The 144,179-nt window shown below is 42.7% G+C and overlaps 1 protein-coding gene and 2 pseudogenes across 1 annotated transcript; 1 reads left to right on the top strand and 2 right to left on the bottom strand.

Annotated features, from left to right (window-relative positions):
• Nucleotides 1-7,384: 7,384 nt before the first annotated feature.
• On the bottom strand, nucleotides 7,385-16,351 carry LOC129024109 (eukaryotic peptide chain release factor subunit 1-like; annotated as a pseudogene).
• Nucleotides 16,352-29,593: 13,242 nt separating this feature from the next.
• LOC129024304 (homeobox protein NANOG-like) lies at nucleotides 29,594-30,511 on the top strand (annotated as a pseudogene).
• Nucleotides 30,512-63,754: 33,243 nt separating this feature from the next.
• On the bottom strand, nucleotides 63,755-140,278 carry MSN (moesin). The gene is made up of 13 exons (XM_054471248.2): nucleotides 140,000-140,278; nucleotides 91,089-91,172; nucleotides 80,169-80,264; nucleotides 78,366-78,640; nucleotides 76,886-76,969; nucleotides 76,092-76,238; nucleotides 74,801-74,897; nucleotides 70,267-70,430; nucleotides 68,761-68,891; nucleotides 68,350-68,510; nucleotides 67,072-67,164; nucleotides 66,495-66,719; nucleotides 63,755-65,958 (listed from the first exon to the last, which is right to left on the bottom strand). The coding sequence occupies exons 1-13, from the start codon at nucleotides 140,009-140,011 to the stop codon at nucleotides 65,794-65,796; spliced, it is 1,734 nt and encodes a 577-aa protein (XP_054327223.1). The 5' UTR covers nucleotides 140,012-140,278; the 3' UTR covers nucleotides 63,755-65,793.
• Between the last annotated feature and the right edge of the window lie 3,901 nt (nucleotides 140,279-144,179).

Here is a 144,179-nt window from a genome sequence, read left to right as displayed (position 1 = left end):
GCATTTTGTTCTAATTCCTAATCGTTTCCACCCAATTCTCACCTACTTTCATAGGTAATCATTCTCATTAATTTCTGGTTTATCCTTACTGTGTTTCATTTTGCACGAATGAACAGATGTATGTATATTTTCTTTTTTCTTTATTTTTTTGCATTATATTTTCCTGTTCAAATCCAGTGCCGCTAACTACCAATGTAGCAAGTATAACAATTCATATACATATATATATAATACTTTAAGTTCTAGGGTATAGGCGCACAACGTGCAGGTTTGTTACATATGTATACATGAGCCATCTTGGTGTGCTGCACCCATTAACTCGTCATTTACATTAGGTATATCTCCTAATGCTATCCCTCCCCACTCCCCCCAACTCACAACAGACCCCAGTGTATGATGTTCCCCTTCCTGTGTCCAAGCGTTCTCATTGTTCAATTCCCACCTATGAGTGAGAACATGTGGTGTTTGGTTTTTTGTCCTTGTGACAGTTTGCTGAGAATGATGGTTTCCAGCTTCATCCATGTCCCTACAAAGGACATGAACTCATCATTTTTTATGGCTGCATAGTATTCCATGGTGTATATGTGCCACATTTTCTTTTTTTTTGCATTTTTTTATTATACTTTAAGTTTTAGGGTACATGTGCACAACGTGCAGGTTAGTTACATATGTATACATGTGCCATGTTGGTGTGCTGCACCCATTAACTCATCATTTAACATTAGGTATATCTCCTAATGCTATCCCTCCCCACTCCCCCCCACCCCACAACAGGCCCCAGTGTGTGATGTTCCCCTTCCTGTGTCCATGTGTTCTCATTGTTCAATTCTCACCAATGAGTGAGAACATGCAGTGTTTGTTTTTTTGTCCTTGTGATAGTTTGCTGAGAATGATGGTTTCCAGTTTCATCCAGTCCCTACAAAAGAGATGAACTCATCATTTTTTATAGCTGTGTAGTATTCCATGCTGTATATGTGCCACATTTACTTAATCCAGTCTATCATTGTTGGACATTTGGGTTGGTTCCGAGTCTTTGCTATTGTGAATAGTGCCTCAATAAACATCCGTGTGCATGTGTCTTTATAGCAGCATGATTTATAATCCTTTGGGTATATACCCAGTAATGGGATGGCTGGGTCAAATGGTATTTCTAGTTCTAGATCCCTGAGGAATTGCCACTGTCTTCCACAATGGTTGAACTAGTTTACAGTCCCACCAACAGTGTAAAAGTGTTCCTATTTCTCCACATCCTCTCCAGCACCTGTTGTTTCCTGACTTTTTAATGATCACCATTCTAACTGGTGTGAGATGGCATCTCATTGTGGTTTTGATTTGCATTTCTCTGATGGCCAGTGATGATGAGCATTTTTTCATGTGCCTTTTGGCTGCATAAATGTCTTCTTTTAAAAAGTGTCTGTTCATATCCTTTGTCCACTTTTTGTTGGGGTTGTTTGTTTTTTTCTTGTAAATTTGTTTGAGTTCTTTGAAGATTCTGGATTAGCCCTTTGTCAGATGAGTAGATTGCAAAAATTTTCTGCCATTCTGTAGGTTGCCTGTTCACTCTGATGGTAGTTTCTTTTACTGTGCAGAAGCTCTTTAGTTTAATTAGATCCCATTTGTCAATTTTGGCTTTTGTTGCCATTGCTTTTGGTGTTTCAGACATGAAGTCCTTGCCCATGCCTATGTCCTGAATGGTATTGCCTAGGTTTTCTTCTAGGGTTTTTATGGTTTTAGGTCTAAAATTCTTTAATCCATCTTGAATTAATTTTTGTATAAGGTGTAAAGAAGCGATCCAGTTTCAGCTTTCTACATATGGCTAGCCAGTTTTCCCAGCACCATCCGTTAAATAGGGAATCCTTTCCCCATTGCTTGCTTTTGTCAGGTTTGTCAGAGATCAGATAGTTGTTGATGTGTCATATTATTTCTGAGGGTTCTGTTCTGTTCCATTGGTCTGTATCTCTGTTTTGATACCAGTACCATGCTGTTTTGGTTACTGTAGCCTTGTAGTTAGTTTGAAGTCAGGTAGTGTGATGCCTCCAGCTTTGTTCTTTTGGCTTAGGATTGACTTGGCAATGTGGGCTCTTTTTTGGTTCCATATGAACTTTAAAGTAGTTTTTTCCAATTCTGTGAAGAAAATCATTGGTAGCTTGATGGGGATGGCATTGAATCTATAAATTACCTCAGGCAGTATGGCCTTTTTCACTATAATAATTCTTCCTACCCAAGAGCATGGAATGTTCTTCCATTTGTTTGTATCCTCTTTTATTTCCTTGAGCAGTGGTTTGTAGTTCTCCTTGAAGAGGTCCTTCACATCCCTTGTAAGTTGGATTCCTAGGTATTTTATTGTCTTTGAAGCAATTGTGAATAAGAGTTCACTATGATTTGGCTCTCTGTTTGTCTGTTATTGGTGTATAAGAATGCTTGTGATTTTTGTACATTGATTTTGTATCCTGAGACTTTGCTGAAGTTGCCTATCAGCTTAAGGAGATTTTGGGCTGAGACGATGGGGTTTTCTAAATATACAATCATGTCATCTGCAAACAGGGACAATTTGACTTCCTCTTTTCCTAATTGAATACCCTTTATTTCTTTCTCCTGCCTGATTGCCCTGGCCAGAACATCCAACACGGTGTTGAATAGGAGTGGTGAGAGAGGGCATCCCTGTCTTGTGCCAGTTTTCAAAGAGGATGCTTCCAGTTTTTGCCCATTCAGTATGATATTGGCTGTAGGTTTGTTATAAATAGTTCTTATTATTTTGAGATACGTCCCATCAATACCTAATTTATTGAGAGTTTTTAGCATGAAGGGTTGTTGAATTTTGTCAAAGGCCTTTTCTGCATCTATTGAGATGATCATTTGGTTTTTGTCTTTGGTTCTGTTTATATGCTGGATTACATTTATTGATTTGCATATGTTGAACTAGCCTTGCATCCCAGGGATGAAGCCCACTTTATCATGGTGGATAAGCTTTTTGATGTGCTGCTGGATTCAGTTTGCCAGTATTTTACTGAGGATTTTTGCATCTATGTTCATCAGGGATATTGGTCTAAAATTCTCTTTTTTTGCTGTGTCTCTGCCTGGCTTTGGTATCAGGATGATGCTGGCCTCATGAAATGAGTTAGGGAGGATTCCCTTTTTCTATTGATTGGAATAGTTTCAGAAGGAATGGTACCAGCTCCTGCTTGTACCTCTGGTAGAATTCGGCTGTGAATCCATCTCGTCCTTGACTTTTTTTGGTTGGTAAGCTGTTAATTGTTGCCTCAATTTCAGAGCCTGTTATTGGTCTATTCAGAGATTCAACTTCTTCCTGGTTTAGTCTTGGGAGGATGTAAGTGCCCAGGAATTTATTCATTTCTTCTAGATTTTCTAGTTTGTTTGCGTAGAGGTGTTTAAAGTATTCTTTGATGGTAGTTCGTATTTCTGTGGGATCGATGGTGATCTCCCCTTTATCTTTTTTTATTGCATCTATTTGATTCTTCTCTCTTTTCTTCTTTATTAGTCTTGTTAGCCATCTATCAATTTTGTTGATCTTTTCGAAAAACCAGCTCCTGGATTCATTGATTTTTTGAAGGGTTTTTTGTGTCTCTATCTCCTTCAGTTCTGCTCTGATCTTAGTTATTTCTTGCCTTCTGCTAGCTTTTGAATGTGTTTGCTCTTGCTTCTCTAGTTCTTTCAATTGTGATGTTAGGGCGTCAATTTTAGATCTTTCCTGCTTTCTCTTGTGGGCATTTAGTGCTATAAATTTCCCTCTACACACTGCTTTGAATGTGTCCCAGAGATTCTGGTATGTAGTGTCCTTGTTCTCATTGGTTTCAAAGAACATCTTTATTTCTGCCTTCATTTCGTTATGTAGCCAGTAGTCATTCAGTAGCAGGTTGTTCAGTTTCCATGTAGTTGAGCGGTTTTGAGTGAGTTTTTTAATCCTGAGTTCTAGTTTGATTGCACTGTGGTCTGAGGACAGTTTGTTATAATTTCTATTCTTTTACATTTGCTGAGGAGTGCTTTACTTCCAACTAAGGGGTCAATTTTGGAATAAGTGCCATGTGGTGCTGAGAAGGATAGATATTCTGTTGATTTGGGGTGAAGAGTTCTGTAGATGTCTATTAGGTCTGCTTGGTGCAGAGCTGAGTTCAACTCCTGTTTTTTTTTTCTTAAATATAAAGTAGCATACCATAGGTTTTTTGCAATTTGATTTTTTAATTAACAATATATTCTAGAATTACTCCATAAAAGATCATCCAGATACTCCTCATTCTTTTTATTTTACAAATGTATAATTCTCCATTTTGTGGATGTACTGTAGTTTACTCAACCATTCTTCTATGTATCAGCACTTAGGCTGATTGTAATATTTTCAATTGCAAACAAAGCTAAGATAACTAACATTATGTATGCATATATATTGCTGGAGGTGTATGCCTAGTAAAGGGTTTCTGGATCAAAAGGCAATGGAAATCCCTGCCAGGATCATATTGTTGTGACTGAGAGAAGAGTTGATCTTCTATAACTCTCCTGGAAAAAGCAGGCAGTGCTTCAATTTTCCCACCAGGGTAGAGTCAGTGGGGTCCAACAACCAGCTGAGACTTCAACCCTACCCAGCAGCAAAGAGACATAGGAGGTGAGGTGGTTCAAGGCATAGAGGCTAGTTATCACTACAGTTAACCTTCTCAACCCCAAGTCATTAAGGCCTAATGGAGAGCTGACTGTCCACCTGAATCCAACAACATGTGACTGAAAAAAGCAGTAAGAATTGGTGCTAGTCAGCAATCTACTATCACCAAATGCCTAGTTTCACTGGGACCTAGTGAAGAGCTAAACCTATACAACCACCCAACAGCAAAAAGGCTAAACAAGGCAGTGTGAAGCAGGGATACTGACAATTCTTCTTCTTTCCTGTTATGAACTGAATGTTTGCGTCCTCCCCCACCATTCATATGTTGATGTGTAATCTCTAATCTGATGATATTTGGAGGTGGCACCTTTGGGAAGTAATTAGGTCATGAGAGTGGAGCCCACACAAGTGAGATTATTAGTGTTCTTATAAAAGGCCAGAGAACTAGATCACTCTTTTTCCACCATTTGATGAGACAAGTAGAAGTCAACTGTCTACAACTTGGAAAAGGGATCTCACCAGAACCCGACCATGCTGATACCCTATTCTCAGACTCCCAGCCTCCAGAACTGTGAGAAATAAGCATTTTTAATTCTTAAATATGGTTTAATACTCTTTTCCATTTCTGTACATCACAATACCAAGATTTCGCTGCTTAGGATCTCTCTGCAAAAGCTATAGAGAATGCAAAGGCTACAATTTTCACCGCCTCTTATGTGTTTGTATGTGTAAGTGTAATACATGTCAGTATATATTGATATACACATCAATATATCATGCAATATATATCACCAAAGAGAACAAACTGATTAAAGAAATACAAAAATTTGGCATCTTTTCCAAACTTAAATAGTAAAAATTAAAACTGCAAAAGGAGTTGCATACCCTAAATGTATCATGTGAAACAACAAACATATTCAAAAATGTAAATTTACATACAATTTCTCTGGTCTTGTCATATCACATCAATCCCATTTACAATGGCAAAACCCTAAGATACTGCTGTGAAGAGAGCATTTTTACTCATTCTTGGGTGTTCTGCAAACAAATAGCAGAGCCTAAAGCAAAGAAAAAAAAAAAAAGCCTGTTCCAATGAAGTCTCCCATGTTGGTGAACACCAAAGAGTCAACTCCTCTCACTGGGGGTTGAGACATCAGGTTAACAGACAGTCATTTGGACCTGAGAGTACAGTGTGAGAACCAGAAGCTTTACATTTAAGACATACTCCCTTCATTTAAGTGAAATAGGATTATTGGAAAGATAGGCAGGTCTGTAACCTGGGAACAAGATGTTGGTTCAGATCAATAAAGCTACGGGTGACTGAGTCAAGTCAGTAAAGAACAGCAGTCAGGCACTAAAGTGTTAAAACTACCCAATTTGAAAACCAAATGCACCCCACTATCCTAGTCAGTGTGGAAGTGATATCAATTGACTTTGGTCCTTCAAAGTCCATTCGTTATACTTTTTTCCATTGCTACCACTGGACACATACTATACACTTTGTTCACTGTCACCACATCAAGCATGACATGCATGCCAGCTGGGTTCAAGTCTGACTTATAGCCCAGATGTGAAGCATAAGCTTCTAGATTTCAGGCCAACTTTTGAATCCAACATAATCTTAAGTCCATGGTGCCAGAAGCTGTGTCCCATCCCTTCCCACCTGCCCCTAATTGCTCACGTGAGAGGTGATTGTAAGTCTCACATTTGAAACAGATGTCCTAACCCCACCAGGAGGTCACGAGTTTGTAATTACATGCAGTTATACATGTCTGTCATTCCTGAAAAACCTTGCCGTTCATTTTAATAAATCAAAACATTCACATAATCTCATGCCATCCAACACAAGGAAAACACACCCACCTTCTTTTAAACAAGAATTGGCCCAAGCAAAATAAAATCATCTTTAAATTTCTTCACTTCCACTTAGATTGCATGTTTTATTTCTCCCAATCCCGGCAATAGACAGAAGCCCCATCATATCCATCCCAAACTGATTTCTAGTAGGCTAGCTAAGTTTATAAGGACCCTTGTCAAAACAATTGATTCAAAGGGCTCCCAAATGCCAGGCACAAATGTATCTGCCAAACAAATGGAAACAAACAGTGCACTGGCCCAAATGCTTCAGGAGTCAGTTTGATTTTGCAATGCAATTTACATCCTTGAAACTTCCAGTCTGGTGGGGGAGTGGGTAGCGTGAGGGAGTGAAGTTGAAATTGCCTCCTAGTAGCTCACCCTTTCAACATTAAACAGAGACCAAGAGAGAAATGGTTCCAACATTTCTCCACATATAGTTCTTCTTATGTAGTCTAAGCTGAGAATGCCATGTAAATGGGTCACTGCAAAATGCAATAATTTAATTTTTCTCCAATCAAAATAAGAAACAAACCAGTCTGATCTCACTTCTATTAACTTTTGAAAGTTTACAACAATTAAAGTATTTTTGATTCTATGTATGAAGGTTAAAAAAACTTTTTTTTTTCATAAAATACAAGGGCAACCAATTTCACCATCGAGTAAAAGTAAAAACTGGGATTCCTTTTTACATTACTCCAAAGTCACATTTAGGAACTTAATTGTAGGCTGCTGTGCTGACATCATGACAAACCAAAGTGTAGGACTGGGTCTGGTTTTGTTTCAGTTTTCTTTTCAATATCCAATGCTCATGGATTAAATTCTGGAAATGTTCCAATTGTGAGGCAGGGATCTGTTTGGATTCCACCATGGGTATGCTTCAACATCCATGTTGGAGGGTGAGGCACATTTTGCTGACTACCTACTAGTCACCAAGGTAAAAAAATTAATCGTCTCCTGGTATTCTATTCCCTGGAAATCTACTCGGTACCACAAGATACTTCCACTTCTACCAAATCCTTTTACAAACTGAAACATTTCTTGTGATTTATCTGTGATAATTTCCAACATAGCTCCAAATTTTTTATAGTTGTTAGCAAACCATTCCAACAGGAGTATGCTCTCAATAAGCTCATGTTCCCATCCAGTCTCTTTGTCTATGAAATGAGATGTATCCTCTTCTGTTCTTTTTTTTTTTTTTTTTTTTGAGACGGAGTCTCGTTCTTTCGTCCAGGCTGGAGTGCAGTGGTGCGATCTTTGCTCACTGCAAGCTCCGCCTCCCGGGTTCATGCCGTTCTCCTGCCTCAGCCTCCTGAGTAGCTGGGACTACAGGCGCGTGCCACCACGCCCGGCTAATTTTTTGTATTTTTTAGTAGAGACGGGGTTTCACCATGTTAGCCAAGATGGTCTCGATCTCCTGACCTCGTGATCCACCTGCCTCGGCCTCCCAAAGAGCTGGGATTACAGGCGTGAGCCACTGCGCCCAGCCGATGTATCCTTTTCTTGCTCTGGAGTTAGATAGAGAATTTTCTCCTCTTCTGTGCCTTGTCAATGAAGAACATATGTCATTATATCCAGATTTTCATAGACTACTAGACTCTACAGCTCCCATTTCCAAAGCCTTTAGCGAATCTTCAACACCAAAACAGTACTTGCCCATGTCCTGGCTGACTTCATCAAACTATCGTCCTATTAATTTCTTCTCTTGAATGAATTTCACATTGGAGAGGACTTCAGTAGATAACTCAATAGGTTGGTTGAATCCATTTTCACCACCATAGGATATACAAACTAACTTTAAAACTTTTTATTGCAACCTTTGATCAAATATATCAAATTGACTTAGTTCAAAGTCAGCAGATCCAGCTAAAACTAGACCAGCCACATTTACTTTGTCTCCAGAAATAAACAGCTACACAGCAGTCTCTGCTACTTGCCAAACGTAGTTGTATCGCTTTTCCATTCTTAAAGAGGCAAAACACAGGGAAGACTGACCTCCTCTACCGTGTTTCTTTGGGAGATCCACAATGAATTTGTGCAGGACTTGTGTTTCCTTGGAGTATGCCAAAAACTGCACCACTACCATCTATTACAATGAAGCCAAATTTGCTATCATCTGAAAGTAGTGCTATAAGAACCTCTGTATGGAATTTGTTGTCACACAAATACAGTGAAGTATTAATTGGTTTGAAAGGTTCAAAGTCAATGTTCACTTTCTTTTCCTTTCCTTCTTCTGTTACAGTTGTTCCACAGCAAACAACCAGACTATTTGAAGGTACTTTGTTATAAAGTTTGAGCCTTTGTTGTACAGATGTAATGGCTCCCAAGACTGAAAGACAGTTTACTCATGACTTAATGTTAGATGCAGTTCCAAACTCATCTGCTAACATTTTTGCCACTCAGAGCATTTGTTTCTTTAAACCACGCAGTGTATAGTACTTTGTTATAGCAGCCTAAACTAAGACAACTCCCCCACCATTCCCCATTGTCAGCAGGGTCCAACTAGAAGCTGAGCTTCCATTTTTACCATGCGGCAACAAAACGGTATGATTCAGTGCTCCACTTCCATACTCCCTGGTGTCAGTGAGGCCAACAGGAAGCTGAACATATCCAGCCCTTGTGCTACTTCAACATAGAGACTATGTGCTTAAAAATAATGTTAAGTGTAATTAAGCATCTCACAATATAATTTCCAGAATGTTTGGGATACAATAAAATATCACTCATCATACCAACAACCAGGAAAACTACAATTTGAATAATAAAAGACAATCAAGAGATGCCAACACTGAGTTGATAGAGATGTTAGAATTGCCTGACAAGGATTTTAAGGTATCCGTCACACAATTGCTTTAACAAGGACTTACAAATTTCCTTGAAATAGATGAAAAAATAGAAAATGTCAGAAAAGAAATTCAGGTTATATTTTAAAATAATAAATGGAAATTATAGAACATAAAAATGCAATAAGCAAAATTTTTTTTAAATTACTTGATGGGCTTAATAGTAGAGTAGAGATGACAGAGGATAGAATCAGTAAATTTGAAGGCAGATAAATAGAATTTATTCAGTCTTAACAACAGGAGTAAGTAGAATTTTTTTTTATAGAAGAGGACCTAAGGGACTTGTGAGACTATACATAAAAAAAAAATCTAACATTCTTATTACCAGAGTTCCAGAAGTAAAGGAGAAACAGAGTATGGCTAAAAGAATATTCAAAAAAATACAGGCTGAAAACTTCCCAAATTTGGTGAAACACATAAACCCACAGATTCAAGAAGTTCAGTGAATTGCAAACAGGATAGATCCAAAGAAACACATGTCAAGACACATGATATCTAGCTTCTGAAAACTAAATATAAAGAAAACATCTTGAAAGCAGCCAGGGACAAACAACACTTTTCCTGTAAGATGATATGAATTCAAATGAAAATGTATTTCTCATCTAAAACCATAAAGGCCAGAAATAAGTAATAACGTATTTTAAGTACTGAAAGAAAGGACTTGTCAAACACAAATTGTATATCCAGCAAAAATATCTGTCAGGAATGAAGGGTAAATCAAGATATTCTCAGATGAAGAAAAATAAAAAGAATTTGTTGCTAGCAAATCTATCCTTAAAAAATAGCTAAAGGGATTTCTCTAAACTTTCTTAGAAAGGAAATTATAACAGAAGAAGACTTGGAATTTCAGAAAGGAAGAACATAGGAATACAAAAAAGAGGTGTAATAGCAAGAGATAATCCTACTTCTCCTGAGTTTTTAAATCTTATCTGAAGATTGAAGCAAAAATTATAACACTATGTGATAATGGTGCTCAATGCATGGACAGTAAGTATTTAAGACAATTATATCTTATTTGAATGCACAGGATAAAATGACTTAAGTGAAAGCAAGGTTTCTATATTTAATATGAAGCATTAAAAATTTGATACCAGTACACAGTGAGATGTTAGTATACATATGGTAATCTCTAAAGCAATTACAAAGAAAACTATGCAAAGTGGTATACTCAAAAACAGTATATGGTGTGAGTTGGTTGCAGATAATATTTTAAAGAGAAAGAAAAAAGGTATAAATAAATCAAGATGTAATCCAAACTTTTTTACTTAACCAACAAGATGTTAAAAATTAAAAGGCAAATAAAAGAATTGAGAAATAAAGAAAACTAGCAGAGCACACATAATAAGGTGGCAGAAATAAGCATTAACATATTAATAATTACCTTATGTATAAATCATCTAAATACACCAATTAAAAGAGAGAGATTTGGGGGAGGGAATTATGTTTAAAACTGTGGTTTACAAGAAATTCACCTTAAATACAAAGGCATAGGTATGCCAAAAATTAGGGAAAAATGCATATTATGTAAACATTAATATCAGATAAAATAGACTTCAAAGCGAAGCATTGAAGGAGGGCCTCAACACAGTGTCCATATTCAAAGACTGGGAGAGTATTTTGGGGGGGTGGGTTTCAGGCATTTAAGAAAATGCTTTCAAAATATGAGTGTCCACTAAGCTAACTGAATGCAGACTTCAGTAGCCACACGTAAAGAATACAGGCTTTATAAAAAATGGTTTACAAAAGTCACTAAAAAGTAACAACAAGCAGCAAAACAAATTTAGGGGAGCAGGGATACTCTGACACCAAGTGCTGCCACATCATAATATACAAAATGTTCAGATTTCAACAATAAATTATAAGACATTCAAAGGCACACTCAGTAAAAAAAAAAAAAAAAAAAGAAGAAGAAGAAATTAATAGAAAACATTTCCTGAGAAAGGCTAAGCATTAGACAAAGACTTTAAACCTAATATCTTTGGCCAGGCACAGTGGCTCACGCCTGTAATCCCAGCACTTTGGGAGGCCGAGGCAGGCGGATCATGAGGTCAGGAGATTGAGACCACCCTGGCTAACCCAGTGAAACCCCATCTCTACTAAAAATACAAAAAATTAGCTGGGTGTAGTGGCACTCACCTGTAATCCCAGCTACTCGTGAGGCTGAGGCAGGAGAATTGCTTGAACCCAGGAGGCGGAGGTTGGTTACAGTGAGCCAAGATCGTGCCACTGCACTCCAGCCTGGGCGACAGTGAGACTCCATCTCAAAAAAAAAAAAAAAAATCTACTATCTTTAATCATGGACAAAAAAAATGAAAGGAAACCAGGAGAACAAAGTCTCAACAAATAAAGAATATCAATCAAAAGAAGTTATTTCTTAAAAAGAAACAAACACAAAATCTGGAGATCAAAAGTAAAATAACAGAAATAAAGACTTCACTAGAGGAGCTCAATGGTAGATTAGGGCTGGCATAAGAAATAATCAGTAAAGTTGAAGATAAGTCAAGTAAGAGTGTGCAGTAAGAGGAACAGAAATACAAAGAAAAAATAAAAATAGGCCAGGCGCGGTGGCTCACTCCTGTAATCCCAACACTTTGGAAGGCAGAGGCCAGCGGATCATGAGGTCAGGAGATTGAGACCATCCTGGCTAACGTGGTGAAACCCCGTCTCTACTAAAAACACAAAAAAATTAGTCAGGCGTGGTGGTGGACGCCTGTAGTCCCAGCTACTCAGGAGGCCGAGGCAGGAGAATGGCGTGAACCCGGGAGGCAGAGCTTGCAGTGAGCCAAGATCATGCCACAGAACTCCAGCCTGGGCAACAGAGTGAGACTCCGTCTCAAAAATAAAATAAAATAAAATAAAATTAAATTAAATTAAATTTAAATTTAAATTTAAATAAATAGAGCCTTAGAGACCTGAGGGAAACCATTAGGCATACCAACATTTGAATAATGAAACCTCCAGAAGGGAACATAAAATAAATGGGCGAAAGAATGTTTAAAGTAATAATGTCCAAAAGTTTCTTGAATAATCATGAAAGATAGGAATCCCCACATCCAAGAAGCATAATTTACTCCAAGCAGGAAAAGCTAAAACATATCCACGCTGAGAAAAATTATGATCGAAGTGTAAAAAGCCAAAGACAAAGAGAGAATCTTGAAAGCAGCAAGAGAAAAGTGACTTTCCACAAATGAACAAGGTATCTTCAATGAGAAACAAATCAATTTCTCTTCAGAAACCATGGACTTCAGAAGATGGGCATAATATATTTAAAGTGCCAAAGGAAAAAAAAACTATGAACCAATAATTCTACATTCAGCAAAACTTTTGTCCTTCAAAAATAAAGGCAAAATTAAGACATTCCCAAGGAACAAAAAACTGAGGGAATTTGTCACTAACAGACCTACCCTAAAAGAAATTATAAGGGAATTGTTCAACCTGAAATGAAAGAACACTAGACAGTAGCCCAAAATCATACAAACAAATAAAGAACAATGGTAAAGGTAGCTGCATTGATAAACATAAAATTCCCTGTTACTGCATTTTTGGGGTTTTTTGTTTCTTTGTTTTTTGTTTTTGTGTTGTTGTTGTTGTTATTTGTTTGTTTTTTGAGACAGGGTCTTACTTTATTGCCCAGGCTGGTCAACAAAGATGTTAATTGTAAGATGTTAACTGTAATCTCCAGTGTAAGAAAAAAATTTAAAAGCCATACTGAAAAAAAGATAAGTAAATTCATATAGCACATTTTGGGTGGGGTGGATGATGAGAAATTACTTAATGGGTACAACGTACATTATTTGGTCAATGGTTACCCTAAAAGCCCTGACTTCACCACTACACAGGCTATGCATGTAACAAAATTACACTTGCATCCCATAAATTTATACAAATTTTAAAATTAAAAACAAAGCATAATAATCAAAAATAAATATATATTTATATTTTTTCTTATATTACCAAGTAATTCATATTCATGCTACAAATATTAGAAAATACACACCAAAAATATGTATATATATAGAAAAGATTCTACAATTTTCTTCACTCAGATCTACTGGTTCCAGGGAGTCTCCCAATGTTTGTCCAAAGAGAATGCACATGATTTGTTTTGGGGCAAGATGGGACTACCCTATCCTCTATCTAGAGATTCCCTCTCTCTACAAGGTGGCTGGAACAGAGCAGTGCTCAGCAAATAACCATGTTTAACATGAGTGATGATAAGTAAACTCAAGAATGCTCTTCTGATGCAAGGATGAACCTGCCTGTCTAAGCACAAGCCCATCGCTGAGTGTTTGGGTTTCTTGCACTTGCAAAAAATGCTAGAATGACGCCCCCCAACATTTGTGGTTTCTTAGGCTACTTTCTTGGGACAAGTCTGAGTCTATCTCAGTTGACAGGATGCCCGCTGCCCCCTGTCTTTTCTAAGTCTTTGCTTAAATATCTTCCCTGACAATGCCCAGCCAGTCCTCTTTCCTCAGCATTGTCCACAACGTGACTCTGCAGTCACTGCTGCATGGGGCCTGTTCTCTCAGGTAGGATGCCGAAGGGAAGGCACCTGTTTCTGGACAGGAGCCAGAAGCTCCTGAGCCCAGGAGCATTCCTAGAAAGGAGGTTTCAAGCCACACCAGCCCACAGTCAGACTGAAGTCATTTGAAGACTAGGAAACTAGAAGGTTTTCCTCTTAAAATAATACAGAATACACATCCACTATAAAAAATTCAGACTATACAGAAAAGTGTGAAGAAGTGAAGACCACCCCCACCCTGCCTCCCTGACAGTCAGGCTGTGCTGTCTGTGCATTTGACAGGCTTTGTTCCCAACATTCACTTTATTGCAAAAATGGGTTTATCATAAATTCTATTTTATAAACTACTTCTCTCAGTTAAGTGAGAATTCCTCTGTCAACAGGGTTGGTGCTCTCTTACCAGGCAGCCAAGCCAGCCACTGCTGTCCCTTCTTATTTCTCAAGTGCCTTGGAGGGCGTCCACGCTGTGTCTGTGGACACCACCAAGTCTGTTCTTGTGGGGTAGGGGCCCAGGACCCTAGGACTGAATGGAGGAAACACAGACTCGGATTCCTTTTGGCCACCTTCTCATGGGGCAGCCTTCCTGGACACTGCTGGGGTTCTGAACCCTGAGCACGTGGATGTGCCATAGGAGGTCAGGACCATAGAGGGCCCATGACACAGGGACATCAGCAGGGGGTCCGGGCACACATCCTGGAGCCAGGAGGTCCTGAGGTACCTAGCGCCACCCCACCCCCAGGCAATCTGTGAAGGCTTAGGGTACTGGGCCCCACCCTGAGAGCTGAGAGTTGTCCTGCCCAGGCCCCCCTGCAGGATATGGGCCAGCAAGTCCCACACACCACTGGGGGACACCTGTGTAGAGAACTGGGGCAGGGAGAGCCCCAGCCGGGCCTCAGGGGGCTGGGAACGCACTGCCCCCTAACTTTCCATATCCTGAAATCAAGGGCTGACCAGTCAGTGACTTGCACTCCAACAACCAAACTGCAAATCCCAGTGGCTTCTAACAGCAAACGTCAATCCGTTTTGCTTTTGAGTCAGCTGAGAGGCTTCACCACCGGGCCAGCTCCACGATTCCTCGGTGCAGGAAGACCCTCGGCTCTGATGTCACCAAAGTGAGATCGTGAGAGACCTGGGCTCAGAGCTGGCAGGAGCAAGGCCTAGCCGAAGGGAGTGGGTACAACAAGTGAGAAAGCAATTGGAGCGGGGGTGCTCACAAGTGCCAACTTCACCCTTGGTGATTGAGAAGGGGTTGAGGGGCAGACCCCAAGGCGGGGAGAGCCCGGAGGCAGCCTCGGCTCCAGACTCCACAGGCCTGAGAGCTCCTGGGCCCCACCAGGGCCGCAGCAGAAACTCAGGCTGAAGCAAATGACAGCGCTTTGTGGCAGAACCCAGCACAGCAGGCCGTCCCCTCCCAGGCGCCTTACTCATGGTTAATAACGCATACAGTGATACAGATTCCTGCATCCAACACGGCCAGGAAGCCATACATCAGTCTAGGAGTGGGGTGCGTCTGCACCTGTTTAGTGACAGAATCAAGGACTTGGCAGGCCCCAAGTTTCCTGCAAGTGTAGCCTCCACAAACCCACCACGTTGGCCATCTTCACTCTGCATGGGAGTTTGGAGGCCCCGAGCTTGGGGCACACAGCTTGCCATCCTGAGGGGAGAGAGGGCAGTTCTCCCAGAGTCGGCCCAGCCCTGAGAAACAGGAGAAGTTCAGCCCCTGGAGGCGCAGGGGAAGGAGTTCATAGAGCACTTGATTGGTTCTCACAAACAGCGTTCTTCACTCATCCCCCAATAAGGCAAAAAGACCAGATAGGAGGGTGCCCACCAGGCTCAGGCCACGGTCTTCAAGATGCCGGCCATCGGCCGGGCGCGGTGGCTCAGGCCTGTAATTCCAGCACTTTGGGAGGCCAAGGCGGGCGGATCACGAGGTCAGGAGATCGAGACCATCCTGGCTAACATGGTGAAACCCTGTCTCTACTAAAAATACAAAAAATTAGCCGGGCGTGGTGGTGGGCGCCTGTAGTCCCAGCTACTCAGGAGGCTGAGGCAGGAGAATGGCATGAACCCGGGAGGCGGAGCTTGCAGTGAGCCGAGTTCGCGCCACTGCGCTCCAGCCTGGGTGACAGAGCAAGACTCCGTCTCAAAAAAAAAAAAAAAAAAAAAAGATGCCAGCCATTTTCTTGGCATCTGCGCCTACATGTGTGTCCCACATCACCTTCCTGCTGCACCTAGTGGGCCAGTTGCTGCCTTATAGCCAGCAGGGGGATAGCTCTGTTGGCCTGGAGCTCCTGAAACCTGGTCCTTTCTCTGGGCTGCACCCATCTGACTGAGCTCCGTTGACCTGGACTTGCTGCTCACCCTGCCATGAACCTGGTGCTAGGTGCTGGCCTCCAGCCTCAGCAGCTCCGCCAGAGTGTGCCTCAGTGGGTGCAGGTTCCTTACCACCACAGTGGCCCTCTGCCTGTGCTCTTTGCACTTCTGCTCAGCGAAATATTGGCTTCGATTTTCTGCAGCCATCATTGGCTCCTCAGCCTCAGTTTCTCATTCTTGAGCAAAATAGCCGTGGCATCTGCATCTCTCCTGATGGAAGTAATGCTCTTCGTGTCCAGATCCAGCTCCCCCTCACTTTCCCCATTTTCCCATGCGGAGACCTTCAGTTGGCTCCAGCTTCCAGTGCACATGTGGAAGAGCCTTCTTCCAAATATGTATGTAATATATATGTAATTACATATATATTATGTCATATGTAATACAATATATTATATTTATAGGAAGTAATGGAGGAAATGAAGAGCAAAAAAGATTAATACATATAGAAAATAAATAGCGAAATAACAGAACTACACCCTTTCTTACCAATAATTGCTTTCTATGTAAATGGATTTAATTCTCAAATCAAAAAGCAGATATGGCAGAGGGAGGGTTTTTTTTTAAGGTTCTATCTATATGTTCACTTTAGATCAAAAAGTTTTCTAAAAGATATATTCATAGTTATTAAAGGCCCTATTCCCACTACAAATTTTGAAGTACTCCTAATCCCATAACTTGCCTGTTTTAGCTATGGTAATGGGTGGAAAGAGTAATTCACCAGTTTTAAAGATCAGACTCTGTATCAAAAGCACCTTTGCCCTTAGGAAGAGTGAGTATCAGACTCATCCTGGAGTATATTGGAGTCATCTTATCTATTACTCCAAACCTCTCTTTTTATTTCTGAGCCTTGCTTGGACCTTGGCATTCCATTTGAATTCCTTCTGACTGGAACATTTGTGTTGTATCTGTAACACTGGCACTGAAATAAAGACCACATGGTTAAAGAAATCTTCCCTATATTATACTTTATGGTGTTGGAGTGAAGCCTTGTAGCTTCCTTGCCCCCATGTCAGAGGAAGTCTTACGGACACCATAGGGTAGGAATAGCCTTTCCTGAGTCTGAGAAATTGGTCTCTTTTAAGACAAATCTCAGAAATATCCACATCGAAGACTTGAGCTTTTTAAACTAGTGAGAGTGCCAAGTGCTTTTTAGAAAGGACCCATGTGTTATTAAACTTTGAAATTGAGTTGCTGGAATGAAGTAGATGTGACTCTCTCTGTGGTACATGACGAATGTACTATGTACGTTCAAGTATTCAGGCACCATGTCTTACATACTGAAGAAGAAAGAAAAAGTGAGGCCCACCTTGCTCTTATAACATTTGCAATTGTTACTGTATTGAATACAGTATAATGACTACTTTGGCTTCAATCTTAAACCTGGAAACAAATATCCTTTTTTCCCCTCCATTTCACCAAGCCTTTACTTAAAATCTTCAGTGTCTTATCAAATATAGCTCTGTATCAGATGCTAGACTATTCCTAACATTTGACAAACTGGAGTTTAACTAAAGGCTCCACAGGGGAAAGTTTCTGGTCTTATTAGTATGTATGAGCAAGATCTGCTAAAACTTACTCTGCTGGGTAAATGGTTGACTGAGTCAATCACAGGATATTATCTCCTCCATAGTTTTCAGTAATGTAAGTGTGGACTAGTGCATATTTCAGACAACTGCTCTGCCTGTGCAATGAAAAATAGCCTTTAAGGGTTTCTTTGCAGACTGATTTCACTGGATGGATACTTAATGCTGTGAAACATGATAGGATTAACATAATGTTGGTGGATTTCTTGAATAGAATTTGTCTTAACATTCTTCTTCGTTAGATAAAATAAAGCCTGTTTGTATAGAGGCTTTATTTTTCTCTCCTATATTTGTAGCTAACCAGCTCAGGTTTTTTATTTTAATTTGAACTGGGTTGAATCTCTGAAGAAATCTGTTCAAGACCATGCTATAAGACAGTGTCAGCTAATGGAGCTGGAAAGGGTCTACTCTACTGACAGCATTTCCTTGGATGACCATAGTTTTGAAGTAGAGTTTATGATTATCCAAAGCTTTGTCTAGGAGTAAAATATTATGGCCTTAACACAAAGGTGCTGCATAGCATATGAATTGATTTCGGAAATTGAACACAAGCACCATACTGAAGGACTAGCAGCCAAATAACTGCCTAGGATACTGATGGTTGTGAAGACTAATTCAAATGATTGGATCTTTGAAAGCTTCAGCGTACCATAGTTTTTAGGATCAGAATTAGTTTTCCTCTCACTTGGCCTTGCAGCTAAAAGGAGAAATGTTTCAATTTATGTGAATACTTGCACATTTTAATAATTCATTTCCCGAGTATAACCACTCAAAGGGGAGCAAATTTGGATGGATTTACAACTTCAGAGGCATTATGAGGAAAGAGCAATTTCCAAGGCTGTTTTGATAACCCTGGGGTGATAAGCAGTGATCTCTCACACGCTTACTTCAATAATTCCACATGCACTTGTACCTCATTATTTCCCTCCTCACGAGTCAATTTTATTCTAGTCTCTGCCCCATCCCAGGGAATCCTAAAGGAGAATTAATTCATCTAAGTAATCTCAAAAAACTGTAGGAAGGGTGCTCTCCCCTAGAAGCTTCACCCACAGTGCTTTGATGTTGTTACCTTGAGGTGCTTTGGACAGTCACGGAATTTTTAGGCTGTGTATAGTGATCATCTGTTAATTTTAAGGCCTTTCTCATTTAAAGAAACATTCCTCAGTGTAACATTTGGGAAGAGATTCTTTCCTCTTGCTAGTTTAAAGGTGTGATTTACACCTCTTGTTTATTGCATTTATATATGAAAATAGACTTTTAAAACTATCCAACACTAATGGTCGATATAACATGAGTTCCATTTTTTTATGTCCTTCTAGAAGAGATTGGAAGTTAGGAAGTACTGCTTTTGAGGTTCAACTTCATTATCTTCTGCATTGAAAAATATTTGGGCCATGAGAACTAGCGGAAATGAGTTTGAATGTGTATTTTTTTTCTAGTGAATGTATTTTAACCACAGCGTTCTAAACTGAGAAATCTAGACAGGAAAAAGTGGGTGTTCACAAACTTTGTGGTTGGGGGAGTGATTTTACACGTCTGTATATTCATGACTTTGGGAGTGGAGAGGATCATTGAAGAGAGAATTGCACAGAAAGTCCTGAAGTTGAAAACACTTTTGACCAGCTTTGGCTCAGGAGAGTGGGGCTGCTTGTAGAACTGGAAGTGAATAACTTTTTCAAGCAATATGAGTGAGTGGGTCCCATCGACAGGGTTCCAGGACCTGGAACATTTTTAACAGAAGGAATTGGTGAAGCAGCTTACACAGTTGCTTTACAAACTTCCAAGGGGCTGATTCTGGCTTCGAGATGGAGCATTGGAGCTGGTTTTGTTTTGTTTTCCTCAAAGAACCTGTGGTTGTGCTTTGTGTGTTTTGTTTTTGTTTTATATTTGGGGGTCCCAAGGGAAAGAGCTTCTGAACTCTTTCCTTTATGAACTCCCACTGTGTTCCTGTAAAGTTCCTTTTCTTTCACAGTGTTGTAAGTTACATTTTCATTATGTCTCATCACATCTTCTTTACTGTAAAAATATTAAAAACCTGTTTCCAAGTGAGACAGCTAATGAAGCTCTAATTATTACAGACATATTTTTGAGATGTAAAAAAAATTTTAATTAAATGATAAGTCTTAGAGGTCAGTGAGGAATAAAATGGATGTAAAATGGGATGCATTAGAATTCTGCTGTGTGTATTGTCTTCTGGTTGAAATAAATTATGAATGGTGACTAATAATAAAAAGTCAATACTCAAAAATAATTCAAAAAAACTCACTTTAGATCAAAATTTACAAATAAATTGAAAGTAAAATAATACCAAAAGATATTCCATGCAAATAGCAAACCAAAAAAAGAAGAGCTAAGGTGGCTGTATTAATATCAGACAAAATAGACTTAAAGACAGAAATTGTGACAAGAGACAAAGGACATTATATATTGATAAAAAGGTTAATCTATCAAGAAATTAGAAAAAGTATAAACATATATGCACCTAATAAGGAGCCCCAAACCTACGAAGAAAAACTGACAGAATTAAAGGGAAAAAGTAGACAGTTCTAAAATAATATTTGGAGATTTTAATATCCCACTTTCATTAATGGATATAATAACTAGACAGAAGAAAAATAAAGGGCTTAAGCCACACTAAAGCAACCAGACCTAATATCTATGGAACACTACACCCAGCAACAGCAGGACACCATTGTTTTGCTTATTCTATTATTCCGTTTTTCTCAGATGCACATTAAACCTTCTCTAAAATATACCATATGTTGGCCACAAAAAAATAAAAGCATATATATTCTCTGACAACAATGTAATGAAACTAAAACTCAATAATAAAAGGGAAACTGGAAACCCGACAAACATAGAAATATTAAACAACATTAAACAAAGAAGAAATTAAAAGTAAAATTAGAAAATACTTTGAGTCAAATGAAAAAGAAAACACAACACATCAAAACTCATGAGAAGGCTCAGAGGTAAATTTATAGCTGTAAGTGACTATATTAAAAAAGAAGAAAGAAATCCAAAATCAATAACCTATCTTTGCACAATAAGAACAAGGAAAAAAAGTAAAATAAAACCAAAGATAGGAGAAGGAAGGAAATCATAAAAATTAGGAGATAACATATAACAAAAAGGTGAGTAGAAAAGCAATAAAGGGAATCAACACAACCAATAATTATCTGAAAATATCAACAAAATGTACAAAGTTTTAGCTTCACTAAGAAAAAAAGGCTCAAATTACTAAAATCAGAAATTAAAGTGAGAACATTACTATAGATTTTACAGAAATAAAAAGATCAATGAGATAATACTTACGAACAACTATATACACAAATAAATAGATAGCCTAAATGAAATGTATAAATTCCTGGAAACATATAAGCTACCAAAACTGATTGAAGAGGAAACAGAAAACCTGAATGAATCTATAGCAAGGGAACAGATTGAGTCAGCAACCAAAACCCTTCCAACAAAGAAAATTCTAGGACCAGATGGCTTCACTGTTGAATCCAACCAAACATTTAAAGAATTCACAACAATCCTTCTCAAACCCTTCTAAACATAAAAGAGGAGGGAATACTTTCTAAAGTATTTCTTGTGGCTAGCATTCCCTGATACCAAAACCAAAGACTCTACAAGGAAGAAAACTATAGCAAAATGAATCCAACAGCATATTAAGATTATATATAATGACCAAATGTAATTTATTCTAGGAATGCAAGTATGATTTAGGAAAAGCAACCAGTGAAATATCAAACATTAATAAAATAAAAAAAAAACTAAAGGATCACCTCAATTGATGCAGAAGAAACACTTTCTAAGATTGAACACCACTTCCTTAAAAATTCAACAAACTAGAAATATAAGGAAACTTCCTCAACATGAAAAAGGACACTTACGAAAAACCCACAACTAACATTTTATTATTATTATTATTATTATTATTATTATTATTATACCTTAAGTTCTAGGGTATGTGTGTACAATGTGCATGTCTGTTACATAGGTATACATGTGCCATGTTGGTTTGCTGCACCCATCAACTCGTCAGTTACATTAGGTATTTCTCCTAATGCTATCCCTCCCCCAGCCCCCCACATCCTGACAGGCCCCAGTGTGTGATGTTCCCCGCCCTGTGTCCAAGTGTTCTCATTGTTCAATTCCCACCTATGAGTGAGAACATGCGGTGTTTGGTTTTCTGTCCTTGTGATAGTTTACTGACAATGATGGTTTCCAGCTGCATCCATGTCCCTGCAAAGGACATGAACTCATCATTTTTATGGCTGCATAGTATTCCATGGTGTATATGTGCCACATTTTCTTAATCCAGTCTATCATTGATGGAATTTGGATTGGTTCCAAGTCTTTGCTATTGTGAATAGTGCTGCAATAAACATACGTGTGCATGTTTCTTTATAGTAGCATGATTTATAATCCTTTGGGTATATACCCAGTAATGGGATTGCTGGGTCAAATGGTATTTCTAGTTCTAGATCCTTGAGGAACGGCCACACTGTCTTCCACAATGGTTGAACTAATTTACACTCCCACCAACAGTGTAAAAGCATTCCTATTTCTCCACATCCTCTCCAGCATCTGTTTTTTCCTGACTTTTTAATGATCGCCATTCTGACTAGTGTGAGATGGTGTCCCGTTGTGGTTTTGATTTGCATTTCTCTGATGACCAATGATGATGAGCATTTTTTCATGTGCCTGTTGGCTGTGTAAATGTCTTATTTGAGAAGTGTTTGTTCATATCCTTTGCCCACTTTTTGATGGGGTTGTTTTTTTTTCTTGCAAATTTGTTTAAGTTTTTGTAGATTCTGGATATTAGCCCTTTGTCAGATGGGTAGATTGTAAAAATTTTCTCCCATTCTGTAGATTGCCTGTTCACTCTGATAGTAGTTTCTTTTGCCATGCAGAAGCTCTTTAGTTTAATTAGATTCCATTTGTCTATTTTGGCTTTTGTTGCCATTGCTTTTTGTGTTTTAGTCATGAAGTCTTGCCCATGCCTATATCCTGAATGGAATTGCCTAGGTTTTCTTCTAGGGCTTTTATGGTTTTAGGTCTAACATTTAAGTCTTCAATCCATCTTGAATTAATTTTTGTATAAGGTGTAAGGAAAGGATCCAGTTTCAGCTTTCTACATATGGCTAGCCAGTTTTCCCAGCACCATTTATTAAATAAGGAATCCTTTCCCCTTTTCTTGTTTCTTGTTTTTGTCAGGTTTATCAAATATCAGATGTTTGTAGATGTGTGGTGTTATTTCTGAGGCCTCTGTTCTGTTCCATTGGTCTATATATCTGTTTTGGTACCAGTACCTTGCTGTTTTGGTTACTGTAGACTTGTAATATACTTTGAAGTCAGGTAGCATGATGGCTCCAGCTTTGTTCTTTTTGCTTAGGATTGTCTTGGAAATGCAGGCTCTTTTTTGGTTCCATATGAGCTTTAGGTTTTTCCAATTCTGTGAAGAAAGTCATTGGTAGCTTGATGGGGATGGCATTGAATCTATAAATTACCTTGGGCAGTATGGCCATTTTCACAATATTGATTCTTCCTGTCCATGAGCATGGAATGTTCTTCTGTTTGTTTTTGTCCTCTTTTAATTCATTGAGCAGTGGTTTGTAGTTCTCCTTGAAGAGGTCCTTCACTTCCCTTGTAAGTTAGGTTCCTAGGTATTTTATTCTCTTTCTAGCAATTGTGAATGGGAGTTCACTCACGATTTGGCTCTCTGTTTGTCTGTTATTGGTGTATAAGAATGCTTGTGATTTTTGCACATTGATTTTGAATCCTGAGACTTTGCTGAAGTTGCTTATCAGCTTAAGGAGATTTTGGGCTGAGACGATGGGGTTTTCTAAATATACAATCATGTCATCTGCAAACAGGGGCAATTTGACTTCCTCATTTCCTAATTGAATACTCTTTATTTCTTTCTCTTGCCTGATTGCCCTGGCCAGAACTTCCAACACTATGTTGAATTGGAGTGGTGAGAGAGGGCATCTGTGTCTTGTGCTGGTTTTCAAAGGGAGTGCTTCCAGTTTTTACCCATTCAGTATGATATTGGTTGTTGGTTTGTCATAAATAGCTCTTATTATTTTGAGATACATTCCATCAATACCTAGTTTACTGAGAGTTTTTAGCATGAAGGGCTCTTGAATTTTGTTGATGGTCTTTTCTGCATCTACTGAGATATTCATGTGGTTTTTGTCGTTGGTTCTGTTTATGTGTTGTATTACATTTTTTGATTTGTATATGTTGAACCAGCCTTGCACCCCAGGGATGAAGCCGACTTGATCATGGTGGATAAGCTTTTGATGTGCTGCTGGATTCAATTTGCCAGTATTTTATTGAGGATTTTTGCATAAATGTTCATCAGGGATATTGGTCTAAAATTCTTTTTTTTTTTGTTGTGCCTCTGCCTGGCTTTGGTATCAGGATGATGCTGGCCTCATAAAATGAGTTAGGGAGGATTCTCTCTTTTTCTATTGATTGGAATAGTTTCAGAAGGAATGGTACCAGCTCCCCTTTGTACTTCTGGTAGAATTCGGCTGTGAATCCATCTCATCCTTGACTTTTTTTGGTTGGTAAGCTATTAATTACTGCCTCAATTTCAGAACCTGTTATTGGTCTATTCAGAGATTCAACTTCTTCCTGGTTTAGTCTTGAGAGGGTGTAAGTGCCCAGGAATTTATTCATTTCTTCTAGATTTTCTAGTTTATTTGCATAGAGGTGTTTATAGTATTCTCTGATGGTAGTTTGTATTTCTGTGGGATCGGTGGTGCTATCCCTTTATCATTTTTTATTGCATCTATTTGATTCTTCTCTCCTTTCTTTTTTATTAGTCTTGCTGGCAGTCTATCAATTTTGTTGATCTTTTCAAGAAACAAGCTCCTGGATTCATTGATTTTTTTTGAAGGGTTTTTTGTGTTTATATCTCCTTCAGTTCTGCTCTGATCTTAGTTGTTTCTTGCCTTCTGCTAGCTTTCAAATTTGTTTGCTCTTGCTTCTCTAGTTCTTTCAATTGTGATGTTAGGGTGTCAATTTTAGATATTTCCTGCTTTCTCTTGTGGGCATTTAGTGCTATAAATTTCCCTCTACACACTGCTTTAAATATGTCCCAGATATTCTGGTACGTGCCCACAACTAACATTATACACAATGATGAAAACCGAAAACTTTCCCCCCCTAAAATCAGAAAAAAAGACAAAAATGCTCCCTTTCCCAACTTCCATCAAACATTGTATGTGAAGATTTAGCCTGGGCAATTAGGCAAGGAAAAGAAATAAAATACATCAAAATTGGAAAGGAAGACATAAAACTATGTCTGTTTGCAGATAAAATGATCTTACATATACAAAATCATTTAACCTCCACAAACTTCCTGATTTAATGAATTCAGCCATGTCTCAGGATACACAATCAATACACAAAAATCAGTTGTATATGTATAAACAAGCAATTAACAATCTGATAAAGAAATTAAGAAAACAATTTCATTTACAATAGAATCAAAAAGAATAAAATACTTAGGAACAAATTTAACCAAGACAATGCAAGATATATACATTGAAAAACTATAAAACATTGCTGAAAATATTATAGATCTAAATAAATGAGAAGACATCTTGTGTTCATGGATTGGAAAACTTCATATTGCTAAGATGCCAATACTACACAAAGTGACCTAGGAATTCAATGCAATCTCAATCACATTTTCAAAGGCACTTGTTGCGGAAATGAAAAAGCTGATTCTAAAATTCAGGTAGAATTGCAAGAGACCCTGTGTAGCCAAAACAATTTAGAGAAAGAAAAACAAAATTAGAAGACTCACGCTTCCCTATTTCAAAACTTACTACAGAGCCACAATAATTAAAATATTGTCAAACCAGCATAAGGATGGACATATAGATTAATGGGATAGAATAGAGATTCCAGAAATAAATACTTACGTATGTGGTCCATTGATTTTTTATTTTTATTTATTTATTTATTTTTGAGACAGAGTCTTGCCCTGTCACCCAGGCTGAAGTATACTGACCTGATCTCAGCTCAGTGCAACTTCCGCCTCCCAGATTCAAGCTATTCTCCTGTCTCAGCCTCCAGAGCAGCTGAGATTACAGGCACCTGCCACCACACCCAGCCAATTTTTGTATTTTTAGTAGAGATGGGGTTTCACCATGTTGGTCAGACTGGTCTTGAACTCCTGACCTCAGGTGATGCACCTGCCTTGGCCTCCCAAAGTGCTGGTATTACAGGCATGAGCCACTGCTTCCAGCTGGTCCACTGATTTTTAACAAGGATGTCAAAATCCTTCAATATGGAAAAAATATTCAACAAAGAATGCTAGAAAAACTGAATGTCTACATGCAAAAAAAGTGGACATTCTACCTCACACCATATACAAAAATTAACTCAAAATGAAAGACCTAAGTATAAGAGGGAAAAGTATAAAACTCTTAGAAAAAATATGTAGTGAGTCTTCAAGACCTTGGATTTGGCAATGAAGTCTTAGATATGCACCAAATACACAAGAAACAAAAAAATAGATAAATTAGACAGTGTTAAAATTAAAAATTTTTGTGCATCAAAGGTCACTACAAATGAAGTAAAAACACCATCCACAGAATGGGAGAAAATACCTGCAAATCACATGCCTGACAAGGTTCTAGTACCCAGAACTGTTACAACTCAACAACCAAGTGACATTTGACCAAATTAAAACATAAAAAGGATTAGAATAGACATTTTTCCAAAGAAGAAGACATGCAAATGATCAGCCAGCATATGAAAATATTTTCAACATCATTAGCTATTGGGGAAATACAAATCAAAATGACAGCAGGAGACCACTTTATACCCACTATGGTGGCTATAATTTCTTTAAAATAGAAAAAATCAAGTGTTAGGAATGATATGGAAAGATTGCAGCCCTTATACTTTTGTGTTGGGAAATTCTACTTTTAAGTATATATCCAAGAAACAAGTATTCAAACAGAAACATGTGCATGATGGCCATGGCACTATATACAATAGCCAAAAAGCGGAAAGAATCCAAATGTCAACTGAGGAATGGATGAACAAAATGCAGTATATCCATACAGTGGAATATTACTCGGTCTTAAAAAGAATGAAGCACAGGCGCGGTGGCTCATGCCTGTAATCACAGCACTTTGGGAGGCTGAGGTGGGCGGATCATGACGTCAGGAGATCGAGACCACTCTGGCTAACATGGTGAAACCCCGTCTCTACTAAAAATACAAAAAATTAGCTGGTTGTGGTGGCATGCGCCTGTAGTCCCAGGTACTCAGGAGGCTGAGGCAGGAGAATCGCTTGAACCTGGGAGGCAGAGGTTGCAGTGAGCAGAGATGGTGCCACTGCACTCCTGCCTGGGCGACAGAGCAAGACTCCTTCTCAGGAAAAAAAAAAAAAAGAAGGAAGCATGAATACATGCTACAATATGAATGAACTTAAAAAACATTATGTTAAGTGAATGCAGCCAGATGCAAAAGGTCACTAATGTATGATTTCATTGATGTGAAATATCCAGCATAGGTAAATGTAGAGAAACAGAAAGCAGATTAGTGGTTGCTCAGGGCTGGGGGTAAAGGGCAGTGGGCAGTGGCTACTTAATGGTTATGTCATTTACTTTTGTAAGTATAAAAATGTTTGGGAACTAGACAGAAGTTATGGCTATACAACATGTTCAATATACTAACTGTCACTAAAATGTACACTTTAAGATGGTTAATTTTATATTACCTGAATTTTACCTCAATTAGAAAATACATAGAGCTTAATGAAAACAAAATAGAATATATTAAAATATGTGGGATGAATTAAAATAGTGCCGACAGGAAAAACTACATCATTAAATGTTAATTTAAAAAGGTCTTCTCTTTTTTAAAATGTCTACTGCAAAAATAAAAACTAGTAAAAGAAGAGCAAAGTAAGCCCAAGGTGAACAGAAGGAAGTAATTGGTAAAGACTTTTTTTTTGAGACGGAGTCTTGCTCTGTCACCCAGACTGGAATGCACTGGTACGATCTTGGCTCACTGCCTCCCAGTTCAAGAAATTCTCCTGCCTCAGCCTCCTGAGTAGCTGGGATTATAGACATATGCCACCATGCCTGGCTAATTTTTGTATTTTTAGTAGACACTGGGTTTCACCATGTTGGTCAGGCTGGTCTCGAACTCCTGAACTCGTGATCCACTCGCCTCGGCCTCCCAAAGTGCTGGGATTGCAGGCATGAGCCACCTTGCCCAGCCCAAACACCTTTTTAATTAATGAAATTTAATATTTAAAAAAAAAAAACAGCTGGGCACAGTAGCACATGACTATAATCCCAGCACTTCATTAGGCTAAGATGGGCAGATCACTTTAGCCAGAAGAGTTTGAGACCAGCCTAGACAACATGACAAAAACCTGTCTCTACAAAAAATATAAAAATTAGCCTGGCATGGTGATGTGTGCCTGTAGTTCCAGTTACCTGGGAGGCTGAGGATCACTTGAGCCCAGGAGGTCGAGGCTGCAATGAACCATGACAACACACCTGCACTGCAGCCTAGGCAACAGAGTGAGGTCTTGAAAAAAAAAAAAAAGAAAAGAAAAGAAAAAGAAAAATTAATGAAACAAAGAGCTGATTCTCTAGGAGAAAAAAAATGACAAAATTGATAAACCTCTAGCAAAACTGACAAAGATTAAGACAGAGACAATATATCCAAATATTAGGAATAAAGTAGAGAGTATCTCTATAGAACCTGCAACTATTAAAAAGATAATAAGGAATACTATTTTAAAAGTTACACTGAAAAATTTGACAAGCAAAAGGACCAATTTCTTAAAAACCTCAAACTTCCAAAATTCAATAAAGATGAAATGTGCAATCTGGATGTTTCTATAATTATTAAAAAAATTGAAATATTAATTTAAAAGCTCCTGAATGAAAAATCTATAGGATCAGATGGTTTCACTACAGAATTCTTACAAACATTTAAAGTAGAATTAACACTGATTTTACACAAACTCTTTCAGAAAATAGAAAACACTACTCAATTCATCTTATAAAGCTAGTATTACTTTAAAACCAAAATCAGTCAAAGACAGTGCAAACCAAGAAAAGTATAGACCAGCATCTTGTAAACTTAGATGTGGAGATCTTCATTTGAATTTAAGTAAATCTAATCCAACAGTCTATGTCATAGTTCATTCAGGCTGCTATAACAAAGTACTATAAACTAGGTAGTTTATAAATAATACAAATTTATTTTTCATAGCTCTAGACACTGGGAAGTCCAACATCAAGTCACCAGCAGATTCATTGTCTAGTGATGGCCTATTTTCTGACTGAAAGATGGCACATGATTGAAGAAGATAGCTAGCTCCCTGGGGTCTTTTATGAGGGCACTATTCCCAATAATGAGAATTTTGCCTTCATGATCTAATCACCTTCCAAAATTCCCCACCTCTTAATGGCCTCAACTTAGTGACTAGATTTCAACATATGAATGTTGGAGGGACACAAACATTCAGACAATAGCAGTCTATGAAAAAGAATAATACAACATAAAAGCATAAGAGTTAGTCTATGTCTGCAGCATTCTTTCAATATTTAAAAAGCAGTTTTGCTGGACTGAGCTGGTTGCCTCCTGCTATTGTGGAGGTGACTCACTTCATCCCAACTTCTTGATACTTTTGCTTCTGGAGGTCATATTTCTCTAAGATCTTCCAGAAAAAAAGTCTTAAAGCCACCTTAGCCTTTTTTCCGGTCCAGCTCTTAAATTTTTTCCTCCTCTTCCCCAATAATAACATGTGTGTGGATCCAGCTTGTCCACAAAGCCTGCCTCGCTCTGAAGCATCTGACTGTAAAGAATTTTCACCTACACCTGTAATTTGTGGGCCTGAAGAAAACTATCCATCCTTGCAAATGCCTTTTGCTGAGATGCCTCACACAGAGACTGTCTCTCCTCTTCCTTCCTCCACGGATCTGCTTATTCAGGACAGCCGTGATTCTTCCACCAGTCCCAAAAGCAAGCAACCCACTTCTGCAGAGAAGAGTGCCACAAAAAAGGAAAACAAGGTCCCAGTCAAGAAACAGAAGACCAGAACTCCAGAACTGTGTTCTCTTCCAACCAGCTGTGTGTACTCAATGATAGACTGCAGAGACAGAAATACTTCAGCCTCCAGCAGATGCAAGAACTTTCCAACATCCTGAACCTCAGCTACAAAGGTGAAGACCTGGTTCCAGAACCAGAGGATGAAATCTAGGAGGTGGCAGAAAAACAACTGGCCAAAGAATAGCAATGATGTGACTCGGAAGGCCTCAGCACCTACCTACCCCAGCCTCTACTCTTCCTACCACCAGGGATGCCTGGTGAACATGACTGGAAACCTTCCAATGTGGAGCAACCAAACCTAGAGCAATTCAACCTGGAGCAACCACACCCAGAACATCCAGTCCTGGAGCAACCACTCCTGGAACACTCAGACCTGGTGCACCCAGTCCTGGAACAATCAGGCCTGAAACAGTTCCTTCTACAACTGTGGAGAGGAATCTCTGCAGTCCTGCATTCAGTTCCAGCCAAATTCTCCTGACTTGGAGGTTGCCTTGGAAACTGCTGGGGAAAGCCATAATGTAGTACAGCAGACCAGTAGGTATTTTAGTACTCCACAAGCCATAGATTTATTCCTAAATTACTCCACAAACATGCAACCTTAAGATGTGTGAAGATGGGTGAAGTTGCTATTACTCAATTTCAGTCTGGGCACTGGCTGAATCCTTCCTCTCCCCTCCCCTCCCTCATAGGATTTTTGTTGTTTGGAAACCATGTGTTCTGGTTTCCATTATGGCTATCCAGTCAATTTGATGGAGGGTAGGGTATGCTTGGAGCCTACTCAGAGAGGTTTCTTCCTTTTTTCCTATTAGATCTTCCCGGAGAAAAGACATTTTAATAACCCTGGCTGCTAAGGACAACATGATAGAAGTTGTCTCTGGCTATAGATAAGTAGATCTAATACTAGTTTGGATATCTTTAGGATTTAGAATCTAACCTCAAGAATAAGAAACAAAAGTACAAATTGGTGTGATGAAGGTATATTCCTATTGTTTGGGATTGGGCTTTACTTATTTAAAAAAAAAAAAAAAAACTCTGTTGAGGCCAGGTGCGGTGGCTCATGCCTGTAATCCCAGCACTTTGGGAGGCCAAGTCAGGCAGATCACCTCAGGTTAGGAGTGCAATACCAGTCTCGCCAACATGATGAAACCCCATCTCTACTAAAATACAAAAATTAGCCTGGCGTGGTCTCAGGCGCCTGTAATCCCAGCTACTCGGGAGGCTGAGGCAGGAGAATCACTTGACCCCAGGAGGTGGAGGTCGCAGTGAGCCGAGATAGAGCCACAGCAATCCAGTCTGGGTGACAGAGCCAGACTCCGCCTCAAAAAAATAAATAAATAAAATGAAATAAAATAAAATAAAAACTCTATGGAGGTGCAGGGTGAAGGATTCAGGTGAAGAGTGAAGGGTTAAGCTGTAACATACTTCATTGATTTCCTCAGCCCTTTATGGCTCTGTTTTACTATACCCCCTATTTTGTTGGTTACGCTAATATTTGTGGAAAGAGGTCTTGCATTTGCTGCGTTATAATGACATCAGTACTACTTTGGCTGGTTTAAGTACAAATGAATAAAACAACCATTTTTCCTTTAAAAATATTTAAAAAGCAACACATGTAATATCAATGGGCTAAAGAAGAAAAATTGTATGATCATATTAATTGATAGAGAAATAACATTAAACAAAACTCAATAACCACTAATAATAAAAACTCTCTGAAAACTAGGAATACAGGGAAATCTGATACAGAGCATCTACATTATACGTACAGTTGACATGATATTTAATAATTAAAGACTGAATACTTTCCCATGAAATTGGGAACAAATCAAGAATGTTCACTCCCTGTTATCCCAGCACTTTGGGAGGCTGAGGCAGGCAGAGCACAAGGTCAGGAGTTCGAGACCAGCCTGACCAATATGGTGAAACCCCGTCTCTACTAAAAATACAAAAATTACCCAGGGGTGGTGGTGGGTGCCTGTAGTCTCAGCTACTCGGGAGGCTAAGGCAGGAGAATCCTTGAACCTGGGAGGCAGAGGTTGCAGTGAGCTGAGATCGCACCACTGCACCCCAGCCTGGGCAACAGAGAGAGACTCTGTCTCAAAAAAAAAACAATATATATATATATATTATATATTGTATATATAATATAATAAATATATATACAAATATAATAAATATATACATATAAAATAAAAAAGAATGCTTACTCTTATCACTCTTTTTGTTGTTTTTGAGACAGAGTCTTACTTTGTCACTCAGGCTGGAGTGCAGTGGTATGATCTCAGCTCCCTGCAACCTCCATTTCCCAGGTTCAAGCGATTCTCCTGCCTCAGCCTCCTGAGTAGCTAGGATTACAGGCACATACCACCACACCCAGCCAGTTTTTGTATTTTTAGTAGAGACGAGGTTTCACCATGTTGGCCAGGATGGTCTCGATCTCCTGACCTCGTGATCTGCCTGCCTTGGCCTCCCAAAGTGCTGGGATTACAGGCATCAGCCACCACACCTGGCCCTTATCACTCTTATTTCTAGCCATCACAATAAGGCAAAAGAGGAAACAAAGAAAACAGATTGTGAAGGAAGAAGTAAAACTGTCCCTATTTACATGTGAAATGATGATCTACGTAGGAAATATCAAGAGATATACAAAAAACGTATTAGAACTAATATGGAAACTCATCAAGGTCACAGGACCCAACATCAACACATAAAAATCATTCGCATTTTTATATAGTAATAATGACCATGTGGAAATCAAAATTTAAAACACAATATAATGTGCAATCACTCAAAGAAAATATTTAGTTATACATGCAAGAAAACATGTATAGTTCTGTAGGCTAAAAATTACCAATGCTAATGAAAGAAAACGATGAAGACCTGAATAAATAGAAAGGCATTTGTATTAGTCCATTATCGCATTGCTATAAAGAACTACCTGAGATTGGATAATTTATTTTAAAAAAGAGCTTTAATTGGCTCATGGTTCCACAGGCTGTACAGGAAGCATGGCTGAGGAGGCCTCAGGAAACTGACAATCATGGCTAAATGTGAAGAGGAAGGAGGCACAACTTACAAGGCCAGGGCAGGATGAAGAAAGGGTGAATGGGGAGGTGCTACACACTTTTAAACAACTAGATCTTGTGAAAACTCGCTCACTATCACAAGAACAGCAAGGGGGAAGTTTGCCCCCATGATCCAATCACCCCCTACCAGGCCCCTTCTCTAACATTAGGGATTATATTTGACATGAGATTTGGGTGGGGATATAAATCCAAACCATATCATTCTGCTCCTGGCCCCTCTCAAATCTCATGTACTTCTCACATTGTAAAATACAATAATCCCTTCTCAACAGTCTCCCAAGTCTTAACTCATTTCAAGATTAACTCAAAAGTCCATAGTGCAAAGTCTCATTTGAGACAAGGCAAATCCCTTTCACCTATGTGAAAGCCTGTAAAATCAAAAACAAGTTAGTTATTTCCAAGATACGATCAGGTACAGGCATTGGGTAAATACAATTATTCCAAAAGGGAGAAATCAGGCAAAACAAAGAGACTACAGGCCCCATGCAAGTCCATAACCCAGCAGGGCAGTCATTAAATCTTAAAACTCCAAAATAACCTCTTTTGACTCCATGTCTTAAATCCAGGCCACACTGATGCAAGGGGTGGGTTCCCAAGGCCCAGAGCACCTGTTCCCCTGTGGCTCGGCAGGGTACAGCTCCCTCAGCTGCTTTCATGGACTGGCATTGAGTGCCTGCAGCTTTTCAAAGTGCATAGTGCAAGCTGTCAGTGGATCTACCATTCTGGGGTCTAGAGGATGATGGCTGTCTTCTCACAGCTCCACTAGGCAGTGCCCCAGTGGAGACTCTGTGTGGAGGATCCACCCCACATTTCCCCTCCTCTCTGCCCTAGTAGAGGTTCTCCATGAGGTCTCTGCTCCTGCAGCAGACTTCCGAATGGACATCCAGGTGTTTCCATACATCCTCCAAAATCTAGATGGAGGCTCACAAGCCTCAACTAGTGCCCTGTGTGCACCTGCAGGCCTAACACCATGTTGAAGCTGTCAAGACTTACAGCTTGCACTCTGTGGAGCAGTGGCCTGAGACATGTCTGGGGCCCCTTTTAGCCACAACTGGAGTTGGAGTGACTAAGATGCAGGGAGCAGTGTCCCAAGGCTGAGCAGGGCAGCGGGCTCTGGGCCTGGCCATGAAACTATTCTTCCCTTCTAGGCCAGGCCTGTGATGGGAGGGGCTGCCACAATTGTCTCTGAAATGCCTTCAAGGCATTTTCCCCATTGTTTTGGCTATTAACATTCAGCTCCTCTTCATTTATGCAAATTTCTGCAGCTGGCTTGAATTCCTCCCAAGGAAATCAAAATTTTTTTCTACCACATGGTCAGGCTGCAAATTTTCTAAACTTTTATGTTCTGCTTCCCTTTCAAATATAAGTTCCAGTTTCAGATCATTTCTTTGCCCATGCATATGACCATATGGTGTTAGAAGCAGTCTGGCTACATCTTGAACATTTTGCTGCTTAGAAATTTCTTCCATCAGATACCCTAAATCATCACTCTCAAGTTCAAAGTTCCACAGATCCCTAGAGCAGGGGCACAATGTTTCCAGTCTCTTTGCTAAAGCATAGCAAAAATGACCTTTTCTCTAGTCCCCAGTAAGTTCCTCATCTCCATCTGAAACCTCCTGAGCCTGGACTTCATTGTCCATATCACTATCAGTATTTTGGTCACAACCATTCAACAAGTCTCTAGGAAGTTCCAAACTTTCCCTCACTTGCTGTCTTCTATTGAGATCTCCAAACTGTTCCAACCTCTGCCCATTGCCCAGTTCTAAAGTTGCTTACAGATTTTCAGGTATCTTTATAGCAATGCCCCACTCCTAGGTACCAATTTTCTGTATTAGTCCATTCTCTCATTGTTATAAAGAAATACCTGAGACTGGGTAATTTGCAAAGAAAGGAAGTGTAATTGGCTCATGGTTCTTCAGGCTGTACAGGAAGCATGGCTGGGGAGGCCTCAGGAAATTTACAATGATGGTGGAAGGCAAATAAAAAGGAAGCATGTTTTACATGGCCAGAGCAGGAGGAAAAGAGGGTGAAGTGGGAGATGTTACATACTTTTAAACAACCAGATCTCATGAGAACTCACTCACTATCATGAGAAAAGCAAGGGAGAAATCCACTTCTATGATCCAATCACCTCTCACCAGGCCCCTCCTCGAACACTGGGGATTACAATTCAACATGAGATTTGGGCGGGGACACAAATCCAAACCATATCAGCATTCTATGTCCATGGATTGGAAGACTAAATATTCTTAAGATGGCAATACTATTCAAATTGAGCTAGAAATTCAACACAATTCCTAACAGAACCCCAGCTAAGTTATTTGTAGAAATTGACAAGCTGATCCTAAAATTTATATGTAAATTCAAAGAGATCAAAATAGTCAAAACAATTTTTAAAAAGAAGAGCAATAATGGAATACTAGCACTCCTCAATGTCAAATTTTACTACACAGCTACTGCAATCAGTGCAGTGTGCTACCTGCATAAGGACGGACATATAAAATTTTTAGTTCTGAAATAAACCTTCATATTTACAGTCAATGATTTTCAACAAAAATGCCAAGACAGTTCAATGCGGAAAAAATAATCTTTAAAAAACAGTACTAGGATAATTGGATAAACACACATAAAAAATAAAGTTGAACCCCCTACTTCACACCATATATAACAATTAACTCAAAATTGGTCAAAGACCTAAATGTAAGAGCTGAAACTATAACACTCTTAGAATAAAATATTAGGAGTAAATCTTTGTAACCTTCTATGAAGCAATGATTTCTTAGATATGACACTATAGGTAAAAGAACAAAAGAAAAAATAGGCAAACTGGACATCATCAAAGTTAAAACCTTTGTGCTTCAAACGATGCTATCAAGAAAGTAGAAAGGCAACCCATAGAATGGAAAAATACATTTGTAAAACATACATCTAATAAAGGACTTAAATCTAAAATATATAAAGAAAATTTTAACATCAACAATAAAAAACAACATAATTAGGTAAAGGATCTATATAGACATTTCTCCAAAGAAGATATTTAAATGGCCAATAAACATATGAAAAGTTTCCCAACATTATTTTTTATTAGGGTATTATAAATTAAAACCACAGTGAGATACCACTTTACATCCACTAGAATAGTATCTTAGTCAATTTTGTGTTACTATAAAAGAATACCTGAGACTGGGTAATTTACAAAGAAAAGAGATTTATTTTGCTCACAGTTCTACAGGCTGAGAAGTTCAAGGGCACAGCCCTGGCTTCTTATGAGGGTTTTTTGCTGCATCACAACATGGCAAAGAGGGTCAAAGGGGAAGCAGGCACCTGTGAAGACAGGAAAATCCGAGGGACATCCTGGCTTTATAACAATCTACTCTCACAGTAACTAATCCATTCCTACAAGAACTAATCCAATCTTGTGAGAGTGAGAACTCACTGCTACGAGAATGTCACCAAGCCATCCATGAGGAATCAGTTTCAATTACCCAAATACCACTCACCAGGCCCCACCTCCCAACATCACTACACTGGGAATCAAATTTCAGCATGAGCTTTACTGGGGACAAACAAACCATAGCAGATGGGTAAAATTTTAAAATGACAAAAATAAATGTTAGCAAGAAAGTATACAATAGGAATGGAAAGAAAGTATATACAATAAGTCACATTCAGGATAAGGTCATCTGAAAAACATGTCCTTTGACTAATTCCACTGCATTCTTCAAATCTGTCAAAAGACTGATTTGATTTTAATGAAACATTTACTGGGCCCCTGTTATTTGCAAAGTCCCACCATAGACACCATGGAGGATAAGAAAAAATCTAGTTTCTATTTTCGAGGCAGAAGCAGTTGCAAAAGCTAAAATTAAACTCAAATTAAGGAAGAAATCATATATATGCTCCCCCAAAAAAGAAAATATTCTGAATGCTTAAACTCATGCATCTGTGTGCATACACGTACACCATAAACAAAGTTGACAAATGGGATGGAGGGTATATTTAAATTATCTATAACAAAGGATATATTTCAAGAATTATATAAATAATTCTTTTAAATCATAAAAAATCAATTCCTCAATTTAAAAAATGGCAAGGGACATGGAAAGGCAATTCAAATGAGTACAAACACCAGTAATCAGTACACATGGGAGAAACTCATTTATATTTTAAAAAATTTTTTTAAATTTAAATATTTAACCTATTAATTCAGCACCTAATAACATAAAAGAAGATTGTTAGAATTAACCACATGGAAATATAAATTAAGACAACTTTTTGTTATATAAATTAATACAACAGTTTGGCCATACACATTAAAACTTGGTAGGTTGCAGGCAAGGTGGCCAAATAGGAACAGCTCCGGTCTGCAGCTCCCAGTGAGATCAATGCAGAAGGTGAATGACTTCTGCATTTCCAACTAAGGTACCCAGCTCCTCTCATAGAGAATGGTTAGACAGTGGGTGCAGCCCATGGAGGGTGAGCTGAAGCAGGGTGGGGCATCACCTCACCTGAGAAGCACAAGGGATCGGTGAACTCCCTCCCTAGACAAGGGAAGCCTTGAAAGACTGTAGCTTGAGGAATGGTGCACTCCAGCCCAGATACTACACTTTTCCCATGGTCATCGCAACCAGCAGACCAGGAGATTCCCTCTGGTGCCTACGCTACCAGGGCCCTGGTTTTCAAGTACAAAACTGCGTGGCCATTTGGGCAGACATCGAGCTAGCTGCAGGAGTTTTTTTTCATACCCCAGTGGTGTCTGGAATGCCAGTGAGACAGAACCATTCACTCCCCTGGAAAGGCGGCTGAGGCCAGGAAGCCAAGTGGTCTAGCTCAGCGGATCCTAACCCCATGGAGCCCAGCAAGCTAAGATCCATTGGCTTGAAATTCTTGCTGCTAGCACAGCAGTCTGAAGTCAACCTGGGAGGCTCAAGCTTGGTGAGGGGAGGGACATCTGCCATTACCGAGGCTTGTGTAGGTGGTTTTCCCCTCACAGTGTAAACAAAGCCACGGAGAAATTCCAACAGGGCACAGCCCTCCACAGCTCAGAAAACCCTCTGAAGCCAGACTGCCTCTCTAGATTCCTCTTCTCTGGGCAGGGCATCTCTGAAAAATAAGGCAGCAGCCCCAGTCAGGGGCTTATAGATAAAACTCCCAACTCCCTAGGACAGAGCATCTGGGGAAAGGGGCAGCTGTGGGCGCAGCTTCAGCAGACTCAAACACTTCTGCATGCCAGCACTGAAGAGAGCAGCGAATCTCCCAGCACAGTGCTCCAGCTCTGCTAAGGGACAGACTGGCTCCTCAAGTGGATCCCTGACCTCTGTGCCTCCTGACTGGGAGGGGTTGACAGACACCACACACAGGAGAGCTCTGGCTGGTATCTGGCAGGTGCCCCTCTGGGGCGAAGCTTCCAGAAGAAGGAACAGGCAGCAATCTTTGCTGTTCTGCAGCCTCCACTGGTGATACCCAGGCAAACAGGGTCTGGAGTGGACCTCCAGCAAACTCCAGCAGACCTGCAGCAGAGGGGCCTGACTATTAGAAGGAAAACTAACAAACAGAAAGGAATAGCATCAACATCAACAAAAAGGGCATCCACACAGAAACCCCATCCAAAAGTCACCAACATCAAAGACCAAAAGTAGATAAATCCACGAAGATGGGGAGAAACCCATGCAAAAAGGCTGAAAATTCCAAAAATGCCTTTTCTCCTCCAAAGGATCACAACTCCTTGCCAGCAAGGAAACAAAACTGGATGGAGAATGAGTTTGATGAATTGACAGAAGTAGGCCTCAGAAGGTGGGTAACAACCCACCCTCAGAAGGTGGGTAACAACCCACCCTCAGAAGGTGGGTAACAAACTCTTCAAAGCTAAAGGAGCATGGTCTAATCCAAAGCAAGGAAGCTAAGATCCTTGAAAAAAAGTTAGATGAATTGCTAACTAGAATAACCAATTTAAAGAACATAAATAACCAGATGGACCTGAAAAACACAGCACGAGAACTTTGTGAAGCATACACAAGTATCAATAGCCAAATCGATAAAGCAGAAAAAAAGATATCAGAGATTGAAATCAGCTTAATGAAATAAAGTGTGAAGACAAGATTAGAGGAAAAAAATGAAAAGGCATGAACAAAGCCTCCAAGAAATATGGGACTATGTGAAAAGACCAAACCTATGTTTGATGGGTGTACATGAAAATGATGGGGAGAATGGAAACAAGTTGGAAAACACTCTGCAGGATATTATCCAGAAGAACTTCCCCATGCTAGCAAGACAGGCCAACATTCAAATTCAGGAAATACAGAGAGCACCACAATGATATTCATCGAGAGGGCAACCCTAAGACACATAATCATCAGATTCACCAAGGTTGAAATAAAGGAAAAAATGTTAAGGGCAGCCAGAGAGAAAGTTTGGTTACCCACAAAGGGAAGTTCATCAGACTAACAGCAGATCTCTCTGGAAAAACCCTACGAGCCAGAAGAGAGTGGGGGTTAATATTCAACATTCTTAAAGAAAAGAATTTTCAACCCAGAATTTCATATCCAGCCAAACTAAGCTTCATAAGTGAAGGAGAAATAAAACCCTTTATAGACAAGCAAATGCTGAGAGATTTTGTTACCACCAGGCCTGCCTTACAAGAACTCCTGAAGGTAGCACTAAACATGGAAAGGAAAAACCAGTACCCGCCACCACAAAAACATACCAAATTGAAAAGACCATCGACACTATGAAGAAACTGCATCAACTAATGGCCAAAATAACCAGCTAGCATCATAATGACAGGATCAACTTCACACATAACAATATTAACCTTAAATGTAAACAGGCTAAACACCCCAATTAAAAGACACAGACTGGCAAATTGGATAAAGAGACGAGACCCATCAATGTCCTGTATTCAGGAGACTCATCTCACTTGCAAAGACACATATAGGCTCAAAATAAAGAGATGGAGGAATATTTCCAGAGCAAATGGAAAGCAAAAAATAGCAGGGGTTGCAATCCTAGTCTTTGATAAAACAGACTTGAAACCAACAAAGATCAAAAGAGACAAAGAAGGGCATTATATTATGGTAAAGGGATCAATGCAACAAGAAGAGCTAACTATCTTAAATATATATGCACCCAATACAGGAGCACACAGATTCATACAGCAAGTTCTTGGAGACCTACAAAGAGACTTAGACTCCCACATAATGATAGTGGGAAACTTTAACACACCACTGTCAATATTAGACAGATCAACGAGACAGAAAAATTAACAAGGATATCCAGGACTTGAACTCAGCTCTGGACCAAGCAGAACTAATACACATTTACAGAACTCTCCACCCCCCAATCAACAGAATATGCATCCTTCACAGCCCCACATTGCACTTATTCTAAAATTGACCACATAATTGGAAATAAAGCACACCTTAGCAAATGAAAAAAACGGAAATCATAACAGTATCTCAGATCACAGTGCAATCAAATTAGAACTCAGGATTAAGAAACTCACTCAAAACCACACAACTACATAGAAACTAAACAACCTGCCCCTGAATGACTACAGGGGAAGTAACAAAGTTAAGGCAGATATAAATAACTTCTTTGAAACACATGAGAACAAAGACACAATGTACCAGAATCTCTGGGACACAATTAAAGCAGTATTTAGAGGAAAATTTATAGCACTAAGTGCCCACAAGAGAAAGCAAGAAAGATCTCAAATTGACACCCTAACATCACAATTAAAAGAACTAGAGAAGCAAGAGCAAACAAATTCGAAAGCTAGCAGAAGGCAAGAAATAACTAAAATCAGAGCAGAACTGAAGAAGATAGAGATATGAAAAATGCTTCAAAAAAAATCAGTGAATCCAGGAGCTGGATTTTTGAAAAGATCAACAAAATAGACCACTAGCCAGAATAATAAAGAAGAAAAGAGAGAAGAATCAAATAGATGCAATAAAAAATGATAAAAGGAATATGACTATTGATCCCACAGAAATACAAACTACCATCAGAGAATACCATAAACACATCTACGCAAATGAACTAGAAAATCTACAAGAAATGGATAAATTCCTGGGCACATACACACTCCCAAAACTAAACTAGGAAGAAGTCGAATCTCTGACTAGACCAATAACACCTTCTGAAATTGAGGCAGTAATTAATAGCCTACCAACCAAAAAAAGTCCAGGACCAGACAGATTCACAGCCAAATTCTACCAGAGGTACAAATAGGAGCTGGTACCATTCCTTCTGAAACTATTCCAAACAATAGAAGAAGGACTGCTCCCTAACTTATTTTTTGAGGCCAGCATTATCCTGATACAAAAACCTGGCAGAGACACACACACAAAAAAAGAAAATTTCAGGCCAAGATCCCTGATGAATATCGATGCGAAAATCCTCAATAGAATACTGGAAAAGCAAATCCAGCAACATATTAAAAAGCTTATCCACCATGATCAAGTTGGCTTCATCCCTGGGATGCAAGGCTGGTTCAACATATGCAAATCAATAAATGTAGTCCATCACATAAACAAACCAATGACAAATTCCATATGATTATCTCAATAGATGCAGAAAAGGCTTTTGATAAAATTCAACACAGCTTCATGCTAAAAACTCTCAATGAACTAGCTATTGATGGAATGCATCTCAAAATAATAAGAGCTATTTCTGAAAAAACCCACAGCCAATATACTGAATGGGCAAAACAAAAGGCATTCCCTTTGAAAACCGGCACAAGATAAGGATGCCTTCTCTCACTGCTCCTATTCAAAATCGTATTGGAAATTCTGTCCAGGGCAATCAGGCAAGAAAAAGAAATAAAGCGTATTCAAATAGGAAGATAGGAAATCAAATTGTCTCTGTTTGCAGATGATAGGATTGTATTTTTAGAAAACCTTGTCATCTCAGCCCAAAAACTGCTTAAGCTGATAAGCAACTTCAGCAAAGTCTCAGGATAGAAAATCAATGTGCAAAAATCACAAGCATTCCTACACACTAATTATAGACAGAGAGCAAAATCATGAGTGAACTCCAATTCACAATTGCTGCAAAGAGAATAAAATACCTAGGAATCCAACTTACAAGGGATGTGAAGGACCTCTTCAAGGAGAACTACAAACCACTGCTCAAGGAAATAAGAGGGGACACAAACAGGTGGAAAGACATTCCAGGCTCATGAATAGGAAGAGTTGTGAAAATGGCCATACTGTCCAAAGTAATTTATAGATTCAATGCTGTCCCCATCAAGCCACCACTGACTTTCTTCACAGAATTAGAATTACTACTTTAAATTTCATATGGACCAAAAAAGTGCCCACATAGCCAAGACAATCCTAAGCAAAAAGAACAAAGCTGGAGGCACCATGCTACCTGACTTCAAACTATACTACAAGCCTACAGTAACCAAAACAGCATGGTACTAGGACAAATACAGATATATAGACCAATGAAACAGAACAGAGGCTTTAGAAATAATGCCACACATCTAAAACCATCTGATCTTTGACAAACCTGACAAAAACAAGCAATGGGAAAGGGAAAGGGTTCTCTATTTAATAAATGGTATTGGGAAAACTGGCTAGCCATATACAGAAAACTGAAACTGGACCCCTTCCTTACACCTTATATAAAAATTAATTCAAGATGGATTAAAGATGTAAAAATAAGACCTAAAACCATAAAAACCCCAGAAAAAAGCCTAGGCAATACCATTCAGAACATAGGAATGGGCAAAGACTTCATGACTAAAACACAAAAAGCAATGGCAACAAAAGCCAAAACTGACAAATGAGATCTAATTGAACTAAAGAGCTTCTGCACAGCAAAAAAAAAAAAAAACTACCATCAGAGTGAACTGGCAACCTACAGAATGGAAGAAAATTTTTGCAATCTATCCATGTGACAAAGGGCTAATATCCAGAATCTACGAAGAACTTAAATTTACAAGAAAAAATCATACAACCTCATCAAAAAGTGGGCAAAGGATACGAACAGACACTTCTCAAAAGAAGACATTTGTGCAGCCAAGAAAAATATGAAAAAAAGCTCATCATCACTGGTCATTAGTGAAATGCAAATCAAAACCACAATGAGATACCATCTCAAACCAGTTAGAATGGCAATTATTAAAAAGTCAGGAAACAACAGATGCTAGAGGGGATGTGGAGAAATAGGAATGCTTTTACACTGTTGGTGGGAGTGTAAATTATTTCAACCATTGTGGAAGACAGTGTGGTGATTCCTCAAAGATCTAGAACCAGAAATACCATTTGACCCAGCAATCCCATTACTGGACATATACCCAAAGGATTATAAATCATTCTGCTATAAAGACATATGCACGTGTATATTTATTGCAGCACTATTCACAATAGCAAAGACTTGGAACCAACCCAAATGCCCATCAATGACAGACTGGATAAAGAAAATGTGGCACATATACACTATGGAATACTATGCAGCCATAAAAAGGATGAGTTCGTGTCCTTTGCAGGGACATGGATGAAGCTGGAAACCATCATTCTCAGCAAACTAACACAGGAACAGAAAAGCAAACACCACATGTTCTCACTTATAAGTGGGAGTTGAACAATAAGAACACGTGGACACAGGGAAGGGAATATCACACACTGGGGCCTGTCAGGAGGTGGGGGGCTAGGGGAGGGATAGCACTAGAAGAAATACCTAATGTAGATGACAGGTTGATGGGTGCAGCAAACCACCATGGTAAGTGCATACCTATGTAACAAACCTGCACCTTCTGCACGTATATCTTAGAACTTAAAGTATAATTTAAAAAAAGTCCATAGTAGTCCCATTCTACCCAGAGAAATCATTTTTCCAGCCAATCTGCCTAACAAAAAGTAATAAAAGAAATGCACGAGCCCCAAATTCTCCAGCTTGTCGGTGGCTTGCTTCATAATAATAATGATAATTTTATTTAGTATGTATCTTCCTGCTCCTATGCTGTCAGATGTCCCTTCTCTTCTTTGGTGGCTCAGTGCCACTAAATACATTTTGAACACTTATTTGTTTAGACCTGCTGAGGAATCACATTTTGTTTTGTTGAGCAGATCTTTCCCTGTGCTGCTTTGCCTGAGTTGAGAGCCAGCCAACAAATTTGAAGCCCCCTCACCATCTGTTCCAATTTTTATATTTGCATTGTTGGGCATCAATGAAAAGGTGAAAGTGCCACTGTGCCCCCAGGGACAGGGTAACGTGGAATCACCTGGATGCTGCCTGATCTTATGCCAGACAACAGAAAGCACTTAGGCCATGTAGTTTTCACCCCAAATAAGAGCTTCAATTCAGAAGCATTGAACATGTTAAGGGTTCTAACACTGTCTGTAGATAATAAAGTAGTATTAGAGATTGTTGGGGGTGGGGACTGACTGGATAACTTTGGGGATTCTAGGCCTTTGGGTCTGTTTCATGTATGCCTGGTGTCAGCTTCTGCTACCTTTCTTTTTGAGTCACTGATGCCCATCCACCTTCCCAATCTGCTGTCTCACTCTTTCAAAATTATCCTAACCACTAAACCACCATGGACAATTCTTTTTTTAACAAAGCATGTTTTTTATTGTGGTAAATTATACACAGCATAAAATTTATCATTTTGAATGTACAATTCAGTGACATTAAGTGCATTCACAATGTTGTGTAATCATCACCACTCTATTTCCAGAACTTTTTCATGATCTCAAACAGAAATTCTAATCATTAAGCAATAACTCTCCATCCACATTCCCCATCCTCTGATAAAATTTTTTCTACTTTTTGTCTCTATTAATTAACCTATTCTAGATATTTCATATAAGAGGACTCATACAATATTTTCATTTGTGTCTTGCTTACTGTTTTTTAAGGCTCATCCATGTTATAGCATGTATCAGAACTTCATTCATTCTTAAGGTTGAATAATATTCCATTATATGTATGTACCACATTTTGTTTATCTATTCGATTGTTGATGGATTCATGGGTTGTTTTCACCTTTTAGTGATTGTGAGTAATGCTGCCATGAACATTGATGTACATGTCCCATTCTTGAACAAATCCCAACCTAGCTTTAAGGTAGGTCAGTGACCTCATACAGTAGGATTGTGACTTAGTTTAGACATGTTATTGGGGTGAGTTCTGAGCAACTTAAAAGCGTGTGAGTAACAACTACCTTCTCTCCTGCAGTCCATACTAACCTTCTGCCTCAGTATCGGTTAAAACTAAAATAATTACCATATAATTCAGAAATTCCACTCATAGAAATAGACCCAAAAAAATGAGTGTACAAGACCATTAAAATACCTGTATCCGAATATTCATAGTAGCTTTATCCATAATAGGCAAAAACTGGAGCCAGCCCAAACGTCCATCAAAAGGAGACTATTCCAGGTCACTGGAATACAACTTGGCATACTGTAACATGGATGAATCTCACAGACATTATGTTGAGGAAAAGAAGCCAAACACAAAAGAGGACATACTGTATATAAAGTTTATACAAAGTTTATATACAAACATACTATACATAAACTTTTTTTTTCTTTTTATTATTATTATTATTATTATTATTATACTTTAGGCTCTGTGGTACATGTGAGCAACGTGCAGGTAAGTTACATATGTATACATGTGCCATGCTGGTGCACTGCACCCACCAACTCGTCATCTAGCATTAGGTATATCTCCCAATGCTATCCCTCACCCCTCCCCCCAACCCACAACAGTCCCCGAAGTGTGATGTTCCCCTTCCTGTGTCCATGTATTCTCATTGTTCAATTCCCACTTATGAGTGAGAATATGCGGAAGCATTCCCTTTGAAAACTGGCACAAGACAGGGATGCCCTCTCTCACCACTTCTATTCAACATAGTGTTGGAAGTTCTGGCCAGGGCAATTAGGCAAGAGAAGGAAATCAAGGGTATTCAATTAGGAAAAGAGGAAGTCAAATTGTCCCTGTTTGCAGACGACATGATAGTATATCTAGAAAACCCCATTGTCTCAGCCCCAAATCTCCTTAAGCTGATAAGCAACTTCAGCAGTCTCAGGATACAAAATCAATGTACAAAAATCACAAGCATTCTTATACATCAATAACAGACAAACAGAGAGCCAAATCATGAGTGAACTCCCATTCACAATTGCTTCAAAGAGAATAAAATACCTAGGAATCCAACTTACAAGGGATGTGAAGGACCTCTTCAAGGAGAACTACAAACCACTGCTCAAGGAAATAAAAGAGGATACAAACAAATGGAAGAACATTCCATGCTCATGGGTAGGAAGAATCAATATCATGAAAATGGCCATCCTTCCCAAGGTAATTTACAGATTCAATGCCATCCCCATCAAGTTACCAATGACTTTCTTCACAGAATTGGAAAAAACTACTTTAAAGTTCATATGGAACCAAAAAAGAGCCCGCATCGCCAAGTCAATCCTAAGCCAAAAGAACAAAGCTGGAGGCATCACGCTACCTGACTTCAAACTATACTACAAGGCTACAGTAACCAAAACAGCATGGTACTGGTACCAAAACAGAGATATAGATCAATGGAACAGAACAGAGCCATCAGAAATAATGCCACATATCTACAACTATCTGATCTTTGACAAACCTGAGAAAAACAAGAAATGGGGAAAGGATTCCCTATTTAATAAATGGTGCTGGGAAAACTGGCTAGCCATATGTAGAAAGCTGAAACTGGATCCCTTCCTTACACCTTATACAAAAATCAATTCAAGATGGATTAAAGACTTAAATGTTAGACCTAAAACCATAAAAACCCTAGAAGAAAACCTAGGCATTACCATTCAGGACATAGGCATGGGCAAGGACTTCATGTCTAAAACACCAAAAGCAATGGCAACAAAAGCCAAAATTGACAAATGGGATCTAATTAAACTAAAGAGCTTCTGCACAGCAAAAGAAACTACCATCAGAGTGAACAGGCAACCTACAGAATGGGAGAAAATTTTCGCAACCTACTCATCTGACAAAGGGCTAATATCCAGAATCTACAATGAACTCCATCAAATTTACAAGAAAAAAACAAACAACCCCATCAAAAAGTGGGCGAAGGACATGAACAGACACTTCTCCAAAGAAGACATTTATGCAGCCAAAAAACACATGAAAAAATGCTCACCATCACTGGCCATCAGAGAAATGCAAATCAAAACCACAATGAGATACCATCTCACACCAGTTAGAATGGCAATCATTAAAAAGTCAGGAAACAACAGGTGCTGGAGAGGATGTGGAGAAATAGGAACACTTTTACACTGTTGGTGGGACTGTAAACTAGTTCAACCCTTGTGGAAGTCAGTGTGGCGATTCCTCAGGGATCTAGAGCTAGAAATTCCATTTGACCCAGCCATCCCATTACTGGGTATATACCCAAAGGACTATAAATCATGCTGCTATAAAGACACATGCACACGTATGTTTATTGCAGCATTATTCACAATAGCAAAGACTTGGAACCAACCCAAATGTCCAACAATGATAGACTGGATTAAGAAAATGTGGCACATATACACCATGGAATACTATGCAGCCATAAAAAATGATGAGTTCATGTCCTTTGTAGGGACATGGATGAAATTGGAAATCATCATTCTCAGTAAACTACCGCAAGAACAAAAAACCAAACATAAACTTTATATAACCTCTTTATAGTTTAACATATTGTATATAAACATTATATAAACTTAATATAAAGTTTATATACAAATTTACTGTATATAAACTTTTAAGTTTATATACAAACACTGTATATAAACTTTTAATATAAAGTTTATATACAAACTTACTGTATATAAACTTTATATAACCTTTATATGAAGTTCAAAAAAGGCAAAACAAATCTGTGATGACAGAGGTCATCAATCACTACCTCTTGGGGGAAGGCATTGATGGGAGAGTCATGGAGAAGTTCAGCAGTTTTTTACAAAACTAAACATATTCTTACCATATAATTCAGGAATCGTACTTCTTAGTATTTATCCAAATGAGTAAAAACTTATGTCCGTGCAAAAAAGGGTACGCAGATGTTTATAGCAGCTTTATTCATAACTGCCAAAACTTAGAAGCAACCAAGATATCCCTTCAATAGGTAAATGAATAAATAAACTGTAGTACAACCACATAATAGAGTATCATTCAGAGGCAAAATGAAATGAGCTATCAAGCAATGAAAAGACATGGAGGGACCTTAAATGCATATTACTAAGTGAAAGAAACCAACCAAAAATGGTCACGTACTATACAATTCCAACTGTATGATATTCTAGAAAAAACAAAACTACAGAAACAGTAAAAAGATCAGTGGGTGTCAGGGGTTAGGGAGAGGGAAGGATGAATAGGTGAAGTACAAATGATTTTAGGGCAGTGAAAATACTCTGTGTAATTCTATGATGGTGGATACATGTTATACATTTTTCAAAGCCCACAGAATGCACAACACCAAGAGTGAACCCTAATGTAAACTATGGACTTTTAGTGATAATGAGATGCCAAGGTAGTTTCATCAGTTGTAACAGATAAACCACTCTATTGTGAGATGTTGATAAAGTAGGAGGTTATGCATGTGTGGGGGCAAAGTATATAGAAACTCTATATTTTCACTCAATTTTGCTGTGAACATAAAATTGCTGTACAAATAAAGTACATTAAAAAATAATGTTCAAAGAACTAAAGGAAACCTTTCTTAAAGAAAAAAAGGAAGGAGTAAAAATGAAGGAGTAAGAACACCTATATATTCTATCCTCTATAAATGCAATAAGAAAACTGGTTTTAAAATTGTCAGAATCAACTCTTTTGGACATAGACATTAACTAAAGTCTTACAGCAGTCTGGGGACCATTCATTTTAAAAAAAAAAAAAAAATGGCTGAATCTTACTAGAACAGCAAGCCACAAGTCTTACAGCATTTTTATCTTTAGTGTTCCCACCTCCTCTTTCCCAGTTCCATGGTACTTTTGAAAACCAACAGCCCACTATCATGATGAAAATTAGCAATGTGGTAACAACTACACAGGGCAAAACAGGGTTGAGATGCTTCAAAGCCTCGTTCAGAGATAATTTGCTATTATATGACCTCTTTGGTTGTTCCTTTGAAGACCTGACTGAGTACAAAAAGACCTTTCCCGGGGGTTTATCAGAAACAGAGGCAACTGTTTTACCAGTACACTATCTGAGGTGTGGATAAGAGTTGGTGCAAACACTAAACTAACCAAAAAGTTTAAAAAAAAAAAAATGAAAAATGGGACACTCATAGGGGCTTTGATAATCTCCTACATATTCCTGGAAATGTAGAGGGCCATTCACATGTTTAGGGTTGTATCCATGGTCAGGGCTGAGCACATGCTCGTAAAAGACTTGAGAAGGCCCTAAGCTCTCACCTCCGGCTGTCATTAAGGTGCTGCACAAGCAGGAAGTAAAGGTTAAAATGAAGTTGTAAACTGCCTGGCTGAGGGTTGAAATCGTGTTTCAACATGTACACAGAGCCCTTCAGTGAAGACTGTTAGGCTTATTGGTTCTAGGCATTTCAGTTAATATTTGTCAAATTTTTAGCTGACCACTAAGATAAGAAAGCAGAGGCTTCAATGGCTACACATGCAAAAAAAAAAAAAAGACTTTGCAGAATTAGTAGTGAAAATTTATGAAATAAACAAATAGAGACAAGAACAAACCCCGGGGAGGAGGAATACCTCATTCCAGCGTACTATCTATCTATATGTTTATCTACATTTTAAAAGAAAAACAAAGAAATTAAAAGGATTAAAACCACACAAAATATGTTCTCTGAAAACAATGGAATAAAATTAGAAATCAATAAAAATCAAATTTTGAAAACGTATACAAATATGTGTTAGTTAAACAGTACATTCCTTAACAACAGGAGATCAAAGAAGAAATCACAAGAAAAATTAGAAAATAATTTGAGATGAGTGAAAACAAAAACCTAACTTGGAAAAATGTATGGGAAGCAGCTAAAGCACTGCTTAGAGGGAAGTTTATCGCTGTAAATGCCTATATTAAAAAGAAGAATGATCTTAAATTAATAACCTAGTGTTCCACCTTAAGAAACTAGAAAAAAAGAAAAATAAACACAAGGCAAGCAGAAAGAATGAAAGAGTAATTATTAAAGCAGAAATAAATTAAAAAGAGACTCAACGAACAATAAAGAAAATCAACAAAACCAAAGTTGGATCTTTGAAGAGATCAACAAAATTGACAAAGCTTTAGCTAACCTGACCAAGAATCAAAGGGAAAATTCAGATGACTAAAATCAGCACTGAAAGGGAATATGTTAATCTGAAGCTTACAGAAATAAAAAGGATTATAAGAGGATACAATGAAAATTTGTATGCCAACAAATTAGATAACCTAGATGAAGTGGACAAATTCCTAGAAAAATACATATTACTGAAAGTGACTCAAAAAGAAATAGAAATTTGAATAGACTTATAAGAAGTAAAGAGATTGGATTTGTCTTCAGAAAGCTGCTGACAAAGAAAAGCCCAGAACCAGAAGGTTTACTGGTGAATTGTACCAAACATTTAAACAATTGAAACCAATTGTTCACAAACCCTTCCAAAAAATTGAAGAAGATACGTTCTCCAACTCAAACAAATGGTAGTCTGACTTTTAGTTTTCTGAGGAATCTTCATACTGTTTTCCACAGTGGTTGTACTAGTTTACATTCCCACCAGCAGCGTAAAAGTAGTCCCTTCTCACATCCATGCCAACATCTATTATTTATTTAACTTTTAATTATGGCCATTCTTGCAGGAGTAGGATGGTATTGCATTGTGATTTTAATTTGCATTTCCCTGATAGTGATGTTGAACATTTTTTATATGTTTTTATATGTTTGTTGGCCATTTGTATATCTTCTTTTGAGAACTGTCTATTCATATCCTTCGCCCACTTTTTGATGGGATTATTTGTTTCTTTTTCGCTGATTTGTTTGAGTTCCTTGTAGATTGTGGATATTACTCCTTTGTCGGATGCATAGTTTGTGAAGATTTTCTCCTACTTGGTGGGTTGTGTGTATACTCTGCTGACTATTTCTTTTGCTGAGCAGAAGATTTTTAGTTTAATTAAATGCCATCAATTTATCTCTGTTTTTGTTGCATTTGCTTTTGGGTTCTTGGTCATGAAGCCTTTGCCTAAGTCAATGTCTAAAAGAGTTTTTCCGATGTTATCTTCTAGTATTTTGATGATTTCAAGTGTTAGATTTAAGTCTTTGATCCATCTTGAGTTTATTTTTGTATAAGGTAAAAGATGAGGATCCACTTTCATTCTTCTACCTATGGCTTGCCAATTATCCCAACACCATTTGTTGAATAGTGTGTCATTTCCCCACTTTATGTTTTTGTGTGCTTTGTCAAAGATCACTTGACTATAAGTATTTGGCTTTACTTCTGCGTTCTCTATTCTATTCCATTGGTCTATGTACCCATTTTTATACAAGTACCATGCTGTTTTGGTAACTATAGCCTTGTGATATAGTTTGAAATCAGGTAATGTTATGCCTCCAGATTTGTTCTTTTTGCTTAATCTTGATTTGTCTATGTGGGCTCTTTTTAAAATCCGTATGAATTTTAGGATTGTTTCTTGTAGTTCTGTGAAGAACGATGATGGTATTTTGTTGAGAATTGCATCGAATATATAGACTGCAGCTGGGCACAGTGGCTCATGCCTGTAATCCCAGAGGCCGAGACAGGCAGATGACTTGAGGTCAGAAGTTCGAAACCAGCCTGGCCAACATGACGAAACCTCGTCTCTGCTAAAAATACAAAAATTAGCCAGACATGGTGGCACACTCTTGTAATCCCAGCAACTCAGGAGGCTGAGGCAGGAGAATTGCTTGAACTCAAGAGGCAGACATTGCAGTGAGCCGAGATTGCGCCACTGCATTCCAGCTTCAGTGACAGAATGAGACTGCATCTCAAAAAAAAAAAAAAGAAAAGAAAAGAAAAGAAAGAAAAAGCATATGTAGGTTGCTTTTGGCAGTGACATACTTGTTGTACTTTCTAACTTGTCCTAGACATCCTCTTTTCTTAAGCAACCAGTTATTTTACTTTAGGACAAGAATTTCCCATACAAGATTCTTTGTAACATTTCTTACCATAAATACCTCTTCACCTTTATCATCTTTAAATTAGATGAGCTGCTTTTATTCTGTTAGGAAGTTATGGTTTGTATTACATGTTGTTGTGTGAGTCCTGAGAAGAGGGAGCAGATAAGGAGGTTATCTACATGATGTAGAAGTTATCCCCCATCAAGGGATTGCTCGGTTAGATTTCTTGTTTGTTTGAATAAGTGTGGGCTATATTTAAAACCCCTGAGGTAAGAATATTTAGGTTGAAGTTATTGGTTATAGATCTAGGTAGCTTTCCTGGGAGAAATAGGGCTATTAGAGGGAAAGAGGAATTTAGAGTTTGGGTAAATATAAAGCAGACACCCATCTTAGAAAGTATATTCTTGTCCCAAAGGGGGGTGGGGTATTTAGATATTACCAGAAACTCTTGGGAGAATGGTAATTTATCCTTTAAGTAGAATAAAGTGGTGTGAATTTTTCTACTGAAGGAATGGGTGCCACTTGGCCCCATTACCTGACAGGATTTGGAGGAGAGTTGCTTAGAGAAGATTACTAGAGAGTAGGCAGTTCTTGAACTTAAAAAAGAAATTTATTTTACTTGCCGCCTCCAGAGTTGGCCTTGGCTTTGTCTTGTTGATGATGACTCTGATTTGGAAGCCAGTCAGAGAAGAGAGTACATGCAACTCAAGGCCATTAAGGGTTGGGATTCTGTTCTGGGGAACATTTTGACCCTTAGGGCAGTTTCATTTTCAGTAGCCGAGCTTGTGGCAGAGGGGACAAGCCACGCAGGACTTTTTCACATTTATCCCATTAAGGCAGTTTGCGTTTCAGTGGCCTGGTCTTTTGCACGATGGCAGTTACCTGTAGGAGTGTCCTTAGGGCTACCTGGAGGGGGTTGGGGGCTTGTAAAACAGCCAACAGTTGAGACTGCCTAATGTTCCTGTGTTTTTCTTTTTTCTTAGCTTTGTTCTCCTTATTCTGCTCTCAGTTATAAAAGAATGAGGAGGCTAATTTGAGGATTTCCTGCATAGGGGCCATGCTGTATTACAAAGAAAATTAGACATTTCTTTTTGAGAGTCTGAGGGTTAAATTTATCTCAGTGTTTTAGGAAGCAACCCCGAGGTGAGTCTGAGGGAACAGATGAGATTTGTCCCATGATGGGACTGAAAATGACAAGCTGCTGGGGGGTAATGTCCACTGGGGTCGTGAACCGTACTTTGTCTCAGGGCATCCCGCTGAGGAAAAGGGTTCCACTCACGTCCACTGAGGGACTTCGAGATGCACTTTCCAAAGGGGCATCCTACCTATTGGAAGGATCTCCCAGCATTGTGGCTGATGGCCCTGGGGTTTTATGCTGGATGGCTAGTCCAGGTAGGAGGAATGAGGATGAAGGGAGAACACAGCCTGGAACTAGCCCAGGAGAAGGAATGGGAATGGGGAGATTCACCTGAGGCCGCTTGAGATCATCTGATTTGGCAACATCCAGAGCAGGTTTGGCTATCTTTACAGTAGAATTTAGAATGAGAAAGAGGGGGTCTGAGTTCCCCAAAACATGTGTAGGTTAGCTTTAGTCGAGCTTTAGCTGCCAATCGTGCTACATGTAGGGATTGGGGACTCTGGGGAGAGAGCTTTCCTCTCTTCCAAGCAAGGCAGACAAACCTGTTCACCCTCTGACCTTCAGGCTCCACCAGAGAGTGGCCCTGGCCAGTGACATCAATTGCCAGAAAGATACTGGAATTTTTTCACAGGAAGACTGGAAAGAAAAACAAAACTCTAAACTCCCACCCAATTGGGCAGTGGTCAGACGTGCTATCAGGACCTTCTGGTCTTCTGGGGAGTGGCCTCAGCTGGGATCATCAGTTGTCTCCAGGCTTCGACACTGTCCACCAAGAGGTTGGAGTTGGGGATGAGAAAAGGGAGAAACTAGGAGACATGTTCTTAAGCAGTTCCTAAGCACTCCCTGAGTAGTTCCCGAGCATTCTTCTAGCAGTCTCAGAGCACTCACTGATCAGTCCCACACACTCCCCATATGGGCCACCAAAATGTTGTGGGTGCAACTAGCTGGGGCTGATGTTGTGGGCAGTAAAGGAATTTACCAAGACAGTTAAGGAAAAATAATTTATTAGAGAAAGTACAAAGACATGTTGCAAGAAAGCAATGGGCAGCACAGCAGGGAAGAGGCTGCCTGCAAAGAAGCAGGGGATGGACAAAAGTTTTATAAGGTCGTGCTGGAGGAGGCTATGTGCAAGTGAATTTGTGCTGTATGCTAAGAATATGTTGGGGTAATTTTTAACTGCCAGGTCTTTCCTATCCAGGTGCCCAGGGGAAACACTATGCTGCTTTTAGCTGTCTTGCAACCCACATGCTTTCCGTTTCTGGTGTGGCAAGATACTGACTGTGGTTTTTCACACAAAGAGGTGAGCCCTGCAGACCGGGTTAGGTCCCTGTTCTGCCAGCCTGGCTCCTCCCTGGTTCCTGTTAACTTATTGATTTACTGGGGCCCCAAAGTTACCAGGGACTTGTGGTAAGGAGAGGAGGGTAGTAGAAAGTGACTGATAATGAATATGAAGTTTCTTTTAGGGATGATAAAAATGCCCTGAAATTAGATAGTGGTGGTATTTGTATAACTTTGTTTTTTTTCTGTTGTTGTTGTTGTTGTTGTTGTTGTTTGACATAGTTTTACTCTTGTCACCCAGGCTGGAGTGCAATGGTGCAATCTTGGCTCACTGCAACCACCGCCTCCCAGGTTCAAGCGATTCTCCTGTCTCAGTCTCCTGAGTAGCTGGGATTACAGGAACCTGCCACCACGCCCAGCTAATTTTTGTATTTTTAGTACAGATGAGGTTTCACCATGTTGGCCAGGCTGGTCTCGAACTCCTGACCTCAAGTGATCCACCCATCTCAGCCTCCCAAAGTGCTGGGATTACAGGTGTGAGCCACCAGGCCCAGCCTATAACTTTGTGAATAGACTAACATCCACTGAATTATACACTGAAAGTGTGGAATTTGTAATATGTGAATTTCATCTCAATATTAAAAAATTATAATTAAAAAAGAAAGTAAAAGATGCTATGAGATTTATCAAATAGAGAATATGAATATAGAGGTATAAATTATTTTTAAAAATAACCAAACAGAAATTCTAGGGTTAAGAAAAGTTCTTCATCCTGAAAGAAAGTGACTCTAGACAGCAATTCAAATCCACACATAGAAACAAAGAGCAGTAGTAAAGTTATTTATGGAATAAAAGACAGTGTAAATTCATATTTCTTCTCTGTTCTCCTTAACTGATTTAAAAGACAATTGTATAAAGCAATATGTATACTGTTGGGTCTATACCATATAGAAATGTAATATATTTAACAGTAATACCCCAAAGGAAGTAGATGAGAGCAAATTTATCTTAAACAAAGAAAATATAACAAAATCCATAAATGTATACTTGCTTTCCTCTTTTTCTCCATTTCTTTAATAGACTTGAAATTGTATAAAATAATAATTATAACAATACATTATTGCATTTGTGACTTATATAAATGTAATATATATATATATATATATATACACATAACAATAATAGCACAAAAGGGGGAGATAATAGAGCCATGTAAGTGTTTCTTTATCTCACCAGAATTAAGTTTGTATAAGTTGAAGGTGATTTTCACAAGTTAAGACGTATATGGTAAGCCCTAGAGCAACCACTAACAAAATAACTAAAAAAAAAAATAGCAGAAAACACTAAATAAAGTGTTACATTAGGAAATACTTACTGCAAAAGAAAGCAATAAAGAAGGAATAGAGGAACAAAACATGGGCCCCAAGATCAGAAGGAATAATTCAGAAGAAGAAATAATTCTGGATTTTCAAGTTTCAAGAGTGGATTTTAGCAAAGACCCTTTGGGCCCACACTGATTGCAAAAAAAACACACAGCTCAGCAAATCCCTAACAGACAGTACTTGGGCAGGGTTTTACTTTGCAAAGATACTGCATTTGCAAGGAGCAGTTTATGGAGCTATCTTTATTTTGGATATTTTTCCACAAGCCCATTTCTATTTGGGTGAGACTAAATTCTGCCACTGGTAATAAGACCCTTACCTTACCTTCTCAGAAATGTAGGCCACTGAACAGTTTTTCACTTATCCAGAAAAGTGGCAGCTGAACCACCCTGCTGCCAAGTTGTTCTATTTACATAGACCCAAAACTCACCAAAGATACCCCTAACCAGGATGAGGAAAAAAGTTGTACTGACAGAGAAAGACAAGACAAGGGGCTCAGGCTAAACTAGAAGTTTTCTTGGAAAGGTCAGTGGATATGTAAAAATAGTGGGTGGAATTGACACTTCCTAAACCCCTCTGACAAGATCCAAACCAAGGGCTGTGAGAAAAATTAAGTTATTCTGGGATTGGAAGACTTTCAGCCATGGGTGGGTGAACTGGTTGGGAGACAGAAAACAAGAGGTTAAAATAACAATGTATTTTGACAGCAAATTCTACCACAGGACAGGTCTGCAATTTCACATGGTTATAAATGATCTGAAGAGCCAGGTAATGCATTTAGTGAAATTGAGTTTCTAATTCATACAGCAAGTATTCACGTAGAACCTATGTACTAAGTTTGGTCTGGCAGTGGAAGATTTTGTGATGAAAAAGACATTGCACCTTTTTGGAGGGATTGTATAATCAGGTTGAGATGACATAATGTAGATTCACATGTGAAGAGAGCCACTCAGTGTCATTTCATTCATGAGCTGAAGCCAGGGGAGGAGCAGACAATATGGCACATTAGTGAGGAGGGGAGGATGGACAGGAGGTTTCCAAGGGAAAGCAAGACTGAAGCTGGTCCTAAAAGATTAGATGTTGGGACTTTGGGGACTCAGGGGGAAAGAATGGGAAGGGGGTGAGGGATAAAGGACCACAAATTGGATTCAGTATATACTGTGCTCGGGAGATGGGTACACCAAAATCTCACAAATCACCACTAAAGAACTTACTCATGTAACTAAACACCACCTGTTCCCCAAAAACCTATGGAAATAAGAAGTTAAAAACAATTACAAAATAAATTTTAAAAAAGGTTATATTTTGGAATTCAGAAAGAAAGAGGAAGATCATCCCAACTAGAGAAAGCAGCACATTCCTAGGGAGGAGCCATTAACTCATTCAACAAACATTGAGTACTTACTGTGTCCAGGTAAGTTGTTGGAGAATACAACTGTGAACAAAAAAAGTTCCTGCCTTTGTGAAGGTTATATTCTAGATGGACAGATGGGTAATAAACAATAAGAAATAGATAAATTAGATCATATCAGTTAGTGAGAAATGTTATGAAAAAATAAAACAGGATAATGAAATAGAGAATGAATTCAAATCATGGTTTGCCTTTTCATTAGCTGTGTAACTTTAGGAATGCTGTTTAACTTTTTTGTGTCTTAGTGTCCTTCCTCATCTATAATATGGTGCAGTAACAGTATTTATCTTGTAGGAGCATAGTAAGGGTGATTTAATTTATGCAAAAGGGCTTAGAACGGTATCTGGCACATTGTAAGCCATATAAGTTAGCTATTATAGGTGTGTATGTGAGTTGGGAAGTGGGGACTAATTCAGAAAGGGTGATAAAGGGGTACCTCTGTGAGCTGGGACCTGAATGATGAGGAGCCGGTCATGGGAAATTCTCTGGCAAGAACATTCCAGACAATGGGGCAGTTAAAGGCCTGATACTTGGATGAGCTTGGGATATTAATGGAAAAGAAATAAGGACAATGTGGCTGAAACACAGTAAGCCAGGGAAGGGTGCTAAGAGGTGAAATGAAAAAAGAGGTGAGCAAGGGCCAGATTACATAGAGCCTGGAAGGTAACAGTACAGATTTGAATTTTATTCTGAGTGTGATTAAAGAAAAAAACCTATGGGAGGTTTAAAGTAAGGGAGTGATGTAACCTAATTTACACTTGTAAAAGGTCTCTCTGGCTACTGTGTGAAGAGTGGACTGTAGGAGAGCAACAGTGGAGGCAGAGAGACCTGTTGGGAAGTCATTTCAATTGTCCTGACCAGAGGTAATAATGGCTCAGATTAGGTGATGAATTGGAGGAAGTACAAAGTAGTTGTGTTTGGAGTCATATTTGAAAGTAGACTGGATAGGCCGGGCTCAGTGGCTCACACCTGTAATCCCAGCACTTTGGGAGGACAAGGTGGGCGCATCACTTGATGTCAGGAGTTCAAAACCAGGCTAGTCAACATGGCGAAACCCTGTCTCTACTAAAAATACAAAAATTAGCCAGAAGTGATGGTGCGTGCCTGTAGTCCCAGCTACTTGGGAGGCTGAGGTGGAAGAATCGCTTGAGGACAGGAGGTGTAGGTTGCAGTGAGCCGAGATCATGCCACTGCACTCCAGCCTGGGCAACAGGGTGAGAGTCCATATGGAAAAAAAATAAAATAAAATAAAGAAAGAAAGTAGACTGGACAGGCCTTACTACCGATGGACTGGTTCTAGGAGTGAGAAAAGAGGAATGATGGTGCCTGATTTGGGGGCCTGAGCAACTGGGTAAATGGTGGTATCATTTACTGAGGTGAGGAAGACTGAGGGAGGAAAGGACTTGGGAAGAAAATCAAGAGTTCTGCTTTGACTAAGTAAACTTTAAGAATCGTATTAGATATGCAGGTAGAGGTTTCAAGAGGGCAGTTAGTTGTCCAAATTGAACTTGGAGAGAGTTAGGGACTAGAGAGATAAACATGGGAGTCATTAATACATAGGCCATAATTAGTCACTGAACTGGGTGAAATCACTTGTGCCTTGCAGAGAATGTGAGACCAACTCAGGTAGGAATGGAGAAGCTGAACAAAGAAAAGAAGAGTAGAAGTTGCTGACAAGTTACTGGCAGCAGAGGATAGAAAGTTGACTGGAGATCTAGTGAGGAGGCCACTCACTAGAGGCAACGGTCCCAGCAGCAGAAGAGAAGCAGATATGGCATTAAAAAGCTATTTGCAGAATGAAAGGCAGGAGATTGGGCACAGGGACCGCGCTAGGGAAAGAAAATTGTCAAGGAAAAATATCCAAGTTCTTATTCTGGAAAAAGGTGTGGATAGTGGCGCCACCAAGTGAGAGAGAGGCATAAGAAGATGAGCCAAGTGGAATAAGAATAAAAATAACATATTTGTTATTCTGAATTTGAAGCTCTAGGAAACATTTAAATCTTGCCTCTGTCACTCCAAGCTATGTGACTTTGGGCAAGTTACTTATCCTTTCTGTGCCTTAGTTTCCTTATCTGTAATAACTGCCCTTGTCTCAGAGATACTGTGAAGATATGTGGTAATACCTGTAAAGCACGCTGAACGGTAAGTATTTAATAAATGCTAATTACAATTATTATTACAATGGAACGTCATTATGAGAAAGTCTGGAATTTTGAGGGATGCCAGGTCTAGTATGCCTGGAATGCAAAGTGCTGTGGGGAGATAGATGATGACGGATAGTGGAAGATAAGACAAGTCAAATAGTGAAGAGCCACTAGGCTAAGGAATTTGGGCTTCTTCTTCAAAGAGGATCCAGAGTGAGGGTTGCCTTTTTTTTTTTTTTTTTTGAGACAGAGTCTTGCTCTGTCACTCACGCTGGAGTGCAGAGGAGCCATCTCCACTCACTGCAATCTTCACTTCCTGTGCTCAAGTGATTCTCGTGCCTCAGCCTTTCGAAGAGTAGCTGGGACTACAGGCATGTGCCACCACACCTTTTGCCATTACTTTTAATGGCAAAAACAGCAGTAACTTTTGCACCAACGTAATAGATTTTTATGGAGACTTCATTATGTAGTCATGGTTGATTAAACTATTGGCCATTGGCAATCAACTTGACCTTAAGCCCCTCTCCCCTCCCTGGAGGTTAGAGGAAAGTCCCAACCTTCTATTCATGCTTTGTCTTTCTGGTGATCAGTCCCACACTGAAGTTATTAGTCAATCATTAGCATACAAAAAGACAGCACTTTGGAGATCCCAAGGATTTTAGGAGTGGTATGCCAGGAAATAAGAGGAAGACCAAATATATGTATTTCACAATATCACAGTAGTCCATTTATTTTTATTGCTGAGCAATACCCCATTTATGAACATACAATTGTTTTGTTCATTCTCCTGTTGATGAAAGTCTGGCTAGCTTCCAGATTGGCACTATTGCAAATAGCATTGCTATGTCTTTTGGTGGACATAAGCACTCATTGCTCTTGGATATATACCCAGCACCTCTACCCATTATTTTTTAAATTAATTTTTTTTAGGTCTTTGTAGATTCACATACAGTTCATGTCCTTTGTAGGGACATGGATGAAATTGGAAATCATCATCCTCAGTAAACTATCACAAGGACAAAAAACCAAACACCACATGTTCTCACTCATAGATGGGAATTGAACAATGAGAACACATGGACACAGGAAGGGGAACATCACACTCTGGAGACTGTTGTGGGGTGGGGGGAGGGGGGAGGGATAGCATTAGGAGATATACCTAATGCTAAATGATGAGTTAATGGGTGCAGCACACCAGCATGGCACATGTATACGTATGTAACTAACCTGCACATTGTGCACATGTACCCTAACACTTAAATAAATAAAAAAAAAAGAAATTATACAGAGATCCCATGTACGATTTACTCATGTTCTCCCAGCAGTATCATCTTGTAAATTAGCCTTCAATATCACAACCAAGATTTTAACATTGATATAGTCAAGACACTAGGTATCACAAGGACCCCTCCTGTTGCTCTCTCATAGCCATATCCATTTCTCACATGCTCTTCACCCCCTGCCTTGTTCTTTAACTGCAGGCAACCACTAATTTGTTCCCTTCTCCATTTCTATAATATTGTCATTTCAAGAATAAGGAATTTCAAGAAATAGGGAAATGGAGAATAATGCTATAGTGGCTTAAAACAGAACAAATTCTGGAGGTCAGATTGTCAGAGACGTTTGAGCCAGAGCTACTTCATCTAGAATAGGGGCTGGGTAAAAAAAGGCTGAGACATACTGGGCTGCATTCCCAGGAGGTTAGGCATTTTTAGTCACAGGATGAGATAGGAGGTCAGCAGAAGATACAGTTCACAAAGACTCTGCTGATGAAACAGGATGCAGTAAAGAAGCCAGCAAAAACCCACCAAAACCAAAATGGCAATGAAAGTGACCTCTAGCTGTCCTCACTGCTTATTATACACTAATTATAATTCATTAGCATGCTAAAAGACACTCCTACTAGCACTATGACAGTTTACAAATGCCATGGCAACGTTTAGAAGTCACTCTATATAGTCTAAAAAGGGGAGAGACCCTCAGTTCTGGGGAAATATCTCCTCTTTCCTAGAAAACTCATGAATAATCCACTGCTTGTTTAGCATATAATCAAGAAATAACTACAAGTATACTCAATCAAGCAGCCCATACTGCTGTTCTGCCTATGGAGTAACCATAATTTTACTTTCTTGATAAACTTGCTTTCACTTTACTCTATGGACTCACCTCAAATTCTTTTTTGTGAGAGGTCCAAGAACCCTCTCCTGGGGTCTGGATCAAACCCCTTTCCAGTAACAAGATGAAAGTCCACAATGGGCTAAAACTGAGCTAAAACTAAGGTGTCCACAAAGCTGCATTTCTTCTGGAGACTCTAGGGGAGAATCCGTTTCCTTGACTCTCCCATTTTATAGAAGCCACCTGCATTCATTGTTTTATGGTCCCTTCCTCCATCTTTAATATCAGCAACATAGCATATTCAAATCTCTCTGAATCTGACCCTCTTCCATCTTTAATGACTCTTGTGATTATATTGGGCCCGCCTGGATAATACAGCACACTTTCCCTATCTTAAAACCCTTAACCCAATGACATCCCAAGTCGCTTTTGCCACGTAAGGTAACATATTTATAGGTCCCATGGATTAGAACATGGATGTCTTTAGAGGGCCATTATCTTGCCTGCCACATCCATCTTCCTGGAAGAAGTCTACCTGTTTTCCATTTAAAATAAATAAATAAATCATTTACACACATACAACCCAATATCCAAAAACAGACATCCTCTGGTTGTGGCTGGAGGGGATCTAAAACTCCTTCACTTTCCAAGGCAACAACAGTTGGGATAATCATTAGCAGAGACTCCTAAGGCCTCCTCCTACACTGATGTTCTAGGGACTTAGAACTATATCTGCTACCTTAGAATTGAAGCTGTGCAAATGTCTCCTCTTCCTAGTATATGTCTGCCCACCCCCAAGAGGACATACTGGAATCATCAAATACACTGGTGCCTGGATCCCAATACTAGAGATTATAATTTGATTTGAGGATATGGTCTGGGCTTTGGAATCTTTAAAGGATTCTATGTGCAGACAAGTTTTTGAGCCACTGCCTCAAAAGGTTGTTGTAAGGATTTAAAGCTCACAAAACATATGATAACTGGGCCGGGCCTCATGGGCTCCCACCTGTAATCCCAGCACTTTGGGAGGCCGAGGCAGGCAGATCACTTGAGGCCAGGAGTTCAAGACCAGCCCGGCCAAATGGTGAAACCCCATCTCTACTAAAAATACAAAAATTAGCCAGGCATGATGGTGTGTGCCTGCAGTCCCACCTCCTAGGGAGGCTGAGGCAGGAGGAGAATCGCTTAAAGGTTGCAATGAGCCAGGATTGCACCACTCCACTCCAGACTGGGCAGCAGAGCGAGACTCCATAAAAAGAGAAAAGAAAGAAAGAAAGTAAGAAAGAAAGAAGGAAAGAGAGAGAGAGAGAGAGAAAGAGAGAGAGAGAAAGAAAGAGAGAGAGAGACAGAGAAAGAAAGAGAAAGAGAGAGAAAGAAAGAAAGAAAGAAAAAGAAAGAAAGAAAGAAAAAGAAAGAAAGAGAAAGAAAGAAAGGAAAGAAAGAAAGAGAGGAAGGAGAGAAGGAAGGAGGGAAGGAAGGAAGGAAGGGAATATATGATAACATTTCCTTGCAAGTGTTGGCTTACCAGGAAGGAAAGTGGTAAGTGAGAGTGCCAGGTCCAGGACAGTTTAGAAGGTTTGTCTGGCCTCAGTTTCCTCATCTGCAAAATGACGATAACCATATCTAGGCTACAAAATGTTTTATACATGTTTTATAAACTATAAAGTACTACCCAATAGCTTTTGTACATACACACACTCTCCATCCTCACTTCATACTCCATTCCCCACTGCCTTCTGCAGCAGGGCCCAAGGGAGTTTCCCTGACCTTTATTGGCACTACAATATGTGAGGATAGTAGGAGGTAGGAAAAGCCTGAAGGCCTTCCTGACAAAGAGGCAGGACAGGGCCTGACCATCCCGAGAGAAATCAAGAGATACAAATAAGTACCTCTTAGGTCCCAATGCCAGGCAAGTCCAGGAGCATCACATGGTCAATGCAGGATCCACACCCACAGTAGAAAAGTTGGCCTGGAACTACAGAAAGGGCACAGACTATTAAGTTAGACAGTCCTGTGACCTTGGGAAGTTATTATACTTTTTTGAGCCCATTCTCTCCTATATAAAATGGGGATAGTCATATCACCCCTCTCCATAGAACTGAGGTATAGATGAAATGAGACCAAAGATAAGAAGGTAATATATAAATAGAAATTGCAGTGAAATATCTTACAGCTACCCACTCATACTACAAAGAAAGATTGAGTCACTGTGAAGTCTTCCTAAATTTTATTGGCACTGAAATAGAACATGGATTGAGCATAAACCCCTCCAAAAACAATTTTTAAAAAACCCAAAAAGTACACAAAAAACCCCTGAATACAAAATCTAACCTTTTTCCCCAGCCTCCCTAAGGGTAAGTTACTGACTTTAAGGCAGCTATTAATAGATTGCCCCACAATTCCAGGTTTGAATTTAGCCAATACAGGACATATCACCAAGTGAGTTAATTCACAGCAATGCACACAAGACTCCTCCAGGTCAGGCACAGAGTAGGGGGTGGTGGCCAGGGGGAATTGAGGGAGGCTCTAAGCTAGGGGCACTGCATGGTGGGACAGGATGGCCCCTTGAGGACTGAACCCTGGGGAGAAGACATACAGTAATAATAAAAACAAATAACAAGTACTTTAAGAATGGATTGTATGACCTATAGTGACAGATGACATCACTAATACTGAAAGCTTCTTATATTAATAATTTTGGCAAAATGTCATTTTGTAGTATAGTATATGCTTTCCAGGTGTGGGGGTGGTAAAGGAATGAGGCCAAAATGATCCTGCCCCAAGACTAATATCTTCTAATGGTGCATTAACAAGGAAGGCAGAAATCAATATTTAGATATCAGTAGAATACATAATACTGTAGAAAGAAGAAGAGCACACATGAGACAGAGAAGGAGGTGGATGCTCCTGGATTGAGAGCAAGGGGTGGGGGTGTGGAAGGGACTAGGCCAGAATCCCCAGCAGCTCTCTGGTTTACAGCTCCAAGGTACAAAACAGCTGATGTCAAGACCTGGGTTAGAGGTTTGTCAAACAGAGGCAGGGCCCAGTCACCTCTTTGGAGGGGAGTGATGAGAAGGGGATTTTGGTCACGTGAGAGGGTTGAGTAAACTTGGATCAGGGCACAGGCTTCTCTCACCATACTCAGCTTCTTGCACTCACTCCCTAGTTGAGCCTACTGGCATCAAGCTCTAGATTCCAAGGCTGGGATGGCTGTGGAGCAGGAGCTATGGCCCAAGTAGCTCTAAGAGGGGAAGAGACCTAAAACCCCTGGCAGGGAAAATACTGACACTAGGTGTGAACATATCCTCTCTTTTCACAAGAGTCCTGATGGGGCTGGCTGAGCTTTTGGGTACTCATCCCTACTGTTATTGCTGGAGAGGATTTGGGTATTAAAGCAGGGAGGAGCAGATCCCACGAAGTGACCGCAGATCTGGAATAATAAGTAAGGGGTAGCTCTGCCCATAGAGCTCACTTTAGACAGGCCTATACTCCTATAAGGAATTGGGGTAGGATCTTCTACTCAGCCTTGCCAGAATAGAATGGCCAATGACCTTCTAGTACGTTTGGTGAAGGCTCTTGAAGGCACCATTTCCCCCATTCACCCTGGGGAGAAATTGAGTCCCTAAAGTCAACGACAAGGCTTATTGAGGCTGAGTTTGTAACAGGTCCAATCTGGGAGGTAGAAACAAAAATTACTGAACATCTTTTTATCCCCCAATCATTACAAAGCCTAAATAACTCTAAACGGGATGGGAGGACAAATTTAAGGTCAGGTGACATCCTGGAGCAGATATCCAAGGTCCTGTCTCATTCCCTAGACCGCGTAACACTCCAACCCTGTAAATCTCAGGACCCTGAAGAAGACAGTGGTAAGGGAGGGGAGGGGAGCTAGCTTCCAACCTACTCCACACTTGACTCCCATAGGACAACAGTAAGTGTAAGGGCATTTGCAAAATCAAGTGGAAAGTACCTCTAGGCTGGAGAAGTAGGATATTCTAGCAATACAGATTAAATGGAACAGAGAAGAGAAAGGAGGTTCCATTGGCACCATAGTGAGCCATTCATTTGCCCAGGGAAGTGGGTGGGGGCTAAGGGGCTAGGTTTGGTCCCATGGCTACATTAAATGCTTGGCATGACTCCAGCGCTGCTCTAGTTAGTGGCTCCAGCACAGTATGAGTTAGGTGAGTTAGGTGTAGGAGTGTGGGGACAAGGAAAAAGGGAGGAGGGGTCCCTAGAGGCTGGGTGCCCATTACATAGACTCAAATTCATCAATGCGCTGCTTGGTGTTGCCCTGCCGGATCTGGCGCAGGGTCTTGTATTTGTCTCGGCCCAGCCGCATGTTCTCAGCATGGATCATGTCATTGGCAGTCTTCTTGGACTCATCTCGGGCATTGGCCAGCTCCGAAGTGAGGGCCTGTGAGGGTGCACGGGAACACAGAGGTCAATGGCTTTCTCTCATTTTACCTCCTGTTATTGGACCAGACCTCCCTTCTCTTCTGTTTCCTTCTTTCTTCCTCACCCTTTCTCTCTATATATAAATATTGAGAGTCATTTCCAACTCTGTTAGAACTGCAGTGGGGCAAGAATATTTAAAAAAAAATAAAACAAACTTAGGGGACCAGTTGATAATGGGTATCCTTTAAGAGTAGAACAACATACCAAAGATTCAGGTAAGAATTTTGTCAGCTAGATATTTTCTTAATGTAAGAGGTGAATGGAGTGAGTGGGAGGTGGGGCAGAGAGAAAATCTCAAAAAGGGAAGAGATAGCCCAAGGTTTGATTAATAAGTGAGAGGTGCCTATCCTTAAAGCTGTCACTTAAGAAAGGCTTGGGCTCCCATACAACACTGGGACAGGATCTTATACCTATCCCCCATGATGGTCTAGGGAATGTCATGGGCTACTAAATCAATGCATATAGTTTCCTTGCCCCTTGGCCCTACTTATATACCTTCAGGTGCTTCTGCACACGCTCATTCTTCTCTGCCTCAGTGGTACGTTCCTCCTCACTGCGGTCCTTGGCCATAGCATCAGCCCGTAGGTCAGCACTAGCCTCTGCCCCATTCTCATCCTGCTCATCCTGCTCATTCTCAGCAGGCTCTGCCACATGAGGTGTACTCATGGCAGTCTTCAGCTCAGCACGGGTCTTCTCCAAGTCTTCCTGTACCATCTGGGCCTGTCCAGTGACAGAAGGAGAGAAAGACTGTCAGTGAGACCAGTTAAACTGTGGCATCCTGTATATGCCTAGAACGGTCTGGCAAGAGGCAGGCACCAGGTAGGACAAGGCACTTCATCTGCCTGATCCTTAGTTTCTTCAGCCATAAAACAAGAGCAGTTGTACCAACTTCCTAGAGGTATTAGAGAACTCCAGTAAGTATTTGAGGAAACCATGAGTGCCTTCTCCCATGCTGCCTGCTGTGGGAAGTATGAAAGAGGGAGGGAGCCAAAACATAAGGAATCTAAGGAGCTGTTACCTATGCATATGGTACCCATTCCCTCAATGCTTCGCTTTAGGCCTTGTGTCTTACCTTCTGCTGCCACTCCACAGCCTCACTCTCCTTCTTCTGTCGGGCCATCTCCAGCTGGGAGATTCGAGCTGTCAGCTCTGCCATTTCCAAGGCCTACGGATAAATTGGAAGCCTGTGAGAGCTGGGCCTTCTGGTCCTCAGGACCCAGGTGTCTTCAACCCAAGTCCCCTGGGAGACTAGTAAGGGACCTATTGCTCCACTTGCTTGCTGCCTCAGAGACTCTTACCAGACCACTTCATTCCAGTCCCATCTTCCCTGACCACCACTTCCTTTTAAGTCAGAGCTCCCCCACCTAGACTGTAGGCCTCCTGAAGACAAACAATATGCCATCTCTGTCCCTTCCTCATTATCTCTCCCCCTGCCCCTCTTGGCAAGTATGCAGCTGGGGGCCTCAGTAAAGCTTTGGCCATCATTGGGTCACTTCCTGAAGTGGCAGATCCTTTCCTGATATCCTAGAATGCTCAGGATTCAACTAAGAGTCTTCCCAGGACAAGTACAGGAAAGACACTCAAGTGTCACAAGGCGATCTGAACAAGGTAAAAAGCTTATGCACACCTTGGGTAAATCTCCCATGCATGACAGCTTCCTCATGAGAGACAGGTCTTGGTTCCCTCTATTCCCACCTCCAACAGCACAAAGGAAGAGTATATGTCAAGGAGTTTGGACCACAAGTTCTTAACTTCTGAGTCACAGAACCCTTGGAAACTGTGATTAAAGTATGGATGCCAAATGCCCCCAAAATGCATAGACACATAGTTTTGCATGTGATTTCAGGGAGCAAAGCTTTCAAACAGAGGCTGAAATGGGTTCTAATCCTTATTTAGCTACAATTGTGTGACCTTTGGTGAATCTCTTCTCTGAGCTCTAATTTCCTTATCTGGGCATATTATCTCATATGAGGTTAATCCCATAGGGTTACTGGGAAGAAGAAATAAGTAAGGAAAGGGGAAATATTTCCAACACAGCAACATACAGCAGGAACTCAAATATGAGTCCCTTTTGTCCCTTTCTCTTTCCCTTTCCTTTGCCAGGTCAATCAGCTCAGATACCCAAGGGTTAAGAAAGTGAACAGAAACTAAGGGTTAGGGAAGACTGCAAAAATTCCTGGGCCACACTAGTGACTTCTCAGCTTGCTTCTGAACTAGTTATTTGCTGGAGGCCCATGGAGTGGTAGCCTGCTCTAAAAAGCCAGCATGTAAGCAAAAGTAGCTACAAGTAAGTAGGCAAACAAGGAAGAAAGCTCAGTTCCCACAATCCCAGCCCACTCTACAGCTTTACCAGCTGTTCCTGAGTCTTTTTCTGGTCCCGGGAGGCCTGCAGCAAGGCCTCCTTGGCCTCTTCAGCTTCTTGACGCTCCTTGGCTAGCTTTTCAGCCTCGCTCTGGGCACGCTTCCGTTCCTGCTCAAGTTCCAGAGCCCTACGGGTCTGTTCTTCCAGTTCTGAGCAGAAAAGGAGGGGAGAACGGCAGTGAAGAGCACAGAGATAAAGATGACACAATAGCTTCGTTCCTGGAAATGATCCACCCCAAGACAAGGCTGGCAGAAAGTTCTGAGCTCTCTTCTTGCCCACTCTTCTAGTCTGTAGCCACACCTGAACTACATTGTCTGAGTCTACAGCTCAGGCAGAAGGTTCTCCAGCTCAGAGTTGGGCCTGGAAAAATCCAATCTCCAAGGTGACTCCAGGCCTCACCTTGCTGAGCCTTCTTAGTCTGTTCCTCGATCTGCTTCAGCCTCTCCATCAGCTCCTCCTTCTCCCGTTCAATCTTCTCTTTCTCCTTTTCTGCCATTTCACGCTTCTTCTTCTCATTTTCCAGCATAGCACTAGGGAAGGAGATAAAATGGATAGAACAGGATAGCAAAGTTCCATAAAAGCCCGGGGAGGCCAGGTGCAGTGGCTCACACCTGTAATCCCAGCACTTTGGGAGGCCGAGGCGGGCAGATCATGAGGTCAGGAGATCGAGACCATCCTGGCTAACACAGTGAAACCCCGTCTCTACTAAAAATACAAAAAAAATTAGCCGGGCATAGTGGCATGCGCCTGTAGTCCTAGCTACTCAGGAGGCTGAGGCAGGAGAATTGCTTGAATGCAAGAGGCGGAGGTTGCAGTGAGCTGAGATTGCGCCACTGCACTCCAGCGTGGGCAACAAACAGTACAAGACTCCATCTAAAAAAAAAAAAAAAAAAAAAAAGCCTGGGGAATTCCAAGGCTTGCTGCCTCTGGGTCTCTCAACCCAACCTTCCCAACACACTCAGGGATTGTGAGTTTGGGCCACCCTCCCTTACCTCTATACCCTTGTCCTCATATCACAGCCCCACATAGGCCAGTGTACATGCGGCCCTGTCAATATACCCCTGAGTCAGGAATCCTAGCTCTCCCACCAACCCACTGGGTGACCTTAGCTATGTCACTGCTTTGCTCTTGTTCCCCTATCTTGAAAATGGTCCAATAAGACCTGCCCTATCTACCTTGTTAGGGAGACAAGTTTTGGCTCTGTGCTGGGATGAAGTGCTTCAAGTCTAGTAATCTCTACGGCTAGTGCATCAGTCCTCAGGTCTAACGCTGCCTGCCCTAAAGCCCAGCTCTAGGCTTCTTTTTCCCAGAGTTTGTTACAAATCTGGAATAAGTATTTGCTTTTGCTTTTTCTTGCCCTAGCACCTCTTCCAGGAACCTTCTTATCTCCCTTGGCTAGGTATTCTCCATCTGAGCCCTCAGAATACTTGGCTTACCCTTCTCCCCATCCCTCTTCTAAGTTTTTGTCTCCATAGCACTTCTTAACCATCTTATGTACCACATAATTTGCTTATTTATTATGTTCGTCTCCTCCCCACTAGAATGCTAGCTTCACAAAAGCAGAGATTTTTGGTCTTTTCTTATTCATTGCTCAATAAATATTTATTAAGTGAATGATTGACATGGCCTTTGTACCTTGAGTTATGTATATATTGTTTCCCCTCTCTCTGCTACTAGACTGAGTAGACTGTGAGGTCCTACAGGGCAGTTTCCTGCTAGATCCAGCTCTGTAAAAACTGCCCCTCAAACTTGGTAAATGTTTTCTGAATAAATGTGAATATTGGTGTCTAACCTCTCATCTATGAAGTCCTAGGTTGGCCTCATGTCCTGACTTAGCATGCAGGGCACCTTTGAGAAGCTTCCTTGCCCCAGCCCTGGCCCCCCACATCAGTGTGCAGCACCTACCGCTCCATCTGCTTCTGGTGCTTCTCCTCCCGGGCCTGTGCCTTCATCTGCTGCACCTCAATGGTGTCAGGCTTACGACGGCGCATGTATAGTTCATGGTTCCCCATGCACAAGGCCAAGATCCGCTTGTTAATCCGCAGCCGGGGAGCATAGAAGACAAAGTCCTGGTGGGAAATCAGCAATCAGAAAGAATTTGGAAGGACAGGTGAAGGTGATCTTCTGCCTTCTGAAAAGCTAAATCCAAAAGCACTGGAAAGAATATTTAATCTGCCTCCCCCTCCCCCTCCCCCTCCCCTTCCCCCTCTCCCTCTCCCTCTCCCTCTCCCTTCTTCGGTCTCCCTCTCCTTCTTTCGGTCTCCCTCTGTTGCCGAAGCTGGACTGTACTGCGGTGATCTCGGCTCGCTGCAACCTCCCTGCCTCGGGCTCCTGTGATTCTCCTGCCTCGGCCTGCCGAGTGCCTGGGATTGCAGGCGCACGCCGCAACGCCTGACTGGTTTTTGGTGGAGACGGGGTTTCGCCCTGTTGACCCGGCTGGTCTCCAGCTCCTGGCCTCGAGTGATCTGCCCGCCTCCGCCTCCCGAGGTGCTGGGATTGCAGACGGAGTCTCGCTCACTCAGTGCTCAATGTTGCTCAGGCTGGAGTTCATTGGCGTGATCTCGGCTCGCTACAACCTCCACCTCCCAACCGCCTGCCTTGGCCTCCTAAAGTGCTAAGATTACAGCCTCTGCCCCGCCGCCACCCCATCTAGGAAGTGAGGAGCGTCTCTGCCTGGCCGCCCATCGTCTGGGATGTGAGGAGCCCCTCTGCCCGGCCGCCCCGTCTGGGAAGTGAGGAGGGCCTCTGCCCGGCCGCCATCCCGTATAGGAAGTGAGGAGCGTCTCTGCCCAGCCGCCCATCGTCTGGGAAGTGAGGAGCGCCTCTGCCCAGTCGCTCCATCTGGGAGGTGAGGAGCACCTCTGCCTGGCCGCCCCGTCTGGGAGGTGAGGAGCGCCTCTGCCAGGCCGCCACCCCGTCTGGGAGGAAGTGAGGAGTGCCTCTGCCCGGCCGCCCCGTCTGGAAAGTGAGGAGCGCCTCTACCTGGCCGCCCCGTCTGGAAAGTGAGGAGCGCCTCTGCCCGGCTGCCCCATCTGGGAGGTGAGGAGTGCCTCTGCCCGGCGGCCACCCCGTCTGGGAGGAAGTGAGGAGCACCTCTGCCTGGCCGCCCTGTCTGGGAGATGAGGAGCACCTCTGCCCGGCCGCCCCGTCTGGGAGGTGAGGAGCGCCTCTGCCTGGCCGCCACCCCGTCTGGGAGGAAGTGAGGAGCGCCTCTGCCCGGCCGCCACCCCGTCTGGGAAGCAAAGAGCGCCTCTGCCCGGCCGCCCTGTCTGGGAGGTGAGGAGCGCCTCTGCCCGACTGCCACCCAGTCTGGGAGGAAGTAAGGAGCGCCTCTGCCCGGCCACCCCGTCTGGGAGGTGAGGAGCACCTCTACCCGGCCGCCCCGTCTGGGAAGTGAGGAGCGCCTCTGCCCGGCCACCCCGTCTGGGAAGTGAGGAGCGCCCCTGCCCGGCCGCCCATCGTCTGGAAGGTGAGGAGCGCCTCTGCCCGGCCGCCCCGTCTGGGAGGTGAGGAGCGCCTCTGCCTGGCTGCCACCCCATCTGGGAGGAAGTGAGGAGCGCCTCTGCCCGGCTGCCCCGTCTGGGAGGTGAGGAGCGTCTCCGCCCAGCCGCCCCGTCTGGGAGGTGAGGAGCGCCTCTGCCTGGCTGCCACCCTGTCTGGGAGGAAGTGAGGAGCGCCTCTGCCCGGCCGCCCCATCTGAGAGGTGAGGAGCATCTCTGCCCGGCCGCCCCGTCTGGGAAGTGAGGAGCGCCTCTGCCCGGCCGCCCTGTCTGGGAGGTGTACCCAACAGCTCCGAAGAGACAGCGACCATCGGGAGTGGGCCATGAGGACGATGGTGGTTTTGTTGAAAAGAAGTGGGGGATGTGTGGGAAAAAGAAAGGAGAGATCAGATTGTTGCTGTGTCTGTGTAGAAAGAGGTGGGCATAGGAGACTCCATTTTGTTCTGACTAGGAGAAATTCTTCTGCCTTGGGATGCTGTTGATCTATGGCCTTTCCCCCAGCCCCGTGCTCTCTGAAACATGTGCTGTGTCAACTCAGGGTTAAATGGATTAAGGGCGGTGCAAGATGTGCTTTGTTAAACAGATGCTTGAAGGCAGCATGCTCTTTAAGAGTCATCACCACTCCCTAATCTCAAGTACCCAGGGGCACAAACACTGCAGAAGGCCGCAGGGACCTCTGCCTAGGAAAACCAGAGACCTTTGTTCATGTGTTTATCTCCTGACCTTCTCTCCACTATCATCCTATGACCCTGCCATATCCCCCTCTCCGAGAAACACCCCAAGAATCATCAATAAATACTTAATATAAAAAAAAAAAAAAGAAAACTAGTAAAGAGGAAAAGGTCCAATATTTGGAAAAACAGCAGGTTTAGAGGAAGTACATAGAATCTAAGAACAAATGATGTTTATTTTGTTAGACTTGCATGTAATTATTTTGTACTTCCCTGATTTTGCTTTATCTTTGTTAATGCTATAATTAAAAACACATTTGGGTAAAAAAAAAAAAAAAAAGAATATTTAATCTGACCTCCTGCACTACAGATGGGAAGACTAATTATCAGAGTGGTAAAGTGACTTGCCCAGGGTTAGACAGTAGACAGACCCAAGACTAGAAACCCAGATTTCTTGACTCTGAAACCCGTGTTCTTCCCACAATTTCTTTCAATCTTTGCTTATAAAACCACAATTTCTTTCAATCTTTGCTTATGAAAGCATCCTAAATTACTCTTACTCAAGTTGAAGGATTCAAACTTTCTCTGCTAATTAGGGTACATGCTAGGTCTCAGTTGACCTCTTTTGGAAGCCAAATGACCCCTGAATAATATCCTGGTGGGTGTAGTATGGGTGGCTGGACTGTTTCTACAATCTCCTAAAAGCCTAGACCCAGCCCCTTAAATCCTTTTTGGAACAAGGCAGGCTGTAAATACATATATAAATACATAAATCTCCTGATCACTGCTTGTCCTGGTTGTTGTTTTTAAAATGAGCCCTTGATCTCAGCTGGCTTTGTTACTTAACTTTTTCTGATAACAGCTGAGCACAGCAGCAATAAAAGAAAACACACAAGAAAATCCAGTGAGTACTACAAATACCACTGGACCAAAGTCACCAGCTGATGGGCACCACCATCTCCTCTGCCACTGACCACACACTGCTACTGTTTTATATAGCTTGGGGTGCAGTGGAGGGAGCACAGGCTCTCAAAGTCAAATTACCTAGATACAAATCTCAGCTCTACCATTTTTAGCTGTGTGATCTTGGGCAAATCACTCCATCTCTCTAACTTCAGTTTTGTCAGCCATAAAATTAGTATGCTACTTAATACCTACCTGACCATGTTGCTGAGGGTTTAAGGAGACAACATGTGTAAAGTCCCTAGCAGGGGAAGTTCAGACACCTCAGGGCTGGAGAAGAATGGTTGAGCCTTCATGAAAAGGGTCAGGCTCAGCATTGTCACTGGGCCTTGTTGGCCATGCAGTATCCCAGAAAAGGAGACACTCAGCTCAGTTTCCTACCCTACCCACAATCACCAGCTGTCTGGTCTTGTCAGCTGCAGGCTACTGAGTGGGTAAGAAGTATGGCGAGTGTGTTAGAGAAATGAACGAACTTAAAGCACTTTTTTGGTCTTGGATTGCTCTGGAGAAAAGTCTGAGAGGGCAGCAGTAAAGTTCTACCAAGAAGTTTGTAGGATAATCTTCAGATTTGGACTTCTCTGGCCACAGCCCTTTCTCCACAATAAAAAAAAAAAAAAGAAATCAAGGGCTGGGCATGATGGCTCACGCCTATAATTCCAGCACTTTGGGAGGCCAAGGCAGGCAAATCACCTGAGGTCAGGAGTTCAAGACCAGCCTGGCCAACATGGTGAAGCCCTGTCTCTACTAAAACTACAAAAATTAGCCGGGCATGGTGGCATGTGCCTGTAATCCCAGCTACTCGGAATGCTGAGGTTGTAGTGAGCCAAGATTGCACCACTGCACTCCAGCCTGGGCGACAGAGCGAGACTCCATCAAAAAAAGAAAGAAAGAAAGAGAGAGAGAGAGAGAGGAAGAAAGGAAGGAATCAAATATGTGAACAGTGTCCACTTTCTGGGACCCAGGGGCTTGGAAATATGAGATGCATTCGGTTTCCACCCCAGAACCTCAGGGCGGCAGAGGCAATGGCTAAGAAGCAGTACTTAACACTGCCTGTGGCTCTCCCACATCCACAGTGAGGGAGGCAGGTAGCAGAGTAGAACCAGGTACAGGATGTCTGCTGGCCACTTCTTGGCATCAACATCCCCCTCCATTCCCAATCTCTATTTGTGCTTCCTGTTTGTGCACATGCACGCACACACACACACAAACACATCAGAAAAGGAAGAGAAAAAATAGAATAGCATGATTGCTCATTATGCAGGCCTTGGCAAGTATCTGTCTTGGTCAGAGGGAGGAATCACTCACCGGGGCTTTTTTGTCAATGGGCTTGATGACAAATTTCTTATCATTGAAAGAGATGTTCCTGATTTCACTCCAGGGGAAGCCTATCTTGGGAGTTAGTCTGTAGAAATAGAAACCAGTAACATCAGGACAAGGGCAAGACAAGAAGGGCATAGAGAACTGGTGGCTTGCCCTCACTGTCATCTCCAAGCTTCTATGTCTCTCTCTCTCTCTTTTTTTTTTTTAAATAAATAGAGACAAGGTCTCACTACGTTACCCAGGTTGGTGTTGAACTCTTGGGCTTGAGCGATCTTCCCTCCTCAGCCTCCCAAAGTGCTGGGATTACAGGCATGAGCCACTGAGCCTGGCCAAACAAACACTTCTCTCTGGAGGAGGTAGACTCAGTGCCAGCTCAGCCAGTGTCATCACACGCCACCAGGTCAGTTGCCAGCATTGAGAGTTCACTAAAGATCTCCTGATACTACAACTAACATATGATTCCTTGTCTCAAGTTTGTTTTGTTATGTATTTGTTTGAGGTATGGAACTTGTAACAATTCCTCAAGGGAATCCCCAGCCCTATTTAACTGAGTCTCTTCTATCCAAGCTTACAAAAGTTTGAGAGAAAGTAAATAATGAACTCCAAGATTCAGGAGTTATATGGAACAATAATCTATTGCTCTCCATCCTCACCAAGAGCACACCAAGTGAAAAATATAAGCAAGTGGGATAAGGCTACAGTGAGAGGATTATAGGCCAAAAGCCACTTAATCATCACAGGAGACTAATTACAAATCCTGATAAGATAGTCTAGGCCTGCACGATCCAATAAAAACATAATGACTGTCACATATATAATTTTAAGTTTTCTAGTAGCCACATGAAAATAAGTAAAAAGAAATGGATGTAATAAAATTATAGTAAGTTTAGTTAACCCAATATATCTAAAATATTATCATTTAAACATGTAAATAAATATTTTTTAAAATATTAAGACATTTTACATTCTGTTTTTCACACTAAGTCTTCAAAGTCCAGTGTGTAGTTTACACTTACAGCACATCTCAATTCAAAGTAGCCACATTTCAAGTGTTCAATAGCCCCATGTGGCTGGTGGCTACCATACTTGACAGTGTGAGTCTAGTCAATACAGGATTTAGAGGCCTAAGGGAAGTTGTGAAATCATCTGGGCTGGACTAAATTAGGTAGAAAAAGAACTGAGATGGGACCCAAGAGCTATAGCCCTGCTCTTCGGTGAAAACTGAGCCCTAGATGTTAACGTGACCTAAATAAACTAAAAGAGATCTGAGATATACCTGTCATTCTGCTCATAGATGTTGAGACCCAGGGCATCCACCCCCAGCCACAGCTCTGAGCCTTTCTTGTTCTTGATGCTGAAGTAGTTCACACCATACATCTCCAGATCTTGAGCAATCTTCAGATATTCCAGGACAGCATCCTCCCTAAATGACACAGAGTTGGGGGTCACAAAGTGGGGCTTGTGAGTCAGATCCAAGGAGAGAGAAAGCCTGCTTACTCTGTACTTCTGACAAGGATCTTGCTATCGGGAGTGGGAAAGGGGACAAAAGGCAAGCAGATGATGGAGAACAGAGCACAGCATGACTTTTGCAAAGCAAAATCTCCTAACAAAAAACTAGGGTCTAAGCTCCCAAAGGGAATAAAGGTGGGCTGACCCTTGCTGGCCTCTGGCATGTTGGCTGCCATAGAAGCAATTTTCTTTCTCTCATTCATTGTGACAGCCTCTTATACAGGCACATTCTTAGCAGGGCTCAGAATGTGGTGATGGCAAAATGATGATATTTGTCCTTCAACTAGACAACCCTCAAAAATGCTTTGCCATGTGTAAGAGCTCCCTCCATTTCTTGATAGTCAAAACTGTTTGGGCTACCAGTTACCACCATTCAGCAAAACAAACAAACAAGCAAACAAAAAACAGCCTTATAATGGTCCTAGTTTGCCTTCTATCGTCCCTGTTCCCTCTTTCTCCAACATCCACCAACGTCCCTTGTCATCAGTCTCTTCTCCCTAGAACGCATTCTCATTCACCCTGTAAGGGAAGTGGGGCCCACCACCGCTTGGGCAAGCTTACCTGAGCATGCCACGGTGTTCCTCATGCCACACCTGGATCCGCTCCTCCCACTGGTCCTTGTTGAGTTTGTGCTGTTCCAGGACTCTGGAAAGACAATGGGTGATGAGTAGTTTAAAGCACAAAGTCCCTGTGCAGGAGAGAAGGGAAGCCCATTTAGCTTTCTAAGGGGCTGACGCACAGAGGATGTAGAGTCAGCCAACTGAGGTCACACTGGAAGCAGACTGAAATTATAGCAAGAAGGTATTAAACTAGACACAAGGAATTGCCTGAAAGGTAAGAGAGCTACAAGAATGGATGATCAAAAACAACAAGGGGAACACCTTCCTTTGTACCTTCATCCACAAATCAAATGATGTGCTGTGGTCCCTAAGCATAGCAGTAATGTGTCAGGAGTTTGTGCTGACTTTAGGGCTAACAGTAGGGATGGACCTCATGGAGCCAGGTACACTCTCTCCTAGATCCTCTTGGGACCAACAGTCTATGTTTGTAAGAATACTGCTCAGAAATGAAAGGATGGCCTTTGGCTACAGAGCAATGAACTGAGTCTTAATGGCTTTGAGAAAAACCAACAGGCCCAACCTCCAAGACCTACTAGATTATAAACAAGGTTTGCTTTAAACATGCCATCTCAGATATCATGGCAATGACTCAGGTAGGGTCCCTAGGGTACAAGCACTATCCCTAATATCTTATGGGTGTGTTGTACATATATGCCATAACTCCAATGGGACTGAGGCTCCCAGAATGAAGCAAAGCTTTTCCTTCTAATCCAAAAGACTATGGAAATGGCCATTGGGTATAGTAGGAAAAAACTTAGTGTTAAAATATTAAGGTGCTAAGCTTCCAGGTCTGGCTCTGGCTCTGCCTCAGATGAGCTGCACCAGATGGGGAAAGTCAGTGTGTGGGTACCTCTGCATCTCTATTTCCTTGGCCAGGAAATAAGGATATTGCCTGCTTTGTTCATTTTGTGTGTTATTGTGATACAAAAACAAAAATAATGAGTGTTTTAGAGCTTTCAACTTTGAAGTTTACAAAAGGAGAAAGCTCTGTACACTAGCTGTCAATATTAAAAGACTATTTGAGCTCCCCATGTCCTTGGTTTGCTTATTTCTCTCTCTCCCCTGTGAACTTCTGATATAAGAAATCTAAATCAGTAAAAAGAACTGAGAAAATGGAACCAGGGAGGGGTGAAAGAAATTACTCAATCTCTGGTTCTATATAAGCACCCGCCTCCAGGGTAATAAAGTTCTGTAACCAGGTAGACAGAGGGAAAACAAAAAGGCTTTTTATTTGGAAAGCCAGAAAAACAACAACAGAGTATGACACTATATGCAAATGTCTCTTGAGCAGCATAACACAGTCTTCAGACAGACTCCAATGGAGAAGAACAGATCTGGCATCCCCTGTGAGGCAGGGATTGGTCAGCTGTGGGCTGCAGCCCCTTATGGCCAAGGCAAAGGAGGGCAGAGAACCACCTCACCTCTGTGGGAGCAACTTGTCTCCGGCCAGGTAGCCAGACTTATGCACTTCCTTGTTGAAGTCGCCATACTTAGACTGGACAGCATACGAGGCCAGCAGCACAGCGGTCTCAGGCGGGCAGTAAATATCATCATTGAGAATGCCCTCTTTCACTTGCAGAAAGAACAGGCGCTGAGTGATGTCCTGAATCAATTCCTCGGACACATCCTCGGGGTAGAACTTGGCACGGAACTTAAAGAGCAGGGGGCTTTCCTTCCGCACGTCCTGGGCAGTCACCTGGGAGGAGTAAGGGTTATGGACTCTCAAAAAATAGGTTTTAAGGGTGATGGAGTGGCTGTAGGGTGGGAAGAAAACACTGAAAGATAATCAATTTGCATAATCTTAGACAGCTGGGTGGCAATCCCCCTGGTAATTAAGAAAAATAATACATTACTTTCACTGGGGACTGAATCCCATGTCTGTAATCACTTTCTGTTGGGAATTTCTTCCTGAAATTACCTTAATACCGACTGATGATCAGAAATCTTCAAACCACTTTTATCTGACTATATCCAACTATCCCCAAATTCTGAGAGTAGGCATAAGCTCTTCTTTTAAGCTCGTCTTATAAGTCTCCTCCAACTTCATAAATGAGCAAAGTAAGGACTAGGATACATGACTGAGGACTGAGAACTGGCTAGACAAGAGCACAATAGACCATTTTTTAAAGCCTGAAATGGAATACTAGTGGCTCCACACTTGTCCAGCAAAAGACTCAACTCTTTAGGAAAACAAGACTCTACCAGCAGAAGGTGGGGTACCTACTCCCTAGACACAATCAGAGAAGCAAACTGCAGGACAGTATGGAGACTTCTAAGGACAAGGCCAGCCAGTTTGAGGATACGAAGATGGAAGGCTACCAGGTTCCCGTGAAGATGCTGCTTGGGGTGGAGAGCTTGCATGGACTCAAACCATCCCATTTGGGGTCCAACTGAGGTAAAAGATCAAGAAAGAGGGAAACATCTATATGGGGTTCAGACATCAGTTGACTACTGGAGAAGGCGCAGCATAAGACTGTGAGATCTTTCAGATTTTTTTTTTTCTAGTTCAAGAATCTGTGGCTCTTTTTAACAAATCCTCGGCCAAGTGCAGTGGCTCATGCCTGTAATCCCAGCATTTTGGGAGGCCGAGGCGGGCAGATCACAAGGTCAGGAGATCGAGACCATCCTGGCTAACACGGTGAAACCCCGTCTCTACTGAAAATACAAAAAATTAGCCGGCCGTGGTGGTGGGCGCCTGTAATCCCAGCTACTCGAGAGGCTGAAGCAGGAGAATGGCGTGAACCCAGGAGGCGGAGCTTGCAGTGAGCCGAGATGGCGCCACTGCACTCCAGCCTGGGCAAGAGTGCGAGACTCCGTCAAAAAAAAGACAAAAACAAAAACAAAACAAAACAAAAACCCACAAATCCCCTAAAGCCATTGAGTTTGGAGAGATGAAGGGGATACCAATCCTCTCTTGAAGAGCCACTAACGGATTTGATCCAAAATAAGTCAAAGTTCAAGCTAGTGTTCCCAGTAGAAAGAAAAGAGTCTCTTCTTCTTTGAATGCTGGCCATTGTCGCTGTTAGAAGTCAAAGTAGAGACAGAGCAAGAGCTTTGCCTTGCCTGTGTCCTCTGTCCTTATTCTGATCCAAGTGGTCAACAGACCACCCAGTCACAAACACAGCCCTAGGTATCCAGGATTTGCCAATTAGCACATGGTACCCTCCCAGGAATGTTCCGGAAAAGAAAAGAATTCTAAACCCAACAGAGGAATAAGCAGTTACCTTCTTATTGAGTTTCAGCCAGGTGGAGAAACCTTTAGTGTCCTGGTACTGCAGACCAAAGAACCAAACTTCCCTCAAGCCAATAGTTTTCACCACCTAGAAGAGAAAACCAAAAAAACCAACCATTGATTGAATACTTCCTCTGTGTGAGGCACAGAGGACACAAAGTTTGAAGTCAATATTATATCTACCCTTAAAGGGTTTAAGGTGCTCAGCGTCTGGCAAGAAAATATACTTGGGCAGCAATCAAGAACTGATGTCGGCATCTCTCTACACAAAGTATTGCTCAGGCAGAAAAGCGATCTATTACTTATGAGCACTGACACATACCAAGAACCTTACATCCATCATCTCCTTTAATTTTCATAATACCCCTATGCTAGACTTACAATTAGGCCCATTTTATAGATATCAAAAATGAGGCTCAAATAAATGAAATAACTTGCCCAAGGTTCAGGTTGTGAGTGACAGAATTAGGGTTCAAACCAGGTCTGTTTGACTCCAAATCCATGCATATCCAGTGATTTCTGCCACCTCCTCCTTCCCTCTACAATGTCATGCCACTTCCCACTTCCATGATGGATTAAAGACTGAAGGTGGAGATTGTTGGATTAATTCCTGCACCTTGTTCTCTTGGGTTGCTCCCACATATTGTCCTTTATCCTTAGCAACTGGGGGTAATACCCACACCCTTAAGACTGAGTTCCATTTACAATACCCCAAATAAAGAATGTTTGAGAAGATAAAACGGGTACTGTGAAGGACTCTGAAGCCATGCTGTGCCTGGGTTCTGAGAGGATTTTTTCCAACCCTGATCAGAGCCCAGCCATGATTCCTCTTACACAGGTTTAGGGTGGAAATGAGGGTAGAAATAGGGTAAGTACCTCAGTGTAGTAGCTGAGGTGCCCCCTGTTGTTCTGAGCCTCCTGGCTGAACAGTGGGCAGGAAAGGGAGGCTTGCCAAGAGAACACAGATGAGCTCTGTTCTCTAGTCCCTGACATTAGCATGTTAATAGTCTGGCCCTCAGCTCAACCCCAGCATACCCACCACTGTCGATGGCAGCAGTGAAGCTGAGCCACATCCTAATGAGGTCAGGCTGGCCTTAGGCAGTCTTTTTTATTTTGTTTTTTGGGGGAAGGATGCAAGTGGAGGGTAAGGGTAAGGTGAGAAAGAATCATAGAAATATACCTGGAGATGGAAGCAGGGAACAAGGACCCAGTTTTGCTGATGTCCCTCCCTTATGAACAAATTAATATCTCCCTTCAAAATACACACACACACATGCACACACACACTCACTCACAAAGACACACATACACACACTAACACTGTATCCACAAAGTTTCTATTATGGATCCAAAGTCAGGCCCCACAGTCACACCCAGAGTTTACAATCTAGAGCTTCAGAGGCCCCAAAGAAAAAAGTAGCTCATATTTATTAAGTATCAATCATGCGTCAGGCGCTGAAGAGTAAACAACCCTGTGAGATAGCAATTATACCCATATTATAGATGAGGAACTAAGGCTTAGAGAGGTAATGCATCTAAAATTACAGAGCCATATAGAACCATGATGTGTCTGACTATAAAGCTTGTACCTTTTCTTCTCTAGCATGCTATGTCCTAATGCCAAGTACTCATATGAGCTTAGGACTCCTGAGCTTCTCAAGTGATTAACTGCCTTGTCTCTCCTTTGGCCCAAATTTTCCATCCAGATAATAAACTTTGATCACTTCTGCATCGAGATATGCTTCCTGGCATTCCCACTAGACCCAAGTAACAACCACTTTGGGGAGAAGCCATGTCCCCCAAGTCATCAACCTTCATTGCTCACCAGGTCACCCTTCCCCTTCATAGCTTGAATCAAGTATCAGGAAACCTGAGCAAAATGTTCATGTCTGTCTCCAACTAGCTGTATGATATCAAGGTAGCACATTTCATCTCCGGGCCTCGCCTTCCTTATCTATCCAAATTGGGGAGTATGGCTTCAATGATCTCTTTTTTCTTTTAAGTTCTATCATTGTACTAATTACATTACAAGGTTATTTTGCAAATGGTTAATAAAAACAATCCCATTTCCCAACTACCTCTTGCTGATGTGGATAATTAGAAACATGTTTAGAAAAGATCAGTGGGGGTGGGAGGTAATGAGGAAAAGTTCAAAAGCCTTCCAGAATTCAATGGCCAGCTGATTCCCTGACTCTAAGTCAACAGGCAGCTGGAACTGCCAGAAAGTTTCAGATGGAGAAATGTGAATGCTTATGTTGAAATGTAATATTGGCTTTTTGCAGAGGATGAAGGTAGTGGGTGGGCGTGAACAGAAAAGATTTTTTTAAAGCACCTCGTATATCATCCTAGACCTAAACAGGGCCCAAGGCCCAATTAACAGTTCTAATCATTTTCCACAGGGTTGCAGAAGAATAGTGTGTCCAGATGCAATTGGTGGGAAAAGGCAAGATCCAAGAAACAATCCAGCTGAGAGAGAGAGAAAAAAAAAGAGAGAGAGAGAGAGAGAAGACCCACTAAAGATGCTGAAGAGAAGATGGACCATGAGGGCCAGGATATTAGGTCATGGGGGGAGAACAGACTTGGAACAGAAGTAGTAGAGTAGTGCTATGGTTTGGATGTGGTTTGTCCCCACCAAAACTCATGTTGATGCTTCATTGCCAGTGTGGCAGTGCTAGGAGGTGGAATCATTAAGAGGTAGTATGTAATGAGAGGTGTTTCAGTCATGGAGACCCCGTCCCTGTGAATTACTTGACCTTTTGTCACATTATGAAGCAGCACAAAGGCCCTCACCAGAGGCTGAGCAGGTGCCGGTGCCATGCTCTTGGACTTTACAGCCACTACAATTATGAGACAAATAAGCCTCTTTTCTGTATAAAGTACCTAGCTGCAGGTATTTTATTATAAGAACATAAAATGGGCCGGGCGTGTTGGCTCACGCTTGTAATCCCAGCACTTTGGGAGGCTGAGATGGGCAGATCACGAGGTCAGGAGATCGAGACCATCCTGACTAACATGGTGAAACTTGGTCTCTACTAAAAATACAAAAAAATTAGCTGGGCATGGTGGTGCGTGCCTATAGTCCCAGCTACTCGGGAGGCTGAGGCAGGAGAATCGCTTGAACCCGGGAGGTAGAGGTTGCAGTGAGCTGAGATTGCACCACTGCACTCCAGTGTGGGCGACAGAACAAGATACTGTCAAAAAAACAAACAAACAAACAAAAACAAAACAAAAAAAAAACCATAAAATGGACTCAGACAAGGAGCAACTGGTCTTTGGCTGTACTAACAGACTAATTGTAGAGGCTAAGAGACTCCAAGACTGAAAGGAAGTGAGGTAAGCACAGACTATGTAGCCAGTCCCAGAAATCCCAGGAGTGAGAGCGTTAGCCTCTTTTTGCACCACATTGTCTGTTTCACTATTGGGTGGGGGTAGGGGTGTGATAAGAAAAGGAGGATTGGCCAGGCGTGGTGGCTCATGCCTATAATCCCAGCACTTTGGGAGGCCAAGACAGGTGGATCACCTGAGGTCAGGAGTTCAAGACCAGCCTGACCAACATGGTGAAACCCCATCTCTACTAAAAATAGAAAATTAGCTGGGTGTGGTGGCGCATGCCTGTAATCCCAGCTACTTGGGAGACTGAGGCAGGAGAATCACTTGAACCCAGGAGGTGGAGGTTGCAGTGAGCCGAGATCACGCCATTGCACTCCAGCCTGGGCAACAAGAGTGAAACTCTGTCTCAAAAAAAAGAAAAAAAGAGAGAGAGAGAGAGAAGGAGGATCATGGTGACTAAAGTAGTTCTGAGATCCACAGTAACTGAGGAGAAGTTGGACAAAGTCATACCTAAAGTGATGTCAAAAAAAAAAAAAAAGAGAGAATTCACGCTCAGTGGTGGGGAGAGGGAGGGTGATCTCTCTGAGCACTGTCTCTTCCTTTGTGAACATAAAGAAATCAGAAACATAAATTTTCCACTTCCTTAGGCTCTAGGGCTTAAAGAGATGAGTAATATCTCTCAGCCTGCACTGAAGTCTCAAAGTGAGAAACTGAGGACGTGGCGGGAAGGAAATATGGTCTGAAATCAGAATTGAAACTGAAAAAGAACAAAGAACAAAAATGGATGACTCCTGACCCCAGGCTACAAGGAAATCTCTAAGGCCCATGGGGGTGCTGTGAACCATTTTATCAGGCAACTCTAAACCCCTTTTCCAAGCCAAGTTTTTCTTGCTTCCAGCTTTGCTTCCAGTTGAGACCTCCATTCCAGAGGAAAGAGAAACCTTATTTTCAAGTGAGAGCTTAGCATCTAGCTTCCAGTTCCAGGAATAACCTCTGTGGCTCCAGTGACTAGGGTCCTTATCATTCCACTCTGAGAAATGGTCCTATCCCTGAGGAAAAAGAAGATTCTTTATTGGCTCCCTTTGAACCGACAGCCAGCTTATCTGATCTGAGCCAGTATTTCTCAAAGCTCCAATGGAAAAAATCCTTAAGCAGCAGAAAATAATGAATACATATACCCAAGGGACATAGTGGGTGTGATAGGATGGGGTAGGGGGAGATAATAGGTAGATGGCTGTAACCCAGCTATAATTTCCTTGAAGCCTCAGGTTTAATTATTTATGCAAATTTTATATTCTACTCCATAAATAATGAATTTTTAAAATTATTGCAAGTAAAATTAATGCTCTAGAATATTAAATCACATCCATCTCACAGCTTTGTATCCCTCCTGGAACCTGCCACATACACCTAAAGAAACCAGGACTTCAGTTTTTAAGACACTAGCTTAAGAAACTGGAGGCTGTGTATTCTACTCATCTCCATGACTGTGGAGAGTTACAGGGTTCAAGCAACATAAACTGGAAAACTGAGGTGCCGTGAAAAGAAAAGATCTGCCTCGGAGTAAATCCTCATTAATTATCAGGAGCTTCTAGAAGCAAGAAAAAAAAACCCTTTACCTCCTTTTGACATGTGGCGGCAACCTACATCTGAGGTCTGTAGAGGAGAGGGGAGATCAGGTCAGCTTAGGAGCCCAGAGATTCTCTTCTTGAATCCCCCATGCATTTATCTGAGTAAACAAACTAGTGATGTCATCAGCCACTTCAAAAGCCCAGAGCATGGCCGGGCGCAGTGGCTCATGCCTGTAATCCCAGCATTTTGGGAGGCTGGGGCGGGCAGATCTTTGGCGCTCAGGAGTTCGAGACCAGCCTAGGCAACATGGTGAGACCCCATCTCTACTAAAAATACAAAAAGATAGCTGGTGTGGGCACCTGTGGTCCCAGCTACTTGAGAGGCTAAAGTGGGAGGATCACTTGAGACTGTGGGGTGTGAAGGTTGCAGTGAGATCACACCACTGCACTCCAGCCTGGGTGATGGAGCGAGACCTTGTCTCCAAAAAAGAAACACACACACACACACACGAGTGTGCACGCCTAGAGAAGAATGAGGGAGTAATGCTGGAGCTACAAGAGAAGAACTGTGTGAGAAACAATGTGCAAAACTTCATCAATGCCCAAACACCTGAGACCCCCAAGATACCATGACAGATTTGGCAGCATCTGCATCAGCCACCCACCTGAAAGCAAATTATTGCACCACTGGAAAGCACCAAGATGGGCTACCACTATTGCTGTTTCTGTTATTACACATTGCCTGTGTCAAGTGGTCACCTGCTCTATAACAGAGAACATACTCAGCTGAGGTTCTAAGTTTCTTTCTTTTATCGTTTTTTGTTTGTTTGTTTAGAGATAGGGTCTTGCTGTTAACCAAGCTGGAGTGCAGTGGTGCAATCATAGCTCACTGTAACCTTGAACTCCTGGACTCAAGTGATTCTCCAGCCCCAGCCACCCAAGTAGCTAGGACTACAGGCATGCACCACCACGCCCAGCTAATTTTTAAGTTTTTGTAGAGATGGGGTCTCGCTATGTTGCCCAGGCTGGTCTGAAACTCCTAGCCTCAAGTGATCCTCTCACCTTGGACTCCCAAAGCACTAGGATTACAGGCATGAGCCACCATGCCCAACCTAGCTAGGGTTCTAAGTTTTAGAAGCAGGTAAAGTGGAAGAAGTTTCCAGAGGACAGTTGACCAAAAGCATTAGAAAAACTGGAAATGCTATGTGCCCTGGTTTAAGCCCCAGCTATACCACTTCCTAGCTATATGACCTTAAACAGATAATTTCACCTCTGTAAGCCTCAGTTCTGCATCTGTAAGATGGAGATCCTCCTACTATAATAGATGTTAGTTATTTTATAAAATGAAAAAAAAAAGGTTTACTGTCCTTATTGCAGAGTATTCAAGTCCTAAGTACTTTACTGAGCCAGAAGAACTTCCTGATTTCATAGCTCCCTCATCTGAACTCTCAGGGCAATGCCACCTACTTTAGTCCTTAATAAGAACCACCAATATTAGAATGCTTGGTATGCACCAGGCATTTTACTTATTTGAGGATTAAATCACAAAATCTGAGATTAGCATGATTATCATTTTACTAAGGAAAGGAAAGTACTGAGAGGCTAAATGAGCCATCCAAGGTCACACAGTGAAGTAACAGGACGGAATTTGAACTCAAGGCTGGTTCTAAATTCTGTGCTTTATATATCACCCCATGGAACCTGACCTCAAGGGCATTTATTTCATTCTTTGTGGGTAGAGAGTTGCATGTGCCTTTCTATGCTTTTATAGGTAAGGAACTCCAAGTTCCTGAAGAACAGAGATGGTGTTTCACAGTGTACACCTTCAGTCAATATTAAATGAATTAGTAAATAGATGAATGAATCAATGCTTTGAGATTTCACACCTCTGTCCTTGAGCACAGCCCTTTAGTGGCACCTAGGTAATCCAAGATCAAAAGCTTTAGAAGTTGAAGCAAGTGACAAAATCACTATAGCAAAACATGTTCTCTCTCCCCTCTAGCTGTAGCACACTCACAAGAAGAGAGGTAAATGAGAGAAACTATGAGTCCTACTTCCCTTTCCCACCAGGCCTTAGACCTCCTCAAGCTATGGCATCCCATTGTTGCCTATTATTTATTGCTGGTGCCAAGGAGTACTTCCTCTCTGGTTGGCTTCCTCTCTGGTCATTGGCCAGATGACTGCTGCGTTCCAGGATGGCCATAAAGCTTTTGCCAATTCCTGCCAAGGAGTCTAGCTCCTTCCTCCCAGGCCCAGGCTCCACCAGGAGGGCCTCCTTGAATGATGGGTCCCAAGGGCCAGACAGAACAGACTTCCTCCCTTATGCCTCATCAAGTTAGAGAGAGAAGAGCTCACATCCCCCAACTGCCTATGAACACATACCTCTACGGATTCCTGACCTGACCTGCCTTGGCCTCAAGAGGGCCAAATGCTCAATTCCTTGAGTTCAAATCTTTTTTCCTGTATTTTTTCACCTGTGGGGTCCACCTCAGTCCCTCTGACTCACAGAATGTGACTGCCCCCCTCCTTCTTATGATAGTCCTTCAGAGGTCTGAAGACAGAAAACATATCTTCCTTGAGTCTTCTCTAAGTTGAATACTCCCAATCACCCCAAACAGAGTAGTGCAGTGCAGGAAAAGTATAGTTTTGTGATCAGAGTTGTATTCAAAATTCCATATCACAACTTACTAACTACATGACCTAGAGTATGTTCTTTCACCTCACAGAAGCAGAAGCATTGTGAGGATTAAAGCGCCTAGCCAGGAATAGTCCATAGTATGTGCTCAATAAATGATACTTCTCAAGATAACAATGATGAGAAGTCATGGACTTCTTGGTTTCCAAGTCTGTTAAAGGCTTTGTTTTGGAAGCAGTAGCGTTCAGAACTAGCATACCAATCTGCCCAGGGTTCCCTACTATCTGGGGTTCCCTACTGTCTGGGCTTCCCTCAAATCCACGCCCACAGCACACAAACCAAACACTAACAAAAAACTACGAGGCATTGAGGTTTTTTGAAGTTAATAAACCTCTTTGTTCAAGAATTTTTCTGCCCCCACTAGGCTCCAAATCATGCCTTCCTCATCCTCCACAGCCATCCCCCTGCAATGCACATATACAAAGCCCCCAGTGTTGAGGGTAAAGGATGGCGTCATCTGGTTTGGGAGGGGGAATTAGTAGAATCAGGGCTCTTGGAAGGAGTATAGGTAAATGTCAAAGGAGCCTCTGGCTCCCAGCTGGTCTGTAAAATCTGCACTGACTAACCCCCTCCCTCTCTAATAGCTGCTACCCAGAATGATACTGCTGTCTAAAGCAAAGGGCCCAAAAGCCTATGTGTTCTATGGACACTTCCTCCCTTTTGTCTTAGAGACAGTAAAAAGCCTGTCAAGGACGAGATGATCCCCCTGCCAGCTAGCCCTACCTCCTCACATATGCCAGTAGCTGATCATACTCAGGTGAGGCATTTCCCTCCTTTTTACAGAAAAGGATTGTCTGAAATCCCAATACTAGGAACAGAAATGGGAGAGAAAGAGAGATGGAATGCACAAATAAATGCCAGAGATAAATTTTTTGAGAGATAACCAGATTTGAGAAACAAGTTAGGCATTGTACAGATGAGAAACTGAGGCCCAAAGAAGGGAAATGTTTGTATCACAGGGAGTTAGTGACAGAGCCAGCCCTACAGCCCAAGATTCATGACTTTCTATCCAGGCCCTTTTGCCTTCACTAGGCTGTCCCTTTAAAAGTTCTCCAATATAACCTCCATGTGAAGAGAGAATGCAAAGCACAATTATAATTAGAATGCATTTAGTCATTCCAGACTAGCACCGTAATCACTTGTGAGCTATGTGAATGTAAGCACATCATTTTAATTGTAGTAAACTTGTATTTAAATATTCCTCAGACTAATTTGTATTTTCACAAATTAAGTATCAATGATTACACTTTGCCATTCAAAGTAAAACAAACACAAAACAAACTCCAGAGAAGTAAGTTCCACCTAAATCTAAAGTTAGATATTCTGAGGATCATTAAGCCTATTTCCCAATTCTCCTAATTCTAGATTATTTTTCTTTACTTTTTTTTTTTTTTTTTTTTGTAGAGACAGAGTCTTGCTCTGTCACCTAGGCTGGAGTACAGTGGCGTGATCATAGCTCACTGTAACCTTGAACTCCTGGGCTTGAGCAACCCTCCTGGCACAATCTCCTGAGTAGCTGGGACTATAGGTGTGCACCATCATGCCAGGCTAATTTTTAAATTTTTTGTAGAGACAGGGTCTCGCTATGTTACCCAGGCTGGTCTCGAGGCCCTGGGCTCAAGCAATCCTCCCATCTCAGTGTTAGGATTACAGACATGAGCCACCACATCACGTCAACTCCAGCTCAGTTAATAATACAAGAAGCACAATGGTATTGGAAAGGGAGCTATCATTTATTACTTCTCTACTATATGCTGGATGCTTTCTTCCAGCTAATACTTTCTTTCCTATTTGTGTTTTCTTATCTTTTTCACCTATTTCTAATTTATCTTTTTGGATTGGACATCCTTATATGCCACTATAATCAGATTTTTGAGTAACAGGTAAGATACAAACATAATACACTCACAAAAATCCTGTGAGGTAAGTATTAGATTTTTCTGGGGGGGAGGGGATGAAGATACCAACTCAGAGAGTTCAATAATTTTCCCAGGGTCTAACTAGGAAAATGAGGATTTTGTGTCCTCATCTGTAAAATGTGCCAGTACTAATTCATGCACTCACAGAGCTTTATGATAGTCAAACGCTTATCATAATACTTAGCATACACTGAGTCCTGGATAAATGTTAACTCTCATCTGTATTAGCCACAGACAATAATTTTCCCACTCTATGTAATAAGAACTCAGAAGGTGTACCCAAGCTGTCCTCAAATTTCTAGCCCTCTCCTACCCGTCTCCATTCTACTCTTGTCTTTTCTCTCACCAGTCAGGAGTATTCACAGGAATAGAATTAGCTTATTTGAACACAACCTCCTTCTTTTTTTCTTCCTCTCTCCAACCCTGGGGAAGTTCTCATACGGTAGAAGGACACAGAGAGCAAGGAAGAAAGGGAAGCAAGAGGGCCTGGAGAATCCATCAGGGTGATATGCAGCCTAACATCCTGGACAATAACTCAGACCTCCACCTCATCGGAGGCTGGTGGAGAAATGGGATAATGGCCTGTCTGGTGAGGGCCCAGCCTCTGGAAATGGGAGCCTCATTTTTGCTCCTAGAAGTCTGGCCACAGACGGCACATTCCCTTGAATGCTAAAAATGTCTGTAGCTCCCATTTGTTTATTATAGTATACAGTACATCCTTTCCGACAATAATGATTCACAATGAAAGGACACCCCTTGGGTTGGAGATGGGAATGACCACTTCACTACGGCGAGTAAGCAATTATCTTCATGGCATGCCTGCAGGAGATGAAGCAGCCTCCTACTGCATCCATCAACTCCCATGTTATCCTAAGTCCCAACATTCTTTTGAGAGAAATGTACATAGAGCTTACTACCTCAGGGAGAGTAAGTTAGTTTCCTTCTACTAGGAAGCAAAAACATGGGACACAGGCAGTGTGGTGCAGTGGCAAGAATGTGGAGTGCAAATCCCAGCCAAATATCATTTGGGTGCAATTAGGTTATTTAACTTCTGAGCCTCATCATTAAAATGGAGAAGACATCACTTACATGTTTCAGAGTTAAAAGGAAGGCTCCATATGCTAAGATTTTTAAAGCATCTAGCATAGAATATACACCATTTTCTTTTCTCCCTTATTCAGGACCAAAGATAAAATTAATTGGGACCATAGGGTACAGGTTGCCAAAGTTTAACTTTGCCTCCTTTCATATTAAGGCTGGAATCAGCCTTCATTTTGACCTACCTTGGAGTGAACAGGAAGAGAGATTCTTTGACAAGAGGCAAAAGGCATGGATTGTTGGCATTGTGGTGGAAGCTATTCAGAGAAGGAGAGGAGGCTAAGGAGTCTCCGCCTTACCTGGTCAAATAGCTGCTTCCCGGTGGTGTTGGGCTGGATGGCAAACTCCAGCTCTGCATCCATGGTGGTCACACGCACACTGATCTAGGATGAGATCAAAGGAAGCAGGTTAGTAATCTGGCTCTGTGTTCAACAGAGCCTGAGACAAGTGTCTCTGCTCAACCACAGAGGAAGGAGCTAGGATGCTAAGAGCCTGGGCAACTTAGATATTGATGGGGATGAAGGGAGAATATTGACCCAAACACAACCCCTGCTCCCAAGCAGCTTATTGAAGACAAACAACACAGCCACAGAGCAATACTTACCAAAGAACAGACAAGCATGAAGGTCGGGCGCAATGCCTCATGCCTGTAATCCCAGCACTTTGGGAGGCCGAGGTGGGTGGATTGCTTGAGGCCAAGAGTTTGAGACCAGCCTGGGTAACATGGCAAAACCCCATCTCTACTAAAAATACAAAAATTAGCCGGGCATGGTGGTGCACACCTGTAGTTCAAGCTACTTGGGAGGCTGGGGTATGAGAATCGCTGGAACCCAGAAGGTAGAGGTTGCAGTGAGCCGAGATCGCACCACTGCACTCCAACCTGGGCAACAGAGTGAGACTTTGTCTCAAAAAAATTTTAAAAAAAGAATGCAGATCAGCCTACAACTAAGAGCAGGCAAATGATAACTGTACTTCTTCCAGGAAGGCCTTTCCATCTATACTAGACAGCTTCAGCTCACAGGGTTCTCTTCTCACCTCTGATCTACCTGGATTATCTACACCACTGGTAAACAATTGCAGACGCAAATTAATATCAGGACAAAGAGCACTGGGTTCCACATGATAATCTAAAGGGCAGAAAAAGCTTTCAATAAAATCCAACACCCCTTCATGTTAAAAGTTCTCAATAAACTAGGTATTGAAGGAGCATAACTCAAAATAATAAGAGCCATCTGATAAACCCACAACCAACATCATACTGAATGGGCCAAAGCTGGAAGCATTCCCTTTTAAAACCGACACAAGACAAGAATGCCCTCTCTCACCACTCATATTCAACATAGTATTAGAAGTCCTGGCCAGAGCAATCAGACCAGAGAAAGAAATAGAGGGCAACCAAGCAAGAGGAGAGGAAGTCAAATTATCCTTGTTTGCAGATGACATGATCCTATATCTAGAAAATCCAATAGTCTCGGCCCAAAAGCTCCTTAATCTGATAAATAACTTCAGCAAAGTCTCAGTGTACAAAAATCAACATACAAAAGTCACTAGCATCTGTATACACCAACAACAGTCAAGCCAAGAGCCAAATCAGGAAGGCAATCCCTTTCAGAACTGCCACAAAAGAATAAATACCTAGGAATACAGCTAACTAGGGAAGTGAAAGATCTCTACAAGAACTACAAACCACTGCTCAAAGAAATCAGAGATGACACAAACAAATGGAGAAACAGTCCATGCTCATGAACAGGAAGAATCAATATCGTTAAAATGGTGATACTGCCCAAAACAATTTATAGAATAGATTCAATGCTATTCCTATCAAACTACCAATGACATTCTTCACAGAACTACGAAAAACTATTTTTAAATTCATATGGAAACAAAAAAACAGCCTGAGTAACCATGGCAATCCTAAGCAAAAAGAACAAAGCTAGAGGCATCATGCTACCCAACTTCAAATGATACTAGAGGGCTACAGTAACCAAAACAGCATTGTACTGGTACAAAAACAGACACAGAGACCAATGGAGCAGAATAGAGAGCCCAGAAATAAGGCCACACACCTACAACCATCTGATCTTTGACAAAGTCGACAAAAACAAGCAATGGAAAAAGGACTCCCAATTCAATAAACGGTGCTGGGATAACTGGTTAGCCATATGCAGAAGATTGAAACTGGACCCCATCCTTATCTCATATATAAAAATCAACTCTATATGTATTAAAGACTTAAATGTAAAAGTAATGTAAAACTCAAAATTATAAAAACCCTCAAAGAAAACCTAGGTAATACCATTCTGGACATAGGAATGGACAAAGATTTCATAACGAAGACGCCAAAAGCAATTGCAACAAAAGCAAAAATTGACAAATGAGATCTAACTAAACTAAAGAGCTTCTGCACAGCAAAAGAAACTATCGACAGAGTAAACAGGCAACCTATGGAACCAGAGAAAATATTTGCAAAGTATGCAACTTACAAAGGTCTAATATCCAGCATCTATAAGGAACTTTAACAAATTTACAAGAAAAAAAACAACTCCATTAAAATGTGAGCAAAGGATATGAAGAGACACTTTTCAAAAGAAGACATACATGTGGCCAAGCAGCATATATAAAAAATTAACATCATTAGAGAAATGCAAATCAAAACCACAATGAGATACCATCTCACACAAGTCAGAATAGCTATTATTAAAAAATCAAAAAATAATAATAATAATAACAGGTGCTAGTGAGATTGCAAAGAAAAGGGAACCTTTATACACTGTTGGTGGGAGTGTAAATTAGTTCAACCATGGTAGAAAACAGTGTGGCAATTTCTCAAAGACCTGAAAACAAAACTACCATTCAACCCAGCAATCTCATTATGGGGTATATATCCAAAGGAATATAAATCATTCTATCATAAAGATACATGAACGCGCATGTGCATTGAAGCACTGTTCACAATAGCAATGACATGGAATCAACCTAAATGCCAATCAATGGTAGACTGGATAAAGAAAATGTATGATACTATGCAGCCATAAAAAACAACAAGATCATGTCCTTTGCAGGAACATGAATGGAGTGGAGGTCATTATCCATAGCAAACTAATGCAGGAACAGAAAATCAAATGCCAGGCTGGGCATGGTAGCTCACACCTGTAATCCCAGAACTTTGGGAGGCCAAGATGGATGCATCCCTTGAGGCCAGGAGTTCGAGACCAGCCTGGACAATATAGCGAAACCCCATCTCTACTAAAAATACAAAAATTAGCCAGGCAAGGTAGCACACACCTGTAATCCCAGCTACTTTAGTGGTTGAGGCACGAGAATCGCTTTAACCCAGGAGGCACAGGTTGTAGAATACCACATGTTCTCACTTATAAGTGGGAATTAAATGATGAGAACACACGGACACATAGAAGGTGGAGGGTGGGAGGAGGGAGATGATCCGGAAAAAATATTTTAATAACTAATGAGTATTAGCCTTAATACCTAGGTGATAAAATGATCTGTACAATGAACCCCCATGACACGAGTTTACCTTATGACAAACCTGCACATGTACCCCTGAACTTAAAATAAAAATTAAAAACAAAGAAGAACACTGGATTCCAAGCCTAGCATGTAACTGGTCAAATCTACAACCTTGGATAACTCCTGTCCTTTTCCTGGGCCTTAGTTTCCCTCACCTGCGCAAAGGCAGGAATGGAATGGAGGGCAGCCAATTAAACTAGATAAATGGTCCAAAGACCATTTCAGTGCTGATGCCGGTGGTTCTATATACTGCCTTGCATTGTTAATGCTTCCTATATTTATGGCTCATTGGCTTCCTTAGGCTCAAGAGGGGAAGGGGGCCTCAGTAGAGGTGGGTATGGGCAGCATAGAGGTGCTACCAAAGCAAACTCAGTGGGAGGACAAAGGTACAGAAACAGGCCCAGACCAAAATAAGAGACAGCCACACACATGACTTCATGGGCACTAGAAAAAATACCACCTTTACAAATAGATCCTGGAACCTAGGTCAATGATAGCTGAAATTTCATAATTAGAGATTTATTCCTTTGGCTGAAAACTCAGTAGTAATGGTAGCAGTAGTAACAGTAACAGGCAGCAACTTTCCTGTATCAAGACTTGCTACGCACCAGGCACTTCATATGTACTACCCCATTTAATATCAATAATCACCCTGTGAAGTAGAGTATTATCTCCACATTGGAGATAAAGAAATAGGTATTTGTCTAAAGTCACATTGCTATTAAGCAGGGGAGACAGGGTTTGAATCCAGGTCTAAATCCAAACCTCACAATGTAAACCAATATGCTAAATTCCTCTTACAGAGTACAAAATTCTCCCATTAAAAGAAAAAAAAGATTGATTTTTAGTTGTTAGACATTTTGCTTAAATAATGTATATAGTACAGCCACAAAACAAGCCAGCTTGTTATATGGTCATACAAAACCTTTATGAAGACTATTTCATGCTCAGGGAAGACACTTTAGTAATATTAAGTGAGGAAGTATAAACAGTATTTCATAGAGTCCATGAGCTCAACTTTGTAAAATGTATACATAGAAGGATGATTGGAATCTTGTCCAAGTATTAGTCAGGCTTGGTTTTGGGGTGGTGATCTTATGGGTGCTTTCTCCCTTCTTTAAACTAAAAAAAAAAAAAAAAAAAAAAAAAAAAAAAAAATCTAATCTACATTTTCTAAGGTGGTCACATACTACTTATAGTATTGAGGGAAAGCACCAGATATAGTATTGCCAAAGATGCAAATTTCCATGGAGTGAGTAAGACATTAAACCTTATCAGTCTTTGAACCTCTAGGACTTTCCTGAATACACGGGTCAGGAGCAGGGAAGAGGGGGCCAGGCAGCTATTTTGCCAGATAAACAATTATGATGAGGATCAGGCCCAGAAAACAACTTTGTAAATAAATCTCGCTAGGGAACCAAGGAGGAAATCTATTTTAGGATTGACAATGGGACAGGAAAGGTCTTGAAGGCAGGAACAAGTAAGGCAAGTACCCCAGTGGGAGTAAGGCAAGGTTAGCCACTTTGATTTGGTACTACCCTAGGCTTCCTGCCAAGTCAGTGATCCCTACAGAATGAGCCCTCATAAAGTAGGATGGGGCCATTGGACTGGAATTTGAGGGGCACCATACTATATCCAGCCTCAAATCACCCTTGAGCTGGGTCAGGGGTGACCTCAAAACACCAATGACTGAAGGGACAGGAGAGAATAGAAAGGGGGCAGTGGGCTTTTTAGAACAATAGACTTTATTCTCACCTCAAAGTTTACGTCTTACTTAGAATTACCTTTCCAGTACTCAAGATTCAATGGGTACTCACGCAAGATGTTGGCTAAATGAATGGGTACCAAACAAGGGGATATTGGAGATAGACACAGCATAATATACACATACAAAGATGGGGACATTTGACATTTTGACTTTTTTGTGCCATGAATCATTCTTGCCTGTCTAGTGAAGCCTATGGACCCCTTCTTAGAATATTTGTAAATGCATGAAATAAAGTAGACACAATAAGACAAAATTACATTGAAATAGTTGAAATATAATCAAAATTTAATAATATGTGCTTATGATCATATTAAGTAATTACCGAGCACTAAGTCTTATTAGTTAGTTATTGCCACTGTAATTTCAAACGTATATTGAGCATAAATAATATTTTGAGAAATATACAATAACTAATTGTGATATAAAAATATGTATGTTAGGGGCTGGGTATGGTGTCTTACGCCTGTAATCCCAGCACTTTGGGAGGCCAAGGCGGGCGAATTACTTGAGGTCAGCAGTTCGAGACCAGCCTGGCCAACATGGTGAAACCCCATCTCTACTAAAAATACAAAAATTAGGCCAGGCGCAGTGGCTCACACCTGTAATCCCAGCACTTTGGGAGGCTGAGGCAGGTGGATCCCCTGATGTCTGGAGTTCAAGACCAGCTGACCAACATGGTGAAACCCCATCTCTACTAAAAATACAAAAAATTAGCTGGGCATGGTGGAGCATGCCTATAATCCCAGCTACTTGAGAGGCTGAGGTAGGAGAATCCCTTAAACCTGGGAGGCAGAGGTTGCAGTGAGTTGACATCGAGTCATTGCACTCCAGCCTGGGCAAAAAGAGCAAAACTCCATCTCAAAAAAATAATAATAATACAAAAATTAGCCGGGCATGGTGGTGCACACCTGTAGTCCCAGCTACTCCGGAGGCTGAGGCAGGAGAATCGCTTGAACCCAGGAGGCAGAGGCTGCAGTGAGCCGAGATCACGTCACTGCACTCCAGCCTGGGTGACAGAGCAAGACTTCATCTAAAAAAAAAGTACATTAGATAGTTTCTGTATAAACTTCTATTATTAAGAAACCTTAAAAAAAGGATAGAATCCAGGAAAACACTCCACAGCCTAAGAGTTGGTAACAAGGTCATGGGTACTGCTATTACTGCTGCCTTTATTTTATTTTTATTTTTATTTTTATTTTTATTTTTATTTGCCTACATTCATAATTGAACAAATGGCTAAATTACAAAGGAGAGGTTGGTAAAAAACAAACAAGTAATTTTCCTCCATCCAAATTCATATATCCTTCCCACTTCAAATTCTATCCATGGACCCCATAGAGGTCTGAGGACTCCAGGTTAAGGAGCTTCCTATAAATTCATTTCAATTCACCCAATATTAATGGAACCCAATGTTTAAGGAACTATGGTTGGAACAGAGCAGTAGAACCGGTCCCTGATCTCAAGGCACTTACTGAAAAACACAAAAACTAAAATGTACAAGGGAGACCCTGAAAAGTGCCATAATAGAAGAACAGAGGAAAACTTTCGTGGAAATTAGGAACCATAGTTCAAAGTAGTGTTTGCACTGATTTCCAAAGAATAAGCTGGATTGTGGAAAAGAAAGACTGTGAGGGTAAGCACAAGAGCACTCAAATGTCCCAGGTAGAGAAAACAACATGTATGATGGCCCAGAAGGAGGCAAGGATGCAGTCCCTTTAGATGTCAGTCCTACTCCAGGGTGAATGAGGCCTGCAAAGTGAAGAGGGCAGAGTCTAGGAAGATAGGTGGAGGGCATTGAAGGCTATGCTAGAAGGCTGGGCCTTAATCCTGTTGGCAGTGGCCAGCCAGTCTAGAGGTTCTGGGCAAGGTGGGGCACAATCAGAACCGGGCTTTTTGGAAGAAAACACCCAGGAAGGAAACTAAGCGGGGGTGGGATTCCAGGGACATATTCCAAAGCCTAGGAGTTCCCTTTAATTCACAATATTGGAAATAATTTTCAAAGGAAGCAAGCCAGTGTCTCGTACAGATCATGACAATTGTAGGTCATGCCAATCCAGCGTCTTCAGGGCACTGATCAAGGGTGGAGCCCAGTGCTGGCCCAGAGTACATAATCAAATATTCGTTAAACAAATATTTATTAAATAAATCAATTGGTAAAGAAGGGCCCATCCTGAGTAATGAATAAGCATGTCAGAGAGGCTAGAGTTGGCCATGCTTCCTCCCTCGTAGAGGATCACCCTGGTACAAGGGCTCTACTAAAATCTGAAGGTGTGAGCTGAAACCCAACCAGAACCTGTTTTTTCTGAATCTCTACTCAGGGTTTCTGCCATTCCACTATGGCTTCTTCCCCAGGAATAGCAGCCTGAGGTTTCCTGAACTTCAATGTGGAGATAAATAATTTTAGGTTTTTAAAAAGTTGGAAAGAAAAACAAACACAAAAGAATTCCCATTCCTGTCTCCACTTAACTCAGAAGCAAATGTTAGTCCTGTTAGCAGCACTGTAAACCAGTACAACCACTATGGACAACAGTATGGAGGTTTCCCAGAAAACTAAAAATAGGACTACCATATGATCCAGCAATCCCACTACTAGCCATTTATCCAAAGGAAAAAAAAATCAGTATATTGAAGAGATATCTGCATCCTCATGTTTACTGCATCACTACATCACAATAGCCAAGTTATGGAATCAACCCAAGTGTCCAAAACCAGATGAATGGATAAAGAAAATGTGGCATATATACATAATGGAATATTATTCAGCCACAAAAAATGAAATCCTGGCCAGGCACAGTGGCTCATGCCTGTAATCCCAACACTTTGGGTGGCTGAGATGGGCGGATCACCTGAACTCAGGAGTTCAAGACCACCCTGGCCAACACAGTGAAACCCCGTCTCTACTAAAAGTACAAAAATTAGCCAGGTGTGATGGCGTGTGCCTGTAATCCCAGCTACTCAGGAGGCTGAGGCAGGAGAATCTCTTGAACCCGAGAGGCAGAGGTTGCAGTGAGCCAAGATCATGCCACTGCACTCCAGCCTGGGCAACAGAGCAAGACTCCATCTCAAAATAAATAAATAAATAAACAAAAATCCCGTCATTTGCAGCAACATGGATGAGCCTGAAGGACATTATGTTAAGTGAAATAAGCCAGGCACAGAAAGTTAAACACCCCACCAAGCATGGTGGCTCACACCTGTAATCCCCGCACTTTGAGAGGCCAATGCAGGTGGATCACCTGAGGTCAGGAGTTCAAGACCAGCTTGGCCAACATGGCAAAACCCCACCTCTACTAAAAATACAAAAATTAGCTGGGCATGGTGGCACACACCTGTAATCCCAGCTACTCGGGAGGCTGAAGCAGGAGAATCGCTTAAACCTGGGAGGCAGAGGTTGCAGTGAGCCAAGATCACGCCACTGCACTCCAGCCTGGGCAATATAGTGAGACCCTGTCTCACAAAAAGAAATGATAAATGTTTGAGATGATGAGTATGCTAATTACTCTGATCTGATCACTATATATTGTATATATCAAAACACTGCTATGTACCCCATAAATATGTACAATTTATCTATGCATTTATTATTATGTGTCAGGTTAAAAAAATCAAAATTAGGCTGAGTACGGCAGCTCACACCTGTAAATCCCAACACTTTGGGAGACCAAGGTGGGAGGACAGCTTGAAGCCAGGAGCTAGATCATCCTGGGCAATATAGCAAGACCATCTCTATTAAAGAAAAAAAATCAAGTTAAAAAATAATAAAAATTTTAAAATTAAAATTTAAAAAAATATTAAGTCATGAGGACAAGGCCATTGGTCTATGTTCTCCTGTTTTCTGTGTACGTGTCAGAGGTAGCAGGGAGTAAGGGTAGTAACAGCTGGGGCCTGAAAGTGATAGATAGGATAGAAGTCCTGACAAAGAAGGTCCCTTTGTTCTCTCTTAGATTAATCAGGGATTCAAGAGTGCAAGATGGGCTGCAGGCCCAGACCCACTGCCACAGAGGGCCCACTGGATGCTCACCCTTAGTGGGCACCCATGGTCTTCTTTTCGGGCCTAGACGCTGCTCTCTCCCCAAAGAGAAGACAGTGGTCTTGTTTGGGAGGAAAGAACCTAAAAATGAAGTTTCCAAAGTTGGCAGAAAATTCCCAGCCAGTCCTTCAGTTTGACAGGAATACAGAAGCTGACCCAGATGGCGTAGCATTTCAAGATGTAGTCCCCAGAAGAGAACTGTTTATATGGCTAGATCCCTGCCTAAGCCAGGCCCTGAGGATCTAGGCACAGCATGAGGTTAAAGACTGTGTCTCAGGAGAACATTAAGGTTTGAAGGAACAATAACAAAATGTCAGCATGTGTGTTTGGGGAAGGGGGAGTGTCATCCTCTCACATGCACTGGCCCTCCCACCCGTTGCCCAAGAACAATAAGCCCACTGTTATTTACTGAGCAATTCAACATAGACGCTTCCCACACCAAGCACTTCGCTAAGCACAAACTCATTTCGGTGGTACACTGTCCAAAGCCTTCAACAAACCGGGATCTCTCTCATGTCCCCAGTTAGCTGGGCTGAGACACAAAAGTAACCAGGCCAGATGCTACCTCTGTCTTGGCACCAGCAGCTGAGGTACTTTGGTCTCTGGGCCTGCCAGTTTCAAATAAGCAACTCTCTCTTTGCCTATCATCAGAAGCACCCAGGTGAGCAGTGGCCCAGCTACAGCAAAAGGGATTAGCAATGGTTTCCCCTCACCTACCCCATGTCACTGAACTATAAGATGGCTCTTTCCTGGAGAGAAGTTTGGAAGAGTCAGAGAGAAAAGCAGAGAGTAAGTCAAATAATTACAAGTAACTTGCCTGGAGCATGGACCTCCAAGCTGAGGGGATGAACATTACCATCCCCACTTAATAGATGAGAAAACTGAAGTGCGTAGAGGCAGGTGACAGAAGGATGGAAATGAACACTTACTGAATGCCAACAATGTGTCGGCCTCATCACACACAGTCTCACTTAACATCACTGAGGTCACATTTACTCAGCCAACAAGTAGTGGAGGCGGGTCTTCTGGACATTCCTGGAGCTCCTTCCACAACTCCACCCACCTCTCCTGTCATGTTGTCTTCAGACACTGGCTTGGCAACTATTTTGGCTAAGACTCAAACATTCTGGCATAGGAAGCCTGGGCACATCTTGGAAGCACTGCTTGGGAAGGTCCCCTTGTCTCACTGGGGCAGAGGTTGTGAGTCAGCCCAGTTGGGTCTGAGCTCAATGACCTCATTTCCACCTGCCACCTCCCCCAGGGGCCACCCCCGCTGGGCTTTCAGTGGGGCTGCTGGTGTAGAGAAGAAGGCAAGTATAAGTGGGGCAGGGGAGCCAGAAGAAGGATGAGCCCTACCAACGCAATCCCAGAGTTCTAGTATCTTCCCTGGCCAGAGAATAGTCATCACAGCGTCACTCACACTGCCTTCATCAGGTCGGAGGCTAAACTCCATTGTTTAGGCTCCAGTTCCCACCATTTCCTGCTACTAAGAGTGGGGCCAAGGCAGGGCAGGGCAGGTCCTGGTCTGTTTTGCCTCTCTGGATGACAGCACTGTCTCAAGTAGCTATTTTCCATAAGGGGAAAAACAAGGTTTGCTTTGAATCTTTAGCCTAGGGGCCATTCTGCTCCTCCTCCTCCTTCACTGACTCACTCACTTCCCAGCAAGTCAGCCTCTTCCCTGTTGACTTGGAAGTGGTAACTGGTACAGTTATCTGCTAGGACCTCTTCCAGACTCTCAATACGGCCCATAAGACCTGCCTGGGGTTAACCTTTCCTATGCCTGTGCCTTTTCCCAGTAGCTTCTAGAAAGGAGAACAACACCCAACCTCACTCACACCTTAATGGGTTAGCAGTAGTTCTTCAACCACTCCAACTCCTCCAGAGGGCGTCAGAGACAAGGGTCCCCTTTCATTTGTTTTGACCCAGCCCTGTCATCCAGAGCTCCTCAAGAAGCATTTCAACTGGAAGACAAGGGCACACTGGAGACTGAGAGTTACTCCTCCAATTACCATATGTGTGAGGGTTAGCAATGGAAATATAACCACCTTGTCCCTGTGGGAGCAGAGCTCAGGTCAGAGGTGAAAATTGAAAGAAAAAAATCAGAAACAGTGATGTCACTTTAGCAAGTTAGTTTCTTCATTAATCCAGCCTTAATTGCATGGCCTTTTGTTCAACCTCAGGCCCAGGTAGAGCCCTCTTGTTTTTCTCTCCACACGTGAAAGTCAGGAAGAAAACCATCTCCTTAGTGTCTGAACCTAACTTCAGTTCTTACTTTCAAAATCACCTTAGCCAAACCATACCCCCAGGGCAAATACTCTCCAGCCCCAACTCATCTCTCCTTCTTAGGCACATGGGCTGACCCACCAGCTCCTTAGCATGGCCATTCCTCTTTTTACATTTTCTCATTATTTCAACCCATGCATCCTAGAATCTCATATGGCTTCTCCCTTCTGAACTTCAATTTGTCCTCTAAGAAAATAAACAGTCCAGAATCCCAAATTGTCAGATCGGAAAAAGACCTCAGAGATCACTCGATTCGAACCTTGCAACATACAGCTGGGGAAACTGAGGTCCAAAGAAGGTAGGCACTGGCCCAGAGCCACACAGCTGCTAGGCAGTGTGGGAGGAGGGGCTAAAAACCTGGCTTTTGAGGCTGGGTGCAGTGGCTCACACTTGTAATCCCAGCACTTTGGGAGGCCAAGGTGGGTGGATCACCTGAGGTCAGGAGTTCGAGACCAGCCTGACCAATATGGTGACATCCTGTTTCTACTAAAAATACAAAAAATTAGCCAGGCATGGTGGTGTGTGCCTGTTGTCCCAACTACTAGGGAGGCTGAGACAGGAAAATTGCTTGAACCCGGGAAGCGGAGATTGCAGTGAGCCGAGATTGCGCCACTGCACTCCAGCCTAGGTGACGGAGCAAGACTCTGTCTCAAAAAAAAAAAAAAAAAAAAAAAAAACCTGGCTTTTGATCCACTAGCCTATTTAGTAGGCCATAGTGCCAGCCTGATATTTAGAAAACAGGTACTTCAAGCATACTATTATTGATCTAAAAAAAAAAAAACTATGTGGAGGAGGCTGGATCAATTTGTTTCTGTGAAAAACTCCAAGCTGGCACCGCTTGGAAGTTTAGCTTTCAACAGAGGGCAGGCCTAACTTTCGGGCTCTGAGACAATCACCACCACCCATTCTAGGGACACTAAATATTTTATAACACCGTGGAAGGAAAACTCAGAGAGCCCTGTTTCCAGAACTGTTTCCTTTGGAAAAACTTGAATAGCAACTGGTTGGGAAGGCCCCCAGTAATAGGCATAGCCAAGACTCAAGCTGGGGATTGAGGAGGGCACAGAGCAGAGAAAGAGGAAGGGAATTTGAGTAATGGGTTCATATCCAGGCAGCCAAGAACAACAGATTCCTTCAACTCCCATAAAACTTCAAAGCTGCTGAAATAAAAGGAGTGCAGACCCATCATTAATAAAGTAAGTCTCCAGATGGGCAAAGCCCTTATCCGGGGCCACACCTAGCTGGGCTTCACTCTTTAGCGTCAGTTTCCTGCTTGACCCAGCTTCCTGCCAGCAAGTTTTACAGGAAGTATTTGTAGACTGGAAACTGACCATTTTTGGCTGCCTGACTATGCCAGCTCTGCCCAGGGTGCCAGAAGAGGGCTCTATTCCCTCTGCTTAGGAACAGACTCCAGCAACCTCCAGCATCATACTTCTGAAGCACACTGGAGCTGATCCAAACCCAAACTTGGGTTCCATCTATTGCTCATGGGAATGTTAAAACTGCTGAAGCCAGGATTAGTCAAATATGCAGTTGCAGGGGGACGCTTCTGGCCCTAATCAAAAAGTTCTGTTTCCAGCTAAGCGTGATGGCTCATGCCTGTAATCCCAGCACTTTGGGAGGGTGAGGCAAGCAGACCGCTTGAGCCCAGTTAAAGACCAGCCTGGGTAAAATGGCGAAATTCTGTCTCTACAAAAAGTACAAAAATTAGCTGGGCATGCAGTCCCAGCTACTAATACTTAGGAGACTGAGGCATGAGAATCGCTTGCTTGAACACAGGAGGCAGAGGTTGCAGTAAGCCAAAATCTTGCCACTGCACTCTATCCTGTGCAACAGAGAGAGATCCTGTCAAAAAAAAAAACCTCTGTTTTCAACCCCAGGGGTAGGCTAAGGTTGGCTTCCTACCTACCTTGCTGGTAAGCTAAGAACCAAATCTAGTATCTGGGAAACCCACAAAAAACCCAGGAGCCCTTGTCCTGGAAATAATGGTCTCAGCATTTTGAGCTTTGGAGCCTTTTTGACCGTCCTCTTTCTAAAATTCAGTTTCCTAATCTATAAAACAGGTCTAATAATATTGACCTCACTACAGGGTTATTGGGAGATTTAAGTTAACATAACAGACATGTTTGACACTGGAGGAAGAAAATTGAACATTAATAAAAATAAAAATAATAATAATAATAGACATGAAAGTACTTGACACATCATAAGTAGAATGTGATGATTACTAATCCCTCCCCTTTTAGCCATATTATGACGAATATCCTACCTGTCAGGAATAATTTAAAACAAAAACCTGTTTCACTACAGAGGGTTAGGGGCTGCCCAAGAAGACCTCTAAAGAGCCCTTCTAGCATAAAGGACTCTCACTTTCAGGGAAAACTAAAAGGTGATTACATTTCTAGTTGGCGAGACAATGTGAAACCATGCACAACGGTTAAATACACACGTATTCCAGCATTATTTTAAATATTTTATCTCTTGAGAGGGATGGGGATTTCCTCCCCAAGAAGCAGAATCCTATGGAAAGGCAGAGCACAACACAGCACCTATGCTACCTTATTATTTTCAAAGGCTGCCTGATCTTCCTTCCTTATTCTGGACTCTGCCTTGCCATTTTCTCCAGTTATGTCCCACTAACACACACAAGTCTGCAACCCTCAACACAACCCACTGGGACCTCCAAACTCCCTCAGATGGTATCCAGAAGATCACAAACTGGGTTTGCAAACTAGCTTATCAGAATCACCTGAGGTCAATTTTTAAAATATAGATTTCCCAGACTTGTCCACAGAGATTCTGATTTACTAGGTCAGAAGTAGGGACTATGTATCAGAAGTTAAGCAACTCAGGTAATTCCAAGACCCAGCCAGATTTGGGAGCCCGTGGCATAGATCATACCCCCCTGAGCCAACCAGCCTCTCATGGAATGGTATTTTGTGGGGTTTTTTGTTTTTGTTTTGTTTTGTTTTGTTTTAGACAGAGTCTCACTCTGTCACCCAGGATGGAGTGCAATGGCGTGATCTTGGCTCACTGCAACCTCCGTCTCCCGGGTTCAAGCAATTCCCCTGCCTCAGCCTCCCAAGTAGCTGGGATTACAGGCACCCACCACTATGTCTGGCTAATTTTTGTATTTTTAGTAGAGAAGGGTTTTCACCCTGTTGTCCAGGCTGGTCTTGAACTCCTGGCCTTAAGTGATCCGCCCGCCTTTGCCTCCCAAAGTGCTGGGATTACAGGCGTGAGCCACGACGCCTGGCCTGGGGTGGTGTTAATATGATTAGAGGGATGTCTGATAGAAGGGAAACACAGCAAGTAAAGAGCAACTGAAAGGCCGGGTGCGGTGGCTCACGCCTGTAATCCCAACATTTCGGGAGGCCAAGGCGGGCAGATCACTTGAGGCCAGAGTTCAAGACCAGCCTGGCCAACATGGTGAAATCCTATCTCTACTAAAAATATAAAAATTAGCCAGGTGTAGCGTTGCATTCCTGTAGTCCCAGCTACTTGGGAGGCTGAGGAAGGAGAATCGCTTGAACCCGGGAGGCAGAGGTTGCAGTGAGCCGAGATTGCACCACTGTCCTGCAGCATGGGCGACGGGCGACAGAGCAAGACTCTGTCTCAAAAAAAAAAAAAGCCAATTGAATACAGTCCACATCCACAAAAGATCAAGGATGCAAGGATGCAGTCAGTTCTGCTACTGCCCTCAAATCCCTCTGCACCTTGGCCTCCCTATTTGTAAAGTAGTGCAGTGATTATCCCTGCTCCTCCCTACCTAAAATCATCACTACACACCACCACATACACCACTGTGCACTAAAGTAATGTCTCTGTGGTAAGAGGAACATAGCTTTGTATTCTGAAAACCTGATCCCAAGATCCAGGTCTACCAATAATAAACCATGAACTCTTAAATTTCAACTTCTAACATGGGCATAATGATGCCACCATGGCAGGAGTGTTGTGCAGTGCTTAATGAGGTACATCCCAAACTTAGCTTACCATAAGAATTTGGCACTGGTCAAAAAGTCCAGACTTCTAGACACCACCCCAAGCTTACTGAAATTGACTCTCCAGAGAAGACGCTGGGGAATTAGCATTTTAACAAATGCCTCAGGTAATTCTTTCCATCTGAAAAGTTCAAAGAAACAACACATGGCCCTGATGCTGTTGAAATGAGAGAACAGGACCAGGGATCTCTGGTCATCCAAAATGCTTTCTGGCCCAGAGATCCCCATGACAGGGACCTTGAGGTCAGCACCCAGCAAAGTACGGTCTGCAGGCAGGAAGAGGAGGAGACTTTGAAATTACAATCAGAACGCTAAGTGCACCAGACCCTCAGGCCATTGTCCAGGATCTTCAACCATCCTCGCATCTAGCTAAGAATCAAACAATGGGAGAAAACAGACAGTTCAGATACTTCAGCAGCCAAAGCATGATGATCACAATGCTATAATTAGGGCCCCATTCAAAGACCTCTTGAGTTCTCTGCCTCTTAAACACTCCACATTCACTCTTTCCTGGAAGAACTTTCAGGCAAGGAGCAGATCTTAAATGAAGCTCTCCCTTTCCTTGATGCTCTTAGAACTTGAGGAAAAGAAGAGGCATGGTTGAGAGGATGCTGCATTTGCATACAGATGTGAGTACGTTGGAGGGTGAGGGCAGGAGTCTAAAATAGGTGTGACTAGCAATGGTGTACTAGAACCAGCTTGCACTAGAGCTGATCATGCATATCTCTTCCCAACTCCTCCATCAAGGACTGCATATTGGTAGCCTGAAATCAGCCATGGTGGGAGTATTTACACCATGGGAATTGGCAAACAGTAAAAATCATGGATTTGCCAAAGAGTTGATTGTTAAACATTTACCAGCACACTGGACAAGAGATACATGCAAGTTAAGCATTATTAAACCCATTTTATGAATGAGGAAACTGAGTCTCAAAGAAAGGAACCAACTGCTATTTTCTAGCTGCATGACCTTGACCAAGAGCCAAGTCTGTCTGGCTAGCTATAAATCCCTGGCTCTCCTTACCAGCACCCCAGGGTAGCAGGACATCCTTACTATCAGCCAAAAGGTGGCTGACCCAAAGGGCTCCCCATCAGCTAAAGGCCAAACAAGGGCACCTAATTGTGCCCAGTGCACCACCAAGGAAATCTGAGGATAAAGAGTTCAGGACTGAGACATGAAGCCAACGAGAGACAGTCTCATTCCCACCAGAGAGGCTGGAGTGAGGCAGGGAGTGGGCTAGAAAACCCCAGTAGAAACCACAGGACATTCTTAAGATCTCTTCACAAATACCTGACAGAAACCCTGGGCTCTAGAGGTAGTCTCTGGAACATTACAAGTCCCTAGACCTCTTAAAGCCTCAGTTTTCCTACAGGTAAAATGGGAGTAATAATGCCTACCTCACCGGAGTGTTGCAAGGATGACATTTTATCCTTTACAAATAGAAAAGCACCTGGCTTGGTACCTGGCATGTAGTAGATGTTTCATAAATTTTAGTTCCTTTCTCCTGCAATCCCATTATCCAACCCAGATTCTTCCAGGGTCTCTGGCTCACTTGTATACAACAATAATCCTAGCCCCATGCACACAGTGCTCTACAATTTAAAAGATACTTGCCCATATGCATTCTCTCACTGAATTAAACCCTGTAAGAAAAAGACAGGCCCAAGACAAGTACCATTTTAAAGAAGGGAGAAATGGAGGTTCAGTGAGGTAAAAAGCAACATGCTCAAGTGTGAAAGAAATAGAACTAGAACCCTGATCTCCCCAACTACTAGTATTCTGTTCTTTACTTTTCCAAGTTCATCTTATTTAAGGCTACACAAAGGTCCTTCCAAAGGCTTGCCTATTATCATTTGTCTTTTTTTTTTTTTTTTGAAACAGATTCTCGCTCTGTCGCCCAGGCTGGAGTGCAGTGGCACCATCTCGGCTCACTGCAAACTCCGCCTCCCAGGTTCACGCCATTCTCCTGCCTCAGCCTCCCGAGTAGCTGGGGCTACAGGCACCCACCACCACACCCAGCTAATTTTTTTTATTTTTAGTAGAGATGGGGTTTCACTGTGTTAGCCAGGATGGTCTCGATCTCCTGACCTCATGATCCACCTGCCTCGGCCTCCCAAAGTGCTGGGATTACAGGTGTGAGCCACCGCGCCTGGCTTATCATTTGTTTCATCCAAGAAATTGAGCAGCCTCTGGACTTCAGGTCTGTCTTAGGATGCTACAAAAGAGGCTGTCTTTGGGACAGGAGAAGAGCATTGGTAACACAGGGTAGGAACAGCCCTTGTGGTAGAAGGAGCCACATCTTTAGCTCGGAGCAACCAGCCATGAATGGTGGTTCAGAGATTGGGTCTCTGAGTCCAACCCCAGTAAACTTGGGATACTTACTTCCCCCTGTAGGTCTGACTGTTCCCAACTGTAATGGCTGGGTTTTGCTCAGTGGTTTTGACTTTATTACATTTCTAACAGCTTCCTGCCTCCTCAATCTCCCAAACAGAAAATCACACAAAACTTCAAAATACGAAGTACGTAAAAGTAGAGCTGTTCTGGTTGAAGGGAGGCTGTAGCTCACCAGGTAGCCCAGCCACAGTTTGTAACCCACTGGATTAGCAGCTTGACGGGAGGGAGAGAGCCCTAGGTCTGACCTTCTAGAATTCTACTCATCCTAGCTTTGCCACTGATTCCTTATAGGACTTATATGACTTTCTGGACTTCAGTTTCCCCATCTGTAATGTGAAGTGGTTAGACTAGTTGGCCTCTAAAGGTCCTTTCAGCATTGCGATTTCAGGAAAAAAGTGTCCAGCTATTCCCACAGTAGAAAACTGTGGAGAGAGACCAGCATGAGCAAAGGTCAATCTGTACTCTGAAGAAAGCCCTTCAGGCTCTGGTGACTTCGAACTGAACTCTTCAGGCAATTCCTCAAGCACTGGGTGGGTGGGCAGACAGGCAGGAAGGCCGGCGCCCCACCCTCTTTTGCACAGGAAGCTAGCTACATCCTCTTTTCCCCACCCCAGGCAGCACATCACCAAAGGCCCCCAGCAGAAGCAGTGGGGGGCAGGGAGAAGAGAAGGATGGGGCCTGAAAGGAAGTTGAACATGCAAATCACCTCAGCTAAGGAGCCATTTGTGGGGAGGGAAACAACTGGGGCCCTGAGAAAGAGCAGCAAAGCTGCCCATTATCTACTGGGGCCCAGCTCCCCAACAAAGCTTAGCAAAAGTGGCCTGAAGCCACAGGCTGTCATAAAGAATCACAAGGCATGGGTTGGTACAGTGAGCAGCCTAGGCCCACTCACTCCACCTCACTGAATTTCTGCAGGCCAAACAGCTGGGGCTCTTACACAAGGTGTTTCTCAGATACAGTCTTTCTTAGGGTAAGAACACAGACATGCCATGTGCGAGGGTGGGGTGTACACATGAGTGAACAATCAAGAATACAGGAGCTCTTCATGCCTCTCAAAGCCAAGGAGGCAAGCACTAATCCTCACGGCCTTACCACCAGCCCATTTTCCGGTGCCCACCCCCATACCCTGTGACTGGGGCCCAGCCCTCCCCACATCCTGTTCTCAGAGAACACGTGTCTGCCTAAGGAAAGATAATGTCATTACCATACTTCCCCTCCATAGAGGAGGCTTTGGTTGACTGGGGAGGGAACTGCAGTTCTCTGTCTGACCAGACTGAATAATCTACAGTAAATCTCCCAGTTTCACAGAATGGAACAGGAAGGGTAACTAGGTAACATTAGGAGCACCTTCTAAATTGGAGGATCCATGCCTACAGATAGATGATCATGATTCAAAGCACTCTGGAAAAATAAATTTTCTGGAAAAACACAAATTGACAATTTAGCTTACATTTGGAGACTGGAAGATGACATGCCAATGTTCTTCCTTGATTAACAAACCAGGAAATGCAAAAATACAATAAAATTACAGTTTTAAAAAGGTCCCAAATGTCACTCAAGTCTCACTACACATGGGTTTTAGATGCCAGCATTGGTATTTCTGCTAAAGCACCCTGAATTAAATGTGCCTACAGTGGCTTTGGCCACTTTGAAAAAGAAAATGATCTCAGGCCATAGGAAGGTCCCCTGACAAACTCAAAGAGGAAGGGGCAGCCAGGAGGTACAACAGCCTGAACCTACCCATTGTTGAAACTTCCTTCTCTCCTCTCTAAACAGCTCGGACTCCCTGGCTCCCCCTTGTCTTCCCTCCCCACCCTATAAATATAGCATAGAATGTGGCTGAACATCCATCTGAATATTCAGGGAGAGCCTCCTTACTCACGTAAGAAGTTGGAAGGCAGATGTCATTCCACAGCACTGCCTCACTACTGTGCAGACCTTCAATGTGGCATGATCCTTGGTTGGGCTTGTATGGGGGACTTTGGCTGGCTACCCCTAAGCAGGATGTCCCCAACCCCCCACCCAGCCTGCTGTTCCCCTAGGCTAATCTTACAGCCTAATCCAATTCTCATCCCCATTAGGGAACAAGGTTTATCACGTAGGCCTTAAGAAAATACCTACTCTCAAAAATACCTACCTCCAGTGGATGTGCTGAAGGTTGAAAGGTGGCCTCATAACCTGCTGCAAGTGTATTTGTTTACAGCCATTAGCTCACAGCCTTCATTTTTGTCATGACCACCTTCCTGGAAGCAGAGGTTCAGAGAGCCCAAAGAATGCTCTTGGGCTGTATGGATCTATGATTGTTTTGGAAGAGTCCCTTGGTAGCAAGGATAAGATAAGAGACCACATGGCATCCAGCTTATTAGTTTTGGTCCCTATGTAGCTTGAGGTAACTTCTCTAAAAGCTGGCTTTGTTTTTCGAGTTGATAAAGCCACATCTTTCCCTCCAAACCACAAGCTCAGCTAACAATTTACTGAGACTAGTAAAAACGATTTAACCTATCCTGCAATAATACAAGGGTTTTTAGCACCCGTACCACCACAAACATATAACCTTCATACCCCTCAATGCTGAGGTGAGCAAGCATGAACCCATCTAGCCCCCCACACACATATTCATGTCAGTTCTTTGGAGAGAGTAAGAATCCTACCCCCAGCCCCGAATGTTTGGTCTAGTTTTTTCAGACAACAGTGAAGAGGCCAACCAGAATCTCTACGAAAATTACCCAGAAGCCTCCTTAATGGTCAAAGCAACATACATTGTTCCATAATCCAAAGCAAAGCCTAAAAATCTACTATTCTAGTAAGATCTGGAAGAACAAGTAAGGCTACCTCTTACCTACCTCAGGTGTTTCAGAAAGAACCCACATCATTGACACAGACATATGTATACACATACAGGTTCTACATACCACCACTTTATCAGACACCCAATATGGATCGGATCAGGCTTTGAAATAATTCGTGTGTGTGTGTGTGTGTGTGTGTGTGTGTGTGTGTGAATGAGCAAGCACGTGAGGGCATTTTTTGTCAGATGGAGGAAATATGCAGATAAATGGATGAGAAATTACCATTCTATACAGCAAGGGCAGAGATAGAGGTAATTAAAGTGGACTGTGGAAACACAAGCAAGAGGCATCCAGGCCATAATGGGGAAGGTGAGGAGACAAGGGGAGGTGAGAAGTCAGAAGGTTTCTTGAGATAGAGCTGACCTCTCCTGAAGGACAAAGGAGACTGTCACAGGAAAAAGATTAAAGTGAAAAGGAACCTCATGGTATTCTGGGTAGAGAGACAGCATGTACAGGGATACAGAGGTAAGAAATACAAAGTATGACTTTCAAATGACACAGAGAAATATATAAGCAAAAACTCTCTCAAAGGCATGAAGTTAAATATCAATGTCTCCTTTCCCAGCTTCCTGACCCTCTTCCCAGAATTTATCAGAAGAAAATGAATTAAAGATCTTCCCACCATTTTGGCATTAGGTGCCAGCTCATAAGATTTGGGGGAGATGGGCCACAATCAGAGACAGAAATCCCTGAAGACAAAGCCAGGCAAGGTAGACTAATGTATAAAATAAAGATAAGAAGCTGATTATGTTCCCACAGCCCCACTGAGGCACCAGCTTAGTTTAATGAGCACTCCCCACCCTAGCTCACACAGACCTCAGAGGAATCACTCTTTTTTTTTTTTTTTTTTTTTTTTTTTTTTTTTTTGAGACGGAGTTTTGTCTTATAGCCCAGCCTGGAGTGCAATGGCACGATCTCACAATCTCGGCTAACTGCAACTTCCACCTCCCAGGTTCAAGCTATTCTCATGCCTCAGCAACCCAAATAGCTGGGATCACAGGCATGTGCCACCACACATGGCTAATTTTGTATTTTTAGTAGAGACGGGGTTTCACCATGTTGATCAGGCTGGTCTCGAACTCCTGACCTCAGGTTATCCACCCACCTCGGCCTCCCAAAGTGCTAGGATTACAGGCGTGAGCCAACACACCCGGCCCGACAACATACTTTCAATACACATGGATAACCTGCCTACCTACAGATAGACCTGGAAAGGCAACCAAACTAAGATCCCTCTGCATCTATACTCCACCACCACCACCACACACACACACACACAAAGAAGAAGTGAAAGCTACCAGCATAACAAGGGCCTGAGGTGGGCCCCAGCCAAGGCTGCCTGGCTTCTGCAAAGGGGTGGAGATCCACTGATTTCACAAACTGTTTTGCCTTCTTAAGTAAGGATTCCTCTAATCATTTTCTCCTTCGTACATCCTCCATTCTTCACACCCCATAACCATCCTTTCTACCCTGGGTCTCATTTGCCTCTTCTCCTTTTCTACTACTCCCTCATCCTGGGACTTTGCGATAGACACACCCACATGGATTCTCAGACAACCGTTCCCTCCGACAGACTGCAGCAGAAGGCACGATGGGTTTCACCACAAACTAGGCCAGTCATTGGCATCACTGTTTGAAGTATCAGTTTCCTCATCTATTAAAACAAAATCATAAAGAGTGCCAGGCGTGGTGGCTCACGCCTGTAATCCCAGCACTTTGGGAGGCTGAGGCGGGTGGATTACTTGAGGCCAGGAGTTCCAGAACCAGCCTGGACAACATGGTGAAACCCCATCTCTACTAAAATACAAAAATTAGCCGGGCGTGGTGGTGGTGCATGCCTCTAGTCCCAGCTCCTCGGGAGGCTGAGACAGGGAATCGCTGGAACCTGGGAGGCAAAGGCTGCATTGAGCGGAGATCGTGCCACTGCATTCCAACCTGGGCGACAGAGACTCCGTCTCAAAAAAAAAAAAAAAAAAAAAAATCTTAAAGAGATAGTGCAGTACAGGAGGCACACTCACAAATTAAAAGCAGACTTTAGGGTTCCAAAATTATTTGATCTCAAATCCTTAAAGAGGGCAAAATATGATGGAAAAGATTTAGGGAACCCAGCCATTTATCAAGCACTTTCAATATGCCAGGTACTCTCCTAGATATACTCATACTCTTGAGCTCTTTTAACTCTCATAAATCTCAGTGAAGTAGGTACCATTACTATCCTCCATTTTGGGTTTTTTTGTTTTTTGTTTGTCTGTTTGTTTGAGATGGAGTCTTGCTCTGTCACCCAGGCTGTAGTGCAGTGGTGTGATCTCGGCTCACTGCAACCTCCGCCTCCCAGGTTCAAGCGATTCTCCTGCCTCAGCCTCCCGAATAGTTGGGAATACAGGCACGTGCCACCATGCCCGGCTAATTTTTTGTATTTTTAGTAGAGACAGGGCTTCACCGTGTTAGCCAGGACGGTCTGGATCTCCTGACCTCGTGATCTGCCCGCCTCGGCCTCCCAAAGCACTGGGATTACAGGCGTGAGCCACCGCACCCGGCCCACTATCCTCCATTTTAAAGATGGGGAAACTAAGGTTCAGAGACATTAAATACATTACCCAAAGTCATGCAGCAATAAATAATGGTTAAAATGATTCTAATATTTGGTCTGTCATTTATCTTATAACTACCACCCTCCTTTCTCTTGAATCAACTTGAGCAATGTTGATCACTCTAGGCCCCCCCAAAAAATCACAGGAAGACCTGAGGCAATTCTGAGGCATCCTAGATGCTCACCATTAATTATCACCTGAAAACCATTTAAGCCAACCTCACTCATTGACTACTCATAAATATTCTTTAGTCCCTAAAGGGAAATTTATAGCACTAAATGCCCGCAAGAGAAAGCAGGAAAGATCTAAAATTGACAACCTAACATCACAATTAAAAGAACTAGAGGAGCAAGAGCAAACACATTCAAAAGCTAGCAGAAGGCAAGAAATAACTAAGATCAGAGCAGAACTGAAGGAGACAGAAACACAAAAAGCCCTTCAAAAAATCAATGAATCCAGGAGCTGGTTTTTTGAAAAGTACAATTTTAATTCTAACCCTAGGTGACCACAGACACCCTGTATACATGGAAGGAGACACAATGGTTTGGTTAGTTAGTAACCAACATGGAAGGTATTTATGATTGGCTACAAGAAGCAGGATTCAAAGGCCTGCAGTGTGTCTGGCTCAGGAAAGAGGTGACTATAAAGAAGTCATGCGTATATAAGAAATAGGTATACAATAAATTGGCAGTCTAAAGCATAGACTAGCAGAGATTGGCAAACTGTCTCTGTAAGCCACTTATAGTCTTGGTTACATATTCTTTTTTCTTTTTTAAAAAAACAACGCTGGCCGAGGTGGGAGGCTCACCTGAGGCCAGGAGCTCTCGAGACCAGCCTGGCCAACGTGGCGAAACCTCGTATCTACTAAAAATACAAAAATTAGCTGGGAGTGGTGGTAGGCACCTGTAATCCCAGCTACTCAGGAGGCTGAGGCAGGAGAATCGCTTGAACCCGGGAGGCAGAAGCTGCAGTGAGCCGCGATCATGCCACTGCACTCCAGCCTGGGCAACAAGAGCGAAACTCCATCTCAAAACAAAACAAAACAAAAAAACAAAAACAAACAAACAAACAAAAAATGCTTTTAAAATGGTAAAACTTATTCTTATGATACATACAAAAACTGGTCCAACAGGCAAGTTCACCAATTCCTAGACGAAACCAAATACTAGTAGTCTGATAACTCCACTGACTATCTGCAAGGCCTCAAACCTGGATAAATATCTCTTTCACATTCTACTTTCCAAAAAAGATGGACAGCAAAGGTTTTATCTGAAAGTTAGCCAGAGATAACTGGCCCACATACCAATTAATCATACATAGCAGCCTACTCCCTTCCTATGCAAAGGCACTGGCAGAAAAAATAGATAATAAGCTTAGACCACTAACCATCTTCCCCAAAAGCTCATTCTCATACGAGGAAGGCCCTGGGCCAAGCTGATCCCCACAATAGGAGGCCCCAGGCCAGGGGCTGAGCCGTAAAGTACCTGACTCCCAGGCCTCTGGCTCAAACCCCTGACCTTAGAGAGCAAGAGGCATGCATGAAGAAGAAAGAAGCAAGAAGGGGATACCTCCCAGCTGGCCAATTAAGGGCTCAAGAAGCAAAAGAACATGTGTGCCTTGCTTCTCTCTCTATTCCCTCAGAAAAGGTTTGGAGAATAAAAGGAAATCAAGCTAAGGATGCCAAACTCAATGGGAGTGAGAGGCTAAGAATGAAAGAAGGCCACCACAGAGCTCCACGGCTAATGACCTCCATTAGTGGCCAACACTACACTAAGGCCTTTCTCCTCTGGACTAAGTCTAGGATGTTCATGATCTGCTTGGCCCTTCTCTCAAAAGTGGTGGGAAGAAACAACCATTCAGGAGTGCCTACCTTCTAATCTCCCACCCTGGCTCTTCACACTTGTTCCTCCTCTAGAAAAAGAAAAAAGCCGGGAACAGTGGCTCACGCCTGTAATCCCAGCACTTTGGAAGGCTGAGGTGGGTGGATTACCTAAGGCCAGGTGTTCAAGACCAGCCTGGCCAACATGGTGAAACCCCATCTCTACTAAAAATACAAAAAATTAACCAGGCGTGGTGGTGGGCACCTGTAATCCCAGCTACTCGGGAGGCTGAGGCAGGAGAATCACTTGAACCCAGGAGGCGAAAGTTGCAGTGAGTCGAGATTGCGCCATTGCACTCCAGCCTGGGCAACAAGAGCAAAACTCCATCTCAAAAAAAAAAGAAAAGAAAAGAAAAGAAATAAAAAACATCTACATGTGAAAGTATATACACCTGAAAAGTTAACTACTGCTAAGAATTATAGGTGGATTTCTGGATCCAAGAGGTGCCACAGACAGCCAACCGTGGATGCAGCCCTTCCTTTCCACCCCTGTTAGCTTCCATAGTCTTCAGCCAGGAGATAGGGGGCTTCTAGGGAATCTAATCTGACTCAAGGGAGAGGATAAGACAAAAAATGCCCTTAAACCAATTCAGCAGCTATTGAACCCCTGCAAAGTGTGGGGTATTTTACTCTGCACTGGGAATACAGAGACTATGACAAGTACTACTTCAAGGGGTTCCCCATCTAGTAGGAAAAAGATACAATTCTTGGACCCCAGAGAATGAAGTGTGTACTATATCCACCCTAAAGCTCCCAGTTACCTTTCTCTCCTAAGAAAAGTTCCTTTTGATACTGGCGAGAGAAAAGAAACCCAAAGTGTCCTACTCATGCTGCTTGCTTCTCTCCATTAAGCACCTTCCCATGCCCCTAGGAAGGACTTGGAACAAAGCCCCCTTTCCTACCATAGAAGGAGCTTATTCTCTACTCGGGACACTACATGTAAAACAGTGGAAAAATAATCAAAGACCACACTGTGATACGGTGTGCCCCAACATGTGCGAGAGCTTGATCCACTCTGAAAGGATAGTAGCAGTAGGGGCTGGGGCCAAGGAGAGGCTGCTCTATGGCTGGCCTCACTCCCTAATCAAGTGTAAAGGCCATCCAGCTGAAGCAGGAAGCAGAGAATAAGCAGTTCTCAGTTCCCAAGCACAAGACACAAGTCTTGGACACTGAGACAGGGCTCCAGCCCTGCGAGTCCACATGGATCTGAGGAGTGAAGTCACCAGGTTCTTGAGCTCACCAACTCCCTATAATGTTCCCACTAACTGAATGTCTTGATGCCCACAGCATTACTCACCTTCTATCCTGTTCTATCCCTCCCGTTTCCCCCAACCACTGGTCTGCTCATGCCCAGACAGTGAACTCACTCTCTAAAAAGGGCTGCTCACCTCCCTTGGGTGCAATTAGTTAACCCCACCCCTTCCTCCAGCACTTGTGGGTTGGGGGCCATAACTACTATCTCCTCCTGGACCTCTGACCAAGTTTAGAGGATGCCCAATTGAACGGTTAGAAGAGTCCAAAGAGCCCTGGAAAAAGCATTAGCTCAGTGCTCAGATCAGCTGTATCCATGCCATATTGACATAGGCACAGGCCTCCCTCCCCTTTCTCTGGTTCAGTTTTGTCACATGTAGCAAGGAGAGGTTTCTATTAGAGATGTAGTAATCAACCTTTGCCCAATGTTAGAATTCCCTGTGGGAGTGCTCAGAAAATATTGATTCCCAAAGCCTTAACCCAAACCAATTAATCAGAGTCTACACGTGCTCCTACAAACTGGTCAAGATCAATTACACAGGCAAGCTGGACTTCCCCGGGTACACCCTGGCCAAGGTAGATCAGAAGGCAGGGAGCCTAGATGGCTCCATGCCAAACTCAGCCCCCTACTATAAGAAGGGCAGCTCTAACAGTCAACATTAAGTTTCATTCTGGTCTCTTAGGGTCATGAGTTCAAATTTCCCCCTTTTTCCAAACCTTGCTTCAAGTCCACAAGAAAAAAAATTAAAATGTATTGGAACTAGCAAATCCAACCCCACATGCTTTGACATCAAGCAAGCATTACAACTTTTCCTTTCTCTAAAGGACCAGTCCTATCTGCCATTGTGAATTGTTTTTTTCATTTGCCACATATGGTCTCTATGGCCCAATTTTAAGAATCTCCCACTCTTCACAGAGGGAATGGCGACAAGAGAGAGCTGCTCTTCCTGCATCCACAGCCTTTTGGCTGCTCTAGTGACACATTCCCATGTGATGGTATCACATTCCTGAGGGCGTACCAACTGCTTGTGACCAGGAATTACCTGGCCACGGACTGGGATAAACCATCTACCTCATGATGTCAGTTTATCACCTGTTTCTGGTGGGTTCTCTATGAACTACCTCTCCAGGCCACCTCTTCCCTCCTCATCCACATCCGGCCTCTAATGATGCCTGCTCACCCCTCCACCCAGTTATACTCCCTTACAAAATTCAGACACAGCTGACCACTTCCAACTTTTCGGAGCTGGTAGAGTTGTCCATTTGGCTCAGTTCCCCACAGAACAAAACCATTTCTGAGATGTGTGCCACCATTCCCGTACCCATGGTGGGGCAGACCAGCCTCCATTGTTAGGGGAGTATAACATTTCTGAATAAATCAGAGCTTCAGAGCAGGAAATAGCCCTCAGAGGTTAGCCAAACTAACCTCTTATGGAACAGGCTATGGCCCAAAAAGGAGCAAGGACTTGGTCAAGATTGCTCTGGAAAGCTAACAGCAGGGCCCAGAATAAACAACAGCTCTTCAACTAAAAAAGAGTGCCCTTTCCATGATTCTCCAATACCTCTTCCTCTCAACAAAAAGTTGGACTGATGCTCTTGCTCCCACCAAGGTACAAACAAGACTCTACATTAGCTAGGTCTAAGCAGCCCCCAAACAATTCTCACCTACTAACAAGCAACTCCTAAATGTCCAGGAGCATGGCAAAATAAAATAAGTTATTGGCTCAACCAGGTGGAAAGCACAATTAGCCTTGAAGGCAGTGGTCTGACACTACCAAGAATGGATTACACAGGAAGCCAGTTGCAAAACCAGAGTCAGGCCAGGCCCCAAGTAGGCAGGACACAAATATAACAGGTGGCCATCCCCACACAGCCCCCAAGTGCTCTCTCTCTAAACATTAGTCTTGACTTACAATATTTAGAAGAGAGACTGAAAAGAGGTTGGGCAACCACTGGAACGGGGGAAGGGCCAAATGTTTAAAGCTGAAACTTCCTTTCTAGCTTCAGAACTCTGACCTAACCATGACCAGAGCTTAAGTCCAGGCCTTTATGAAACAACACTGCCTTCCCTTCCCACACTCCACCCCGTGCATAGTCGAAAACCAAAGTCTTCTGTCTCCCAATCAAGCCTTGTCTCCATTACTCATTTTGCAGCCACTTAAAGTCTTTGAGCCCCAGTTTTCCCTTATGTAAAAGCAAAGATAATAATTCCTGGCTGGGTGTGTTGGCTCACACCTGTAATCCCAGCACTTTGAGAGGCCGAAGTGGGCGGATCTCTTGAGCCCAGGAGTTCGCAACTAGGCTGGCCAACACAGGGAAACCCTGTCTCTATTTTAAAAAATAATTATAAAAAAGATAATAATTCCTAACCTGCCAACTGTAGAGAGTTGATGAATATCAAATGACATAGTAATAACAATAAAAAAGAGTTTTACAACTATGAAACTTGTTACAAATATAGAGAATTATCATTACTTGGACACTGGAAGAAAATTACAGGGCAATGCCAGCCAACCTGTCAAGAGATTCCTTCAATTCGCATCTGACTTGGCTATTTTAAACAGAAAACTATTTGGAAAATGGGCAGCTATCCCCTAAAATTATAAATCCTTTCCAGCTTCCTAACCCTAGAATTTCCTTTTCTGGGTTGTTAAACAGCTAGAGGTTCCAGAAGAACTTGCCCCAAGAGGTTCCTAATGGCTCTTTTAAGATTTTCTTTAAGCTTGGTTCTTCTTGCCAAAGGACAATCTCAGTAGAGTGTGGCGAAGGGAGAACTACTCGACTCTCCCTGGAATAAAAGTCTATGCAGGGCACACTCAAACATGTCTTCTCAACCTCCAGTCTTTGAAGGATTGCCTCCTTTCCAATCCGATTCTCATAAATGTGCTGCCTCTACCTGAGTTCGCAGCTGGAGGGATGGTCAGTGAAGGCACAAATGACCTGAGAAGTAGAAACCTATCACTTTCCTTGCTCCAGAGTGCAAAGTTCACCATTTTCCTTATAGTTAAGGTCAGTTACCCACATCAACATAAGAGTAATACTCTATGGATTACTCAGCAACAGCAACCTAACCACTTCACCCTGGAAACTTTTAGGACACGTTTGCATAACTAATTATGTGTTATTTGGATTATCAGAAGAGCCTGTATTCCCTGAGCTCACATTATTTAGAACAGGCAGTCCACAGGTAGCTGAGAAGAGAGGGGATTTTTTTGTTTGTTTGTGTGTTTGTTTGTTTTTCGAGAGAGAGTCTCACTCTGTCACCCAGGCTGGAGTGCAGTGGCTCAATCTCAACTCACTGCAACCTCTGCCTCCCGGATTCAAGCGATTCTCCTGCCTCAGCCTCCTGAGTAGCTGGGATTATAGGCACTCACCACCACACCCAGCTAATTTTTTTAGTGTTTTTAGTAGAGACAGGGTTTCACCATGTTGGTTAGGCTGGTCTCAAACTCCTGACCTCGTGATCCACCCGCCTCAGTCTCCCAAAGTGCTGGGATTACAGGCATGAGCCACCACCCCTGGCCGAGAAGAGAGTTTTATTATGAATGGTTGAGAGATGATTATATGGCAATGCCTCATTGGTCCTAATGGTCTATAAACGAGCTGTATCACAGAAGTGAACATTTTCTGATAACTGAGGCTTACCCTTTTAAGGATCATAACTATTCTTAGCAGTGAGCTGAAAGTTTTTCATCTACTGATATACTCTACTGCTTTCGTCAACAGAGACTATTAAAACATGATTTAAACTTCTCTGAGCACCTGAACCCTGTACACTTGATTTTCTACGAGCTAACATTTCAGAGCCTTCCACTGCTAACTTATCCAAGTTTCCCACCAATTCTGAGGTTAACACATAATCATTCCCACTTTACCAATGGGAGAAGTGGAGGCTCAGGGAGGTTAAGGGATTTCTCCAAGGTCAAACAGCAAGTAAGTATGGAAACACAGATATTCCTGCAAGCCTGGCCTACAATAAATGCCTGGAGATACTTTGGATCCACACCTTCTCAAGTAGCCCAAAAAATTATTTAAAATGTCATTTCCTTTTCCTTTTGGAACCTGATCTCAAACTCCCCGCCCCACAAAGCTCCTGAAAGTGCCAATCACTAAGAGTGTGCAGGCAGCTTCCTGTTTGTCTGAAGGGGAAGGGAATAATGCCTGCAGTGGCCTGTGGGCCTAGCCCAGTCAGGGTCAACCTCTGGTAGCAGAGGTTCCAGGATTAAAGGCTGGGCAAGCAGAACTCTGCCCCACCCACTGTGGAAGTCTGGGAATAAAAAGGCAAGAGAAAGGTGAGGCCTGCCATGAGTGGGCAGAATACAGCCAGCATTTCTGGTAATTCTGCTTCTCCTCTACTGGCCTGGTTCCTTCAACATAATCAATACCCTTAAGTTAGAAAGCTTCTAAGACCAGGACCAGTGACCACTAGGCTAGAATTTTTCTTTCAAAATATTTGTATTTCACAAATCACTATCTTCCTCAAGTATTCAACTGGTGGCTCACCTACAGCTGAGTGCTCTGCAAAATTCCACTTTCCTACCACCTGGATAAGATTCCTGATGTGTATGTTGTTAGGAAGGGGATTCTAATCTAGCTTCTCTGATAATTGACAGGCCCTTCCACAGCTCTTCTTTGTTTGTTTGTTTTTAAGCCAGTCAAATTTAGCAGTGGGGGGTTGTACACCTACTTCAGTGGCTGAGGCGTGGTGGCTCACGCCTGCAATCCCAACACTTTGGGAGGTCAAGGCAGGAAGATTGCTTGAAGCCAACAGTTCAAGACCAGCCTGGCCAACACAGCAAAAACCTGTCTCTACTAAAAATATTAAAATTGGCCAGGCACAGTGGTGCAAGCCTATACTTGGGAGGCTGAGGCATGAGAACTGCTTGAACCTGGAAGGTGGAGGCTACCGTGAGCCAAGATCATACCACTGCACTCCAACCTGGGTGACAGAGCAAGACTCTGTCTCAAAAAAACAAAAACAAAAACTTTAGTGATGCTAATGTTAATAAGTTCTGACAACCCAGTACCATCGGTAACCCACTACCATCGGACCAGCCTCCACTGCTCTTCTGTGGAGAACATTGGAAAAGCATGTGCCTACCACAAACACACACATATGTACACTCACAAAGTTTCTTTCCTTCACCTCAGACAGCTCCAACAGCCAGAGGTCTTCTGAGGTGCAGGATTCTCAGTCAGGTACTGTCTGGAATCAAACCACCCCAAGCTGGCAAAACCACAAAACAGGAACGGGACCATGCTAAGCATAGAAAATAAGTTTATCCTACCACTAATCACTCCACTGAGCTCATTTAGACACAGGATCTAAAGCAATCTCTATAGGTGGGGCCTACTGAGTGTAGAAAGGGGAGCAGCTACCATCATCTTTCGTCCCAACAGAAGGGTTCACATATCACATCTTCAGAAAGGCTTCCCTCTCAGACAGACAAATCCTCATTACATCTTCTTTATTTTCCACTTAATGAAGAGTATGGCCCCTTTATTTGTGTAGATTTTAAGTATTCCACCAATTTATCCAGGCATTGGTGGCTCACGCCTTTAATCCCAACACTTTGGGAGGCTGAGGTGATAGGACTGCTTGAGCCCAGGAGCTCAAGACTAGCCTGAGCAACATAGCTAGTACCCTGTCCATACAAAAAATAAAAAAATAACTGGGCATGGTAGAATGCACCTGTAGTCTTAGCCACTCAGGGGGCTGAGACAGGAGGACTGCTTAAGCCTAAGAGTTGAAGGTTACAGTGTGCTATGATCACACCACTGCACTCAGGCCTGGGTAACAGAGTGAGACGCTGTCTCTATATAAAAAAACTTTTTTAGCCAGGCACAGTGGCTTACGCTTATAATCCCAGCACTTTGGGAGGCCGAGGCAGGTGGATTACTGGAGGTCAGGAGTTCGAGACCAGCCTGACCAACATGGTGAAACCCCATCTCTACTAAAAATACAAAATTAGTCTGGCGTGGTGGCATGTGCCTGTAATCCCAGTTACTCGGGAGGCTGAGGCAGGAGAATAGCTTGAACCCGGGAGGCAGAGGTTGCAGTGAGCCGAGATCGCACCATTGCACTCCAGCCTGGGCAAAAAGAGCAAAACTCCGCCTCAAAAAAAAAAAAAAAAAAAAAAGATTTTAATGTTTAAAAAATGTTCTACCTGTTTGCTGATTTGCTTATTAATGAGCCCCTGTAGACTTTAAAATCGGATTTGACATTAAAAGATGGCCAGCACGCACTAAGTTAAAAAAGCAGAACAATACGGATTTGTACTATCTGTGCATTTAAAGACATATATATACAAATGCATGAAAAAAGAGTCTATGGGCTGGGCGCAGTTGCTCATGCCTGTAATCCCCGCACTTTGGGAGGCCGAGGCGGGCGGATCACCCGAGGTCAGGAGTTCAAGACCAGGCTGGCCAACATGGCAAGACCACATTTCTACTAAAAATAGAAAAAATTAGCTGGACATGGTGGCAGGCACCTACAACCCCAGCTGCTCGGGAGACTGAGGCATGAGAATCACTTGAACCTGGGAGGCGGAGGTTGCAGTGAGCCAAGATCGCATCACTGCACTCCAGCCTGGGCAACAGAGCAAGACTCCATCTCAAAAAAAAAAAAAAAGAAAAAGAAAGATAGAAAGAAAAAAAAGAGTTTATGTTCACATAACTAACTGGTTAATGATGGTTGTCTCTGGAGAATACAGTCGGGGCAGAAGACAGGAGGCTTTATATTTTTCAATGCTGTTTCATTTCTTACAACAAATATGTTTAGTTTCATAATGAAAAATTAATCCAAAGTTGTAAAACAAAGTCTGTATTTATTTAAATCTGTCCTACCACACAGCAGAGATTGTGTCTGTTAACTTTCCTTATATGGCTCAGGACTAAAAAAACAGATGGCAAAAGTCCTTTAAAGACTAGGTGAACTTCAGAAGCTCTCTCTATTTTAGGACAGCCAACCTTACCTAGTAAGCATAAACCTACACCTCTCAAATGCTGGCCCTACCCCTCTCTCAGGAGTGGATGGGAGGAAAATATCTCCTACTTCCCCCAAAATTAGCCTACCTTGGCCAAAACATACCAAGTCTGCAAAGATAAGCAGCTCTGGGCCCTAAAGCAGCCTGGGTGGTGGTGGTGGTGGTGGTGGTGGCAACAGTAGCAATAGCAAGAGTGGATATCCACTGGATGCCCCAACATTATGATCGCCAGGACTTCCTTGCTATCCTCCCTGATCTGTGCCTGTCTCTTCGTAGGCCTCAGCACAGGGGCCAACCAAATCCCTAAACCTCAAGTGCACAAACCTCTCAGGATTAAATTACAGAATACAGCCCTGCCTGCTGGCCATGCCATAATGAGCAGCACAAATACAAAAAATAAAAAATTGAGTAATGTCTCAAATATGTACTGTACAGCCAAACTTTGGGCTACTTCACAAAGGTGGACAGAAATGTTTGCATGGCTACCTGTTAGAATCCACAAAAAGCTTTGATTTGAATATTCCCACTTGACACGAACACTACTGTATTATGTGAAGATATGGGAAAAGGGAGTAGAAATGGCTATGAACATGCTGGCCACTCACAGATAAACAGTCTTTCCAAGGTGCACAAGAGAGACAATGCCTTCCCATTCCCCAGTGCTACCCTGTTCCATTCTGCCAGGGCCCAGCTGGATCCACATTAGGTAGTTTCCAGTGGATCAATGGAATTGTTGTTTGGCTATCTGGTAGATCTAGCTAAAGGAATCTAAAGAAGACAGTTCCAACATGAAAATAGTAGCTATTAACATATCTATTCAATAAATATTTGTTGAGAATCTACTTTATGCCAGGCATCATTGTGTTAGGTACCGGGGATACAATGGGTGGTGGGAAACCATCTCTGTTCTCATGAAGCTTACACACTAGTGGGCTAGACTGACATAATGGAAAGAACATACTCCTGAGAGTCTTGCCTTCAATACCAGTTTCTGCTTCTGCCTCAATACATGACCTTGAGCAAGTCCCTTCTTCGTGTTGATTTATAGGTGACCAGTAAATCTTCCACTGGCTCAGGTAATTTGCTTCCTTACAAAACATAAAGTCCTGGGGTGGACTGGGGGTATGCAAATGGCCAAGGCAGCAGCAAGAAACCAAAGGTCCCAACAACAACAATAAAAATAACAAAAGAAGCCATGAGTAGTATGTGGTGAAAACAAAAAGCAATTAATTGAGATTCTCCACTCAAAGACCTTGAATTTGGCTTAGATGGTTCTTCATGAACTGTTTTCCTAAGACAGATGAGATGGGCAGGCCTCTGAAGGGTATACAGTTAGTGACAGACATGAAGATCTGTCCTTCCCACAGTGCATGGCAGGTTTCAGACCAGAAGACCTGAAAGGTGTTCAGTTTCACTGCAGCTTCTATATGTCTACCTATAGCTAAAGGGATGTTAGGAAACCCTCTACTCTAAACCACTTATTTTATACTAAAGAGCTAAGGTGAAGGTGGCACCTCCCTCCCCAGGCACTTGTGGTCATTCTTGAGCAGGGTTGTGCTAGGGCCAGTTGGAGTCATGCTGCTCAAATGCGTGAGGAGATGGTACTTCCCTGCATACTTCCTACTTAAAAAAAAATAAAAAACAGGCTGTAGGGGCACCTATGTGGGGTTCAGAGAAACTGTAGCATCTGGCATTCTGGGTTCAGAGGCTTGATTGGAATCATATATAGGACAGAACTTTAAAAAGCCAACTGGAACAAACATACTGGAGTGTCCTGGGCCTACCTTCCTTCCTTTGTGCCTCACACCTCACAGACCACTTGCAGATGCATTAGTGCACTGAATGAATCCTCAGCATAACCCTAAAAAGTAGGGTGCTATCACTCTTTCCATTCCACAGATGGGGAACTAAAATCTGGAATGGTTTCAGAATTTGCACTGGTGACTCAAGGCCAGCTAGGCTTTCTCTGTACTTACACTCAGGCCTCTCTTCCCCATAGGTGCTAATACACCTGTCCCTTCTCCAAGGTGTATTTTCTCTATTACCAGTGGTTAGTATGCCCTACCAGGTGCTCATCCAACACTGTTGGATCCCCTGCATTCATTGCTACTGCTTCTCCCTCACCATGTATATTACTGACCAAATGCTCCTCAAAGGTTTGTCCATTCCTAACCACTTCCACCTGGAGAATGGCCCCTTCTTGAGGCAGGAAGAGCTAGAAGCTTCCAAATGCACATGTTTAATGAAAGAGCAAGCCTAGGAGCCCAGATGGCTGCAATTCCACATGGTAAATAACATAACAGAAGTTCTTACAAAGTACAATGGGCACATAGAAGATAGTACAATACTATCTGGGAGTAATAAAGAAAGTGGAAGTGACATGGAGTAGTGGGGGAGATGAAGAAGAGGCACCTGAAATTTCAAGCTGAAGGAAAGAACATAGGCTAAAGCAGAAAGAAGAGGTATGGCATTGCTCTCCACAGTTAAAAAAAAAAAATCATGGTCAGGTGCAGTGGCTCATGCCTGTAATCCCAGCACTTTGGGAGGCTGAGGTGGGTGGATCACTTTAGGCCAGGAGTTCAAGACCAGCCTGGCCAATATGGTAAAACCCTGTCTCTACTGAAAAAATACAAAAATTAACCAGGTTTGGTGGCACATCCCTGTAATCCCAGCTGCTGGGGAGACTGAGGCACAAGAATCGCTTGAACCCAGGAGATGGAGGTTGCAGTGAGCCAAGATTGGACCACTGCACTCCAGCCTGGGCAACAGAGTGAGACTCTGTCTCAAAAAAACAAAACAAAACAAAACAAATTCAACCTGAGAAAGTTGGATGAAAAAAAGAAAAAGGACGGGTATAGCTTACTTGGACTTGGGAAACCTTGGGCCCACAAAGCTACCACATAGCATACATGTGGGAATAAATGGGAGCTGAGTTGGGAGAGGAAGCTAGAATGGGGTGAGGTACCAAAGGGACCTCCCTATATGCCATGCTAAGAGGTTTCAATTTTCTCTTTTCACATTCATGGGAATGTTATCTATACTAGCAAATGCTGGGAGTAATCTAAATGCTCCCCCAAAGGAGAATGGTTTTAAATTATGGCATAGCCTTTGAATAGAATTTTACATGGCCATTAGAATGTTCATTTCTTAAAATTAAATAGCATTTATCTAAGTTTTTAGTGATGTGTTAAGTAGGGGGAAAGAAGGAGAACTTTTTTATGTACACTATGCACCATCGAAAACTAAGGTACATATATGAGATATGACAAGAAATACAAATAATTATTGCCATGTTAAAATGATGAATTTATACACAATTTCTCTATTTGCTAAACTTTGTCATATGCCATGCTGAGTTTAAAAAAAAGGGGAAATATAAAAAAAAGAACCACTCTTCTTCCATTTGACTTTACATTCCTTCTTCCTCCACCTGCTTGCCTACCTTTGCAAACCAACAGCCATTTTGATCCACCACCTACAACTGGCATTGCTAACAACCCATGTGAGGCACCTAGGAAGAATGAGAAGCTTCCAGCAAGGCAGCTGCTTCCAGCAGCAAGCTCCTGCATAGCCCACAGGCCATTCCGGCTCAATGCTGGAGAAGAATCTTCCCCCTAACAGCACTGCCCAGCACTACCCAACTAAGGCTTCTCTGGTTAAACTGCCCAAGGATGCCCAAGGAACTTGTTTCTAAAGGAAGGAAAACAGATGCCAAGACTTCTTCTTGTGCTTTCTCCAGGGGGCTCAGAGCAGGTAAGGTTTATGTTCATGGCCAACTCTTAGGTGGCTGAGATCCAATGTGGGATCCTTGTTTTGCAAGCAAGCACTGGATGAAGTGTCAGTGAGAAGGAAGAAAAGGAGGAAGAAGTAGAGGATGGGTAAAAACAGATCCAGTGAAGGGTACACCTTTCCCAGAAACTTGCTTATTCCCTATCAGCCTTGTAGGCCCTCACAGAAAATTCAGAAGTCCCTCTCCTTTGATCTCCAGGACTAATACCAAAGGAAACCATATTTACAAAATACAGGATCAGTTGAAAGCCCAACACTAGGTGTGTGGCAATCTTCCTGACTAGAAATTCTCCCTTTTGCTCCACCCAAGCCCACATCACCTAGCTCTCCCCGTCCAAGGGCAACATGGTCAACAATGACTCAGATAGAGGAAGGGGAAAGGGAGCTTAGCAATTTAAGACTCAGTCAAAAGCAATTTCATAGCCCTACAAAAAGGGATGTTGTGGGGGAGGGAGTAAAGGAAGTGAAATCTCATATGTGCTCAGTTTTAGTTTGTTTCTTTGTCTTCCCTTTCCCTGATGGAACAATGACCAATCCAACGGTCTTCTATTCTTCCTGAGTCACAGATGACCAAAAATAGCCAGCAACTGTAGTCTGCAGGCTGGACTCCAAGACCCCACCCAAGGCATGTAGTCAACAGTTGTCTCTCCAAGCCAGGATCTCCACAATGAGCTCTCTGGTAGGTAGATCCAGTATATCCCAGAGCAGAGCTCACTGAAATAGAGGGGGCTGCTTACATATTGATAGCCAGAGGAGAAAATGACACACTCAATGCCATTCTAAATGGGAAAAGGAAGCTTCTCCAAAAAGTCACCACTCTGCTCTGCTACACGCTTTCCAAGAACTCTTTCCTAGCCTCTTAAAGACTGGGCACAAATAATCAGAATGTCAGAAAAAGCCAATGTCTCTATTTTGTAGATAAGAAAATTAAGCCTCATAAAAGTGACTTGCCCAAGGTCACACAGGCAGAGATTAAAAACCAAATATCTCACTCTTCTTTCCATTGTACCATTTTTAACTGAAAGGTATTTTTAAAGACACCCAGACAAGTGCCCCAAGCTGTAAGTGTTAAAAGCTCAGCTCTTCCAACCTAAAGTTAGACAGCTCAGGACTGGGAAGGGGAGGTGGAGGGAACTTAGACTCAGCCCACCCAGGAAAGCCAAGTGAGAAGGCTAGGCATACAACAGGCATACTTAAAGAACTAGACTTACCAACTGGAAGGCTTTACCTGCTCCAAAGAAATAGTTTCAAATGCTGAAAGCCCTAGCCCCATCCCACCCCCACACTCTGAACCTCTTTAGGCCAATCGAGACCACTCCTAGGCTGTCAGAGATCTAGGTAAGAAGCTAGAGATGAGTGACCAGGCAGTGCCAAGAGGATAAGGGGAGATAAGAAAGCAGGGTGGAGAAATCACAGTCATTCCAGAGCTCTCCCATCTTCCTCTATCCTTCCCCACTCCTCCCCCATATTAGGACTCTAAACAAGAAGAAAAGAAGTTTGCAGGTGGTATTGTATAAACTTGAAGAAGGCATTCCCTGTACTAAAGGAGAACAGAGGACTAGTTGAGGTGGGGTGGCAAGGAGAGGGAGTAACTTGAGGGGGGAGAAAATAGCCAAATAAGGCAGACTTGACTGGTAGGAATCATCAGGAAAGGTTCCAGAAGTTGACGTCGCAGGGAGGAAGTCTTTAGTCATCAGTTTCCTCTGGCAACTGGCCTAAGGCCAGAAGGAAAAAAACTCCCAACCTTAGGAAAATGCCCAGGCTATGGCAGACAGAAAGGCAACTAGTCTAGATTTTCACCAGGCCCACATCAGGCCCTGCTGGAGCAACTCTTCAAGCACTCAAAGCAGAAAGATGTAGTATAACCCTAAAGCAAATGGCAGATGTTCCCACCAAGCATATGCTAGATCTACAATGGCCCAGGCACCAAGGGGAATAAGGAACCTGGGAGGGGGTTTGTTCTTTTCCATTTACATATTTCTTTTTTAGACAGAGTCTTGCTTTGTCACCCAGGCTGGAGGGCAATGGCGTGATCTCAGCTCACTGCAACCTCCACCTCCCAGGTTCAAGTGATTCTCCTGCCTCAGCCTCCCGAGTAGCTGGGATTACAGGCTCCCGCCAATATGCCCGGCTATTTTTTCTATTTTTAGTAGAGACGAGGTTTCACCATATTGGCCAGGCTGGTCTCAAATTCCTGACCTCAAATGATCCACCTGCCTTGGCCTCTCAAAGTGCTGGGATTACAGGCATGAGCCACCACACTCAAACTCCATTTGCCTCTAATATTGCTGATATTTTCATGTTGGAGAAAAGGAAAATTAAAAGGCAAAGAAGGCATGTGACTTTTCTTCTTTGTAAAGGAATTAGTCAGTCTCCCACAAGTATCTACAAGGATGTTTGGAGAGGAGTTTAGCTCACTTAAAACCCTTGAAAATAGCAAAGATTTGTACGACTTAACTAATGATGCCCAGATTGACTGTTACCTTGACCCTCACCCTCCAACTCCGTACCATAGATTAGTCAACCTCAGTCAAAAATTACAACAGATAAAAAAGAGGCTCTTGGTGAGCTTCATCAAACATCCAGGCTGAGAATCTGAAAAAATAAATGGATCGGCCAGGTGCAGTGCCTCACGCCTGTAATCCCAGCACTTTGGGAGGCTGAAGCAGGCAGATCACCTGAGGTCAGGCGTTCAAGACCAGCCTGGCCAACATGGTGAAACCTCGTCTCTACTAAAAAAATATAAAAATTAGCCGGGCGTGGTGGCGCACGCCTGTAGTCCCAGCTACTTGGGTGGCTGAGGCAGGAGAATCTCTTGAACCCAGGAGATGGAGGTTGCAGTGAGCCAAAATCATGTCACTGTACTCCAGCCTGGGCAACAGAGCAAGACTCCGTCTCAAAAAAAAAAAAAAGAAAAAAGAAAAAAAAGAAATGGATCATGGGTTGGAGGGAAGGCAGATTAGATCAAGAAAGTAAGATCAGGAACCTTATCTAAACACACAACTTGAGAAAAATAAGACTTGATCCTTCTCAGGTATTTAATGGAGGCCAAGGCTAAAGAGAGGGAAAGAAATACTGATCAAGCCTGACAGGTATGCCTTGTCCCCTCCTAGGCCTTGGCCCCAGTCACTTCCCAAATATATACTCAGGAAAAAATTTTCAGGATTATATCTTGTTTTGTACAACCAAACTGTCATATCTCAACTCTTCTCTCATTAGGCCCTGATCACTACCCTGGATGCACAAAGTATCTATCAAATTCCCACAAGGTAGAAGGGTTGTCAGGAATGGGAAGAAACTTCAATATTCGAAGTCACCAATCACAGAAGACAACTGGCAAAACAGTTCTACTAAGCAAGCACAGAGCCATTTGCCATACTAGTGGCCTAAGAGCTATGTCAACACTTACCTTATGCCACAACAAGCCGATTGAAAGGAGCATCTGATCTGGTATCTGTGTCATTAGGCACAGACAAAGGTCTGTGCTTTGAAAGTTGCCCAAAAGGCCTTTTCTCCAAATTCAAGACCCAGATGCTGCAGCTGTGCCCTGGCCAGAAAACGTCATACTCCTCCACCTCTAACAACCACACACTGAGAAATCCTCCCCGCCATCTCCACCCTTTCCCAAATACCTGATTTTACAGCAAAGTCAATGAGAGAATTAAAAGCTGTTTCTAGGCTGCTGACATAAAGTTATTGCCAAGCTCTATTCTTTGGTTTAGTTCATGTGTAAGCATGAAGAAAAGACCCTCTCACATACCTACTTAGGCAACAAAAGCAACATTTTAAAAAATTAATTTGCCCAGGCCGGGCATGGTGGCTCACACCTGTAATCCCACCATTTTGGGAGGCCGAGGTGGGTGAATCACTTGAGGTCAGGAGTTCAAGACCAGCCTGGCCAACAGGGTGAAACCCCATCTCTACTAAAAATACAAAAATTGGCTGGGCATGGTGGCGCATGCCTGTAATCCCAGCTATTTGGGAGGCTGAGGCACGAGAATCACTTGAACATAGGAGGCGGAGGTTGCAGTGAGCCAAGATTGCACCATTGCACTCCAGCCTGGGCAACAGAGTGAGACTCCATCTCAAAAAAAAAAAATTAATTTGCCCAATTCTGGAAAACCAAAGGTATGGTCTCCCCCACAGACCCTTTTTTGCCAATTAAGAAAGGATTGTTGGATCCAAATTACCCTAGAAAGAGTAGCTTCATCTATGCTTATATCTGTGGCTCCCGTTGAATCAGTCAGCACCTCAAGCCTCCCTTCACTTCAGATAAAGTAACTTTCAAGAGAGCACCGGTCTAGGGCCATTGGTTTACACCCACATACCAAAAACACATCACTTTCCCACCCAGAACGGCCACTGCTCCCAAGTGTACACACCCTTTAAGGCCCTGTTCGTGTCCCAGTAAACCCTTTCTCCTCAAAAAGTTGTAGAAAATGCAATGCAAAGTATATATTTTTCTCAAGCCGTTTTTAAGTGAATTAGCCCTAAATCCCCAATTAAATAGGAGATAGGAGATCTTTGAAGGCAGCAATTGTATCATCCCTTCATTTATTTCTATCCCTTATGGTAAATAGTACATAGTAACCACTCATTAAATGGTAAGAATTCAGCTACCTGTCTTCTTTCTTATCCATCCCATCTAGCACAAAGTTAGGCATATAATAAAATTCAATGAATAATCATAACATTTGTATATCACTTGCTAGATTCTAGGCACAGTTCTAAGCCCTTTACATAAATTACCTCATGTAATCCTCACAGCAACCTTGTAAGTACTATTATTATTTATGGTTAAGGAAAATGAGGTGCAGAAGTTAAATAACTTGTCCAAGGCTATATAACTAGTTGGTCGCAGAGCTCGGATTTGAGTCCAGGCAGTCTAGTTCCAGAGTCTGTTTTTCAACACTACTCTATGCTTCCTTTCCATGGAGGTTTGAAAGGTCTTTTTTTAGCTTCCTGCCCCAGGCTTGGCCTATAAGCACCTAGAGGTGAGGGGTGAACTTTGAGGCCAGGAGATTCCAGTCTGCATTCAAACAATTTGCTACAGCAGCAAATATTGTCACTAAATTGAAAAAGTGCCATACTGTTCTCCTAACTCAAGGGACAGATCAAGCTGGAGTGCTGAGTCAGAATTCAGAATTCAAAGAGGTCAGAGCTCAAAATGAAACAAGGCAAAGAGAAAGCAGGGAACTGGGGTGAGGGGTGGGCAGGAAGAGAAGACAGTCATCAGAGATCCCAGAAAAACCTGCTATAGCAAAACCATTTTAGGGGAACTCCATTGTACCCATCTTGTTAATGTAATCACCACAGAGCCAGTTCTCTGGAAGTCTATGCTCTCTGGGTGGAGTCATCCTTCTAAGACAGCCAAGTCCAGTGGGAGACCACTAACTTGGGAATTAGGAAATCCAAGTTCTCCTTTCAATACTATTACCAACTATATGTGACCTCGAACAAGCTGCCTAACCCCTCTGGCTATGAATACGAGGAAGAAATTACTCCCTAAAGTTTCTTAGGACAGCAAGGCCTAGTCTCAAGCAGGAAAATGTGACTAGTGTCCTCTCTCTACCTCCCTTCAGCCTACACATATGCCTTCCACCACCCGTCACAAGCCAAAGCAAAACACTTACCTTCCTGGGAAGTGCTACAAAGAGTTCCTGAGACAAGGTCAGAGCCTGAACCATTTCCAAATAAAGAAACCCATGAGGTCAGCTCTACACACACAGAAGAACTTGCTCTTCCCATGGCCATAACTCCACGGTCATGTCACCACCAGCACAGAGGGAGAAGACACTGAGCACCTCGCAGTGAGTGCCATTTAGAAGGTAGGCATTCACCGTCCCTCCCCTACACTAGAGCCAAGCAAGTTAGGTTTTAGTCCTGGCACTATAACCAGTTCACTCAAATCCTTTCCCTTTTCTGGACTTTAGTGCCCCCATCAAGAAGATAAAGGCTGAAGCAGAAGATTTCAGGCCAGCTCAGTTGTTCTGTGGTTCAAAACACTCCTGTGAGAAACCCTGCCCATCCAGAACAACCAGCTAAAGGAAAGCTTAAGGCTAGGGAAGCTCTGGGTTGCCCTAGATGCAAATGCCTTTGAAATGCTGTACCCCATACAAAATTAGCCAGGCATGGTGGCGCATGCCTGCAATCCCAGCTACTCGGGAGCCTGAGGCAGGAGAATCGCTTGAACCCGGGAGGCGGAGGTTGCAGTGAGCCGAGATCGTGCCATTGCACTCCAGCCTGAACAATAGCAAAACTCCGTATCAAAAAAAAAAAAAAAAAAAAAAAAAAAAAAAAAAAAAAAGCTGTACCCCACAATAGCCAGTCCTCAGCTCACTGGTGGTAGATACTTTAGGAGGTTTGTTTAGGAGCCCTTAGGAAGGCCTCAATATCTACCAATATATCTAACTACCACACTCACCATGTTAGAAGAAAATCTGAAACATAATCTAGTAGCTTCCAGGTCTTCCTTTCAGCAGAAATAAAAGGGACTATTCTACTATCAGGCAGGCGGTCATTGAAAAATGTGGGAAGAATGGCAGGAAAATCTATGAAGCTTCTAGTGTTTGTCCAAAGCTTTTCAGTCAACCCACAGCCTTCATAATATACTCTCACTTGGTTTATTTCTTTCCACAGTAAGGAAAGACACAGCCCTTTCTCTCCCATGACTCGGGAAGAAATGGCCAAGAGTACTCAAGCCAGTATTCTTCTTGGATCTACTAATGAAACAAACCAACTCCCATGTGAGAAACAGTCCATTCTGAACTCAGCACTTAAGAAGAAACAGCACTCAAGAAGTATAATGGGACAAGAGGATATATTTTAATAAGCGCTGTTCAGTTTTGTATTTCCAATACTGCCTGGCACATGGAAGGTGCCCAAATGTTGAAGAAAGAATGTCTGAAGGAATGAACATACATATAAGAGACTCAATGCTATACCATCAAGATTCTCAAAAACATCAGTACTGGAGGGATTCCTAGAGTTTACCCATCACTGGTACAGCTCCCTCATGACAAGCTGGAGAGACAGAGGGCCTGAAGAAAGGACTTGCCTAAAGTCCCACTTCATTTGGCTCACTTTACTGAGGACAGGAGAGAAGTTCTTCTTATATGGAAAGAGAAGAAAAATTCTCAATTCAGTGTTGCTTTCCATTTCCCAGCACCCATCTTCCAAATTCATGGAATCCTGAGCTAATCCTCCAAAGTGACAACTTCTATACCACAGATTAGAACCTGGAATTGAAAAGTTTTTCAGCTCTGTCAAGCATGAAATGGAAGAAGGGACGGACAGCAAAGCCAGTCAATCATGAAAAGACCACCCCCTTCACTTGAACCAACAGACTACCCCAAAGGAGACCACATCTGTACTCTGTTTTTTCCTTTTTGCAAGCAAAGTAATAGAGCAGGTGGCAGGGAAAGAAGATTGTGAGTTAGGAAAGAGGCACACGATAAATTCAATTCTATCTTTGAAAGATTAGAGAGAGACTATTCGCAATCTGTAACAATGCCAAATTTCCAGCAGCTATGGTTATGAAAGGCCTAACTCTGGTAGTGTTGGTAGCCAGATATTCTCCCCTCTGGGGACCCTGAGTCTAGAAATTCCAGTGGGGGAAACTCCCAGAAAGATACAAAGGGACCTAAGACAGGCTGTTGCCATGCAACACTAGAACAGAGTTCAGAATAATTGTAGCTGTCATATTATCTCATCCAGAGAGAATTAGATTTGGAGGCAGAGGAAATAGACTAGATGACTTCCAAATGTCCTTTCCAGCTCCATCATTCGGTAAAGTAGCTTCATGGGAGGAGGAGGTAAGAGAAAAGTAAGAACAACACCCTAAAACAAGCTACTGTTGCAGACAGATAGAGAATGGAAAGTTAGAAGATTAGTGATCAATACTACTTCTATCACTGACTCACAGAGCAACCTTTCCCTCTCCAAGCCTAACACGAGAGAGTATAGATTAGTTGGTATGGGTCCCACAAAGGCCTTCCTGCCCCACCAGCCCCCTCCCTACCCAGAGGGCTGTTAAAAGAAAAGCATAAAGGAAATTCCCAAGATGGTTCCTGCTCTGTCTCTATCATCTACACTTTCACAAAGGGCCAAGTGAACTGAAGAACCCAAGTGGAGAGATGCAGGATCCTCTCTCATATGACCTCTCTTCCTGATCCTTTTCCCCACACTTAAGTCTGTAGGCAGGGCTAATTCAAGGGTTAAAAGACTGAGATTCTGGCTCCTATTTACCAAGTACCACTTTAGTGCCACTCGAGTGGCTCAAGTAATGCTAGGAATGGCAGGAGAATAAACAGTCCACATAGCCCCTGTTAAAGTTTAGCTGACTGCCGACCCAAACACCTTCAAATACTTCAAGGATCTAGGCTCTATGTCTGCTCACATTGATGGTCCCATCAAATGACCATTCGATTGCCTTTCCCCTGATCTGTTGATCTATGGCTAAAACCCCAGCAGATCAAAGAGGTGTTTCACCAAGACTGACCCTCCAACTAAGACCTAGATTCAAGTCCTAGCTTTGCAACTGGCATACTGCATCACTCTAGGTTAGTCTCCCCCTAACATGAGTTTCAGTTTCATCATCTATACAATGAGAGGAATTGGACTTTATAGTTGTGGAGAGCCTTTTCAATACTAGCATTTAATAAATCCCAAGGAAGGAAACCAGAAACTCAAGAACATCTCGAAAATTCAAAATACTCTTTTTTTGGGAAATCCAAAAAAGCCTCAAAGCCTTTGTGATCCTAAAAGAAAAAAAATTAAAGAAGGTAGGGAGGGGGAAAGGCCTTTTTAAATATATATATATATAACTGTCATCATCACCAAAAAATGTAGATGGCAATTAATAAGTTTTTCCATTCTGGCTACTAAAGCAGACTCAGGAAACGGGCAACCAGAAGCAGAGTCCAAGGAATGGCAAGAAGGCAAGGGTGGCGGTGGGTAGTGAGACATGTTTTTTTGTTTTTTTGCTTTTTTTGTTTTTGAGATGGAGTCTCAGTCTGTCGCCCAGGCTGGAGTGCAGCGGCGTGATCTTGGCTCACTGCAACCTCCGCCTCCCAGGTTCAAGTGATTCTCCTGCCTCAGCCTCCCGAGTAGCTGGGATTACAGGCACACACCACCACGCCCGGCTAATTTTTGTAATTTTAGTAGAGACGGGGTTTCACCATGTTGGTCAGGCTGGTCTCAAACTCCTGATCTCGTGATCTGCCTGCCTCGGCCTCCCAAAGTGCTGGGATTACTGGCTTGAGCCACCACGCCCGGCCGGCGTGTTTTAACAGATGTAGGGGAGATTGGGCTGACTAGGAGGGACAATTAGCTATAAAAGTGAAACTGATCCTAGATAGACATGCTGCAATATGAATGAACAAGTTTGATTTTCCACTACCTTTCTCTATCTGTCACATGCTAGAAATAGCCTAAAACACATAAATGAAAATGGAGCAGAGAAAGGGAAATTTTTTCCCCTTTTAATTAAAATTAGTGGTTGGTATTCAGTGAACTAGGGTGTGCCCCTGAACACCTTGGCCTTGGTATGAGGAATAAGAAAAGTAACAGAAGGCACCTGGTGACACTACTGAACCTTACCAGGAGACCACACAAATGTCAATCTTGGCCACTTTGCTCAAATTACTCATTTCCTTTTATCTGAGGACCATAAAGTTCTGAGAGCAGGGGGCAATTTGTTTGAAGCAAGAAAGGGAACTCAAATGTCAAGAACTCAATCATTGGGTCAGAATAAAGGGTCAATGAGATGAGCATCAGAAAGCCTGGACCCCAATCTTGGCTCAGTCACCATGTGCCCTTAGGTAGGTCTTTCCCTGTAGGTCTCAATATCCTCATTAGTTGTTTGTTTTAGGTTTTGGTTTTTTTTTAAGAGAGTTGTACTAAACAGTCTCCAAGGTCCCTTTCAGGTTAAGATTCTATGACCTTAACAGACATAATATAGTTGCTTTTCCTAAAAGTTGACCATTCTTTGAGTCAAAGCATAGAAAATTCTCTAATACTTCCAGTCTATCAAAATTCAGCCCTCTCCTTCCAATTTGATTCAGGTTTCAGTCAATCTGCATAAAAATGCCTACAGTATTTAGGTACCCTCATTACTCCAGGCCTGACTACAAACAGCTTATACTCCATTCTCTCTCCATTCCCAGGAAAACAATAAACACGCTGTCTTGTCTTCTTTGCCACTTTGACTCAGATGAGACGGTTAATGCAAGTTTGAAGCAACTTCCAGGCCCATGAAGCTGTGTTTCAAAGTGGACTATCTCAGAACTGAGGATGAGATATGCCACTACAGAAGAAAGGCCGTGGAGCAATGTCTATTCCCAGAGATCCACCCAACTGTTCAGGCAAAGCCGCACCTTAAGAGGAGTCAGGAGTCAACCACAGAGAGAGACCCAAAGAGCCGCTCCTGACAGGATCTTTATAATCCTGTTTTGGCAGACAATGGGATATTCTCCCCTCTCTCCAAAACCATTACTCTCTCTCTTTGGGGGCGGGGGTTAGGGAAGAAAGTGTGTAAAAGCCTCATGTCCTAAAACCACAAGCAATTTAAAGGAGATAGACAGTGAAAGCACATACTTTTTGAAAACTTGGTGTTTCTGAAGGACAAGGTTCTGGAAAGGCAAGAACGACTTGGCAGTGAGGCTGGTATACAGTAACTTGGCAACCAAAGCTCATCACAAACCCAAAAGGCTGGGCCCCCAACTCGCCTCCTCTCATCCCAGGGGCCTTCAGCCCTTTTCAAGGCTACTAGTCACTATCTCACCTCTACAAGGCTCAAGCAGTCCTGGGGAGACATGTCTGGGAGCACTGCATTGCCTAGGCCAGCTCAACAAGCTGTTTGGCCTAAGGGACTCAAGCCAGGGTGGTCACCAGGCCTTTCTGAGCAAGGGAAAGGCCTCAGCAGCCATTTGGCATGACTTGCACAAAAGCAAGCAGAGCTCATTAGTCAGGCACACCCCTCCTCCCCTCTCCCTCCTGGGCATCCGGCCCCCCTATCCCCACTCCCAGGAGGCTTCTGTTCCTCTCATAACAGCCAGTGGGGTGGAGACGCATCCCCAAATCAACCACCACTCTAGAAAGGTGTGGCCCCACGAGAGAACCCACACCACACAAAACAGTCCGGAGGGGATAGGAGGAGATAGAGAGGCATTAAGCAACAGGAGGGGCAGGGATTTGGAGGCAGAGAGGAAGGAGAAACCGGTCCTCTCTCCCAGGAGATGGGGTAGGCCTCTCCTCAGACTGGTGCCTAAATAAGTGTTGGTGCTCTCGGGTGCAGCCTCGATGACGATTTCCTCACATCTCTCTCCTCACCTCCTAGTGGAAAACAGCTGGAGCCACCCGGTGAGGCTGTGGGAAAGATGAGTGGGGGTGCCGGATCCGCCCCAGCGGCTCCCTCCTTTCTCTCTGCTTCTCTGTTCCCATGTCCCCTCTTGGACATTGGCAGCCTTGCCCCAGAAAGGTGCCAATTCCTGGGTTGGGGAAAGTGTTGTCTTCTGGACCAGAATCCTCTCCTCTGTGCCCATGGCCCATCAGGGAAAAGGGGAAACCCCAGGCCCCAACGAAGCCGTCCTGACTGTTGCATCTCAGACACAGGGAACTGGAACCTGAGAAAGAGGCAGGCCTCGCCCCGTCCAAACTTCCAGCCTGGACACCCCCTCAACCTCTGAGGGCGCACCAGACCAGGATCCCACTCCGGTCCCCTCCCTACCCTTGGCTATGGCGGAGGGCGCGGCGTCCCAGGCGGGCCGGTGGCTGGCCAAGCCCTCAGCCATCAGCAAAGGGCTATGAGGCTCAGCCAGAGCCTTTGGGGTCGACAGCGCCCACCCCGGGCACTCACCGTTTTGGGCATGGTGGCGGCAAAGGCAGCGGAGTTGGCGAAGTTTAGCTAGGACTGTCGGGCAGTGCTGAGCACGCAGTACACACGGCTCGGATTCGGCTGGCCGGGGACTCAGATTGGGTCCCTCACTAGCGTCGGGGCGACTGTTAGGCTTCCTGCTAACGGGCCACGACTTCACAAACCCCACCCAGGAAAGAGCCGCCCCTGTCGCGCCGCCCGCTCCTTTATGTGGCCCGGCTTCCGCGCCGCTCCCCGCCCTCGCGCCCGCCTCCCCGCCGACCGCTGGCCTTGCCCCGCCCAGCCCCGCCTGGCCCGGCCCGGCGCAGCCAGGCCACAGCGGCCACGTGGGGGGCCCGGCTGGGCCCGGGTGGACCTAGGGTAGCTACCACTCCCCACCCAGACCCACCCGGCTCCTCTCCCACCCCGGTCACAGCCCCTAGCCTTCCACGTCCTGGCCTTCCAGCCCCACCCCCACTCAGGGCCCAGACCTGGGCCCTGACAGATGCTTACTCAGCCCCTGACTGCAACTTTCCACTGATGGGGAGCTCACTACCTATCACAGCTATCTTTTCCTTCTCTAGATAGCTCTGGCTCTTAGAAAGTTCTTGCCGTGTCTGAACTCCTTTTCTCTATGGCTTCCATCCATGGATCTCAGTTCTGCTCCCTGAGGCCACACAGATCCCCTGTTGTCCCTAACAGCTCTTCAAAGGCCTGAAGATCTCAGGTCCACAGGAAACTTCTCTTCTTTTGGCTAAACTGCCTCACCTCTTAAAACACTTCATCCATTCTCTTCCGTAGGACTCTCCCCATCATATTTCCTACCCATCCTTGCTCAGTCCTCATTTATCTTTCCTTCATCTAAATCCCAGTCTTCACCTTCCTCAAATCAGTGACCTGATCCTTTAGCCGCTCCCCCAGTACATTCACTTTCTGATGTCCTGCTGGGGCTGGCTATAATTCCCTCAGGTTAGATGTGACCTCCCTAGTCCACACCCTTGGGGTTTGTCTGCCAGCTCCCTTTCTCCTTCTTGTCAAGGTCACAGAATCCCAGGATGGCAGTGTTCTAGACTTAGACTGTTGAAGTTGTCTGGTCAAGTCTAAGTTGGCTCATGACTGTAATCTTAACACTTTGAGAGGCTGATGCAGGAGGATTGCTTGAGCCCAGGAATTTGAGACCAGCCTGGGGAACATATCAAGACCCCCTCCCATATCTATATATAAAAAAAAAAAAAAAAGTGAGGGCCGGGCACAGTGGCTCACTCCTGTAATCCCAGCACTTTGGGAGGCTGAGGCGGGCCAATCACCTGAGGTCAGGAGTTCAAGACCAGCCTGGCCAACATGGTGAAACCCCATCTCTACTAAAATTACAAAAATTAGCCGGGCACGTGCCTGTAATCCGAGCTACTCGGGAGGCTGAGGCGGGAGAATCGCTTGAACCCAGGAGGCGGAGGTTACAGTGAGTCAAGACTGAGCCAGTGCACTCCAGCCAGGGCGACAGAGCGAGACTCTGTCTCAAAAATAATAATAATAATAAATAAGTGAGACCACGTGCAGTGGCTTACACCTGTAATGCCACCACTTTGGGAGGCCAAGGCCTGCAGATCACTTGAGGTCAAGAGTTTGAGACCAGCTTGCTCAACATGGCGAAACGCCATCTCTACTAAAAATAGGAAAAAAAAAAAACATAAAAATTAGCCGGGTGTGATGGCACGTGCCTGTAGTTCCAGGCACTGGGGAGGATGAGGCAGGAGAATCGCTTCTGGGAGGCAGAGGCTGCAGTGAGCGAGATTGGGCCACTGCACTCCAGCCTGGGCAATAGCGCAAGACTCCGTCTCCAAAAAAAGTAAAATAAAATAAGTCTGAGTTTTAGTTTGAAAGTGGCTGGTCATAGTCCTTTTTTCCTCCTCTCCACTGGCAACCATGTGAAGGCATGGTCTGAGTATCCTTTGTGAGGTAAGGCACCACAGATGGTAAGCCAGTTTGAGACAATGGAAAGGATATTTGAGAGGTCGGGACACCTGGCTTCTACATATAGCTCTGCCATTAACTCATCCTGTGACCACTATGTGGCCTTGGGTAATTCCCTCCCCCTCTCTGGGCTTGAGTTTCCATTTCTGTAGCAAGAAAGGACTGGACTCTGGGCTTCCAAGGTCCTTTCCCACTCTGACATTATAAAGGGATGAGAAAGGAAGTATACTCCCTAGGATAATAGATGAGCCTAACAGGATTGCATATGGGCTGGTCTTGCATTTGCACTCAGGAACCAGTAGTCTCATTCCATCCTCTTCCTTTGCCTTCCCAGACCAACAGTGTCCACGATTCAGTGTGCCTCAGTTTCTCTCACTGCTAACAAGATTCATTGATGTGTGCTAGGGTAAACAAAGTTCCCTGCCAAGATCATTTCCTTGAGCTAAGCATTTGTTCAAAGAGCAGCACTCATCAGAAAGCCCAAACAGTCTCCATGAGCAGTTGTCCCCAAAGAAGAGCAGCACTCACCAGAAAGCCTCAGCAGCAGGAGTAGCAATGACAGCTCATCACACGCCTTAATACTTCCATTGGCCCTTTTCCACCAGAAGTTCAAGGAACTCAACTGATTTCTTCACTCATGTTCACCTAGAACCTACAGGGACCTGGCATGAAGCTAAATGCCTAAAGACAAAGAATTTACTTGACGACTCCAACTTTCTGGAAAGTGGAAACTCCCTTGTGTCATTCCCCACCTCCCATGCCAACCACTCCCCACAACACACATACACAGGGGAGAGTTGGGTAGAGAGTATCAAGCAGCTGAAGACACTACTAAAAGGGAAACAGGGACCAGGTGTGGTGGCTCACACCTGTAATCCCAGCACTTTGGGAGGCTGAGGCAGGCAGATCACTTGAGGTCAAGAGTTCAAGACCAGCCTGGCCAACATGGGAAAACCCCATCTCTACTAAAAATACAAAAATTAGCTGGGTGTGGTGGCATGTGCTTGTAATCCCAGCTACTCGAGAGGCTGAGGCAGGAGAATTACTTGAACTCAGAAGGCAGAGGCTGCAGTGAGCAAAAATCACACCACTGTACTCCAGCCAGGGTGACAGAGCGAGACTCTGTCTTAAAAAAAAAACAAAAATGAAAGGGGGCATAGAAGTCCAAGCAGGGGCAGGGGGTGTCAGAGGCTGGGGGAGCTAAGAAATAGGGGGAAGGGGGCTGAGGGAGAAAGATGAGGTTGGACCTCTGGGGAGGAGAGGATGGGAAATAGAGAGAGAGCATAAACTATCAGAGACTAGTTAGTCCAGTCTCACTCCAGGTCAGGAGAACTGGGGATCAGAAAGAGGAAAAGACTTACCCAAGGCCAGATAGCTAATGTACAGAAGACATAGAGCTCAGTTAAGAAGCTCTAGCAATAGTACAAGCAAGAAATTTTTTAAATATTATTTTCTCATGTTTTATTTTAGATACAGGGGTTACATGTGCATGTTTGTTACATAGATATATTGCACTCAGGTAGTGAGCATAGTACTCATTAGGAAGCTTTTCAACCCATGTCCTCTTCCTTCCCACCTCTAATAGTTTTCAGTGTCTGTTGTGCCCATGTTTATGTCTGTAGGTGCTCAATGTTAAGTTCCCACTTATAAATGAGAACATGCGGTATTTGGCTTTCTGTTCCTTCACTAATTCACTTAGGATTACGGCCTCCTGTTCCATCCATGTTGCTACTGAGGACATAATTTTATTCTTTTCTATGGCTGCATAGTATTCCATGGTGTATATGCACCACATTTTCTTTATCCAGTTGACCATTTCTTTTTTTTTTTTTTTTTTTTGAGACGGAGTCTCGCTCTGTCACTCAGGCTGGAGTGCAGTGGCGTGAACTCGGCTCACTTCAAGCTCCGCCTCCCGGGTTCACGCCATTCTCCTGCCTCAGCCTCCCAAGTAGCTGGAACTATAGGCGCCCGCCACCAAGCCCAGCTAATTTTTTTTTGTATTTTTAGTAGAGACGGGGTTTCACTGTGCTAGCCAGGATGGTCTCGATCTCCTGACCTTGTGATCCGCCCGCCTCGGCCTCCCAAAGTGCTGGGATTATAGGCGTGAGCCACCACTCCCAGCCTCAGTCGACCATTTCTTTATCCAGTCAGCCATTTTCTTTATCCAGTCAACCACTGATCATGGGCACCTACATTGATTTTATGTCTTCGT

The sequence above is a fragment of the Pongo pygmaeus genome, chromosome X (genome assembly GCF_028885625.2).
Source record: "Pongo pygmaeus isolate AG05252 chromosome X, NHGRI_mPonPyg2-v2.0_pri, whole genome shotgun sequence".
Classification (NCBI taxonomy): domain Eukaryota; kingdom Metazoa; phylum Chordata; class Mammalia; order Primates; family Hominidae; genus Pongo; species Pongo pygmaeus.
This window is presented reverse-complemented; position numbering and strand designations above follow the sequence as displayed.

Excerpts from the sequence above, each read along its gene's own strand:
- MSN (XM_054471248.2), bottom strand. Across the intron at positions 76,970-78,365 it reads GACAAGTTGCTCCCACAGAG|AGTCCTGGAACAGCACAAAC; the intron begins GTGAGGTGGTTC and ends TTGTCTTTCCAG. Across the intron at positions 66,720-67,071 it reads CTGTGGAGTGGCAGCAGAAG|GCCCAGATGGTACAGGAAGA; the intron begins GTAAGACACAAG and ends GTCACTGGACAG.